At 36.8% G+C, this 144,179-nt stretch overlaps 5 protein-coding genes across 10 annotated transcripts in view; 4 read left to right on the top strand and 1 right to left on the bottom strand.

The window, feature by feature from the left end:
* LOC140784897 (uncharacterized) overlaps positions 1 to 487 on the top strand; it is an 854-nt gene extending 367 nt beyond the window's left edge. Inside the window, exon 1 of the mRNA XM_073132502.1 lies at positions 1 to 487. This exon is cut by the window's left edge and continues 367 nt beyond it. Coding sequence (XP_072988603.1) covers positions 1 to 290 — 290 coding nt within the window. The 3' untranslated portion in view covers positions 291 to 487.
* A 3,060-nt stretch (positions 488 to 3,547) lies between these two features.
* LOC140785277 (putative uncharacterized protein YOL114C) lies at positions 3,548 to 17,531 on the bottom strand. Of its 4 annotated transcripts, none has more exons than XR_012108417.1 (9): positions 17,067 to 17,409; positions 14,536 to 14,595; positions 5,079 to 5,161; positions 4,826 to 4,890; positions 4,703 to 4,736; positions 4,495 to 4,565; positions 4,027 to 4,167; positions 3,828 to 3,904; positions 3,548 to 3,724 (listed from the first exon to the last, which is right to left on the bottom strand). XR_012108417.1 is itself a non-coding variant. In XM_073133087.1 (8 exons), exons 1-7 carry the CDS (start codon positions 17,320 to 17,322, stop codon positions 4,077 to 4,079), a joined length of 660 nt encoding a protein of 219 aa, XP_072989188.1. In that variant the 5' UTR covers positions 17,323 to 17,531; the 3' UTR covers positions 3,548 to 3,904; positions 4,070 to 4,076. The 4 variants fall into 4 exon arrangements, 1 of the variants encoding a protein (XP_072989188.1); XR_012108415.1 differs by having other exon boundaries at positions 4,070 to 4,167; positions 17,067 to 17,408; XR_012108416.1 differs by having other exon boundaries at positions 3,548 to 3,904.
* A 21,660-nt stretch (positions 17,532 to 39,191) lies between these two features.
* On the top strand, positions 39,192 to 70,683 carry LOC140783928 (SNARE-interacting protein KEULE-like). 2 transcript variants are annotated; one of them, XM_073131071.1, is made up of 22 exons: positions 39,192 to 39,629; positions 41,521 to 41,579; positions 46,490 to 46,571; positions 47,087 to 47,165; positions 50,359 to 50,409; positions 50,501 to 50,597; positions 50,744 to 50,776; positions 50,960 to 51,088; positions 59,375 to 59,569; positions 59,679 to 59,762; positions 59,846 to 59,944; positions 60,036 to 60,109; positions 60,867 to 60,963; positions 62,788 to 62,913; positions 62,996 to 63,091; positions 64,645 to 64,761; positions 64,855 to 64,932; positions 68,472 to 68,668; positions 69,292 to 69,382; positions 69,466 to 69,555; positions 70,282 to 70,369; positions 70,449 to 70,683. In XM_073131071.1, exons 1-21 carry the CDS (start codon positions 39,560 to 39,562, stop codon positions 70,333 to 70,335), a joined length of 1,998 nt encoding a protein of 665 aa, XP_072987172.1. In that variant the 5' UTR covers positions 39,192 to 39,559; the 3' UTR covers positions 70,336 to 70,369; positions 70,449 to 70,683. The 2 variants fall into 2 exon arrangements, with proteins under 2 accessions (XP_072987172.1, XP_072987171.1); XM_073131070.1 differs by having other exon boundaries at positions 70,282 to 70,683.
* Positions 70,684 to 86,380: 15,697 nt separating this feature from the next.
* LOC140783425 (uncharacterized) lies at positions 86,381 to 87,845 on the top strand. The gene is made up of 2 exons (XM_073130317.1): positions 86,381 to 86,541; positions 86,707 to 87,845. Exons 1-2 carry the CDS (start codon positions 86,434 to 86,436, stop codon positions 87,679 to 87,681), a joined length of 1,083 nt encoding a protein of 360 aa, XP_072986418.1. The 5' UTR covers positions 86,381 to 86,433; the 3' UTR covers positions 87,682 to 87,845.
* Positions 87,846 to 137,422: 49,577 nt separating this feature from the next.
* Positions 137,423 to 144,179, top strand: part of LOC140785028 (probable protein S-acyltransferase 14) — an 8,530-nt gene continuing 1,773 nt past the window's right edge. Inside the window, exons 1-4 of one of the 2 annotated variants that reach the window (XM_073132719.1) lie at positions 137,423 to 137,801; positions 138,127 to 138,364; positions 138,487 to 138,578; positions 144,120 to 144,179. The exon at positions 144,120 to 144,179 is cut by the window's right edge and continues 64 nt beyond it. In XM_073132719.1, coding sequence (XP_072988820.1) covers positions 137,586 to 137,801; positions 138,127 to 138,364; positions 138,487 to 138,578; positions 144,120 to 144,179 — 606 coding nt within the window. In that variant the 5' untranslated portion in view covers positions 137,423 to 137,585. The remainder of the gene's footprint in view (positions 137,802 to 138,126; positions 138,365 to 138,486; positions 138,579 to 144,119) is intronic. The other variant, XM_073132718.1, reaches the window with a different exon arrangement.

The raw sequence follows: 144,179 nt of genomic DNA on the forward strand, positions 1-144,179 counted from the left end.
TCATGGTGGTGGACGGGAGGAGGGGGGACGCGGGGGCGATATTGAGGGCGGCGAGGCCGGGGGTTAGGGGGATGGTGGTGGTGAGGTACGGGGACGGGAAGAGGAGGGGTGGGGCGGCGGCGTTGGCGGCAGGAATGAGGGTGGTGAGGTCGACGTTCCTGCCGATAGGGAAGGGGGTGGAGGTGGTGCATGTCGGGGTCGGGAAGGGCCCGAGCTTGGGACGCGGCCGGCGCCGCTGGATTCGGCACGTCGACGAGGATACCGGCGAGGAGCACGTCTTTCGACGTTGATGCTGGATAATTTATTTTTATTTGTTAAAATTTTCTTTTTTTATGATTATTATTATGTTTTTTTTTTTTTTTTTTTGGTTTTGGGGGTTTCTTGATGCAAAGATAAAGGTTGTTGATATGCTTGCTAATCTGATAGTGGTTTTGGCTGGTTGCAAGATACTGAAGCTAAGCATTGTAAATATTGTGAATTAATTAATCCTAATGAGGAACAAAGTGTTGTTGGGCACTTGTTATGGAATATAGTATGTATGATGATCAAAATCAAAAATGAAACTTTGGTATGAATATCTTGGTAAATATGCATGACAGTGGAGTTGCCTCTCAATTGCTTTCTTCCTTAGTATCGCTTGTTTAGAAATTTCAAATCTCTTTCTTTTCAAAAAATATAAAAAAAAAAAAAAAATCTAAGAAACTTTGTATAGAAGTAATGGAAGAGAAAAGGGCAGTTGCCATCTTGTGGTTTCTAGTTTTCTTTTTATTTTCTTTTGAGTAGGGCCATTATAGTTCCCAGCCTTAACGGAAAAGCTGTTAGTTAGCCCTACTGAATGAGAAATTATAGATAGATGTGTCAATTAAAGTGAACAATAAAGACTAAATGCCTGTTTGAACTCATTCCAGGTTTGATTGCTTATGTGGGCACGAGTAATATATTGGTATACATTTAACAGTGCGCTACTCTTCTGTCCTCTGCCTAAACCCCTCCAGGCGGCTCCTGCTCATCTTTCTTCTTCTCTCTATTTTTAACTCCAAAATTTTCTATAATATCCTAACAAGAAACAAAAAAGATGAAGTAGGACAAAAAAATCATGTGTTTTTTATTCCTTTCCTACATAATAAAATTCTTACTAAAATTCAAATATATATACCCTAGTAAATTTGCCTTTGCCCAAGTTGTCAACTCATGATTTAGTCGTGAGTGTGACACAATTATAAGGTTGGATTATACTGCTTATAATGAAGTTTGTAATCTATTTCCTAAGGATTAGAATTTGTTCAATTATGTTTAGTGTCTAGTTAATTGAATATTCTCCTAGTAAAATGGTTATTAAAATTCCAAGTAGGGGAGAAACCTCTGGGCATTAATTAATAGAAGTGATGATATTTATCAAAAAAAAAAAAAAAAATTGATAGAAGTGATGATAGTAGTGTGGCTAACAGTATCTACTTTTTCTTTTGAAGGAAATAGTGCAATTTAACCTGCTGTTAATAGAGGTGATGTTATAATTTGATCATAAGCTTTTAAGCATAGATCTTGCTAGCTTCTTTATTTGTTCTAAAAAAAAGGAAGGGAATTTATTCAAAGTACACAATATTCAAAGCATTCTATCCTGTCTAATTAACCTGCTGTTAAGCTTTTAAGCATAGATCTTGCCAGCTTCTTTATTTCTTCTTAAAAAAGAAAGGGAATTTATTCAAAGCACACAATATTCAAAGCATTCTATCATGTCTAATTAACCTGCTGTTAATAGAGGTGATGTTATAATTTGCTCATAAACTTTTAAGCATAGATCTTGCTAGCTTCTTTATTTCTTCTTAAAAAAGAAAGGGAATTTATTCAAAGCACACAATATTCTAAGCATTCTATTACATCATGTCTAGTATCATTTGATCCCTATGTTCTGCTTTTAATACTTAAGAAATTATTCTGTTGTTAATTTTTTTCTTAAATAACAATTTTTGTACAAATTAGTTAAATTAACTATAGATGTAAAATGACATTAATATCTCTAAGAAAGTAACTTTTTAAGGTTAGAAATTAGTAGAAAGAGCAATCAATTTTTAAGGTCAATTTTTTTTTTTCCTTTTAAACTTTCGAGTGCAATATAATTTTTTCTATTTGGATCAATTGCTGTCAGGTTAAATTTAACTCAAAATACTTTTAAGATATTAAAAGCGAAAACAGGGCCGACTAAAAGTACATACATATTAAATTCCAAAGGGACTATATATCGAAATGCCAAAAGATTAAAAAACACTAAAGATTCTCCAAATTAAATTTGTTAGGTATAATGCTGTACTTTGACTAATATTTTCCTTAATCCCTATAGCTTTCTGAAATGAACTTAATGGGTTTAATTAAGTTGTTCGATTTATTTTATTAGATCCACTTGATTGCAAATTAACAAGTGATTATTTTGTTATGTTTCTCTTTCCATTACTTTAGGCCTTGTCTGATGACATAAAGTGAGTAAACTAACTCCTCCTATTGCTTTCAGTGGACCTATAAATATAACTTTATGCTTCGTGCCGAAAGGATGTAGCAAAGTAATATAATGATATTACGTTCAATGATTCCTACCTACAAGTGGAGCTTTTAATAAATTTATCAACTAGACATCATTATTTAATCATATAACTTCATCTATTTGCACCAAATTAATTTACTTAAGACTAGCTAGGCTATATGTTTGGTATATTCTAAAGATGGCTTGTCTAATTTTTTAGCCATTTTCTTTCAAAGAACATAATTATGAAGAAACACCCATTTATTTAATGCTGATATTTATCAAAATAACCACCAGATTTAAAGAGAGTTAGACAGAGGAATAAGAGAGTTTATTTTGGAACCTTAAGCATAGGATGTTGTAGGGATGATTAATAGGAGACTAAGAAGCCCCCATAACAATACGGGTTCCTTGTTGAAAGAAATATAATGGTGAACAGTGATTTTTTTATTTATTTTTGGGGTACTTAGATAAGTTATAAACTTATTTACGAGACTAGAAAACTTCTAGTTCATGTAGGCGAGAATCGCTTCCTGAGATAGCGGTTTTGTTTTGTTATACAAAGGTCGCTACTCGATGAATAATTCTTGGCACCCATAGAAAATTAAAGTGTGGATGTAAAAATCTCTCAATCATTGAGCAGTTAATATGTATGTTCATATTTTCCTATATTAAGGTAACCAAAATTACTTCACAGAGAAAGTGATCTATATTAAGTAAAACCACTGACCAAAATGTATATATATTTTCCTACATACAGGTACAAACATTCACTTGGATCAAAACTCAACTAATGGGATAAATAAATTTGAAACTCACCTGAATGGATACATTGTTTAGTGTGGAAGAAAAATATTTTGTGAATAAAGGGCACTGAGATACTCGAATCATCATTTTGGTTATAGACCAAGATGGGTTAGCTTTCTAATAACAACAGCTTATACCATACTTTGTAAAGCTACTCAAATGGATAGAGTGCATCACACAGTGCAGAATAAATGCAAACTACGCAACCATATATGCAACATCTAATTGGATAAAGAGAAGAAAATTTGAATATAGGGAGCAACTATAACTGCATTTCTTCGTGGATTACAGTAACGATCAATTTCCCATACAAGACTTAGCACTACTTTAAATTACAATTTGCAAGATCTTGTAACTCAAATCATGCTTCTCGCTTTTAAAAGATCAGCCTTACAGTGAATGCTGAAACATCATGAAGAAAGGTGAATAACTAAAATGTAATGTGATGTACTTCATGAACAATCTAACCATGGTGTATTTTCTGGCTGTTAATTAATCTACTCACTTGATTAGATTGTTCCTCATAATAAGGGGCATGCAGATCAACTCCAAAATAACCCTTTAAACCCTTGAATATTCACCCTGGAGTAAAAGAAAAGTAGAATTTTCAGCATCCAATATAAAGATAGGAACCATGCAACATATTAGAAGCTCTCAATTACAACACATGAAATGCAAGAAACCACATCAAGGATGAAGTTTACTTTGAGAGGTGTTCTTTACGGCTTACACAGCTTCGAAAGATACCTTATAATCAATCCCAACTATCTCTGTTCCTTCTAATTGCCTTCTTCTGTGAGAGAGCTTTTTTATTCTGAATCCTCTTTTGGTCTTCAATAGCAGCGCTTAAGTCAAGAGAAATAAGAGAAATTACAATTCTAGCTCCATTACTCACAAATCAATATAATTATATAATAACATTTTCAGGTCAAAAAGAATACTCTAGTTTTCTTTTATTGTGAACGTCATATTTAAAGCTTGTAAATTGGCATGATTGGCATGCATCCACTACTATCATGGAATCAGAATTATTAATTTGAAAGATACACGAGATGAGCAAATATGGATTAACTACCAACAACCAGGGAGCTAAATACACAATTTTCAGTGAAAATAAAGTAACAGTGTTTCTTAAATATATTAATCTTAAATTAGGGGACATCATGGCTTACAATTTTTCAATCCTTTTCTTTTGTTCTTCCGAAGGAGGTGGTGGAACATATGATGCAGCATTTATGATAGCCTGTTTAGAAACACAAATAAAAGAAGACAATACATGAGAAGGGCAGGGATGTAAGAGAACATACAAAAATAGTAGGCTATGAAGAAAGCTTTTACTGCTTCCAGAAGGAAGAAAAGACTAAAGGCTCACTGGTGGACCTGTAATTTCTCCAGAGCATCTTCAATATTACCTCTGCAGAAATGATAGAATATAACAACTGCATTTATAACTTGTAGGAAATAGTACAGAAAAATTACATCAGAAAAAAGATGAAAACTTACTTCTGTGTTCTAGTCTTCGTAGAAGAGATCACAAGCTCCCCATCCTTGTTAATGCGATTCTTTTCCTGTAAATATATTTGGATCTAAATTAAATCAAAATCATATGATAGAGAGTGAAGAGCACAAAAAATAGTAAATAGGAACCAAAACATAAATAGCACAAAAATCAGTAAGATGAAAGCATATCAACTTGGCACCGTTCCAAGGCAAATATAAAAGGAAGACATTTAATCCAAGGGCCTTAAAGAATAACCATTTGAAGTATTCGCTCCTTGATTCTCTCACCCAGCCAATGTGCTCGCTTGACATTAAAGCGCATGTCCACCTTAGTGTTCACTGAAAGATAACATATGTTAATAACAAAGAAAGAAAGATAAGAAAGCAATTAATACCACTTAAATGCGTTTTCTAACACTTTTACATGCTAATATAATTAAGAACTTGCTACCACCTGGCAAGACGAAAACACAAGTCAGAGACAAATGATAATAAAATATTAAAAACTTGGATAGGCATTGCAAAGCTACAGTATTATCCTTAAAAAAAATTAAGATTCAGAAAAGCTAAAGTCTTAACAATTAATTAAATAAAACTCAAATTTAACAACTCAGAACATCTACCTTGTCAATAAACTAAAATTCCTAGTTGTTCAGCATATCATCCAAATCTTTTACCCACAATAAGGGGGATCAGCTAGAGCACAACAAAAAGATGAAAAAGCTCCAAAAAGTTTGGAGATTTTTATAACCATCGACCAATATACACATTCATTGTGATATCCCTGAGCCAAAAACAAATATTAACACATGATCTCTAATGATATTTACTCAGTTTCGAGGTTGAAATTCATTTTTGTGCTGGTAAAATGTGGTGACCTTTAACTTTAGGTAGATCTTCATTGGTGTCCAATAGCAATTATTCGGTTTCAAGGACGAAACTTACTTTAACAGTGTTAGAATGTGGAAAACCTTAGTGTCTAATGGCATACATTATGAATCACTTGTCTTGTTTAGATTTAAAAAAGAGTATATATTCTTCTAATTTTGAAATCACAATATTAGACAAAAAAGAACTAGTTAAGCATGATTAATAAAAAAGATGTAATGTTTCCTCAAGGAGAATATGTTATGCTAAACTGGATTTTTGGTAATGACCAAGGTTCCCAGTATCGGGATCGGGATCGGTATCGGGCGTCCAGAAAAATGATACGTATCGGCCGTATTGGCCGTTCATATCGGATCGGACTATGTTTTAATTATATAAAATTCTAAATATTATTTAAAAATACAGAAAAATTTAGAAAAAATGCTAAAAAATAAGAAAACAAAAATTATTCACATATAAAGTCTAAAGACTTAAAAAAATGTATTAACTTACTCAAAATTTAAAACTTTGATGAATACCAAACTGGTTCTCGTAAATTTCTATAGACTTCATCATCATAATCACCATAAGTTTGTAAATATTGATGTCCGGGACCTGATGCTCCAAAAAGTGATTCCATCATACTAGTCATATTGTATGGATCTTGTTGTATGACTTGCATTTGAGGAGGATAATAACCAGCATTTGGATCTTGTGCCTAAGAATACTGAGGATAATAACTAGCATATGGATCTTGTGATGGCTCCAAACAATAAATATTTGATGTACCATAATTATAGGAACCAAAATGTATCTCATGACGACGTCGCTGATATGTATATATATCCTCAGTTTCTCTGTCTTCACTCCTTATGCCTCCTTGACTTTCCTCAACAAATGTAGATAGAACGATCTCACCACCATATGTATCATCAAGATTATGACTGGTATTAGTAGGTATACTATCTCTCGCTGCTAAATGACTCGTACCAGCCTCTGCCCTCGTCGTGGTCTCTCTCAATATTTCATCTAACCATGGGTTATCTCTGTCATCTAATAACCTGTCCTCTATTTCTCTGATCCATGAAGTCAAGGGGTCTTCTTCATCAAAAACATGATTTAAATCAATCAGTTGTTCATTTTATGCCTTTCTTCTTAAATTTCTGTCCCTCAATCTCATATTATAATGACAAAAAACTAACTTCTTCAATCTTTCCATTGTCAATCGGTTACGTGTTTTTGTGTGGATTAAGGAGAAAGTATTTCAATTTCTTTTACACTATGATGAAGACATAGTTTGACTTAAAATCTTATTTGCTATTGGCGTCAAATTTGGTGTCTCCTCCCATCCATAGATAGATCACCATTCAGCTGGAGTGTTATGAGATATAGCTGTAGCAACTTTAGCAGTACTAAATTGCCCAGCTCTCAATCAATATCTCTCCATCTGAAATCAGAAATATATTATTAGTTTATTGATTATATTGAAAGTTAAAACTTGAAACAAATAATAATAAAATTATTTAATTGAATCATAACTCACTTCTCTATCACATAGGATTTGTTTATGAATATCGGGCTCAAGCTTGCTAATTACCTTTTTAACCCCCAACAAGACTTCACTATTATTATTGACATTTTTAGAGAATTGAAATCTTGGATTAAGAAAATATCCTGTAGAAATTTAAAATTTGTAAGTATTCAAATTTTTAAATATTCATAAATAAAAATAAATTAGTAAATTAAAACTTAAAACTTAAAAGCATGCCTACTAGCAACATATATATTTCTATGTAGTTGTTTATTCCATCTAGAATCAATCATCCTCTACTACTTCCTATAACTTTGGCCCACATTTTTTTTTATTGATTCTTTAGCTATGTCCATTGCCTCATATAAGAAACCCATCTCAGATTTGTCATCACTGTCTACAAGTCTTAATAATTTGACAAGAGGCTCAAATATTGCAATGGCAATTGTAATATTATCCCAAAATGTATTTTCAAAAGCCATATTTTTCAAAGTTTCACATAAAGATTTATCTTTAGGTTTCATATTCTTAATTTTTATAGACCACTCCTGTGATGTAAACATCCGCATAATATCATCCTTGTAGCGCATGATGCTCTTCAAGGCTAAAAAGTGAGTGGCAAATCTAGTGACCCCGGGTCTGATGATCTCCCTAGCATCAGTCATCTGCCTGAGTAAATTAAGAACCCAACCATGGTTATATATAAAATTTGTTAACCTCTGACTTTCACGTATGACCATGTCAATTTCAGGCTCTTTTGCAATATCATCTAACATCATATCAATACAATGTGCAGCACATGGCGTCCAATATAAATGAGGTCTTTTAATCATCAGTAAATTTCCAGCAACTTTATAATTTGCCCCATTATCAATAATCACTTGGACTACTCTTTTTTCACCGATTTCTTATACCACCTCATCCATTAACTGACAAATATAATGTGCATTTTTGAAATGAGCAGTAGCATCCACAAACTTCAAAAATATTATCTCTATGCCAGAGTACACTAAGAAATTAATTATATTTATTCTGTTTTGTGTACCCCACCCATCACACATTAGTGTACAACCAAATTCATCCTAATACCGTTTAAATGTCTTAATATAAGTATGAAGTTCATCTACCTCTGAGTTAAGATATTTAGTAGTAATATCATTTGAACTAGGAGAGTGAACACCAGGCACTACTGATTATATAGCATCCACCATAGTGTGATAGTAAAGACTATCAGCTACATTGAAATGAATATGGTTATAGAAGAAAAATTTAGAGATAGTCCTACCAATGTGTTTCTTTGCATTTTTAATTCCTTTGAGAGCTGTCTTGATGGAAGTTTTCTAAAGATATGTATCCATTGGACCAATATTTTTAGACTCTGCTGTACCACCAAGAGTCCTATGGGTAGAACTGCTGCCCCCATATTCTCTCTCCTCATATATTAATTGATCTAGATCTCTGAAAGTTACCATCAGTGCTTCTTCTCATCTCTTCCTTTTCTCTATGCATATTTTTGCTCTCTTTCATTACTCTCTTCATCTGTCTCTCCTCTTTATCCTCCTCACTTTGCTCACTACTATCATCATCAATGTGTACATGATTATGCATCAATTCTTCACGAATCATTGACTCTTTTTGTTGTGAAAATTGTTTATCCTTCTTTTTGCCAATTAAATGACCCAACATCTGCTTTCTAACTTCCAAAGGCACTTGAGTGCAAGCTGCTACATTTCCTTGTCTTTCAGCTAAATGTTCTTTCAAACGACTGACATCACCACTCATTTCATTTCCACACCAGTTGCATTTAACGCGTCTTTTATCTTGCACAATAGTGCTGCAATGTTGCCACCCAATACGGTGTCATATGACTTCTCTTTTGGAGCCATTGATATTTTAACTCTGCAACTAAAAAACATAAACAAAAATTAAAATAAAATATAAAATATAAAATAATTTAAAATTTAGAAGGCATAACTGCATAAGCAGCACAAGGTACTGCTGCAGCAGAGAAGCTGCTGCTATGCTGAGAAGCAGCATTGCTGCAGTGCAGCTACTGCACAATGAAAAAAAAAACTTACCTAAGGTCGCCGAAGATCGAGGTCGTCAAATCTTCATCGGAGAACGTCGCCAGAGGTCGAGGTCACTAGAGATCTACTCACTACTCAGTCGCCGGTGAGAAAGAGAGTAAGAGATCCGTGAGAAAGAGAGAAAGAAAGAAAAGAGAGAAAGAGAGGAAAAAAAGAAAAGAGAGATAGAGAAAAGGGAGAGAGGCAAGTGGGGGTGGGGACATCAATTATTGATGTCCCCTAGGTCGGATCCGAGTCGAATCCGGTCGGATCTAAACCTGTTCCCACCCGTTTCGGTCAAGATTGGCTGAAACCAAAACTGCCAAAACCCCAGCCGAAACCAGCAAACCGACTGGTTTCAGCTGGGATCGGGATCGGCTAGGGCCGATCTCGATCCGTTTCAGCCAATCCCACTCGGGATCAGCCCAAACTGGGAACCTTGGTAATGACTAGATTAGCACTAATAATTTGATTAGTGAGCTAATTGAATTTACATTCCACAATTGAATGATTACCTAAGTGGGTGTTCACTTATTTAGAACTTTATTCTTTTATGTTTAAATGTAATTTAACCAAGGTTCGTCGGATCAGCTGATCCCAATCCAGACCCAATCCCAGTCATTGGCCAGGATCGGCTGGTTTTGATTAAACCGAGCCAGATCCGATCAATTATTGATGTCCCCAAGCGAGAACTCTTTCTTTTTCTCTCTTTACTCTTTTCTTCTAACTCTCTCTCTCTCACTCCTTTCTTCTTTTCTTCTCTCCCTACTTTTCCTAACAAAGAGATCTAGCTCCAGGTCCTAGATATCATTATTTACAAACTTATAGTTATTATAATGACGACGACCACAGGGATTTATAAGAACTAGCTCGGTATTCATCAAAATTTTAAGTTTTGAGTAAGTACTTTTGTTTAATTTTTAGGGCTCATATGTGAATAATTATTATTTTCTTTCTTTTGTCATGTTTTCTAAATTTTTAGAAATTTTTCTGTATTTTTAAATAATATTTAGAATTTTATGTAATTAAAAAAAAGAAATTTATATATAACACCCTGTATTTTTTTAAAATTATAGTTTACACCCTACATTTTCACTATTTGCAAATCAAGCCCTATGATTTAGCAAATATATGCAAAAAACACTATGTCGTTAGATCAGTTAGTTAAACTTAACCAAATCTCTAAGTTAAGTTAACTAAACTAAAAAAATTATAAAAATACCCTCAACCAAGTCATACTAAAGGCATGTCATTTTAAAAACAAGGGCATTTTAGTCATTTTAAAAATATAATATTTTTACTTAATGAAATATTCTGATGATGTTAGTTCAAATCTAACTCTGAGTGTTTTCTATACATATTCGCTAAATTGTCCTCTAATTTTTAAATAGTAAAAATATAGGATGTAAACCACAATTAAGTTATAAAGTAAGGTGTTATATATAAATTTTCCTTAAAAAATATCTAATCCAGGCAACCAATATGGCCGATCTAGCTAATCCAGCTTATACATATTGTTTTTTTGGAAGGCCGATCCCGATCCCAATTTCTCAAACCTTGAATTTAACAAACATGGGATGATTAATTGTCTATAAGTGCCAACCTAGCATGTAAGAAATATAATGCCTTGTGCTATTTCTAGATCAAGATTAAGAACACTTATAGAAGCTATTTTTAGATGGTCCTCTCCTTAAAAGGCTAGAATAGAGAGAACAAAAGAGAGAAATGAGAAGGAAATTAGGATGCCAAAGAGAAAGCTCTCTCAATGAATTTAAGTTCCTACTCATGAATTTTTCACTTCTCAAAGGTATGTTCCATCATGTTTCTTTTTATCCCTATGGTCTCAAAGGTATGTTTTATCATTTGCTCTTTTTATCCCTATAGTGCATTTCTAAAAGAAGGTAGAAAGATAGAAGATTTTAGACTAAATTAGAGACTCTTAAGCTAAAGGTGTTTTCACATGTTCTTTAATCTCTATAGTGTTACTCTAAGATTGGACATAAAAAGAATAATTCAAACCTAATTAGCGGTTGTTTTTTGAAGTGTTCTAAGCAAAGTTTGGACTCTTATTTCATACTTAGAAGAACTATTTTAGAAACATAGTATTGTCAAAAAGGAATACTCAAAAATGATTATGGCTATCATGTTTGAGGTTTATATGTAGATTTAGAATATTAAATATTGAATTCTCACTAGTAAAGGTATTGATTCTCAACTTTCTCCTACACTTTTAATCCCTGTGTTATTTTTAAGGATAAAATTAGAAAAACCAAAATTAGGGGTTGCTCTATTAAACTGTTTTGTGCAGATTTTGGAAATCCATCCATCACTAGAGAAACCTTTTAGATATGTTGCATAACGTGGGCTGTTGAGGAAAATACCATCAGATATGTTTCTAGATTGTATAATCGATTGGTATCTTGCTTCTAATTCAGCTGATGCTAGTATTTCAAATGTGTTCTCTCATGTTGCTTTTAATTTCTTGGTGGTACTTCAAGGATGAAGTTAACAGAAAGACAGATCCACAAGAATTATGAGTTGATATTTGAGAGACTATTATGCTGATTTTGGGCTTTTAATTCACAAACTGAGAGAGTACTTCTATCATAGTGTGGTCCAGAAAAGTTAACTTTTGCTAATATGACAAGTCCTAGATTGGATAAGTATAAATAAGTCCCTAAAGATTATTGTTGAGGCTTATATGTTGAAGGTTTCTTTGATTTTAGGTTCTTAATCCATGATTAGAAGATGTATTTCAGATTTGATATTGTCTAAAGGAAATGATTAAGTTGCATTTTAGTCTACTTATCTATGATTAGAGGATATATTTCCAGATTTTATGTTGCCTAAGGGGTTTGGTTTTGTTTTAGCAAAAGTTTAATCATTTAAAGAGTTTGGTCGTTGAAGTGGATTGTTTCAAGATACAAGTAAGAAGTATATTTTATGGTATTAGAAAGAGTAGTATCTTATGTAATTCAACTAGAATTAGCTGAAAATATTGTGCCCAAATACTTAGAAGTTGTTGAGCTTATAAAGTACAATTAGCTAACTTAATTTATCAGTAAAATTGTAGGATATTAATTAGAGATTTGGTAGTATAGAAATAGGAGCTGAAGCTATGTTGTTTGCATTTTTCATGTTGATTTAAAGTCACTTCCAACTAATGTTTTTGGAGCTGGAAATTGATTACCTAAATGTGAGTAGAATTGGTTTATCCTATGTATGTGGGTATAGTATTTTTCAACTACAAATGGAATTTGGATTTGGTATGATTCTCTATTTGGTACTTCTTTACACTTCTGATTCGATGGAAATGTTCTCATGTTTGATATATGTAAAAGTTTGGTTTTATGGATGATTCTGTTTGATATATATTTTTTCATAAATGCATTATACGAATTATATGTCTTTGAAAGAGCTACATGTGTTAATTTTATGCACAAAATGAGCTTCATATTTGAAGCTTTGGAAAACTATATTTGATTATGCAACCATTATCAAATTTTCTTTATATCCGGTGGTTAATTACTGAACACTAAAGCCTCGTTTACTTTAAGAATAAAACCAATTTTAGAATAAATATTCTTCTTTGTGATTCCCAAAATAAAAATTTTATTTTAGGAATAACTATTCATCTATTCACTTGTATTTTGAAATAAGAGTGTAATAATTACTTTTGATGTAATATAAAGTGAAGAAAAATATAAAAAAAAGGCATTTTATTTTTTATGAAATTACTATGAATACACTTTAGTTTAATATAAAATAGGTTGATGAGATATATCAAAGGTAAATTAGTAATTGAATTTGTGTGTGGTATAAGATGTAATTTTAATGTATTCTAGAATAAGGTTATTATAGTGTTCAACTGGTATTCTGGAATAATAGGTTATATTCTAGAATAAGAAAAAAAGTTATTCCTAAAGTGAATGGAGGTTAATATGTTATCATATGGAAATAAATCCAAAAATTCTATTATCTTGGATTATAACTGGGATAGAACCCGGTGCCATGGGGGTTAATAAAGGGTGACCCTAGTATGGCCAATACATTAATTATCTGGTATTCTAGAGTTAAAATGAGGCAGGTCTATCAACACTCAGCATGGTTATTAAAATTGATAATATACTTGAGATGTTATGTTTATTCTAGCTTACGATATATGGCATGACTTTGATTTTGCTATATGCATTGGATTTATGCATTAAAGCTTCGTTTGGAATTGGAGCTATTTGCTTACTGTGATATGGGTTTCATTGCATATTCGGTTTTTTAAAAATGATTTTACACATTAGGCTAGCTGTGACCTTATCATATTATTTGCCTCATTTAAGAATTCTCTTAAGAAGTGTGAAGACATAGCAGGACTCATAACAACATAAATTTTTATCGCACATTAGTTGTCTCTTGTTGTGAAAATTGTACTATTTTGTATTCTACCCCCTATCAAGGGCAGCTACTAAACTCTTGTGGTTTAATTATGGCATATAGACATTTGATGATACTGTTGTAAATAAGACACCAAAGTTTCATTTAATACAGTGATATTTCTTTAGATGTACCACCACACTAGTTAAAAAATTTGAGTATTAACTTCAGCTTATTAGAAAAAAATAGTGGAATTATTGTGTTTTAGTGTCTATAGATAGAAAATTGTGGAAGATGTTCTGGTAGGCCTTGCATCCTATTGGGAATAGACTCAGTAGGTTGCGGCTGGTCACATGCCTATCTACTATAGTGCTAATAGTAAGACTGTGACAAGAACCCTCTAGAAATTGGTGCAAACTTCTTGGGCAACACAAAATCGGACAATGGAGAGGCTGGCCACTTTCTTGATTGGAGTTTAGGAGCATGTGACCTAAGAGCAATCCTCTAGAGAATCGCTAAACATGGGAATAATCTAGAGCCTAGACAAGGGTGAAAAACAAGATCTAATTTAGGGTCCTGGTTTTGTCTCTTAGGCTACAGCTAAGCTAAAGAGAAAAAAGGAAGCCTAATCCTCATTTCTGATTATATGTCCCATTGAATAAGTGGTGAAAAATAATTAGATAGTCGACTGAGAAAGCCAAAATGAAGTGCATTTCAATTGATGGAGTTGATAATATGAATTGCAACAAAAACCGTAAATGATTTCATAAAGCTGCAACAAATACTCTTTATGAAACTCGAACATGGATTTTGGTCTTTCACAAGAAACTGTCTTGAAGATACAGAGAAGAGAAAAGGAGAAAATAAAAGTATTAACAAACCTTTATTGACATTTTGACCACCAGGTCCCCCACTTCTTGCATAACTAACAGTGACATGATCTGTAAAATAGAAGTATTTTATATCAGATAAAATCATAAAAGAGAACATCATATTCGGCTTACATGTTTCAATATTCAAGAAAGCCAAAGGAGAATGATATTTGGACCAATGTACTTCACTATTATATGCATATACCAGTTTCGCCTCTAAAATGCTCTTGGCATCCAATGTACTTCAATATTAAATGCATATACCAGTATCATCTCTAAAATTCTCTTGGCATTAAATTTTACGAGATTTCTACCAATCAGGATTCTGGAAGGAGCTGTTTCTATGGGTCAGAGCTACGACAGTAATGTGCACAAATCTTTCCCTCATGTAACTTGGCAATACAAACAAAGGGAAGTATAATCTTGCAGTGCATAATAAAATGAATATATATGTACAGAAACTGTGACAGAAATTGTATGCACATCAAGAGTACAGGCAAAGCACTAAAACCTTAGGGGATGCTCCTTCCTATGGGAATTCGGGTCTTTCCAATTTAACTAGTATCATAATTTCTGAATTTCTGCGTGAATCAAGATTGAGATTGAGGAAAGGCATCCATAAGCCATTAGTTCTTTAGTATCCAGATCAAGAGAAAGAAAAAGTGGAATCCAAGCACTTAACTACTTTTCCTTCTTGGACTCTGTTGCTTATTATTCCAAGCTAGTGAAGAAAGTAAGATCAAGACTGATCGGGCCCTCTCCTTCGCTAACGCTCTCTTTCTTTTCTTTTGCTGGTTTTTGGTGGCGCTTACTCCTTTGGTCGGCAAAGACAAGGAGAATAGGAAAAAAGAGAATCATAACATTGTCCTTCTTGTTATTTTTTTTTATCCCTTGCTTGAGTTCAGCTCAATCATGCGAAATAGAAGAACCGTTCACGATGCTTAATCTTTCAATAAAATACTCGTTATATCAATTAATAAATGGAAAGAATTAGGCATTTAATTAGTTCATAAATCATGATAAGAATTCCATATGTATGGTTAGGTTCCATACGTCCCATGGAACCTATACAGGTAAAGTCTCTTTTGACCTAATGGAACTAGGAATTTGAGTTTGTTTTAGGTTTCCTATCTATCCCTTCTTAAAAGATAGGATGGAAGTCTCTTGTAATGATGGTTATAATTTTATTAGAAAGAAATAAAGAAAATATGATTTCTTCATCTTCCTATGCATGCAGCAGTGTGACACCAAACTCTTCGATGTGATTTCAGCAAGCGAGAGTGACTCCTTGTTCTTTTCTTCCTTACAATCTTTCTTATCTCAATATCCTTTTGTTTTATATGTTTTCTTTGATTCTTTAATGCTGATGCAAAAGAAGGCTTTTGTTACTGTAGCACTGTACTGTCAATACTGCAGCACTGAGCCGTCAAGGACTGTAGCAATCCATAGAATTTTCCTTCTCTTATCATTGATCTTATTCTTCAATCATTTGCTCTCCTAAATATGTATTACATCAATTTGGTACGAGAGCTATATGTCCTACATCACATTCTTCTCCTAGAATTTCTAACAGCCTCAACCATCCAACCCAACATCTCCAGCTTACCGATATTCAACCTAAGCATATGTCCACCTAGTGGTCCAGTAGTTTGGTTCATAAAGCATTTTTGGTCTTATAATAGTCCTATACAATTTATGTTTAGTGCAATAAGTATAAAATGATAATACAACTTGCTAGATGCATTTCTGCAATTTGGGCATCTTGCTATAATTCTATATGCAATATCATTATAAATAGCTCTCCCTTTACATCCAAGATAATGACAATACTCTCTTTAGGTACATCTTGCTATCAAAAATAGTTTATTTTCCACTTTGATGCCTCAATTCACAAAACCTGTTCTTCATATACTTTGTATCAAGGAAACAAGAACAATTCCATACTCTCGCTGTATCCATATTGGATACCGCATCAAATACTTGATACGATATTTGTTGAATTTTTTTTGGATTCATATAGGATACTTCCTTAAAGTATCCCTAACAATTTCCAGATATCCCAGCAAGCATCACCCAAAATTTATCAAACAATAGTACAGAGGAAGGGCGATAACGTAAATTTTCTTCAACATTTATCCTGACATGTAGGTGCTAATTTAAACTTTCTCCCAGCAAATCAACCTAGAAAATTATTAAATCTAATCGTCTCCTTCCTTCAGAATTGATTAACCACCAGGAACCAAAAGCCCCCTTCATTGTAACCAATCCTTTCTTCTCATTCCCATTAATTGATATCAAAAGTTTACCTTCCAATTCCTTCTAACGTCTTACTTATCGTTACTCGTCTTTCTACCATCTCCTCATATTGCCTGTCGTGAACTCATTCAAGACTCTATCTTTACTTACCGAAACTAGCACTTCCCTAAATACCTTCCCTAATCCCCTTAAAATCAAGTCGAAATATTAAAAAAACGAAAAACCAATCTCCGTACTAATTTCGAATATAACAAAACCAAGGAAACAATAGCGCTTTACCTCACCTAGGGTGATCTTAGGAGTAGGATCGGATCCTGCGGAGAGAGCCCTCTCCTCCGCTTCTTGGAGCACCTGCTTCATCATCGACAACCGTGCCGAGACCTTCTTACCCCCATCGGCCGATTCCGACGCGGCGCACCGGACTCGACCGATTCCGACGTGAACTCGGACAAGCTTCGATGGAATCCGGACGCTTAGCCTCGGGAATGGGGAGAAGTGGCAGAGCTCTCGCAGAAGGAGATGGCTTCGGAGAGTCGCCATTAATTTTGTGGAGAAGATGCTCTCGCAGCTTATGGATGTCCGCGCGAGAGAAGTGGTGAGGACTGAGAGGGAAAGAGACGGATCGAGTTTGAGCGGAGCGAGTTATGTTGGCTTAGACGTTAACGGACTAGGCTGTTGCTGGGCCGGGCCTTGAAAAGTAAACCCAAGCCCAAACAGCCCCCTCCCCGCCGGCCTGGCTCCCCCTCCCCTTGTCTTCTTCTTCGTCTTTCTCTTCTTCTTCATATTCTTCGGTCGTCTTCTTCCTCCGATGCAATAGTGCTGGGCTCAGCCTGAAAATTTTCCCTCATTTCCTTTTCTTTTATTATTTCTTTTATTTTATTTAGTTTAATTATTTTTAGATTATTTACTTACAAACATAATTATTAGCTAAATATGATTATAGTTATAAGCATTTACACACAAATATATCTATAGGTTATATATTTTTATTAGATTAATATGCATAGCTTTGTTAATTATAATCATATTCATATATACCCTTGTTCATATTTAGTTATATATCTTTATGTATTTCTAGCTACTTATATAGAATAGTATGTTTATGTATTTGTTATGATTAAGAAAAAATTATTTTATATGACCGAGAGATGCGTTCACAAATACGTTCGAACGCGGGTGCTGCATTCACACAGACAAAGAGCTGCGTTTACAAATGCGTTCGAACGTGGGTATTGCGTTCACACAGACTGAGAGCTGCATTCACAAACGCGTTCGAACGCGAATACATGCGTTCGAATGCGAGTACATGCGTTCACACAGACCGAGAACAGTGTTCACAAACGCGTTCGAACGCAACATGAAGAATTTAAGCTGTCGCATTCGAACGCACTTGAGCCCATTCGAACGCACCTGAGATCAAGTCAGGCCATTCGAACGCACCCGGGCCACGTTCGAACGCACCAACGAAGTTTGAAAATCTTGAACTTTCGTGAGTTCGGATAAGAGTTGGATTTGGTTCTATCTTGGAGATCATATATAATGATTGTGATGCCCTAACTTTAGGGTAGTTGAAGAAGCATTATTGAAGGGAATTTCTTGAGGCTACATCAGTTCTGTGATGCCTTAACTTTAATGTTGTTTTGTGAGTGAGTCTTGCAACTACTACTATCATAGTGATTAGTTTTGATTCGAGTTTGGATCCGTGGTTTTTTTTTCCGTTTAAGTTTTTCCACGTTAAAATCTTGGCGTTCATCTCTGCTTTCGTTTTTAATATTTCTTCGGATTTTTATTTAAGCGAACTAGTGATATCATTGCCTAGTATTTAGATACATACTTGTGTCTATGGGTTTTTCAATTGGTATCAGAGCAGGTTCTCTCACCCTTTGAGAGAGATCAGATAGGCATGGATTTCATAGAGATTGACCATCGTCTATTAGACCTCCTATTCTAGATGGATCAAATTATGGATATTGGAAAGCTAGGATGAGAGCTTACTTGAAGACTATAGATGAACGAGTATGGTTTGCCGTTGTGAATGGTTAGAGTCCACCAATGTACATGGTGAATAAAAAACTTATTGAGAAACCGATTGAGTCATGGTATAGGGCAGACTATGAAAAAGTCGGCTGGAATAGCAAAGCAATAAATGTAATTTTTAGTTGTGTTTCCTCGAAAAAATTTAGAAGAATTTCTACTTGTGAGATAGCAAAAGAAGCCTAGATGATCTTAGAAATTACTCACGAAGGAACTATGGCTGTAAAACTTTCAAAACTTCAGATGTTGACTAATAGTTTTGAAACTCTACGTATGGAGGAGAATGAGACATTTGAATGCAGATTAACTTACCCCCGGCGAGAAACTTGGTAGCTACTAGCTAGTAGGGCGATAGCCCCTTTTTTTAGTTTCATGTTTTATTCTGAACTTGTAATCAGGGATCTATATTCTCATTTTGTAGCTACTTTCATCATGTACTCTTGTCTGTGACGTTTACCCTTCTATTGTATTATGAATGGATTTACTGTGGCGTAGAGGCATTTCTCTGTTGTTCTACTTAAATTATTTGGATTCCTTATTTTGATGGCGTGTTGTTGAGCTTCTAAATCCCCATGTGACCCTCACGTGAGGGATAAGCCCTATGAGAGCCACGTGGTGGTATTCGAGTGTTATAGATAATTTGTTTAATACAGGTTGGATTATCTGTACTCGTGTATTAGTTATTTTAGTTGTACCTTAATAATTTATCGTGACACGTGTGGGCACTGCTAGATTATGTAATAGTCTAGATTGATTTTTATGGATTTGGGTATTAACCTGTTAATATGTTTATTTGGTTGATAGTGTGATTTATCTTTAAGATAGATTATGCGAGCACAAGTGTTTCTGGTGTATGGTGGCCCTGTTTGGCATGTCGTGTGCGCCATACGTGCCGGGTGGGTGCATGGGCGTGCACATACCCGTTTCGGGCAGGGGCATTATAGTATTAGACGATGATTTGTATAATACAAGTAGAATTATATTGTACTCATATATGAGTTGTTTTAATTATATCTTGATGGTTTATTGTAGCTTGTGTGAGTCTTGTTAGATTATATAGTGGTCTCGTATATATTATTGTAGACTTATATATTCTTACGTTAATGTGTTTATTTGGATTGTGGCATGATTTATCTCTAAGATAGATTATGTGAGCACATATGTATGCATCGCGCTTGCCGTGTGGGTGCATGGGCTAACACGTGCCTATCGAGTAATGACGCATCCATGGGCACCCGAATGCATCTGCAATCAAGTAGAAGGTCATCTCGGCCCTCCAAGTCGAGATAGCTATTTAAATCGTCTTTGATTTCTTACAACAACTCTCTAACACATGGGTCAGCAAAACTTGCCCTCCTCGGCTCCTCTAGAAAGGGAAAGGATGGCATGGAAATGGTTGCAACGTAACAACCCCAACCTAAAAAATAGGTGGGGATAGGGGCCTCACCCGTCCCTTCTTCCCTCCCCATACTTGGCCTAACAAATGAGTTACTTTGTTAGGCTAGGGGGGAGAGGGAGGGGGACAGGCTTAGCACCCCCCAAGCACACCACCATTAGAGTGTGCACAGGGTGGACCTCAAGCAATGGCCACCTCCCTTCCTCTCTCTCTCTCCCCTTTATTTTTTCCCCTCCCATCAATTCACTCACCTCGCCCTCCTTCTCTTTCCACTATTCCCCTCTCCATTTGATTGTCGCTGTGGTAGTTGCTATCATGGTCGGGCCAACAAAGTTGCAGATTTGTGGGTGGAGGCAGAGATTCCTAGGTATAGGATGGAGGTGATGATGAAGTGGAGGACAAGTAGTTGATAGAGGTGGCTCAGCAATAGATGATGGTGGTGATGGTTTGCAGATGTGATAAATGGTTGAAGGCTATGATTAGCCTATAACTGTGGTAAAAACTGTACGGGAGGTAGAGATGGTTAAGATAAAGAGACAAAGGGAGAGAAGCAGGCTTGCCCTACGGGACTAGGGGTATCAGCGAAAAAGAGAGATTAGAAGCTAGACGAGACTGTGCCAATGGAAGAGGTAGCATTGGTTGGTGAAGAGGGAGGAGGGAGATGTAGAGGCTGATGGCCTAGTTGAGAGAGATGCTAGGGCAAAAGCCAATTAATCTTTCATTCCAAGCATGCCTAAGATACAAGCCATAGGGCCCTATTTATAGAGATTAAATCAAAATGTCTAAAACAAATTAATTAAACTAGTCTTCCTTATCTTCTTGGATTGACCTTTTATTTTGCGCAAACAGATTCCGAATCTGGAGAAGTCAGGAATAGCAAATTTGTAGATCTAGAGGTTGACGATCTTATCCAACTAGTTTAATATTATTCTGATATCTGTAGAATATTTTGTGAAATTTTTTTTAAAATTGCATAGAGTTAGATTTAGCTAATTAAATAAAATCCTAACATAGTAAAACTTTGACTAAACTACATAAGAAAAATAAATAAGATAACTAGACTTTATCTATCAAGCCCACTATCTTTTGAGGTGATCCAATCTAGTTTGAATCACATTATTCCACCACGCTTCCGTTCACGTTGTCCTCAAGGTGAGAAGTAGTCATTGTCTATGAAAAGTTGTCTCTTTAATAATCTTGAAATTACCTTCATGATGTTTTAGTGTGGTTTTCTTTGTGGCCAGCATCTGGTCTGAGGAAGACATGCTCTGATACCAATGCAATGTCGTTCCTTGGAGGTGAAAGCTTGCCATCTGGACCTTTGCGTCCTCCGCTTTCCCTTGATAATCAAAGTATTGTTCAACTTGAAACACTCAATCTGTTGGATCACCGTCTTGGAATTTTGGAAAGTCCAAGCGTATGGTTCTCCCTTAGATAGCATTGTCGGGTTCACGAAAGATCCTTGGTTTCAGTCTAAATTGTTGCACTTTTGATCTCCTTCTCTAAATCCTCGAGCTTGCCCATCACCATCTCTGAAGGGATCAACATTATCCTCTAAGTACCAATCCTCTTCATCGACGAAGCGCACCTATGCCGCATGCCTCTCGGGTTCCACCACTACCGGTCTTGGGTTGTATATCGGAGGTGGGGGATGATGTGTAGGAATAGATAAAAGAGGATCATTGATATTAGCATATCGTACCTAGACCTATGGGGTATCAGTTCGGTGCAGTCCCACCGCTGGTCCTTCTCGAGGTACTGATCTTCGTCGAGGAGATGATGAAGCCAATCGGTTTATGACATATTCCTTCAAAGTATTATGCTCATTCTGCATTGCATTCACTCTTTATAGTAATATTTGGAACATGCCTCTAAGTTCCTCCGCCAAGCCTATGTTCACACTCATGAACGTTGGTTCACTCGGTCCTGCTGTGGCTGCCACAAAAGAATCGGCCTCATAGGTAGGGTTATCATTGATTGAGTCTTCCCTTGTCAGTATGATCTCCATTGATCTCCTTGTTGATGCCATCTTTCTTGTTTCCACTATTAATGGAGGTCCGAGGTTAACCGGGCTTTGATACCAATGATAGGTTACGGAACAATTCCTAGATATGAATTTATTGTAGGAAGTAGTTTGCACAATCGAGGGAAAATATTCACCAAATATTTTTCTATAGTCATAAAATTATAAAATCAATTGAAATTGATCCATAACTCCTTGATCTACATTTTTCGTATTACACCCTTCACAGGTTCGAATTAAAACTACAACGAAAATACGATATAGTACGGATGGTGGTGGTGGTGATGGGTAGAGTGGATGTTAGGGTTATGAATGATAATGGAGATGAGAGTGGTTGGTTAATGTTGTTTAAGGGATAAAAATAAAGGGAAAGAAGTGGTCGAGATCTCAAGAAAGAGGGAGGACTTGACAGACGAGGGAGATTAGAAGTTAGGAGAGACCTTGCCAACGATAGAGATAGCTGGTTAGTGAAGAGGAAGGAAAGGAGATTAGAATAGAGAGACTAGAGAGAGGATTGAGGAGGCAAGAAACCAATATTCATTAAGCATAATGATTTTGGCTACCATCCATACCTTTATAGAGGCTAGCCAATAAGCCAAAATAATAATTATTAACCCTAATTCTAGTGGACTACCGCCGATCACGTTCGAACGCTCCCGATCGCGTTCGAACGCACAAAATGTATTCTCTATTTTTGCGAACCTGATGCAGGCATTCGAACGCGGCGTTAGAACGTGCCCTATGTTTTTATGTGGTGCTAACGATTTAGTTCGAACCCGACCTACAAAAAATTTATTTTAATAAAAATAAATAACTAATGCAATAAGAAAAGAATCTAATAAGGTGTATCACAATGAGTCCTCCTCCCTTGCTCTTTCTTTTTCTAATCGATGATGGCGTGGCACTTCAGGCGAAACGCATTCATCCTCCTTCCACCTTTTGCGGTCAAACGGCATAAGGTTGCCGACTTGGGTTCCCCTCCCCCTCGTGGGGTGCTGTCGGTATTTGGAGGAAGGGTCCCTTCCCCTCTAGTGCAGCACCCTAGCCGATTAGGCTAGGGACTGCTGCTCGGTGTGCACTTTGTTTGCGTGCTAGCCGGGCTTGGCCTAGCTCGAGCACGCCATGCTCTTGGGATAAGTTTGGCCCCGCCTATCAACCCAAGCCTTTTTAGTTTTGTTTTATCATTTTTGGACGAGGCAGGGTCTGAGCTTGATTGTTTTCTCCTCTTATTATTATTGTTTTTAGTATTATTATTTTTTCCCTCTTTCACTACCCTTATAAATTGAGAAATTAGTGCTGACCTAGTAATTATGTGGCATAGCACCTTGGGACCAGCGCTCTCCCCTAAGCCGGCCGTGAGGACTAATTATCACTAGGATTTTAGCAAATCTATGCAAATGGTATATCAACTCTTGAATTATTGCTTGATGTGATAAGTGAAAATATGAGCATTTATGACATGCTAATTCATTTATCATAGTGAAACTTGTTTGATTAACATGCTGCTTGACATAACTTTTATTAATTTAATTATGATGTGCATTCATCTAGATGATTAGATATCTATTTTTACGATTATGTTATGCTAGTCATGTTCGTCTTATTATGCCATTTGCACACATGCACAATCATAAAGAGGATGACATCTACATCTCGATGCCACCTAACACCTCTCCGGCTAGAGTTATGGGTGGAGGATATTTATAGTATATAATACCTAGGATCCATGCCTGAGATCTTAGTCTATGGATCCCAAATAATTGGGCAATCGTTTTGCTAGGTGATGAATAATTTATTGTCGATTGGCGAGAGTCAAACCTTTTAGGATGTTTAAGCTAGAGAGTAAAGGTAGGATAACGTAGATCTAGTAGTACCCAATGACGCATTATAAGGGTGTCTGTGAGGGATGGCTCATGAGTTGCTGCATTTTGTGTTACAATCCAACTACATGGGTTAAATTGAGTCAAGTTAGTTAGTTAGCTTTATCTAATTGTGTGAATTTTAAATAAATCAGATAATCCACATGTAGATCTAATCTGCTAGATATTTTCACTCCTATAAATAGGAGTGGACATGTGTTGATAATTATCACTAAAGAAATCTGAGTTTAGCCAAGTTAATTTTTTCGTTGTTATCTTTTACCATAGCCGTTAGATTGTCTTTATTTTTTGAAGAGTAGATCATAGCCATAGAAGTATTTCGATCTTTCAAACCCTAGCCACCTTCCTCCACCAACAACCAGCCCACTTTACAACAATCCACCACCACCCTCGACCATTCGCCACCCTTTGACGACCGCCACAACGTTGGATATTTACTATTTTGCCCTACTTTGACATTCTTTTACTATTTCATTTATAACTTTTTATCTAGACGTCGGATTCTCATGAAACTAGATTCATTAGATCTCTAACTTCTGAGGTTATCTCCATATAAATTTCATAATTTTCTTATGTTCATATCATTCCAGATTTGCCTTGTAATATTGGTTTTAGAGCCGACGTTCCATGAACAATAGTTATCACGCGAAGACGAATGAGGAAGGAGTGACCATGCAAGACCAGGAACTCATCTCCATTCCTGTGGGAGTTTCTCCGATGCCCCCTCCACCACCAGCAACTATCAATGACGAGCCGCTAGAGTGGGCAAGAGCATTTTTTAAAGAATTTTTGGATGAGATGAAGGAGATCCAGACTACCCTCAAGGACTTGATCTAGGCCTTAAAAGAGGCCTTACCGGTCGCCCTCCACCAACCTGCGTCGCCAGCCATAATAGAATTCAGCCAATTGAGGCTAGAAAACTCCACCTGTGAGGGAGGTGGAGGTGAGCCCCAAACTGCGGCAACCATGACTCCTCTTGCCACAATGGAGGGCCCCTTTCCACTACATACCTAGAACATCGTTGACTCTATGCCGAAGCAGCCAGTCGCGACAATCCTAAGGTCTTCTTTCTCGTGCATGGTGGAAGTTGGGGCCGAAAACACTAGCTTTCCACCGGCGGCTATCTAGCCACTCTCGGCCCCCTCCGCCACGTTAGGCTTCCACGGGACCCCTGCACTTGAGCCCAGGCCGTTGATTATGTCGGCACTAGTCGAAAGACTGCAAGCAATAGTGGTTTATGCTACATCAAACTCGTGGCTAGTGGTCATGGGTTTAGCGCTTCCATGACTACCAGCGGCCATGGCTAGCTTGCTCGGGCCACTACTAGCCAGTGGTGGCCGCCGCAGCCATCGGCAACTGTCAAGTGGCCGAACTCGACAGCCACCATCGCTTGGAAGCTACCCTACATCGGGGTGGCTCCGCCACTCTCATGCAGTGGGGCCATGGGTCCCTTCCACAGTCGTTGGAGGTCGGGGGACCTACTGGCGACACGCCATGGATGCCGTTGCAGCCACTTTAGCCTGAGCTCAATATTTGGTTTCCACCATCACTCGCGGTCGTTCCACTGCTGCGTGGACTTGCTAGATGGTGACTACCACCGGCCACCTACACTAGCCAGCCACTACCGAGGCTACATAGTTCTATGGTGGCACCCCTAGGCTGAAATTCAATTTTAGCCCTAGGTTTAGGTCTAGCACATGAAGGTGATAAAGTGCACGAATTCTGAGGCGGGCTAAGTTTTTGGGAACTGGTTCAACCACCTCGTACAAACTAGTTTGGAACCCATGAACATAACCCCAAGCGCAAGGATGAGCCCAAGGATGAATGGTGGAATGATCTATTGAGCCTACGCCATCAGATTGAGCCAAACCCGCATGCGGGCGATAGGTGACATAAGCCAGACATGTCCCACATTACTAGCCTCGATAGCAAGGTCACTTGGCCTACGATGATAGGCCACATTTTAGGATGCAAGATTGGACCGTCAAGCTTGATTTCTCAAAATTCTCTAGAGGGGACCCGCTAGATTGGACCTATCTAGCAGAGCAGTTTTTCACGTACCATGGCTCGCCCGACTACCAAAAGGTCTAGCTAGCCTCATTCCACTTAGAGGGCGTGGCGATTAGGTGGTACCAATTGGTTGAGCGGACTCGATCATTCGAGTCTTGGCAGGACTTTGTGGATGCGTTTATGCTCGGTTTGGTCCGACCTAGTACAAGGACTTTCAGGCCATGTTGACTAAGCTGGCTTAGTCAACAATAGTTTGAGCTTATCCAGAGGAGTTCAAGCAGATTTGCAACCGGGTCACTAATTGGGTCGACTCGACCCTAAAGAGTACCTTCATTAGTAGGCTCAGGCCGGGCATTTAGGCTAAGGTCGAGGTTTTGAGCCCACTATTTCTGACGAGGCCTTCTCCTTAACTATTCTGATGGAGTCTAAGTTGGATCAGCTGAACCAAATCCACACGGAGGAGAGAAGAAAGACGACCCAAGCCTACAGCCCACTAAAGATGGCATTTGCCCCGACTCAGCCTAATCGACAAATGATCTCGCACCACTTTGTACCCAATAACTTGGAAGAGCGTTGAAGAAAAAGCTTGTATTTTTACTGTGAAAACTGATTTACCTCCGGTCATAAATGCAAGCACCAGCCATCCCACATCATGTTCCTAGGCGGACTCGAGGAAGATGAACCTGAATCTACTAATTATCATGACAAGTTGTACGAGTACAAGGACGTGAGAGACTAGTCATCTTAATGACAAGGTGTCGAAAGTGTGGTAGATTGTTATGATCTAACCACATGGTTTAAGTCGAGTCAAGTTAATTAGTTAGCTTTATCTTATTGTTTGAATTTCACATAAATTGGATAATTCACATGTGGATTCGATCCACTAGAAATTTTTACTCCTATATATAGGAGTAGACATGTATTGATAATTATGATTGAAAGAATCTAAGTTTAGCCAAGTTAATATTTTTGTTCTTATCTTTTACCGTAGTCGTTAGATCATCTTTATCTTTTTAGGAGTATATCATAGCTGTAGAATCATTTCAATCTTCCAAACCCTAGCCACCTTCCTCCACTAGTAGCCACCCTATTTTACGGCCGTCCACCACCATCCTTGGTCGTCCATCACCTTTCAACGATGATTGCAACATTGGATATTTACTATTCTGCCCTATTTCGACCTCCATTTATAGTTTCATTTATAACTTTTCATCCAGACATTGAATTCTCATGAAACCAAATTCATTAGATCCGTCACCTCTAACTCCATATAAATTTTCACAATTTTCTTACATCTAGATCATTTCAAATCTGATTTATAATATTATGGTGCGATGATATGGAGCCGCGGGCTCAAATGGTCATATCAATATACAATATTGACTTATGTGATTGGCTTACGACTAGGGATGGTGGACAACCAATCATGCTATTCATCGGGTGACGAGCAGACAATTCTATTGACCCTCCCTTGAGGACCACTATAATTGTTAAATAGGGGTTGGTGGCCAAGGCTTGCGTGGAAGACATGCCATATATACGCATCGAATTAAATAGCTATAGTCTTGTTAGACCATGCTAGCTCATTTCCTGACTTGTATGTTTTAGTTTACATTGTCTTTAGTTGCATAGTTACACATGCCACTATCTTTCTATGCTGGCTATATTATTATCATGCTTAACTAGTGATAGTGTCACTTACTAAGCGTTAGGCTCATTCCATGCTAATACTAGATGTAGATTGACTGTACCCTAGTGGAATGCTTGGTCACAATATATCTCATATGGTAATAGGTTGTTTTCTTTCATACTTTATTTTGTACTTATGTTTAAGGGACTTATGTTCTCTTGTTGTATCTTACTTTGAGCATGTACTCTTATGAGGTTCTTACTCTTTCTATTTTATTTGGATAGATTTGTTGTGGCTTGTAGGCCTCTTTTCTACTTCAATCTAATTTTTCGGTCTCTTCATTCTTGGTGGCGTGTTGTTAAACTCCTAAATCCTCACATGATGCTCACAGGGAGGGGTAAGCCTCATGAGTCACATGGCAGAGTTCGGTTATTACACACAAACTCTGCTTGATTAGTTAGCGTGATAAGGCATCCGTTGCTCGATTCTCTGACACTTTTTTATATTATAACTCATAGAACCCCAAGAGTTTTGTCATCCACCGCTGTTGAGCTAATTTGTGTCTCCACTATCCCTTAGATATGGAAAACTCCTTTGGTTGGTGCAAATTATGAAATGATGTTTGATCAAATATGGCATTTATTTGGTCATGATGTGCAATATTGTCAACATCTTTCTTTCGTAAGTTGAGAGTTGCTGCAATCTTCCAAACAATGTTTGCTGAAGAAGGCTATAGGTCTGCCCCCGTTGCATTAGAACAATGCCTATAATCCTCTGAAGCATCGCATTCGACAATAAAACCCTTAGTTAAATCCGATAGTGCCAAATCGGTGCTATAGTGTTACGAACTACCTTGATTCGATCCGTAACGGTTCTGGACTAGATTAAGGATATGACTTTTGAAGGAAGCTGTGGATAATCTAACCGTTAGATCTTCTTAAATTTTGGATATATTGTCGCCCTTAAAAAGAGGTTCCCAAAGAATCTAAGTTCGCACGATTTGGATGGCTAGATTTTGAGATATCAATCGATTAGTAGTTGAAGGTCAGATAAACCTTAGCTTGATAGCCCTTCAATGACTAAATAGGTGCTAGGTTAATTCCTTGGTGTGAATGGGGAGAAATTATTGTAGAAGTAGGGATTAGAAGTTAGATGAAGTTGACCAAAGACTTGGATGGTGGAAGGAAAGAGGTGGAAGGAAAGAGGTGGGAGAGGGCACCAATAGCTAGAGCAAGAAGAAAGGAGATAAATGCACAATAACATTTTCAATTATCAGATAAACTCAAATAAAGGTTTCCTCCACATATTTATAGAGGCTCATTGTAGAGATCATTAACTAAGTTAAAAACTTGATACACTTAGTTAGGATCTTTTCTTATTACATTAGTTGTTTATTTTAATTAAAATAAAATTTATATAAGTCGCGTTCGAATGTAATTGCGTCACATTCGAACGCCCTTGCGAACCCACGAACGCCTGCATCAGGTCCGTAAATACAGAGAACGCATAATGTGCGTTCGAATGTGATAGGGCGAGTTCGAACGCCTGCATCGCATTCGAACATACAGAGAATGTCTTCTGTGCGTTCGAACGCGATCGAGCACGTTCGAACACGATCGGGCACGTTCGAACGCGATCGGCGAGAATCCTCTAATTAAGGTTACTTATGATTATTAAGACTTGTTGGCTAGCATCTATGAATATGTGGATGGCAATCAAATTCATATTGCTATTGGATTATTAATTTCTTGCCTCTTATCTTTTCTCTAGACCCTCTCCCTCCTCCTCTTCACCAACCTTCCACCTCTAGCATTGGCAAGGTTTCTCCTAACTTCTAACCTCTCTCATCTATCGAGTCACCCCTCTCTTTTGGGATCTCGACCACTTCGTTGCCTTCATCTATATCCCTTAATCACATCCACCATCCACCTTCATCTCCATACCCATCCATAACCCTAACATCCACTCCACTCGTCACCACCACCATCACCCACGTTATATCATGTTTTCATCCCAGTTACAATTTGAATCTGTGAAGGAAATAAATACAAAAGTTGTAGATCAAAAAGTTGCAAATCTAATCCATATCGTTTCGTAATTTTCTAACTACCGAAGAATATTTGATAAATATTTTTTCACTATTGCATGGATTAATTCCTCTACTATATTCAAATATTGAAGAAATCATTTCGTAGCCGATCTTTTGGTACCATAACCCATCAATTTAGTATGAGAGTTTATTAGTTGGTACAAGAACCCATCAAAGTGGAGGCCTTATTTGATCGGTAGATGATTTATTATCCAAACCGATTAAGCCTTTCATACTTTGTGGGACAGCGCATACATAGTCCAGCATAGCAAAGATGGATCATAAAATTGTTGGGGTATAATTATAAAATCCAATACAAGAAGGAAATAGAAAATAGAGCGACGGATGCACTATCGTGCTAATTTGATAGCGCCGAGCTTGCAGCCTATTCTTCTCATACTTTTTCCTTCCTTGACGAGCTGAGGTATGCATGTACATCTGACCTAGATATTTTACAATTGTTGCAGGAGGTGTTGGATGATCTGGAGCGCCATCCAGAGTTGGAGAACCGAGGCGGGTTGCTGCTAGACCGCGGATGCATTCGGGTGCCCGCAACTGATGGATTGCGGCAGAAATTATTGGAGTACTTCCACCAAACTCTAGAGGATGGTCATGAGGGTATCTTGAGGACTTATAGGAGGATATCTCAGAGTTGCACGTGGCCAGGATTGAGGCGGGATGTGAGGAGTTTTGTCCGTGCTTGCGAAGTCTGTCAAAGGGCTAAAATAACCACATTGTAACCGGCCGAATTACTATAGCCTTTACCTATACCGGACCATATTTGGGAGGACATTTCTATGGACTTCATAGAGGGTCTTCCACTGGTACGTGGTTATTCCGTTATCTTTGTGGTGGTTGAGAGATTAGCAAGTATGTATATTTTTCGGCATTGTCACATCCGTTTCAGCCAAGATAGTGGCTAAAATATTTGTTAGAGATGTTGCTCGGTTACATGGCATGCCACGCACACTATCTCGGATCATGATCGTGTGTTTATGAGCGACTTTTGGATAGAATTTTTTAGATTGCAGGGGACTCGATTGAACTTCAGTTCGGCCTACCATCCATAGACGGACGGCCAAACCGAGGTGGTTAATCGAGACATTGACTCCATTGGAGATATGCCGAGACGATGGTTGGAGTTCTTACCGTGGGCAGAGTGGTCTTATAACACCACCTACCATAGTAGCATTGGCATGACTCCATTTGAGGTGGTGTATGGACGCACGGCTTCGACATTACGCGCTTATGATCTAGTGACATCTGCAAATCGGACGGAGGTTGACTTAGCTTTGATGGATAAAAATGCCACATTGAGGAGGTTGCGTGCTCATCTTAAACTTGCTCAAAACTACATGAAGCAAGTTTATGATCACAGCCATAGGGAGCAGGAGTTCGACATTGGCTGTTGGGTGTTTGTAAGGGTGCAATCGTATCGACAGGTGACCTTGCGTCCGATGCGTAATCAAAAGTTAGCACATCGATACTTTGGTCTGTTTCGAGTGTTAGAGCGTATTGGTCCAGTTGCATATCGTTTGAAGCTGCCGAAGGGGTCGAGAGTGCATCCTGTCTTTCATGTTTCATTGTTGAGAGAGCGCATTGGAGATCATGAGATCGTTAGATCAGTTCTACCGGAGCCATTGGAGGAGATAGAGATCGTAGAGCTAGTTTGTGTACTTGCTAGTCGCCGACGATGATATGGTACCAGATTAGAGATAGAGATTTTAGTTGAGTGGCTTGGCAAGCCATCCGATAAGGCGACATATGAGTTAGAGACTGATATCTTAGAGCGTTTTCTTGACTTTTCACCTTGAGAGCAAGGTGGGGGAAGCGTGATGGGTTGATACACTTAGTTAGGATCTTTTCTTCTTACATTAATTATTTATTTTAATTAAAATAAAATTTCTGTAGGTCACGTTTGAACGCCCTTGCGAATGCCTGCATTAGGTCCGCAAATACAGAGAACGCATAATGTGTGTTCGAAGCGGTCGGGCGAGTTCTAACGTTCGCGTTTAAATGCCTACGTCATGTTTGAACATACATAGAACGTCTTTTGTGCGTTCGAATGCGATCGGGCGCGTTCGAACGCGTTCTACAAAAATCCTCTAGAATTAGGGTTACTTATTGTTATTAGGACTTGTTGGCTAGAATCTATAAGTATGTGGATGGCAGCCAAATTCATATTGCTATTAGATTATTGTTTTCTTGACTCCTATCTTCTCTCTAGACTCTCTCCTTGCTCCCTCTTTAGCAACCTTCCACCTCTACTATTGGCAAGATTTCTCCTAACTTCTAACCTCTCTCATCGATCGAGTTACCCGTCTTCTTTGAGATCTCGACCACTTTGTTCCCTTCGTCTATATCATTTAATCACATCCACCATCCACCTTCATCTCCATATCCATATATAACCCTAACATCCACTCCGCCCGTCACCATCACAATCACCCATGTTATTCTGTATTTTCGTCATAGTTGCAATTCGAATCTGTGAAGGGCATAAATACAAAATTTGTAGATTAGAGAATATTTCGTAATTTTATGACTATCAGAGAATATTTGATGAATATTTTTCCACGATTGCGCAGATTAATTCCTGTACTACATATCTAGATCTTGAATGAATCATTCTGTAGCCGATCTTTTGGTACCGTAACCCATCAATTTGGTATCAAAGCCTATCAATTAGTATAAGAACCCATCAAAACCCTAACAAACCAATAATTTTTGCCGCAATACGTTCGAACGTGCCCGATCACGTTTGAATATGAAATTACAGTTCTCTATTTTTGTAAACGCGTGTAGGCGTTCGCATGGCCCGTTCGAATGCGGTCGCTGCATTTAAATGCCCCTCGATAAAAATCATATTATTTCTTCAAATAAAAATTAATAGGCTCATCCCAATGAACCTTATGTCAGTGGAGCCAATATGAACCGAGTTATATCATATAATCATAATAGCCTTCAATTCTTCAATTATCATCTAAGCCTTATAGCTCCACACAAATAAATCCTTCTTCAAGAGGATTGTAAGAAAGGCTGCAATTTTTTCATACCTAGACATAAAATTATGCAGTAACCGGTCAAGCCAAGGAACTCGCACAATTCGCACGCAATCCTTGGAACTGATCACTCAATTATGCTCTTCACCTTGCTTGGATCAATCTCTACACCTTTAGCTAAGATTACATGCCCCAAATGTTCCATCTTTCACTCACATCATAAAAATTTAAACATCTTCACCCTCAGCTAATTGTCCACCAATAATTTCAGCAACTCACTAAGATGTTCCAAATGCTCTACACCGAAGTGCATGACCTAGAACTCATAATGGTCATCATGAGTTAAGAAGGCCATCTTGTACACGTCATCTGGATGAACTCGGATTTAGTGATATTCAGCTCGAAGATCCAACTTGCTAAAATAGGAGGCTCTTGCCAACTTATCTAGTAGCTCCTCAATCACTAGTCATTGGGCACTGATCTTTGATGGTTATGGAGTTTAGTTCGTCGTAGTCAACGCAAAAATGCCACAAACTAAACTATCTTTCTTGTGTACAAGCAAAATTGGCGATGAATAGGTGTTGCAGCTTGGTTGGATTATTCCTTGTTCTAGCATCTCCACTACTAACTTCATATTCTCTTCGTTTTGAACGTTTGGGTAGTGATATGGTGGCACATTTGTAGGCTTAATGTAACACCCCAATTTACACAAAAAAAAAAAAAAATTCCCATGACGCACGCACCGAGCGCATGCGTCATAGGTGCCTGCCACCCTCCCATCCTCTTTTCTCCTTCTTCCCCTTCCCTTGTCGTGCACGCCACCTTCCCCATCTCCCTTATCTCCTTCCCCTCACCGCAGCCATCCCAACCCCCCCCCCATTCTTCTCCTCCACCTCACTACCTCTCTCCCTCTCTCGTGGGTTGCCGACGCCGGAGTCGACGAAGCCGAGCGCACGGTCGCGGTAAGCCTCAACCTCGTTAAAATTCAATAGTTAATTTCCCCCCCCCCCCCCATCTCGCCATCATCCTCGACGGCCGACGCCCCCGCATCCGGCCTTCGGTCCGAGAGCTCCGGGGAAGGGGCTTCCTGGATGAGCTTTGAGCCTTTGGGTTGGGAGGAAGGACCTCCATGGCTGTCGGCCATGGAGCTCGCCTCGCCGCCTCATCGGCCACCCCCGCCGCGGGGCGAGCTTCTCTCGCTCCCCTGTAGGCGGGGAGGACGGGCGGTGGCTCCTCCGTGGCGTTGGTTACGCCCGTCGAGCCGAGTCGCGCCCTCCTCTTTTCCTCCCCTTACGTTTCTTCCCTTTCTTCCCCGACGAAGGTCGTGAGGCTCTGACCTGAGGGCGGGCTGCCGGCGACGTGGACCACCAGCAGTGCTGAGCCTTCGCTTCTCGCCCCTTCTGTCTCCCTCCCTCGAAGGAGATGGGGGGAGATGAGTGTGGGTGGGCTATAGGTCGCAGCCCACCAACTTAGTCTCGGGTGGGCTGTAGGCCACAGCCCACCTAGACTTGGTCTCGGGTGGGCTACAGGCCACAGCCCACCTGAGCTTGTTTTTGGGTGGGCTACAAGCTGCAGCCCACTAACCCAAATGTTGGGTGGGCTGTAGACTACAGCCCACTAATCCAACCTTGGTGGGCTGTGGTTGGGCCCCCAAACAACTAAGGCCCTCTTGCCTATTGGGTTGGGTTTGAGCCTAACCCATTACCTCTAGCCTAGCCCATTTTGAGCCATTTCGACCCTAATCCCGTTTATCTATTTCCATATTTAATTAGCCTGACCCCTCCGGAGCTGGCTAGCTGACGAGATTTAACATACTATGGAGACCCCCCAGGCGAGTAGAGTTATACAAATCTAGAATAATATAGTTACAGTTATTATACCTGTCATGACACTCTAGGAAGTGTCGTTATTAATACATGCATTTAGTATATCATGTTATGTCGTTACATATGTAGTTATTAATAATTTGCTCATCATGATATTATGAGAATGTTAATGTAGCATAAACATTAGTGTGATGATGCTCTACATGTACATGTATCATGTATGACATACCCTTGCATATATATATATATCTGTTATGAATATAGAATGTAACGATCATGATGACTATGATATGCTTTATACACTCATAAATACTGCACCACTTCCACCTATCATTAGTAGTCGGGTAGAGTCTATTTTATATGACTATACTATTAGCAGCCTACACCTGAGGTCGGGAGCCTGTGTGGCATTCATGTAGTTATACTGTATAGTTAGGATTAGATTACGATGATAGAAGAACATAATTGTGAGGCGGGAATATAACTCTAGCGGTACCCGACGACGTAGGGTTAGGGCGTCTATTGATAAGCCGAGGGCTCCCGATTCTCCCGCTGAGGGCGGTGATGATTTAGAGAGAGTGAGATATGGGCTTACGATCAGGGTCTTTAGTCTGATGGCCACAAACAACTGGTCACTTGTAGTGTCGCCATACACGTGTAGGTGGCATTACCGCTAGATATATATATATATCCCCCCTCGATATATGAGATGATGGATGGTTATGTGATGGATGATTATTTTTTTAGAGTACTTACCCTGTGTGGTGAATAGCTCGGTGAGTGATGATAAGTATGATTAATGCTTTGGTAGGCATGAGATGACTAAACTACTTTTTTATTGCTATACATAACATGTAAACATTATGATTGAGATATGTACAAATAAGAGATTGTATTAAGATTTATATCTGTGTGGAATTATCTTGATACGTTAGGAACTAGCATGTTCTAGGATAGTGACTGATAATTCTTATCGATTGCATTGATTTAGTAACTCATGTTAAGCCATCTCAACAAGCATATTGTTATTGCTAACAAATATAGGCATACAATGTATATACACATACGATTTCATTATTTTAGATGGTATGGATCCTACTCGCTGAGCTGTAAGCTCACCACCTCTTTGTGGCATTATTTTAAAGTTAGGGGACGCATGTGCAAGTAGTGAGGAGTAGCTGTCTTTCTTTTTCTATATGTCTATTAGGTATATTTTGGATGTATATTTGGAAGCATATTGATTGATGATGTATTTTGGACTTTAGTATTGTATTTTGGATGTATATTTGGAAGCATATTGATTGATGATGTATTTTGGACTTTAGTATTGTATTTTGGATGTATATTTGGAAGGCTTGTTGTGGCCTGTGGAATTTGTATCCGGACTCTTATGGTTGAGTTTAATTGTGGTGAATTTGTGCTGTTGTGTGTCTTGTGAAATTATTGTACTGACAGGTTATGTGATGCACCGCGTGGGGGGATTTACCCACACGGTTTAAACGTGTATTTGGAGGTTTGGATATTTCACTTAACCCTTGGCATAATTTCTATCCGATTATTTTAAGTTTTATGTGGCTGCAGTCCATTCAACTCTTCGAACAAATCAAAAAATTTAGTTAGTAATCGAACTAATTCTTGGGGTTTACTTGAGCTTAGAGGAGGCCCAGGTACTACTAGGGACATCTAGAGAAGATATGCCATTTCCCTCAGTTGAGGCAGCCCCATCATTGGTTGCAAAGTGGAGCTTAGTTGCATCTTCACCCCATCAAATATCACCACCTTGCCATTTTGTCGAAAATTTATCCACATGTTGCTGAAATCAAATGTTATCGCTCCTAGGCTTTGTAGTCACGGAGTACCTAAGACAAAGTCAGCACCATGCAGATCAAGAGGGTACAAGTCCACCACCATCTCGTTGGCCTTGAACACAAATAATCACCCGACGACACAAGCTGTTCACCTTCAACTTTGTGCCATTGCCAATCACCACATCAAAACTGATGGCCGGTTATGCTTCCAAGCCAATTTTTCTCATCAAGCGTTCATCCAATAAGTTATGAGTTCTCCCAAAATGTATAAGAATGTGCATGCATTACTTTTTGACCAATTCGTCTATCAAAAGTGTCTTTCATGGAACGGTTCTGGATTGAGTGTGCATCGAGATTTCGACTTGCACAACCACCTCTTTCGTACTCTTTTTATTTCTCCTCAACAGAATCCTTAGCAACCTCTTCCTCAACATATTCCTCTTCTGAATCTTTTTGCTCATCTATCAACATCACACTTGTAAATGCTTTATTCACACTCATCGCTTTGAAATATAAGATTTTTCCCTTCGCTCCTCCACCTATGCAGGTGTAAGGGTTCAAATAGCCAGTCTATGACTCTTCCTTTCATGTCAGCAGAGGGCCAGAGGGGAGCTCTCAGCCATTGATATGTAGTAGGTCCCCTCGAGTACACTAATGCACTTGTATTTGCTGTGATTGACCGAGCCAGTTGTCGGATGTCTTGATTGGCACTTGTATTTTCATTAAAATAAAATTCCTGTAGGTCGCGTTCGAACGCAGGTGGAGTCGCGTTCGAACGCTCTTGTGAACACCTGCATCAGGTTCGCAAATACAGAGAACGCGGTCGGGCAAGTTTGAACGCCCGCGTTCGAACGCTTGTGTCGCGTTTGCAAATCTAGATAAAGGGCTTTTTTGAGTGCGTTCGAATGCGATCAGGCGCGTTTGAACATGATCGATGATAATCCTCTAGAATTAGGGTTTTATATTTTTTAGGACTTGTTGGCTAGCCTCTATAAATATGTGGATGGCAACTAACTTTATTATGCTATTGAATTCTTGATTTCTTGCCTCTTATCTTCTCTCTAGACTCCTCCCTCCTCCCTCTTCACCATCCTTCCACCTCTACCGTTGGCAAGGTTTCTCCTTGCTTCTAATCTCCCTCGTATGTTGAGTCACCCCTCTTCTTTGGGATCTCGACCACTTCGTTTCCCTCGTCTACTTCTCTTAAACACTTTCACAATCCACCCTCATCTCCATACCCATCCATAACTCTAACATCCACTCCACCCATCACCACCACCATCACTCACGTTATTTCATATTTTCGTCCCTGCTATAATTTGAATCTACGAAGGGCATAAATGATGAAGTTACGGATCCAACCCAATTGGTTTCGTAATTTTCTAACTACTAGAGAATATTTGACGAATATTTTTCCATGGTTGTGCGGACTGATTTCTATAATAAATTCAGATCTTGAAGAAATCTTAGCATAGCCTATCTTTGGCTCAGATCTTATCAATTTGGTATCAAAGCCTATCAAATTAGTATTAGAGCATATCAATTTAGTCAGCGAATCAGCTTAAGAAAGCAAATAAAACTACAATGTCTTCCGTCTGTTATTGAGCATATCAATTTAGTATCAGATCCTATCAATTTAGTATCAGAGCCTATCAATTTGGTATCAGAGCCTTATCACAGCCACAATCATTATGTTAGCCATTAATGATGGTCCAATGTCAATCAACTCTGATACCATTGATAGACATCCCTCCGGTTGATGATCCGAAAGTGTCTACTTACTTCCACAATTTGTGCAAATCCAACAATAACCTTAGATGTGAGATTCGATCTCCAAGGCCAAAGCTTGATTTATTATGAATCTTCAAGGTTAATGAGATTCTTTGGGTTCAATGGTCGGACGACAAATAATTTTGGAGAATTGATAAATTTGGGATGAAGAACAAATTTATCATAATGGATGGTGGATAGGGTGGCCGGAGTTGCGGGATAGGGTGGTGGTGTTATGGATGGATCAGGGAAGATCAGTAATATGGTAAGAGAGAGAATGAGAGAAGGTAGGTCGTCACCTAGGGGCAGGTAGTGTGGATAAGTCGGAGGGGAAGGTACATTAACAACCTAGGGTGGTCGGCCAAGGTGGAAAGAAAGAATGAGAAAGAAGATTGAAAGACAGAAGACAACTCAATAATTCCAACATGACTAACAAAGTGTGCACCACATTTATTTATAAGTGGCTATTTGGCTTAACTAGATTTGATAATCAAATTAAACATGCTCGAGTCTGACTGCCCGACATAAGCAAAAACACTTAAAAAAATACCTAGACATGGAAAACTTTGCCGTCGGGCGTTTGAACGCCTTAAACCCCTTTTTGCTCAAAAATTTGCTCTCGAATGTTTGGAAGGTCGTTCGAATGCCTTATTTTGAGAATGATATTGTCAACTATTGAAACCTTTATTTCTTTACAAACAAACTATAAACTAACCCTAAGCTGAACCGTATTAAACGCTTAATAAGACAATCGAGCGGTAGTAGAAGGAACAAACTTGAAAAAACAATAAAAGCGAAAGAGAATACTCTTGGACTTGCAAGAGAAAACTAAATTGGGACAAATCTTTTCTTGCAAGAAGAAACCAAAATAGGACAGGACTGAGTTATAAGTTTTAAAATCCATCGGAATTTAAGTCTTACCCAAGGACCGATTGCATCCCCAGTCCCGTCGGTTAGAAAAGTGAAGGGGTATTCTTGTCATTTCGTGCACCGGTGACGGCAATACCAATTTTCGAGTTCCTTTCGCCCCTTGGTTCCTCTCACCTTCCCAAGCCTTCTCACGGGACATTCTTCGCTTCTCTGTATCCCTTCTCTCCTCCTCCTAGTCAAAACCGAGGCAAGCGTGTTTAGACTCCTTCTCCGGTCAACCACCGCCTTGGTTCGCATCATCTTCTATTCTCCTCCCTCGTTCAGACATTTGGGAAAGACGAGAAGGAGGAGGAAGAGCGAAGAGAGAGGAAGAGGAGAATAAAATAATCCGGAGATAGATCTCAAACAGGGGAGGAGGCGAACGCAGGCGAATCGGGCCATGTCGATATCCGACTCGGACTCCTCCCACAGCGGAGATCACAAGACCTTTCGCCAGATTAGCCGAGATCGTAAGTGACCTTCCAAATCCGTTTACTTTCTTGTTAACTAGTTGCTCCTTAGAGTTTCCTCAATTTGATAACATAGTCAAACAGTTTGGCGCGTTTCTTTTGATGCTGCTGCGTTGTATTGGTTCAATTTTGAGGCCGATCTGGGAGGGTTTGCTAGTAGTGTAAGGATGTGTATAGTAGAAGATTGATTTAAGTAGAGGAGGTCTAGGTGAAGATGGTAGCAAATTATGCGAGTTCAATGATACTTGTCTGCTGTGAGATTTTAGTATGCAAGTCTTTTAGGTTCTATCAAGAATTCAAGATGGTGAGTGTTGTACTGGTAATTGTTCCATTTACTGGAATTTTTGTCCTTGTCTAATCTTCCTAAAGGGATCCAGAAGTTCACCAGGGTAAATCTTGGCCCTATTTGGTAAATCTCGGCCCTGTTTGTTTGTAGGAAAGAAAAGCTTTGATAGTGGATGAAGGGGTCCTATCTCTATATAACCGGGATACTTATTTTTATCCTCTAGAGGTGTCCAGTTGGTTGCGTAGCATAAATAAGTGTGTTTATTTCTCATGACAAAGTTTAAAAACAGGAGCTTTACATCTAAGGATTGTCATGGTCAAATAGAGAACGAGAAAGGAGAAATGAGAGATGAAAAATGAAAATCAGGACAATTATGATCAGATGGGAAAAACCATGACAATCCTTTTACCATCTATTCCTTAATTTCATATCTCTGATTTCCCTTCAACTTACACTGATCTCCCTTTCTCATTTTAGTGCTCACAAGTTGAATAATGTCACTGTTTGAAATAATCACCTTATATATTATAATGTAATGGGCTAATGGGACTGTCATATTTCTGTCTTTCCAATTTAACTCACAGCTGAGGTTAGACTCAAGGAAGTTTTGTTCTCTTCAGTCGTGTTTCTTAGCATGCTAATTAGCCTCTGAAACATGAATTGCTGAGGGGGAGGTGGAGGGCTGTTTATTTGAGCCTTTTTGTTGTTCCACAATTTTCTGTAATATATATATATATATATTTATTTATTATATGTGTAAACATATATATACAGTATACACACCTACACAGTGGGAGGGCTTTATTCTTTTTTTTTCTTCAATAATGATGTTCTTTCTTTATTTTGTCTTTGGGTCCTCCCTAATTGATGGTGGTTTTGTTTTCTGTTTCAATAATGCATCTTTTTTCCCTCTTTTTTTAAAATTGGTTGGTTTCCAAGTCTTTCAACGGAGAGTAATTATTTGGCTGTTCTGTCTGCTTGATTCAGTTCTTCATAAATAAGATCAATCGAAATTGAGATTAATGAAAAAGTCCTATTCTGAATTGACTATATGGTAGGAAACCCTTTGATGATATAAATTTTGGTTAACGTTTTTAGAATGTGTAAGCTTGAATCTTAAAAAAAAAAACAATCTTTCTCTTTCTATTTTTGATTCTTTGACTAAGTTATAGTTCTTATTTATATATTCTTTTCGTAAAAGAAATTCGTTGCATGAGAGCATTGATGGAAGGTTTTGCAATATTAGAGAGTAGTACTTATGCATCAGTACCTATAGCTTTTGGACCATGCTTCATCAATTATAGATATTTGAGGACATAAAGACATCATTGCTTGTTTGAGATTGAGCACCCATCTATAAGGAGGATCAGATTTCCACTGTTTCATAGCTCGACATTGTGGAATTTGTGGTAAAATAATTATTGACAATGTATGCTTTTTGCGAGATAGACATATCAGTATATTCCCAGTTTAGCGTAAATGCAGAAAATCAAATTTCAATTTGCATTTCAGTTATATGTATGATCTCGTGTAACTTTTTTCTTATTTCTTATGCCTTCCTTTGGAACCTTGATTTATCTTATACATATATCCTGTTCTTATTAGGTTTATTATATGAAATGCTTCGATCAACTAGGGCAAAGGATTCAAAATCAACGTGGAAGGTACTTCTTATGACATATCTCTAGTTGTATGGATGTTTTTTTTTGGTCCTTATATTCTTTTGTCTAATGATTTAGAGAAAATTTGATTTAATATGCTTTCTAATTGTATTATTAGTTTTATATTCCATATTCGGAATTGTTATTAATATTGTTACTTTTTGGGATTTTTACATAATTGCTACTGAAAATATTTCAAATATCATAATCGCCATTACATTCTTCAAAATATCATAATTCCAGCCAAACCAGTGACCTCTATCAAAAATGCCATTCCATCAATTAAAACTAACTAATCATGATATAAACTAAACCTAGATTAAAAAAAGACATTTTTCCCTTACAATAATGATCTAAAATGGTCCAAAAACTATCTTGTGCCATCCGATATCATTTTATAAGGGAATATGATATTTTTTCTTGTAAGGAAAAAAACAGTGATAAATATTTTACACCCTAAATTTCTTAAGAGAAGGGTATTTTAGCCATTTTATGTATTTGTTAACTTTAACAAACACATGTTAAGGATATTTTATGGATATTCCTTCAATTAACCATGATGGCGATTATGAACAGTCAGAAGGTTTTAGTGGCAATTATGATATTTTAAAAGTTTTTGGTGGCAATTATGTATTCCCTTATTTTATTTTGAAGAGACATTGGAAGTCTCTAATTGTCTTTTTATATATTGACAATTTGAATTAGGACATGAGAGCATTTGATTAACACAAACGCTTTTAATAAGTAGAGATGAACGAAGGATAAAGACTGGTATGATCATTCCTAGTAGTTGAGACTTGAGTATCTTGAGACAGGAGTCTTGTCTTGCTTTTTTTATGAACAAAACTCAATGTATTTGATGATGGCAAAGATAAGAAGGGGGAATGAGAGTGAAATAGAAAGAAAATGAATATAAGAACTGGGGTAGTCGGAATAGTAAGAATCTGGCTCCTAAACTATTATGGATCCGATCTCGAATAGTAGGTCTAATATGGTTGCAGAAATGCGATCTGCGTAGTTCGGGGAGAATATTCGCTAACTATTCTCATCGAAAGATTACTAAACTAGATAGGTTAGCTTTGTAAGCTCTCAATTTATGTTTTTGATATTCAAGCCCTTTCAGATTTGAATTATATCTCGGTCTAATCTCGATGAAGGGCCGATGGTGGTGGGTAGAGGTGATTGCAGTTTAGAGGGCATCAATGGTGAATCGGCTTGAAGATGGTGATAATGACATGGATGGAAATGATGGTTGGGGTGGATTTGATACTTAGAGGGGAAAGGAGGGAGTAGGTGGTCGAGTCCTAAAGAGGAAGGGGGGCCGACAAACGAGGAGGAGAAGGGCCAGCGGCGGCTTGGGTTTGAGGAGAGGGTTAGAGTTTGGAAGAAGAGCAAGAGAGAAGGAGAGGAAGGAAGTATCAATTCAATTCTTTAATTCATGACCCTCTAATTTGGTTACACTCCACATATTTAAAGGAGGCTAACCGACTGGACATAACCAGTTAATTCAGTGACTTAAGTTTAATTAAATGACTTAACTAGTATAAGCTGAAATAATAAATGACTTAATTGAAATAGAAATTGACTAAGCTAAGATAGCCGACTCAACCTAGCGAGTCCAATGTCCCATGAAGTGAGCTGACCTGATCCGGATAACATCATATGCTCTTAAGAATAAGAAGAAGATAAAGAAGAGAGGAGATAGAAGATTTGTACCATACAGAGGAAGAGTAGTGGTTAGTGCTTTGTTTTTGCTTGAGGAACAGATCCTGGGTTCCTAACTAATTTTAATCTGTTGTAGATGTTATATTTATAGATAAATTTGTGCCCAATTTAGGTGAGATTTTGGAATTTTAATCTAAAAAATAGATAGATATGAGCTTTCTGCTCAAATTGCCTCTTTTAATTTGGCTACGAGAGATATGAAATATTTGAATCAGATTAGATATCGTTCCAATTTTATTGTATACCAATGAGCAGAACTATTACTGTTACATATTTACAGTTAAGTTGAATGACTAAAGACTTTATTTTACTTTGATTATGATGACTCGACAAGTTTTAATTTGATTCCAAAGAGGAAATCCTTTTGTGGAATAATCAGTCATGATAAAAGAGAGAAATCATAAGTTTTGTTTGCATAACATGTAAATGCTATACAATCGAAATTGAAAATTCCATGCGATGATTTGCGAATTTGGAATAGATTAGTTGGACTAGGAATTTCTGATGTGATCTTTTGCCTAAACTTTAGCACCCAAAATTTATTCAGAAAGATCTTAGTTAGCTTGTTTACAGCCTACTGTTATTAGGAGTTAGTTGCATTTGAATTAAGACTTTATTTAACTAGTGGTTTAAGGGTTTTTATTTGCTCAAATATGACTCACAATATATGCCCAGTTGCTCGTAGACTTTAGGTATGTTTCCCCAAAACAAAATTAAATGACTTGACGTGGTAACACCGTACACCACATTTTAAGTTAACCAGATTACATTTAGCCAACCCGATTGACTTACTAACCAAATTCTGTCAACTAGAACAACCTAGGTTGAATTTTATTTGACTTGAAACAAACTAATAAACTGAATGACTTGTCAGTTAAAGAAAAGGTAGACACCCTTCCTACATTACTGCAGAGTTGAACGGTTCATGAATTGGGTGCCGACTTGTTGTAATAAGGAGGTGTTGATTATACATTTTCCAGCATAATGCAGCAATATTTGGTTGCAGGGTAATATAGAAAATAATATGCAGTAGTAGGAAGAGTTTTGCAGCTTGCTGCAACAGTAAGGCTTGCCCCATGCATCCAAGAGGTCATGGGTTCAAGTGTTAAAAGCAACCTCCTCAGAATTGAGGGTGATCTGCAAACATCTCCCTCCCTAGATTATATGTAGGTAGGAGCACCTAATACACTTCGATGCTTTTAGGGAAGTTTGACCTTAAGCTTATGCTGATCAAGAGCCATAACTTGTTCACGATTTTGATGTGGCTTTCTTTTGAAATATATTTACCTCGTGTGAAAGATGATCTCTCTCTCTCTCTCTCTCTGAGAATTTGTGGCTAGTAAGCACAGAGATCTCGAATTTCTCTTTTTATATGAGCAGTATCGCTTTGCTCTCTCTTTTATAATGTTCATCCTTTGGCTTTCACTTCTGCATTCCTCCTCTATCTCTGACATTGTGGTGCTATATAGCCTATCTTGATTTTGGTTTATGAGTTCAAATGAGATTGTTGCAGACTTACAGGGCCTTGAGCAAGAGAAGGGAGATATTGTTCCTTTGTCTCCATTAACTGGATTTTAGCCAACTCACAATTTTTGTCGTTCTTGTTGTTAATTGAATGAAATTTGCAGAAAGAATAGGACTTCTTTGTTATCTCTAGATATTTCCCTCTGCTGTTTTATTTTGCTATATTAGTAATTTTGGCATCTAATTCTTGAGGTTTGAGTTAGGGTGGTCATGAAAACCTGTCTCCTCCTTTGGAGCTACTATTGGAACATGGCATGTGTATGGCACACACTGTTTTAAAAAATTTCCTCCTTAATGTCTAGGTTCCCACCTTAGATAGAATATAAATAAGCTCCGCTTAGGTCCTGCCTAGGTGACCATCTTAGCTTCTAATGATATATTTTAATATGCAGATTGACTTTGAAATTCAAAATTATTGTGCATATTGATGAATTAGTGAATTCAAATAGCTTATTATACATCTTAATAAGAATACATTAGTATATTATTTTAGATTATAGTATTAATTTAACCCTTTTTCTGCCTTTATTTATTTATTTATTTTTTAATTATCTTAAATTGTAGGCGCAAGCTAGGCATCCGCCTAGCACCTAGGCGTTATATGATCCCTCTTATCTACCACCTGCAGTCTTTTAAAACCTTGATTGCACATGATATATTCAAGCATGTATAGTTCTTAATAGATGGGTATGGTGTATGGACATGAGTCATTTGAGAGGAGGTAGTGTCTAGTTAAGGAGCTTATATAATAAGCATTAAGCTGTTGGAATCTTCTGATATGAATACCTGATTGATGGTTGTAAAGAGACATGTTTGAATATGTACTTTATAGTTTGGGCCTTGGGGGAATCTAGAGTTAATAAGGGTGTTAGTGCATAAGATCACATGAAAACCCACTACTTAAACCTGATATCTGGTCGAAATCAAAAGAAAGATCCAAACAGGAGCCATTATATTGAACCAAATCTAAACAGCCAACCTTGTTTGGCTGAGATGAATTGGAAAGGAGAAAGGTCTTTCATGGTAATAGAAAATAAATTTAGAGAGAGGTTGAATTGGAGGTTCTGGGACATGACCACCAAATTGAGGTCCTCTTTGGAATTTACCCTTGAATTGCAGTTGCAGTCCTGTCAACACTTGTCTAGGAATGATTTTTAGGTTTTCAGTATTGATATTTTAAAATAATCAAACTAGGTTGTCTGACTGTTTTGAACCATCTAATATGTTGGCTTGAGGTGATAAATAACTTATTTAAAAATTTGTTCTCCCATACCTGCTCATTTTAACTTCATTGTCAGGTTGAATTATAAAAATAGCCACCTGTTGTTGGAATTGAGAAAGTTTGAATTTAGAAGATTATAGTCTCACCAGTATTACAAGATTTAGTGATTGGATTCAGTATTTATGCACTGGACCAGTTCTGATGATTTTGGGTTACAAACAGTGACTGTTAGAAACATGGCACAGTAGTACAATAGAAGTCGATAGTTACCAGCATTGATTGCTTTGATACCAATTCTGGGCACTTTTTTTCTATTTTGTAAGGTGGTTAGTCCAACTTAAAACAATTTTTCTTCTCTGTTCTGTTCTCCTATGGATAACTTTTACATCACAATTCACAAATGTGCTAACATTTTTCATCTATTTAAATTGACTTCTTACAGGTGCTTATCATGGATAAACTTACTACTAAGATAATGTCATATCCTTGCAAGATGGCAGATATAACGGAGGAAGGGGTTTCTTGTAAGTCAAAAATATGTAATTTAGTAGTGCCATGCTCTTCCTGTAATACATGTTTTTGATGTCAAGATACTTGTCCTTCATGTTGGGCTTAATTTTGTCTTTCTATCCATGTAATATTGATTGATATTTCCTCTTTACCATCTCAAGTTTGATTGCTTTCTTATAAAAATTATATTCTTGGAAGTTGGACCTACGTATCTATTTCTCTTGCCTTTCTGCAAAACCTGTTTACTCTCTTGCTATTGACATTTAGATATTAGATTGTACTCTATTTGTTAACTTCTCCATGAGGAGCCTGTAGCTAAACTTTTGTCTACATGAAATTACATGTTAATTCAGTTTTAAATGTCGAAATTGTCTAAAACTTGACTCTTGGTTTGCATTGTGGAATTTCCTATTGTCACTCGATATATATCTTCTTGCTGTTGATTTCACATTTCGAAAGAAAAATATTAAAAATATTGGTTTTGATCCGGTTATATGTCATTTATATTTTGATTGAAATTTCCTTGCAGTAGTGGAAGATTTATACAAGCGGAGGCAGCCATTGCCATCAATGGATGCTATATATTTTATCCAGCCAACAAAAGAAAAGTAAGTTTTCCTTTAATATGTGGTGCATACACATCATCTAGAAGATTTTTATTTTTGTTAGATGCATGACCGTACATTTTCTTCTTAAGTGAACATAAGTTCATGTATTTTGCATTTTCTGAAGGCGGATATGACACTTCGACATAACCTGACTAAAAGAGTAAATGTAGGTGTATTGCAGATAGAGATTTGGTACGAAGTACCACACTGTATTACACAAACTTCTGCACATACTTTTGCTTATAAGGGGAATGGTTTAGGTATTGCTCATGCAAAGAGTGATTGAGGAATGGTTTAGGATGTTACAATCATGTATTATTTTGGCTGCTCAGTTCTTGTTACAGATTACAAGCTTTGTTTAATGAATAAAGGGTAGTCTGTAGGCTGACTTTAAGGAATCATATTTAACTTGCAGTCAGACAAGTCATGAGGGTGCAAGATGCAAATAGGTTAGTCTTTGTGGATATTTTGAATCCTTGATGCATGACTTCATATGATAATTTGATTATTCCTGATGATTCAATAGATATCCTTGACCAATTTTCAGATATAGCAACATGAAAATTCTAACAAGAGCTAACGTGTTCCTTAGATGTTTAATTTTCCCTTGTAAGAACTTGTCTGTGTCAATATTTCTTACGTGAAGGATTATGTTTTAGAAATTGCATCTGAGAATGAAGATATGGTGCAGAAAATGTGCAGTAATTTTACTCAAAAATATTTCTCTTTGGCTTGTTTAGCTTGTCAGTAAGCTTACCTGCTTGCATACTAGTAGTCATGGGTTTGAGGTGTAGAAAGAGCCTCTTCAACAATGGGGATAAGGCTAAATCATCATGCTCAGCTCTACCACCCAAATCTTTCATTGCTGGGAATTTGATGCATTTAGAAATCTTTTATTCTCTTCCCTTATATGTCTGGCTAATGTATAAGATTTATTCTTATTCCTTTTCCTTTTGTGTCTGATATGGTTTCTTAGTTTAACAAAGGGAAAATTTTGATTGCCTACTTAGTTCTTTTCACTATATAGTGAATCTGATGCAGCTCCAGTTTGGTGCAGTCGCAAAAATAATTTAGGCCCTTCTCTTTTATTGTGCATTATGTCAAGCAAGGGGTGGGAATGCCAGACTTTTTCTCTCCTACCATGTCATTGTAGGTGCTGGACTGCCAGCTGCTGAACCCTTCTATTCAGTCACCTGTTTCCTTTTTAGACATCCACACCCCTCAAAAACCTATATGTAGTAATTTTTTTTTTATATGTTGTATATTTATCCCATGTGTAATTATTCCACAGTTGCACCCGCACCCATTTATGTTTGACAATCAGCAAAATGCGACCAACCATTAAACATCTTTTCTTTTGGGTTTGTTCATTTATCCCATTGGACAGAATCCCTTATTGTCTTAATTTATCCTTGATTATTACCTCTCTTCTATATTTATCTCTTCAACAGAACAAGAAAATTCTAAGCAAAGGTTTCCTATAGATTGTGATCAAAGTCCTGATGGGTAGAGCATTTCATTAGTTCCTTATTTGATTGTTTTACATTCTAAGCAAAGGTTTCCTATAGAATGACTTGCTTTAAAGGTTGTAAGTTGTGACACAATTTGGTAGAGCTTTTTACTTCTTCAGGTCTTTGTAGTTTAGGCTCATCCCTTAAGAAAGTGCCATAGATCTGGAAATCGTCTAAACGAGGGAGAAAGAGGATTATCTTAATTTAGTGATCTTCCTTCATTTTAAAGGCATAGTTAAAGAGAAGCAGCCGAATGAAGCTTAATCACATAAAGCTTTATTACCTAGAAGCTTTCAGTTTAGAAGAATGAACTGTTAATGTTAGTGTATTTGAATCGACAGTCCAGATATGTCAAACCTTGATCACTTATGTTTTGCAGAGGAGATAAAAAGGGGAGACTGCACATATGAAGATATCGGTGATGAAAGTGTATTACTGCCTTTCATGTGCTGTGCAATTGTCAGTCTACATTATACATTAGAACATACCTTGACGAACAACTTTTAGGCTTTTAGCAACAGAGCTGCTAGAACACTCAAAAGGTCAAAACCTAAGAGGCCTATTCAAGGAATGGTTATAGCTTTATAAGGACCTTATGGCTGAACAAGGATAAGAAATAAGAAACTGTACGTTGGCAGAGATCATAAATTGCTGATAAGATGTGAGAAAACCAAGATGCTCTATATTTCTTAAATTCTTTTAGGCAACGTTAAGGAGTGAGTCCATCTATCTTAAAGGTGCCATGAAAGAAAGAGAACCATTTCAAAACCATAGCATTGTTAATGTGAGATCCAATTAACCGAATGACTTCTTTTTTACATTTGCTCTGGAAAAGTAATTCTTTTGGGTGCTTTCTTTAAGATGGCTTGCTGAAAGATATTATATTAATTGGTATTATTACTTTTTCTCACAATTGTCTCTTAATATAAACATTTTAATGTTATTAACTTCTCACTTTAGACAATTCTTTAATTAACTTCACTCATTTATGCTCTAACAAAATGCACCAATCATCCATTTGAAGGACAGAATAAGATGAGTTATGGAGAATACAAAATTCCAGAGGAAAGGAAAAAAAGATTTACATAGACAACTATTTTAATTCATTATATTTGCTTCCTTTCAGTATGCAGGACAAATAATCTGGCTTTACTGTTTTATCGAAGCTTTTGCACTTATCTAGTGAGATATTTGAGAGTAGCCACACATCTACTTTTGAGTGGTTTAAAGTTTCTTACATTCTTCTGGAGATGCAATTATCTAGTTAGCAAGATCCATTTTGTGGGATATGTTGATATCAGGAATTTAACATCCTTTCCTAAGTTTTATTCTCTGTCTTTTTCTTGCTTAAGGGTAAGCCATCTCCTAGGAGTACTTTGGGGAAGGTAGATAATCCAATTTTTATTTCTCTTGTGAAGTCTTGCGTGATCATCTATTCTTTTCTCAGCTATTTCTTTCTGGAGGGATTATTCGATGTTCAATACATTTCTAGGAAAGATGATATGCAGTTACTTGTTGTTGTCCCATATCACGGCTTACCCTCTATCCTGAAATTGCTTACTCTTATATTCATTCATGTGGAAGCACAGTTGGTCTTCTTAATTTATTCAAGGCTTGGCTTCTTTTTGACAATTCTTATGCATATGGAATGTATCTGAATAGTATTTTATGGTACAATGCAGCATTGTGATGTTCTTGTCTGACATGTCGGGAAGAAGTCCATTGTACAAAAAGTAAGTATGAGATGCTGTTATACAGTTCTATGTGGTAGGTCATTTGTAAATTCTCTGTTTGTGAACTGAGAACTAAGTGCTCTTCTTTCAGGGCATATGTATTTTTCAGTTCACCTGTACAAAAAGAATTAGTGGCACAAATAAAGATGGACACGAGTGTCTTACCACGGATTGGTGCACTGAGTGAGGTCAATTTGTTTCTATTATTAGTTTTCGAACCATATTTGTTTCCTTTTCAAATTCAAATCCACAGATGAATTGACATTTATGCTGTTGTTTGAAAATTTTCATATCTATTGATAGTTATTTTCTTCATTGCTCTTAACATATGCAGATGAATTTGGAGTACTTTGCTATTGATAGTCAGGTACTTCCATGTTTTTACATTTTTTCTTGTAATATTTTCCTTGATGAATTTTGTGAAAGCAATTGAATTTGGTTGCAATATGGTGGATCTCTTGATTTCCTTCTTGTTGGCTTCAGAATGTGATACAGTGTTAAGAATGTATGTTAAAGATCCGCAAGTCTATCTTATGTTGCTTTTATGTAGGGTTTTGTAACTGACCATGAGAGAGCTCTGGAGGAATTATTTGGTGAAAATGCAGAAGGTTCTCACAAGTACAAAGCATGTTTGAATACAATGGCTATTCGCATCGCTACAACGTTTGCTTCTTTGAGGGTATGAATTTGATTTCATCACATTGGAGAAATTGCTCGCTGCTTTATATTATCCATCCAGAAAAGCATTCTTATCTTAAACTGTATTCATCCTTATTATTACTATAGGAGAATAAATCTTGTATTTTGCTTTTTTGCAGTTAATTACAAGGTTAAATACATAAAGTAGTAAAAAAGTTCAGATAAAAGGTAAGAAAATGGTTGGGACTAATATGGCAAAAGTACACCCCTTTTCAAAGATTAACTTGCCGTTGATACACCCCATGCCCCATGGCAAGAAAAATGTAATAATCTGAATGCACATGTTTTTATGGTGACAATACCAATGGTAGACACCTTAGAGCTCTAATGTCCACCGATGACTATGCCCAAGGATATGAGACCTTTGAACAGGGGGAGGTGGAAAGAGGTTAAGCTAGGGTGAGGATGTCTGCCTCGCACTTCCTCCATGACATGGTTAGCGAATGGTGCAATTATGCTTAGATGGCACAATCATATCAACATGTTAGATGGTCACCAAAGAGAGTGATATAAAAATCTATCTTATTTCTTTATTTGACTCACAAAATAGGCTTTTCCTTTTCTATTTCTCCCTTTCCCTTGCTCTCTCCCTCTCTAACTCGTCTTTAATTGTCGAGTAAGAGGAGAGTGAGGAGTATTGATGATACACAACCATGCCATGTGTTGGTAAGGGCTAAACATTATGTGTTGGTCTGAATGCCCCTTATTGGCATGAGAAACCTTGCTCCTCCTCTGATTCCTGGTTTAGAACAAATTTTGATGATATATATGGTAGTAATGACTAAAAATTTTGACTTAAATAATTGCTTGGAAAACGTTCATACGTTACTAACCTCTTATTATTCTCCTATCTTCGAGCTCTTCTTTCATCGAGGAGTTAAAGCTCAGCTAGGACAGTTCCTCTCTTCGATAGATGGGTTGGTTCGTATTGGAATAAGCTAACCCCTACTCATCTATAGCAGGCCATTGAGCCCACCTTTTGTTGGATTTGCGTCATGTCCTATCATTGTTTGGGTGTGCATGAGAAAGAGAATTTCACTCTGCGAGTGATAAGCAAGCTGGAAATGTACTAATATATCGATCTACTATATAATGATAGTTACAGTGAAATTTTATAATAAATGTAATTATTAGGAATGTGATGTTAATATAATAAAGTAATTTTAACAATAATATTTAGGGAGTTTTATAATTTACACCCTACTTTTTGTTATTATCAACGATGGTCGTGCTATAGGCACGGACCAACACGGCATGTGCCGCGACACTTGCCTGCCGTGCCGTAAGTGAAGGAGAGAAAAAAGTAAGGGACACTCACATTCGCCTTTGCAATCGCCGTCGCCATCGCTTGGCGCTCGCTGATCGCCACTCATCGCTCACCGATCACCACCCGCCGCTTGCCGTCGCCGTCACTGTCACTTGGTCGAGTGCCCTATTCCGAGAGAGAAGAGAGATAGTGAGAGAGATCGAGAGAAAGAGAGATGGTTTAAAACTTAAGTTGCGGATCCGGATCTGGATTTAGATCAGTGGTAAGTGGCGATCGGCGACGGGTAGCTCAACAACGAGGTCAATGGTGAGCAGCGAAGCTATTAGGAGGGATGCCGTGCGGCACCCCTCATGACACGTGCTGGTACGCCGTCACCACGGCAAGTGCCGATCGGCACGGCGATCCATGTTTATTATTATCACTAATGCTCTACCATATAAGTATCATCAACCCAATGATAGCCGTGCCAGTAGTGGCACGTCACTTGGCACGGGGTGTGCTAGTGGAGCAACCTTGTGCTGACTTGTGCCGTCTGGCGTGGTATGTGGAGCCCTTTTTTTAATTTTTTTTTTAATCAATCATCATGAAGTCAATTTTAGTTCATATGCAAATTCAATATTTATATCATATCATAAGAGAATTATAAATTTTTTATTTGTATGAAGACTTGTGAGACATTACAATAAGTAATAAAATTAATGGATGGGTTTTAAAGATTATTGACAGTATTTAGTGCAACATTCTTATGTTATTCTTGTGTCGGCAAATGATGTTTTTGATTCTCCTCGTCATGCTATGTTCAACTAGATATTATTTTTAATTATTGAACTATTATCAATTAATATTATGTTTTTAATGTTATTATATATTCAATTATATTATAAAGTATTCAAAATATTATGAAGTGTTTAATCATTAACATTAGTTTTAATAAATATATTCAATTATATTATGTATTGAATAATATTTATATTTAACTGTTATTTTTATTTTTAATAAAATGTCATTTACAAAAATAATCTAGTGATAAAATACTATAATGTAGGTTTTAATATATATATTTAAACAAAAAAATTAAAGATTGACATGCTGCAGACCCAAAAATATTTCTAAATATTCTAAAAATTTTATTAAAAATATTATTCATGCATGCCAGTAGCACGTAGGGGCGTGCCGAGGCATGCCACTCGGCACTCTCCATGCCAATGGTGGCATGACTATCATTGATTCAACTAGTATCTTACTTTTATTGCTCCAAGTTAAATTAAACTTGATATCTACTACTAAAATGGAGAATTTTCCATTCTGTACAAAAATAATAATAATGAAATTCATTTAAAACACCCCTTGTTTTGCTTTTATTATCATAACTCCCTATTGTATGAGTATTTATAATTTTTGTTTACTTTCTCAAAAACACTGTATATTCGTTCACTTAGTCGATCGTTACCATATAGATGAGTTAATTACAATTGTATATGCTTAATAACAATAAGTCTGTAATATCCAAGGATTGCTATGCCAAAGACCCATGCCGACCATGGGTTGGCACGATACATATTGTTGGCACGTGCTATTTCGAGCTGGTGTGCTATTGGCAAATTGAATAGTTTTGACATTTGGAGAAAAACAATTTTTAAACCTTTCTCGACCGTTAAAATAGGTTTCAACGATTAATATAAAATCTTTCAAACACTAGATGTAAGTGTAACATATGCAATTAAATTCTATTCTCATCATGTTTCTCATTTTTTTTCTTGGATCTTCTAAGTTAGTGTAATTAACTTCTAGAAAAAAATATTCCTTTTGATTTCTAGGATTTAAATTATAGATTATCTAAATCTAGCACCACAAAGCAAAGAGATAGCAAAATGGATGAACAGTATTCCAAAAGTAGGTTTGGTTAAAATAAGATATGCTCAATTCCTAGTGGTACATATTTGTTGGTAGCCATGAGAGAGTATTGATATGCTTCCCTCGTATCAACTGTCGATAATTTATTGGCATGATACATTTCAATCTTTGTTGACTATGCCAATCAGCACAACAATCATTAATACCCCTAAGTAAATTAACATATTTCACTCACTTCTGTGATAGTTTTCATTGTCCCTTTGGTAGACAACTATGCTGAGATGTATTTTCGATATTTAAATATTGTTTCGATATACATTTCAAAAATCCCTTGTTTGTTTGTATGCCCCTCAAAAGTTGATATTTGTATGTATACCCCTTAAAGTACATGGTTTTTGCATGTATGATCTTTTAAATCCTTGTTTTTTGCATGAATTCTTTTGGGGTTAATTAATCATTAAAATTGAGATGTAAAAGACAAAAATATCCTTATTCTAATTTTCATACATTTTTGTTAGTTAAAGGTATTTTTGTTAAATCGTTGAAACTTAATCTTATATTTATTGGAATGTAACCGAGAGAATATTTGTGCAAAAACATATTTAAGGTTTGTACTTACAAATATCAATTTTAAAGGGGGATTTTTAGGGGTATACATGCAAAAATTCTTTAATATTTTTATTTTTGAAAATAATAGAATATTCTTCATTTTGTGAGTGTCTGTTTGGTGAAATTTAAGTTGAAGTATTTTGATATAATAAAAGAAAAACAAACGTCAAATGATAAAATATCTAATAAGGTAGGGTGTTAATGATAATAAGAAAACATATGATGTTTCTTTTTATACATTCCGAAAAGAATGAAATACCTAAGTTGCAATAAGAGTTGCAATCATGGATGACTGTGCTGGCGACGTACTAGCACGTGGCACGAGGGGTGTCGTACGATACCCCTTCTAATGGCTTCGCCGCTTGCTATTGACCTCGTCGTCGAGCTACCTGTTGCCGATTGCCGCTCGTCGCTCGTTGTCGCCCGCGCTTCATTGGGTGCTCCACCCCGAGAGAGAAAAGAGATAGAGAGAGAGGAAGAGAGAGGGAGATTAAAAACTTAAGTTGCAGATTCGGATTTGGAACTTAAGTTTTTAACCCCCCCCCCTCTCTCTCTCTCTCTCTCTCTTAGGGCACCTAACGAAGCGATGGCGAGCGGCGTGAGATGGTGACGGCAACTGCGAAGGCGAAAGTGATTATCCCTTACCTTTTTTTCTCCTTCTCTTATGGCACGACTGGCAAGTACCGCGGCACGTGCCGTGCTTATGGCACGGCCATTATTGGTTGCAATCATGCAATCTAGTCCCCGAAGTGGGCCATAAAATTTCCTCATATAAGAATATGAAAAATAGAAAAAGTAAAAGGCCGAAATCCTAACTCCAAGACTAAAACATATAAAATCCTTTAATCTTCTTTCTTTTAAGTCATTAGTTTTGTGCAGGCTTGTCCTATGGGTTTTTCATCACTTCATTATGCATAATGCAAATCGTACTGTCAAAGGTATTCTTTGGTGAATTGCAAGCTGCACAACGACTTCATCTAAGCACAACAGGACTTTTTGGAGGGGCAACAATACTAGAGTCTAAGCCACTGTTGTTTAGAAGCATGTAGCAAGAGTTAACGTTAAAGATATTATCCCTCCCCAGTTATCATGTTCTTGTATCCTTTTCCCTAGAATATAAGGCCAGATAAAGTATATAATTTATTTGAAATAATTAGTCAGTCCTATTTATTCTCTTTGGCTTTCTGGTTTGCAATTACTTCTGTCACCCTGAAACTTTCTCAGTGATCGTCTTGTTCAATGTGTGGTCATAAAGAGTAACTGGCGCTTGACAGCTGCCTAGCTAGCATTTAGTTCCGAAATAGTAAGGCTTTCATTATACCAGCTGAGCCAATGTTCTCTTTTTCCTTTTTTGAGATTAAAGGAGCTGAAACAACTAATTATACTTGTGGTTATATATGCATCCAAATTGTCACACACCAAAATACGAAGTAAGCTTGGGGGGATAGCACTACAGGCCCTTACAGAAAATGACTCTTTGAGATATAACAGCTGAGCCAGTTAATGCTAACTCAAAAGTGGAGAATGTGCCGCTGCAGCTAGCAGAACATTTTTTAGTTTGACTTTTATTTGAATTTGTTTTATGATTGCCTCACAAGTAAAATTTTCTTAGAAAGTGAAGTCTTGTTAAAATTGCCATGCTAGAATTTCCTGAGAACACTTTATAATCTTTATTAGCCTTGCCAACTTGTGACAACTTATTAGGGTATCTTTATTCAGCTAGGCTCCATTTGGAATGAGAATAGCAAATTCCTTAAACTAGGTTAGTGTTAAGTTTAGGACCAAGAAAAATTACCATTTTACCCTTGATAAGCCCAAATGGCAGGATCAATTATGCCGTCCCTAGAAACCTGTATTTCACATCTAGAAACTTGCATTGTGTACTTACAAGAATGCCCTTATGTTACAAGCAACAATGGCCGTGCCGGTTGGTACGCCTTGTGTCGAGTCGTGTCTGGTCCTGCATGATTGTGTGCCGATGTGTAGTCCATCTTTTTTAACTTTTCTCTTTTTTCATCAATCATCATCTATTAACTTTAGTGTTATTCTTGTACCGACAAATGAAGTCATTATTATTAATATGATTGAAGATTATCGATAGTATTTAACGTAATGTTCTCGTGTTAGGTTTTAGAGATAAACTTTAACCAAATGCCACACTATTGTTCTAGCCAAACCTTCTAAGTCTTCTCAGTACAAGGAAGAATTTAATTTGGAAAAGTACAAGGGGCACATAAAATGCTCAGGAATGGTAGTAAGACTAGTATTGGCTGATATCAAGTTATCAACTTTCCAAAGGAAGAAAGTGTCATGATTTCCATCCACGCAACTCTTTTCTCAATATCTGCACATCAGAAAGCCATTTCCCCCTGCTTTCAAATATTCAAGAGGATCTAGTTTCAAGAAAGAACATTTTGTCATTTGATCCAAGTTCTCATTTTCACTTTTCACTATGCTAATACAATGAGAAAAACTTGTCTTGGCAATCAGATAATCCCTCAGAAATGAGAAGTGAGGATCAACGTATGATCTGCATATTTACCTCTCCAATTCCAAATAAGTCGTGATCGCATTTGTTTGAGATACCCAAACCTTCGGCCTTTTCAACCATTAAAGTTGAACAGCTAATTTAAGGATTAGACTGGATGAAGGGTCTCTCTACATATTGGTTGTGGAAAATTTTCAAATTCTATTATTGTAATTTAGACCTAGGGCTTCAATCCAGTAGTAGGGTCTTTATTCTAGGACATCTTGTTACTCTTTTCTGTTTTTTTATTTGATTTTTCTGTTCATGCTCATTAGGCTATTCTTTGTAGATTTTGATTCCTTTATCTCTTTTAGATTTTAAATTAATGCAGCCATTATTTAGTTGTAAATTCACACTCTTATGGTGTATTAATTTATATTGAAATAAGTTGTAAGGAGTGAATAGATTGCCATCACCTCTTGTTTCATCTTTGTTGGCCTAGGTTTATGTATCCGTGAATCTTTAAAATCTCCAATAATGGTGTAGTCTAAACAATTCCAGCTTTTCAGTTTTGAAATTAATTTAGTGGCACAAAATGTTATTGAGTTGGATTAGTCATCATTGGACAAAGCCTTCTAGAACTATTACATGCTGGCTAGAGTCACAGTGCCAATTAAAGTAGGGAAAGCTCCACAGAAGATTTGAAATAACTTTTATATTTGATCCCTAGAAAATGGTGCATGCTGCATAGTACTAATGAAGCATAGACACAAACACGGGACACGGATATGACATGATATGGATACGGCGACACGACAAATTTTGAAAAAATAAGACATCGACATGGCATAGGACACGGCGAAAGAAATAAATAAATAAAATAAAGAAAAAGTTTATCACACTATCTACCTATCACATTATTAGTTTATCACACTAATTAGAATTAATGTAAACAACAAAAATATAAATTTAAGTCCTACCAATATCAAAAGAAAAATAAAGGAGAAATGAAAGGCTTTAAAAGAGAGAGAGATGCATGTGACATCATTTTAAAAGAGAGCATGTCTGCTTGTAGGGAGGAGAGAGAGAGAATAAAGGGCTGCAATTAAGTAAACGCAAGAAAGGGAAATACACCTTTCGATCAGGTGCAGGGGCCGGTCCGGGTCAACTGACTCACTCATGGGCTATTTCACTTTGCCAAGGTCGAAAAAGGGCTTTTGACTCCATGAAGGAAGATAGGGGATATGATGCAAAGAAATGCTTGTAGGGAGAGAGAGAGAAAGAGGGAGAGAGAGAGAGATCTGCTTGCGAGGAGGAAGGGAGGGAGGGAGAGAGAGAGAGAAATGTCTGCTTGCGGGGAGGGAGGGAGGGAGGGAGGGAGGGAGAACTGACCCATTAACACCGATACTAGTCCTGCTCGTGTCCCTCCCGTGTCTAATATTTCTTTTATATTTTTTTAAGTAATGATACTTCTGATCATTGTTGGACACATCCCACGCGTGTCCGACGCGTGTCCATGTCCGACATGGACACCTCCCTGTAGGAGAGGTGTCCATGCTTCACAGCATAGTACCTTGCCAAAGAGAAATCAGGCAAGAGGAAATTGTGGTAAGATGTGTAAGGTTATTTGGGGTGGAGAGCTATGCTTTTGATATGGCAGTATAATATTATGCAATCTAGTCTTAACCATCCAAAAGTTTCTCTAGGCATGAATAAGAGTCTAGCCAAGGAGAAAGCCAAAAACTTCTTTTCTTTAAAAGTAACTTTGCCATATAGAATGGTTGTTGCCGTGTATCTACTTATGTAGGCAGAGGACCTTACTATTCAATGGCTCTCAAGCTATCAGTCTCTGTATAGACTTATGTATCTAGGCAGAGGAGCTTACTATTCAATGGTTCTCAAGCTATCAGTCTCTGTATAGACTTATCTTTTTAACTTTTTCCTCAAATTCATGTAAGAGTTAGGAAGGTTCCATCTTATACGTGTCCAGTCTTCAAGCATCTTGTTTGCGAGCAACTTCGTATATGGCTTAAATATGAAAATTTCATTGGCAAATTTGTAACTCTCAGGAATTTCCTTATGTACGTTACCGTGCTGCCAAGTCATCATTAGATGCTTCCACCATGACGACACTCCGTGATTTAGTCCCAACAAAGCTTGCGGCTGCAGTTTGGAACTGTCTTGCTAAGTACAGAACTACAATTCCTGATTTTCCTTCAACAGAGACTTGTGAGTTGCTCATTGTCGATCGGTCAATAGATCAGGTACGGATTTGAAGTTTCTGTGCTACTTGAGCACATTGCATTCTGTTGTGTGGTCCACAGGTCTTGTCTTCATTTGCTCTTCCACCTTATATGTTGTTGGATGTTGTAGATTGCTCCAGTCATTCATGAATGGACTTATGATGCCATGTGTCATGATTTGCTAAACATGGATGGTAACAAGTATGTACATGAGGTGAGCACATTCATTTTACGTGATTTGCTTGTGTTGAATATATATATATATTGAAGATTCTTACATATGATAGTTATTCCTAGGTTCCAAGCAAAACTGGTTCGTCAACTGAGAAAAAGGAGGTCCTTTTGGAGGACCATGATCCAGTATGGCTTGAGCTTCGTCATGCACATATAGCAGATGTAAGTTTGTCATGTTCTTAGTTTGTGAGATTTGCATCTCATGGTGGATGTTAAGTATGATGCTCTGACTTGATAATTAATTTGATTGCAGGCTAGTGAAAGGTTACATGATAAGATGACCAGTTTTATATCAAAAAATAAAGCAGCACAAATGCACCATGCAAGGTACCTGTTGATAAAAAGATGTCAACTTGTTCAAACCATATAAAATAGGGAAAGCAAACATGCAAACATATATTGCTTAAGTGCCATAGGCTTTCTATTAGTGAAGATGCTGGTTCTTTCCAATTTGTATGACAAGTTTATATTTGATTAGTTCTTTGGGTGCATAAGATGATTTTGATGCAAAAGATAAGCAGATTTTTAAGACTATCTTGAATTTGATGTCAACTCTCAAGAGTCTGTACAAAAGTTCAGGCAAGAGAGGGTCTTGCCTTATAACTTATAAGGGCCATTAACTGGTATGGTGGTGAATTACCATTCTGTTTGTTGTTTAAGCTCATGCAACTAAGGCCCAGTTCTCCAAATTTCCCTTAACATGGAGTCCAGGTGGCATATGATGTTTTCTTTAATAGATGTCTTTTTGTCATGGATTGAAGTATCGCACATTCCCGATTGTATTGGCAAAGCGGATCGACCGATATGGCCAATTCGATCGATCCTTGATCAGAATCGTCCAAAACCGGAGGCCAATACAGCCGATAGAACTGATACATATCATTCTTTCAAGCACGTGATCCCGAACTGAGATTTAGAACTTTGCTTTGTATATCAACTCTGAAACAGCAAAGCCTTAATAATCAATCTAACTAGTTCTATTTTTTTGACTTCTTTGCTTGCTATTTCTGAGGATGGTATTGTTTCTCCGGTTTCTTTTGCAAAATGGATTTACTCCTTTTCTTTTTCCTTGCTTTCCATGTAGAGATGGTGGTGAGCTCTCAACGAGGGACTTGCAGAAAATGGTTCAAGCTCTGCCACAGTACAGCGAACAAATTGACAAGCTTTCCCTACATGTAGAGGTTAGTAGTTTTCTGACTTACCTTTTCTAAGTTCTGAATTACAATCAATTTTTTGCAGATTGTTTTGCAATACTTATCATTGATAGCTATCTCTGAAAGCACTGACTATAAGAATTAAGAAGTGACTTTTCATCTTTTGATATTTTTAGATTGAGTGAGCCCTGGTTGTCATTACCTTTTTCTTGTTTTGGATCTTGGCAATTTCTTGTTTTTTGAAGTTAGATTCAGATAGCAGCCCATTGTGGTGAATGTTGCATTTTATCATCCCTATTAAGACTATTTGATTTCATCCTTCTGTAATTTTTCTTTGAGCGGTATTACTATTTCACTTATATATTTATGTCACAAAGACCCATATTAAATCAAACTAAGTCAGGTAATGTAGTGTTTCTCTTTTACATTTTTATTATTGTATGTTGAGTCGTATATGTGCCTCAGCTAGGAGCTGTAAATTGTATGTGTGACTGACATTGAGCATGCACTAAAGTGCATAAAGGTTCTTTAATGGATTTCAAATTATATGAGAGAAAATTACAACTAACACCCTACATTTTGACTATATTATAGATGAAGCACTCTCTTTTCACTATTTTTTAAGAGAGCCCTTTATCGCCACATCCCGCTGTTTGGTAGATAGATATAATCTAACTTAATTATCAGGTTAGTTTAACCATAGAACCAAACTGACCCTCCTAAACAACCTAGGCATAAACCAAAACACTGATTGCTTACAAAGAACTAAATCAAGCCTTCAAAATGCTAAAATCGCATCCAAACATTGAATCCCACAAAATCATCGAATCCAGAATTACTATTGTTTTAAGTTTAAAAGACATAAGAAGAAAGAGACAAGGTTAATTTAGGAAATATAAAATATCTTTGAAATGGATATAATTTTCACTTGCTATTCTATCTACTTAGGACCTTATTAAGTTAAACTTAACTCAGGGTGTGACTTGGTATTTTTTAACAAAGTAGAGGTTTAATTTGTAAAAAAATGAAGAGAGAGGGCTTTATTTGTAATATAATTGAAATGTAGGGTGGGGTGTTACATGTAATTTTTCAAATAATGAGTTTCTTTTATGCTTTGACTAGTCAGCTTGAAAATTCATCTTCCATCATAAGTTAACATGTTTGACATGCAGAGATGTTCTCTAGAATGGTACATGATATATAGAAGTGCTGACATTCTAATAAAATGGTCCTTCTAGACGAGTGAACAGATTAACCTTGGGTCCATATCCTTTTTCCGATTTTCTTTGGAGAGATTGAATCCACTCGACTAGACTGAGGCTCTCCTCTTGCCCTCTCCTTCGCTAACGCTCTCTTTCTTTTCTTTTGGAGCATCTGAATACATTAGAGTAAGAACATAACAAATAAGCATTATTTAGTCAGCATACTAATAATAAGGAAAAATCACAATTTTGTGAAAAAGCTGCTGAGTACTACGGTTCATAGACAGAGATTTTGGATAATCTCCATGAGTTGAACTTATCTTTGACGAGTAAATGATGCAAGAGTGCCTTGAATACCTTTGTCATCTCAATGCTGAATGTCAAGCAGGTTATCATTGTACATATCTGCTTTATAATGGTATAACTTCGTGTACCAATCTTGGTTGATGTGGAAAACATGTAATTTATAGCTTTTAGCAGGGAGTTGTAACATCCTTTGCAATTATACTAAGTTCTGTCATGATATAGAAGGAAACATAATGCTGACATAAAAGCTTGACCAACAGTTTTGGTAAACTTTGAAAGGTCCGCTACATTGAAGGGATATAATATACAAATAACATGGACCTTATCCATAATATTTCCGCAGATTGCAGGAAAAATTAATAGAGTGATCAGAGAACAGGGTCTTCGGGAAGTTGGACAACTAGAACAAGATCTTGTTTTCGGTGATGCCGGGACGAAGGATATAATTAATTATCTTAGGATAAATCAGGTATAAATGAATACTGATGTAGGACGCAATTTTTTTGGCCTCCTTTTAATAATGTAGTTTCATGTTTACTGACCTTGTGCAGGATGTCAGTCGTGAAAATAAATTGCGTTTATTGATGATATATGCAGCTATCTATCCCGAGAAGTTTGAAGGTGACAAAGGGTCAAAGCTGATGCAGGTAATGATGTGTTGTAGTGATTGCTTATCATTTTAGGATTGTTTTATGTGATTAACTGCCTATCTGACTCTTATTATTGGTTATCTCAGTTCTTCAGGCTGATATACTTGAGGTTCAATAATATTCCTGATCTATTAAGTATTTGTTGTTATGATAATTGTAGCCTTGACCTATGAATCATACTAGTGGACCTTGTTTGTTGTGATGGACTGACAGTAAAGCTCGCTACCGTTAATATTGGTTATGCAGTGTAATGGGATAAGTCTCTCTACATTTTCCCCTTGATGCCCCATTGGCTGGAAGCCTGGAACCCTTGACACCCTTCTCAGTGAATTAGCTGTAAGAAATTCATCTCATAAGGTAGTTGTGACATGCCAACCTATGTCTTGTGTGGAAATTGACTGAAAAATAATGAAGGCCCTTAAATTAATGAGGATGGGCTTTTGAATAGATCCTACTTGATTAATACGAATTCTTCTGTTGCTGCGACTGCTGTTGACCTTTTGAAATAGCCATGTTTCCCAATATGACAGTTATACCGAAAAGGTCTGTCTTATACTCTTATGTGACTATCTTGTTCCCCAAAGAAATTCAAAAGACAGCTACAAGCAAGCTATGCTTTGTAGTTTGAGATTTTCTACATACTATAATTCAGAAATAATCTATTCAAAGTAGTTGAGATGAAATATACTAAGACCAACAACTGCTGTCACTACTCACTAGGAGATATAGAACAAGAAATTACTATGTAACTGACAAGTTAGGAGCTGCAATTATTGAGAATAAGATGCAGGAGAACCATCTAATATTGCATCTACTATGTAATTCAGTAGAAGATAAAGGTTTCCAATAATTTAAACAATTGATGTATGAGTACGCATTCTTTTTATTATTTTAGTATATCTTAATTATAAGTAAGAGATGTAAAACTTTGTTGATATTGCTTTTTATGTTTTGCATCTTCAATAGTGTTACTATGTCTCGCCATTTTAAAAATTTGCCCCGACAGAGAATCTTAGCTCTGCCATTGAATATAGTGACTTAGTAATTAGTCGAGATCATGGTAATATTACTCAGGGAGCTCTTGACTATTTTGACTTACATTTCTGCTTCTCCTTATTTTGCTTTTCTTTTTCTAGTGACTGGATGCATTCTTCTCTTTCTTGCCTGTTATAGCATAGGAACTGGACTGATATAATGAAAAGTTCCTAGAATGGAAATCTTGTTGGCTATGTGGAACACTAGAGTCTGTCTTTTAGTTCTTGTATTTCTTTTTCTCCCCAACAGTTACTTGTTAGATGGTGGAGATGGAGAGGTTTGTTTACTACAAAAGATATCAATATGGATTCTATATCTTTTCTGTATACATATGATTCATTTTATTATGAAGTAACCTCTGATACTGGTAATGGCCTACTCCGCAGAGAAGAATATTTAAGTAGAATGAATTCTTAATATATGAAAGTTTGGCTGGAAAATTGTGAAAGTTAATCAATACAAAAGTATCAAATTTTCATCTTCCAGTGAAACTATATGTTGATTTTGTTTCACAGCTTGCAAGATTATCACCTGATGATATGAATGCTGTAAATAACATGCACTATTTAGGAGTGCCTGATACTAAAAAGGCATCAGGAGGTGGTTTCTCTCTTAAGTTTGATGTTCACAAGGTAAATAATTGATTTTTCAGTTGGCTTTTACAAGATTGCTCTTGAAAATTGTAACTCCTTGGCAACTTCTTTTATGCTCTTAATTGTCACCAGAAGAAGCACTCAGTTAGAAAAGAACGGAATGGCGAGGAAGTGACATGGCAACTATCACGATTTTATCCCATGATTGAGGTATGCTTGTTGAAGTTAAATCTAATGATTTCATGTTATGGCTAGATATCTCCAAACATCAGTTGCTTTTGCTCATCAAAATAGTTAAATGATCTTGGATGTTTATTTTCTTGATATTTCTCGCTATATTTGCTATATCTTGTTAGTTTGTTTACCTGAAAAATATTTCATGTAGCTCTGGTCTGTTTATTCTGTTGGTGAGCATTTGCATTTGTGCAAGATGGTAAGGCATTCTATTAGTTTTTTATTAACAACTTAAATTTAAGTTAAGTTTACGCTTAAATATGCATAAAATAGATAGAGTTGATTTTCTATGTTAATAGATGTGGTTATTTATTATTAACATAAAGTTTCCATTTCATTATATGTAACTAAAGGTTACTTTCCTCAAAAGTTCTTGTTGGCTCCAATTCCTACTAACCAACAAAATTATTTAGGAGGATAATGGATTCCTTCAAAGTGGTGTTTATTCTTTTGAGAATGGAGCTTTTCTCGAGGATTCTTGTGCCGATAACATAGGGCTAGCTGACCTTAGCTTGGCATGACATGTGCTGTTCAGAGTCAGTGTGCTGCTGTTACATTGAATGACCTTAATGCACCTGAAGCAATCTTTACATCTTTATAGGGCTATAATAGTTTTTAGGGGCTACATTAAAGTCTTAGCACTACATATTAGTGTAACATGTGTAATATATTATAGGAAGTGGTTGATCTACTTGAATCATACACCAAGTAGATTATGATTTCCCCAATTTTTATTAGATATTTTACTTGGGAAAAACATAAATCTTCCTTTGATGTCTAATATGTGCAGTGTAAATTATATACATCAAGCATCAAAACGAAAAGTGAGGTAAAAAAGGATGAAAGAGACACCAAATTGTCTCTTTAAACTGAGTCTGAGATATACTCAATACCTAGTGACAGGTAAAAATGAGTGGCCAACTGGCCATTAGGGAATATTGATATGACAGATAATTCATGCACGAAACTTTATTGATCCATCCTGACCAGCACAAGAATCCATGGCTTTTCTAATATCAGTTGTATTCTGTATCAAACAGTTAAGGATCAGCTAATGAGTAATGACGACACAATTACTTCAGACTGATTCTTCTGTTATGGTGAAGGTTTTTACATGAAAGTGTGCCCAAGTGAAAGCAGGGTCTAGCAAGAATGAGATGCAAAAGAACCTTACTCCTATTAATAGAGGGGTTGTTTCTTGGGCTGTTGATAAATGGTATTTCTTTTTTGGTTTGATTTCATAGAGACACCTATTTATTTTTTGCTGGCCTTTTATTGAATTGTGTTTTCTGTCACTCTTTATCCAGTCCAGACTAGGGTTGGGATAAGAATTTGGTGAATACTTTTATCACATATGACATCGGGACACCAAAGCAATTTTGCAAATGGATGAGTACATTGTTATAACATACTAGGCTCATATTTCTTTGGGCATTGTGCATACAGCAGACAAAAAATGAAGGTATTACGTGGACTGGAAGTAGAAAGTAGAAAACCCAACTAAAATGGAGAATAAATACTAATGTTTTCTCAAGCAGGAATTTTGACATCTTTATTGTTGAAAGGGATTAGTTTATCGACATGCTAACATTGTGATCTCATTCAATTTCTTCTTTTGTTACGTCATCTATTTTTTATGAGTTAAAAAGGAAAAAGAGCAGCTCAATCTTGAATGAAATCAAAAGAGTTGAACTATTGGAATTATTGAGATTTAGGGTTTTCTTCATTATATAGCATCTGTTTGTTTATTTAATATTTAATAATTTTATGTATGCACTAATTTTTTAAGAACTCCGGAGGCTTACTGCTGTATATATGGACAGTCATCGGATTCACTGGTTTTGGATATCAAAGAGAATTCTAGTAGTTATTAGACATGATTGTGGTGGGATTGAACTTCCCGACACGATGAGGAGGCAGTTTTAAGAATAGATATCATAGTTTTTTTATTATGAGAATGCAACAAAGTTATTTCCCAAGGAACACTTAATAGTGGATCAGTAGAGATTATATTAGGTTTAAGCATTGATTTTTTCGTCATATACTCATATTTGTGCTTTAGATATCAATGCAGTTCCTTTTGTCAAACTTGCTCCCTCGCTTAGTTTAGTAAATTTAAGTGATAATTACATCTACACCCTTTGAACTATTGTCCATTTTCACATCGACCCTCTCATTTATTTTTTATAGTATATTGACTCTCTGAATTATATAAAACCTCTGAAATGTTTATTATGTTAATTGTTCATTTAATTTTTCTGTTAAAATATATCACATGACGGTCACATGATTAATGTTAGACGTTCTAGGGATCATTTTACCCTTATTTTAGGGAGATAAGTTGAGGGTAAAATGATTATTTGACCTTTCCCGTTTACATTGTTAGAAGGTGACAGATATTAGATAGTTGAGACGGTCAAAAGTGTTATGAGAAATAAATAAGGTCTATGTGAAAATGACAATAGTTCAGGAGGTCTAGAATGTAAATAACCTTAGATTCTATATATGGGAGCTATGAAAGGTTCCTTCATGTTTGCAAGAGCTTAAAGTATTCTGGTGGATAGTTGCTACATATTGCACGTGCATGTTTCATGGTAAGAAACTTTCCAGATTTCCATTAGGAAGGAAGTCTGGCACCACATGATTGGCATGAGGTAAGTTGCCTATCGGTATGGTTTTGGTAATTTGACGAGCCAAATATTTGATCTGTGTCTGCATAAGCTTGTTGGTAAATATTAAGAAATAGTTGACTTTCCTATTTTGAACCATGTTGGAGGTTGACAATTTAGACAATTTTGTTGAAGGGTATACATTGTCGAAATTGTCTTTTCCAGCTGTTATTGCTCCATCTCCTCTTATTCAATTGGTCCAATTACATAAGACATTTAGAGAGCGAAGGGACCCATTTGGTTGGTGAATAAGCAACACATGTGGTCGATTAGTTAGATTATTACTCACATTTCCCCTTTTTGCTATTGAATACCAAAGTTTTCCTTATTGGGAAACTTGCGTATTGGAAAGAGAGGTGATGAGGGCTTCCTTTTGCTCGATTTACTTCAGATAATAGCAATATTGGGTCAGGTCTGTGCCTAAATAGAACACAAGGTCTGGGAATGATTTTATCAGATACCTATTAAACATTCTTGTGTTCTTGTGTAAGAGAAACATCTGAATTCTCAGAAACCCTCTTGATGGACTTGGGGTAACAAAGAATTACAGAGGATGGGGAAGATGGATGGTGGATAAGTCTTCAGGTTTGCATTTTGTGACAAAGCTGATTTTTGTGTTGGCATGAACGATGCTAGACAACTTAGATCACTCCACCTGGCAGATAACACCTTGGGTTGGGAATCTTGGGATACTTGTCATATTGGAAGAGAGGAAAGAATATCATTATAAAGTATTGATGCTAATTGTTGCATTTAGTTTGTGTTCTTGCACCAAACATAGATGTTCTATATTCTTTCTTGTTTTACAGGAGTATTTCCTAAAATGAATGATTCTTGTTTCTTTAGGAGTTGATTGAGAAACTGAACAAAGGTGAATTACCAAAGGATGAATTTCCTTGTATGAATGACCCCAGTCCTAGTTTTCATGGAACTCCACCGAGTGTATCTATTCGGACAAACCCTGCTCAGCATGCTCATTCAATGAGATCTAGGCGGCCCGCCACATGGGCCAGGCCTCGCAATTCTGATGATGGATATGCAAGGTTAGTAGCGCTTCATTCCAAATAACAATTTTAAGTATTGTACTTCAATATTTAGTAATACTGCTTGGACTTACCTTGTCATAGACTATTTGCAGTTGATCTGAGTATTGAAATTTAACCTAGGTTCAAATGGTTCAAAAGATGTGTCGGTTATTGATGCAACAGTCTGTATCCACATTTGCTTAGAAGATGTTATTATGTTGACCTCAATAAGAACATTCATACTTGTTCAGAAAAGAGGAAGTAATGAGCTGATTATTAGCCCTTTCATCTGGAAGTAAATAAGGCTATGATCAGGTACTAGTAACATTTCTTTAGATGGTGTAAATAAAAAATTTACCTGTACTTGGTTTTAGAGTTTCACAAAGCTAGTATTGTCTTCTTATTCTGTCATTATGTGGACACCTCTATCTTCCTCCTTGGGAGAGTACATTGAAATAATATGCCCAGCTGTATCATTACTCGAGGGTGCATATCTGTATTGAACACCTAAGACTATACATATGGAAATGGATGTTTTCTGATTATATCCAGTCCATTTTGAGGCCTCTTGTAAACTACCCATCACTCTTAAATTAGATAAATTGATGCTCTTCTCTTTACTTATTAGTGTGCATTTACAGTGACTCTATTCTGAGGCATGCATCTAGTGACTTCAAAAAATTGGGGCAGCGCATATTTATCTTCATCATTGGTGGAGCCACTCGCTCTGAGGTAGTACAATACTTGTAATCTGTTGGTTTCTATGCATTGTCATTGTTACTTACTGAAGCATCACCCTCTAATGTTCATCTCAGCTACGTGTGGTTCACAAGCTTACATCAAAGCTGAAGAGAGAAATTGTGCTTGGATCAACTAGCCTCGATGATCCTCCCCAGTTCATTACAGTAAGTCTAGCTCTATCTTTAAGTGGTTCTTGTTTTCCTCTTCCAGTTGAAGTGCTGTGATGTTTGAATTTTCTTTCTCAGTTGGCTAAAGCTTCTAATCGTTGATTCTCTTTATTCTAGTAATGCTCTTATTTCATGCTTGTTTTAAAATTTTTATCACATTTTAGCAACTATCAGATCTAACTTTTTCTTAAACCTCTTTCTCTTAATATTTATCTCATCTTAACAATCTGATTAGTATCAAGTTATTCTGCTTGACAAGTTGACTTATTACTCTGAGCTTCAGCATGATTTCCTATTTGAAGTAGCAATGTTGGTTTTCGCTACAATAATCTTTATATCATTACATTGTATGACTTTTTTCTTAGGCTAACTTATATTTTCACCTCTGAACTATGATGCATTGTTACACTAAATCCCACAGGCATAAAAGTGTACAATCTGCACTCTAAACTATATAAAACTTAAGACATGCTTTTATTTGTTAGTTTTCCATGAGAAATTTTTGACAGAACATGATACAAAGGAAATTAACTCCATAGGTGTTAGTTGTTGAAGTTTTAGAGAGTGAAAATGGCAAATTGTACACTTCAGGTTGTAATGTGATATAGGTCATGGTTCAGGGGGTTGAACGTGCAACCTAACTTTTTCTTAGTAAAGGAAATTAATATATTCCGGAACTTATGACACACAAAGAACCTAACGTCCAGCATTATTCAATTGCAGAAACTGAAGATGTTGTCAGCTCAAGATCTTTCATTGGATGACCTTCAGATTTAGCCAATAGAGCAACCTCGGTGTTTCACTGCTTGTGGTCTGTTGACTCCTGGTTGAATTTATATTTGTACTTATCCCTTTTCTCTCGCTTTATTTTTTAACTGTCTGATTCTTAGATGTGCCTCAATGAAAAATCAACTACAAATTCATTGTCATAAGTTGGGTTCGAGCTGCATCAGATTTACTGCTCAGGTAGATGTCAGTTTCGGCAAGCTTTGTAGACAGATACAAACTAGTGGTCCCATAACTTAAAAAGTGTATATATCTGCCGCATGACTGTAACTTGCAACTGTATCATGTCACACACAAATATGAAATGAGAGATGTGCTACTGAGGTAATTTGTTGAGCATGTCAAAAGTTTTCTTTCTGTGCTTCTGAACCCTTGGCCCCAGTTCACTTATTGTAGAATAAGGATGGAATAAGCATAAGTATTCTAATTTTTAATATTAGAAGAAGATGGCTAATATTTGTATAAGCTATTGTAATATTTAGTTCACTACTAGTATAAGGTGTAAAAATTATATTTGATGTGATATAAGGTTGGTATTAAAATAAAGTAACTAGTATAAGGTGTAAAAATTATATTTGATGTGATATAAGTTGGTATTAAAATAAAGTAATTGTATTGGGAATTGGTGATGTTTTAAACCTAATGACGAAAATACTCTTAACTATATGTTAAAAAATAGTAGTAAATAGCATTTTTTAGAAATAATTATTTTTTATTAAAATCGTGGATTCAAAATACTTTATATACCCATACTATGAATAAATAACTCTGTACTGTAGGGTAATGTAGAGTTATAAGTTCGCACTGCAGAAATAATTTTGCACTCTTTATATAGAATAACCATACACTAAATAAAGAGATATTGCAGAGTTATAAGCTCACACTAAAATAACAATGCATTAGAACATCTCCAAGAGAGGGCTCTAAATATAGAGCTAAGAGCTCGGTGCACTTCAATGCATCAGGCTCTATATTTATTAATTAATTATTATAATATATATATATATTTTTTAAATCACTTAATAAGTTATTTTAGTGTTATTATTTTTAATAAAAAAATATATGGTTAGAAAACTCTCATCTGTATATTTATATAAGACTTAATAATTTTAAATTATTATTTTTAAATTAAACGTATTGAAATTATATTACATGAAATAAAAATAAAAATTTTAAAATAACTTAAATAATTTAATATTAGACTCATTCTAAAGATCTCGACGAGACTTTTTCAATGGTACTATTTTTATTAAAAATTGATTAGTAAAACTAATTATATATTCAGTTTAACTAATTAGATTATTTAATAAAAGATATAGACATAATTTAAATTTTTGGATTAAATAGTATTGGAGCTGGGCTCCAAATTTGGAGCTCCACTGTCACCAAATTTGGAGCCCTATTTGAAGCTCGGTAGGAGCTCCACCGTGCTTCAAATTTAGAGTTTTTGAGCCCATTAGAGATGTTCTTAGAGGATATAAAGAGGAACTATGAGATAATACGGTATTATAATTCTGTACTCTATATAAAATAATCATACACTAGAATAAATGAATAGACACTGCAGATTAATACAAGGTTATAAGCTCGTACTAGTGGTCTAATGTGGGGATTATAAGTCTGTATTACGAGAAAAGTGCGGGTTTAATATTATTTATTTTTAATTTTGTAGAATTTGCTAGTTAAAAAAATCTCAACCTTAGGTAAGATGTTTAAAATTAAAAAAGAAGAAGAGATAGATGAGAGAAAAAAATAAGCCGGAGCTGAGATGATCGATATTCAACTGTAGCTGAGGTAATTTGTAATTAAATATTATTTAATCTAGGAGCAAGATAATAATTATTGATTATTATATTATTTTTTTTTTTTTAAGTTGTATGGAATAAGATGAGAGAGAATTATAAATTATTATAATAAAGGTAAAATATTGTTTTGTTATTATATCAAAGTAAAGAGACTTATTTTAGAATAAGCTTATTCTTATTCTATAACTGAACAGAGGCTTATTGTATGTTTATGTTCAAAATTTTCATGGATTTTGTTTAAGCTGTTCGGGAAAAGTGATCCTAGTTATATCTACTATTCATGAAATGCAAAATGCTTTATTTCGAGCAAATTCAATACAATCCCTACTTAATTTGCAAAATGGACTAGCTAATTGCAGAATCAAATGATCAAACAACCATCACCTCCAGTACACGGTACTTTACTGACTAAGTCTGTTTGTAGTGTATCTTCTCCTTGTCACACAAGCATGAAATCTGACCCATGCTCAATCTACGAAAACTTGATTGCGTCCATCCTTTTGGTCAATCTGGAAGCAGAGGAACCAGAAAGCCTTCAACGGTCAAACTGAGTACGGACGCTGCAATTGGCATGGGTTCATATCAAGGTAGGGCTGGGGCAGTCCCTAAGGGATGCGTTTAAACCATTGATAGCGACGGCTTGGAACCAGCATGGAGTGAGTTGGCGTTCATGGCGGAAGCCTGGGCCATGAGGATGGGTCTCAGGTTGGTGGAAGTGAACTGCAAGTTTATAGTGGAGATGGACTTTCTTGAGTTAGATAGAATCGTACAAGGGAGATGACGAGCCCATGGTGCATTAGGAACCAGACCGGTGAGTGTTTGGCCATCATTGGAAGAGTAGATGGTGTCATGGTCCTTCATGCTCTCAGAGAAGGTTACCGGGTTGCAGACTCTCTTCCTCATCTTTTAAAATAAATTCTCGACTCTTTCTCAATCTTTTTAAGTAAATCGTGTTTAGAGAAATCAGTTTATAAATTCACTCCATCAGCAATTTACTATTAATTTTGGGTCTTAAAAGAAGCTCATGTTCTGCCACGAAGAAGTTATACAATGTTAGTACAGTAATTGACCGATAAAGTGATTTTATCCAAACTCCATATAATCCAGTCTATCTATATTGTCGAGTTCCATATTAACTCAGCGAGTCATTTGGAATGTATCAAGACCCCAATTGATAAAAAAAAACAAAGCCAAAAATAGTTTGGGGAGTTGTGTCGTCTTTTTGCCTTGATCCTTCTCGGTCGTGGCAAATTCATTCTGAGACTGACTCTAGTGCAGACCGACAGGCTCACAGTATTGGTGGATGAGCGTCCTACCCAACTCAGGCTAGGCGACAACATGCAAAAGAATCCAACCCAAAAGCCTATATGTACCGCGACGACTGTACTCTTTAGCATATAAAACCGACTGACTCAGTTCCCTGCTGCTAAGTTGTCATTTTCTTAGCAGTATGACACTGTTGCCGTTTCAGAATTGAAGGAAGAAAAGGAAGTTGTTGATACCAAATATACTACCAATTGCATTGTGTGTGTATTTATGTGTAATATCTATCTTAAGGTTAAGAGCTAATTCTCTAATGAAGTAGAGCACAAGTGTTGGATGGAGCATCAACTAAATTAGATTCAAAGCACACTAATGAAAATTGTTACCTTGTTTTGCCTTTAAATACTCTTTTTTTTATATGCCCAACTTTCTTACAAGAAAAAAAGAAGTAGTAGAGTGTTTTATAAAAGACTTCTTATTATGTACTTTAGAATTCACGACGGAATCTTTTTGACTTTCCAAAAGTATTTGATCCTCACTTTGTAGATGGATTTTCTTTTTCAGTATTTACTATAGCTGTTGGAGGAAATTAAAAGTGGAGATTAATGAAATCAAATGGCTAGACACTTGTAACGGTCAAGCGAAGGTAAATCTATCTCTTGAACAAATTTGCCGTCCACTTGTTGCGATTGGAAATTTACGAAGGCAATTTGTTCTCGGGATACAAGACCGTCATGAATCAAGGTGTAACTCACAAAATTGAACATTGATCTGAACTAGAGTTAATTGTAACAAAGTAAGCACTTAGGTTTATGGAATATCCAAAACAATAGCACCATCTTCTATTAATAGAAAATGAAAGGACACTGACTAAAAGGTGCTAGTAGTTATATAACTAAAAAATAGTTATGGTAGTTATATAACTAAAAAGTAGTTAGATAACTAAAAAATAGTTATATAACTAAAAAGTAGTTATGGTAGTTAAATAACTAGAAAGTAGTTAGATAACTAAAAAGTAGTTATAATTATGAAAAGGTGTCTAATCAAAATATTTATTCACAAAATTATTTATTTTAAAATAACACTATAGAAATATTAATATTTCTAACAATCCCCCACTTATTTTAAAATAAATAATAATAACTTTGATTTCAAATATGCTTGCAATTACATAAAGATATTGATACATAAGTGAAAATACCGTATGGTTTGAATTTTTACGTAATGTAAAATTTTCAAAGTTGTATCCGAATATTAATAGACATAAAGTCCTTGAATTAACAAACTTTAAGACACAACCGGAGAATTCACACATATCTTTATCAGAATCTCAATGTTATTCCCAGCCGCGCATTAATGGCCATGCGATGATCCCAACTTCATGAGTGTGCTAGGAGTTGACCAAACTCCGACATAAGTGGCCTGACTTCACACTCACATTGGTAGAGTTCTTCTAGGTGCTCCCGTAGATTAAATACACCTATTATACGAACCCATTAAGAGTTTAACTCAACATCACATGTTCATTACAGAAACATAGCACTTACCAAATTTAAGATAAAAATATCATCCATAGACTTATTTTCTATACACTAAAGAAATAAGACGATAGTGCAAAATTATATAAATTTTAGGATCTAATAATCATATTAGTAAACATAGTAAAAAAATTATGCACATCACCTATGTAAAGTATTTTCGAAGAGTATACAGAACATAGATGGAAATTTTAGCTAAGGTACACATCAACTATGCAAATTATATACTCCACTTTTAACTATGGTACGTATTGAGATTCTTTAAAAATGTCATGTATCATCTATGTAATATGTATGTATTGTCTATGCAAATTGTACATTTCAATTTTAACTAAGGTACATATTGAGATTTCTAAAAAAATGTCACGCATCGTCTATGTAATATGTATGGATTGCTTATGCAAATTTTACGCTATAATTTTAACTAATGTACGCATTGAGATTTCTGAAAAAAAATATTATGCACTGCCTTTGTGTAATGTACGCATTACCTATGCAAATTGCATGTTCCAATTTTAATTAAGGTACACATTAAGATTTTCAAAAAAACATTACGCATCGTCTATGTAATATGTACGCTCCAATTTTAACTAAGGTATGCATCGAGATATCTAGAAAAACACTACGCATCGCTTACGTAATATATATGCATCACCTATGCAACTTGTACACTCTATTTTTAACTAATATATGCTCTTTGGTATCTAAAGAAGAAGCCTAAAAATGATATATTTATCTTAAATTTTATTTCCTTAACATTTGACCCTTATATATAACTATATATTTTATTATTTGAAAAAAAAATTCACTAGTTTACATAAGTGATGGACAAGATTTTTTCATCATTATAAATGCGCACATTACCTAATTTTGAAGCACACATTTTGTATAGGCAATGTGTATAATTTACATAGGTGATGCGTAAGACTTTTTTATTATTATCAATGCGTACATTGCCTAACTTTGAAATCTAAATTTTGTATAGAAGATGTGTAGAATTTACATAAGTGATGCATAAGATTTTTTTATTCATTTCAATCAAAGACACATTGCAAAATTAGAGTAGTGCAAAATATTTATATACTCATCTTATAGAAATTTAAAAAATGAGCATCTATTTAACAAAATAATGCACTCATCTTCTAGAAATTAAAAAATAACTAACAGAAAATCAAAATATAATGCACTCATCTTATAGAAATTAAAAAATAACTAACAAAAATTTAAAATATAATACACTCATTTTCTAGAAATTAATGCACTGAAATTGCACAAAATAGATTGGAGAAATTTTTATCAATTTTCTTAGCAACAAAAAATTAAAGAACAACACAATATCACTAAGTATATTAAACCATAAATCATCACTAACATAAAACAATAAATCATAATAATATAACAATACAACCTACCTATAATAATAATAAATCATCACTGAAATTTGCATCAATTAAAAAAAAAATACTATAATCATTATTGAGCATGTTACACTATAAATCATCACTAAAGTTATTAATAACATAAAATAATAAATCATAACAACCTAACTATAATAAAAAAATTATCACTGAGTATACCATAAATATTATAGTTATACCATAGATATTATAATTACATTATATTACACGATATAGTTTATAACTTATCGCTAGTGCCTCTTGTATGCACCAACCCATCATAAACAATCTCAATAGTTATCTTTACCTTAATCTTCATAATATCTCATTACTTAAAGTTACATTGTGAATGTTGCTGTAAGCAATCTTTATATTATAGGACAAATACGCTATAATCTTACCTAGCTATGTAAGTTGATATAACTAATTAGTTCATAATAATGAATAATAAGAACTTAGATAGAATAAGATAAAAAAACAAATAAAATACATACACTCATTGTTGTAGAATATTATAGTAAGAATTGTATTCTAATTGTCTTTTCTATCAACTGTACTTTGGTTGTATATCTCTTTTACTAATTAGAAGATGATCATTTATAATATGTGCCTCTACAAATAAATTTACTTACAAAATTTTAACAGCTTTAAATAATTTTATGTACTTAGGTTACTAAGTAAGTTACCATGTTATTGGCATCTTTTATATATTTATTACTAAGTACAGAAGTATTTAATAATTTTTATACAAATTTTGGATATGTTTGCACTCCAATTTTTGAATTGTCTCTATTTGACACATGTCATACTAGATTTCATTAGTCAATATGCTAATTGAGACATTGAGTTATTTGATAACATATGCTCTTGAAATGACTAATTTAAAAATGTATATTTAACCATTAAATATTTTAGAGAAGTATTTTGCTTAAAAAAATTTCAAGGCAAATGAAACTAAATTACATTTATCTAGTATATTTTCGAAAATTAGTTGCATATTGGGCTCCTAAATTGGCCAATTCCAATTATCATTTTTAGCCTCAATTACAAAAACAGTGTGATTCCTTACGATAGTTTTACTCATATTTATTTAGATCAGTGTAAATGTATGATGATGATGTAATGACTCTAAAGTTGTAAAGACAAATAAATAATACCAATCATAATGTAAATTATCTAAAATCACCGAAGGATATGTCTTGTGCTATTACCAAAGAGCCATAAGATCAAAGAAAAATGGTGGAAAATGGAGAAGAAGAGGAGAAGAAAATAAGATAACAAAAATTGAACATATGTTAGGGTTTGATGTGTAAGAGTGGAAGGACAATGTTAAAAAAGAAGAGAAAGAGAGGAAGGAGGAGAAGAGAAAGAAAGGATTAAGAGAACAAGAGGAAGAAGAGAGAGAGGAAGAAAAGGAAGAAGAGAAAGAAAGGATTAAGAGAAAGAGATGAAGAAAAGGAAGAAGAGAAAGAGAGGAAGAAGAGAAAGAATAGCTTGATGCTTGAGAGAGGAAATTAAGATTGATGATGATAAGAGGAGAAAAAAAAAACTAAAAAGAAAAAGAATGGGTTTTTTGTATTCTTGTTTTTTAAACTTCTATTTGTCCATATTTCTTGAAATAGTATTCTTGTTTTTTATTCCTATTCCCATAAGAATGAATACTATGATTCATATTTTGAATAGGCATAGATACATCTATAGGAACACATACAAGAAAAATGATAATGTAACCCTACCATCCAAGACCAAAGGTTGGAGAGGATAGACCTACAAGTTAGAGATCTTGAGCTATTTTGTGGTTTTTGTGGGGGTGGAGGCACTGTCTACTAGGTGTCATCGGATGGAGGTGGTGGGCCGATAGTGATAGGTGGCATCAGTAGGGATAGTGGTGATGGAATGTCAAAGAAGATGGAAATGGACATGGCATCGATCGAGAGAAGGGAAGAAGGGGAGGAGTGGTCGCCCCTAAAGGACTAGGGTGGTTGGCTTGTCGATAGGGGTTAGAGGCGATGGAGCTAGGGGTGGCTGTTGCCATGGGTAGAGAGAACACAAGAGAAGGAGATGAAGAGAGTTAGGGCAAAAGGATCTAATTCATTCCATAATCCAATTCGGTGTGCACCACAATGTTAGATATGTGGCTACCGTCGAGCCGATTGGGCTAACTCATCCAGATTGGACTCACAAGCATTCAAAGGTAAATGTTATTAAAGAAGGACTAAAATGTAACCCCTATGTGCTCAGCCCGAGGTGACTTACCTTAACTGAAAAGGTAACCACAAGCAAGATCTCACAATCACCATACTGTGATTGTGTTCAACGTAGATTTGATAAATGTGATATCATACCACTACCCACACAATCAAAAAGAGATAACTACATGATTAGTTGAACACTTTGTAAAGAGTGCATCACCATTGGTGGCCTTACCGAAAAAGAGATAATTTAGGTGGTGGAAAAAGACATAGGAGGTATTTGAAAAGTTGAAGATAATCATGACATCTACACCCATTCTAGCGCTAACTAATTTCTTAAACACATTCATAATTAAGTGTGACGCTTTGGGGGTCTGAATAAGAGTTGTGCTCATGCAAGTAGTTTGAACCATGGCCTATCTTAGTAAGGCCCTATCACCTAGATTGCAACAACAATCAACCTTTGAGCAAGAGATGTTGCGATCATTCATGCCATTACAAAGGGTTATCCATATCTTATTGGTCATCGCTTAACTACCTGTATTGATCAATGGAGTCTACCGTATTTTCTAGACCAATGGATACACAAACCAGCTAACTAATGTTGGATATCCAACTTACCTTGATACAATGATGTGATAGTGTACAACATGGGTTTGGAGAATGGTGCTCAGAATGTTGCTATCATGGCAGCCCGATTTGGCCAAGTTGGCTGCCTACTAAGTGTCAATTTTCCCTTTGTTTCAAGAGTTGCGGGCTTTGTCTGAGTCACAATTTATGACTAGGTTTCTCGAGTTCTCTCCTTGAGGTTTAGGTGGATAGAAGCATGCTACTTTGAAATGGCTCGAGCCTAGTCTAAGTCATAGGTAACTTGAGTTTGTAGCCCAATTGAGTCGAATCATTTACTTATTATATTTTAGATTAATCATTATTTATTGTATTTGTTTGGATACATGTATACTTCAGTCTAAATTTTTTTATGATTTATGCTGGTCAAGTTCTAACTAAGTTAGATTGTTGGCCTTCTAGGTCTGCTTAAACCCTTACAGTAGCCCTCAACTCATTTGTGCATTTTGCTCACCAATTGTGCCTACAATGTTTTGATTCGGGCCTGTGCGTTTGAGCATGAGTCGCGGGTTCAGTTGAGTTAAGTTTTGCCTATTTTATTTTATATTAGCTATTTGGTTTATTATAATTCCTTGGGTTCATATAAATTTCAGTTCAATCCTAGTTCTTTTTTCCATTGGTTAGGTCACCCTAGCAAGGGTTTGTAGGGTGGTGGCTCAAGGAAAAGATCTTTAAGAGTTGGACATAGCCAATGAACTAGATAAAAGTGTTGATGCTTGTGTGGAGGCTATAGTTAGGACTAGTGCAGCTATAGCTTGGGGCTAATGAGGGGTTTGGCCAAGGCCTTGCTAAGCCTTGGATGGTAATGGAGATGATGGATGTAGATGAAAGATTCTATAGGAGGGTGACTTGACAAAGACTTATGTGGTGGTGGCTTGACAAAGACATATGTGATGGTAGCTTGTGGGTTGATATATAGTTGGCCGATGAAAGTGGTGGGCAAGATGAGATCCATGCAAATGGTAGGGACAGCTAGAGAAAAGACAAATGACGAGAAAGATGGTAGAGATAAAATAGGAGGAAGAAAATAGATCCAAATTCTAAGTCATGCATAACCTAACTAAGGCTAGCCTCCACACATATATAGAGGCTAACTTGACTTAAGTCAACTCGTTTAATCGACTTGCGACTAACCCCAAGCCTAGCCTATGGGCATGCCCATGGACTAGTCTATGGATTTCTTGGTATTCAAGCTATTTGTATGCCCAAACCCCAACCAAGCCATAGCCCATATCTCACTAAGAGCCTAGCACACATGCATACCAAGTTTCAATCCAAATTCCACCCTTAAATGCACAGACCAGCCTAAAGCTTTCGCCATTTTAACTTGTGTCTAAATCTAAACCTTGAGCCTTATCCATAGCCAACTATTGGTGAGACCCAAACCAATCCTGCAATCAACTATCAAGTAGTAGGTCTAGATTCACATCCAAGAAGTCATGGTTTCTAAAAGTCTTGATCGGTTAGACTAGTCTAGCCAGCTAGTCAGATATGAGTCATAAATCTTGTCTTCCTTAAGCTGAGGCCTATCAAAAACTTTTATGAGGTTTTCTCATATGCTCTCAATTAATTAGGGCTCATGGAATCACCACCTACATGGCAAGACATACATCTAACCCAGTTTAAGCCTACATGCATAAATTGCGCAAATTTATCACCTTCTACTTTGGGCTACCCTACCCTTATCAGATGCTTGCAAGCATCTACATTAATGGTATCGGAGTCACCTTTCCTCAATCACATGGCAACCATGAGATGCTTGGCAGCATAACAAATAGGATAATCGTCTATGGCTACATATCCAATAGCAAGCACTGATCTAATATTGATGTCCACATTTATCTCATCATCAAGGTTGCTTGGGTGTGATCCGATGGTCAACCTAATGTTGACGACATGAAGGCTATGTTCTTCATGATGCATACAACCACTTCAGACCCGGGCTAAGCCATGATTCGACCCTTCCTAGGGCCTCCACCATCCTAATTGGTAACTCCTCACTTCAAATGTGCCTTGTAAGCCTTAGAAACACCCTTGATCTAGCTAGTGCAACCAAGAATGTTCACACCTACCAACCCATAGGGTTACTCCTTTTGTGCCTTGTTCCAAGTTTTATCAGATTTCTCATCACTCCAAATAGCCCATTCTGAGATCTGAATACAAGATTTTCATGTCAAGATACGTGAAAGCTCCAATCGGCCCAGCTAGCCTATTCGCGTGCACTGCCAAATTAGACCCAAACCCACCTTAGTTTGTTTGTTCTATCTCTTGCCACCCTTCTCTAGATTGTCCATGTACTATGCTTCACCAAGTTGAGCCCTAGCCTCCTCCACAAGCTATGTACCCCTAGACACCATTTGCATCTATACCGAGCCCACCCACAACCTACCAAATTCGCCAATTAAGTTTGAGCTTTATCCACCATATCTATTAAGTCGATTGCTAGTCCACCCCTTCTTAGGATGGATGGTGTCAACCATTATAAGCCACTCTTGGCCTATGGATACAGCCACATAGACATGAGACTTTCGGATTAGCATTGATATGTCCCATCGAGTTCATTCTAGATCTAGACCTTAATTGGCCCCTAGATTCATTAGGTCTGAGTTTATTTACACCCTCACTTTGGATCATAATAATGAGTACTCCTATTTGTGGACTCTCCCATGACATCTAAGTCGAGGAGGTGGCTCGACCACACTCAATTATAAATGTCTTCTACATGGCCAAGGTGATGGAGGAGAAGCTTTAGAATCTTTGGATGGCCTAGAAACCACTATGGACAATTGTAGATGCAAGAAGGATCCATCGGTCACTCATAGCCACGACAGACTAATGCAAGTGGGCTCAACCACCTATGATAATAGTGGACATGCATGAGCTAGTCCGACCATTCAAGATCAGACCTAGTCTCATGCTGCTTGCATTAGTTGGATGACTAAGCTAGCTTGTATGGCTATTTTCTGAGTTATCAACTTGAGGTCAATGGGAATGAAAGCATGGTGGAACGTTACATTTCAAGTCAAGTTCGAGACTAAGACTGAGTTAGCCTAAGTCAGTGGGTCAGTTGAGTTCAATATTGCTAACTTCATCTTAGATTAGATGTTTATTTTGTTGTAATTATTTGGGTCTAAGTAAGGTTCAGTCCGAACCTAACTCTTAAGTCAACATCCATTTCTTTCTAGAGGTCAACCTTACTCATGCATAAATTGAAATTTGAATCAATATCGTTGCCACTTGTATGGCTCTCATCTTTCCCACCACCACTAGTGGCCACCTTCAGCATCAACTTGCAAACCACCACTATCTCTTTACTCAGCCTCCTTCCATCATCATCAACACCCTCCTCGATTAGCCATCACTCTACCCAAGCCGCAACCACCATCTTCTCCACAACAAACTAAGCCATACATTCCCAGTCTCTATCCAACAAACTAAGCCATACATTCTCGGTCTCTATCCTTCCACCGACGTCTCCGCCCATGTCCACTATCTCATTACCATCAAAGACCAAGCCAAGCCCTGGCCAAACCCCTCCATAGGCCACAAGCCGCAATCGCTCGTTGCGACCTCCACTTGAGGGTCGACACTTTCGTCTGGATATATTAAATCTTATTGGGCCTAGTGTAATGGGCCTCCATGAATTTAGTTTAGTTAGTTTTCGTAGGAACATACTTATGTAGTAGTATCTAATAAATTAAATATCCGATGTGGAATTAAAAACTGATTAGAATAAGCAAGCGTAATGGGCCAGGCCATAGGTGGGCATAGTGTGTCAATCTTTCGGCTCGGGCTAGGCGAGCAAAGGCCTAACCATTACTATCTCAGGCTTGGATGGGCTGGGCCCAAGTCAGGCTTGGGCATAGCTTAGCCAAGTTAAAACTAGGTTAGGTCCAATGATTAGCTCTCCTTAAAAAGTTATAAAATCACCACTATTTTTATTACGGCTCCTCAACTTTCTAAAATTTACATAAGTAAAATACTTGATGGCTCCTCTCAACGACAAGTCTGGTGTTCTGGTGTTTCAAAAGCATACAAGTTGACCATCTCGATCAAACTTGCACGGCAAAAGTAGAAACAACTCCAACGCAACTATCAAAAAGAAAAGCATAGTTTTTGACTAAACTAGGTGTCCTCATAAAATTATCTATTCAAATAATTCATATTAATTATCTAAAATGATATATTTTAAAAAATACTTAACAATTCAGCATTTCTTCTTTAAGACACTTTATATGAAAAGTATGTGCAATGCAAATTTGAGAACATATGAGAAAAGTGGAATGAGTAGATTTGATTTATATTTTATCTTATCCAGATCTAATTTTAATACCCTTCTCTTTCTTCCTGTATGTTTTTAATAAGAATAAAGTTCAATGTTTTATATTTAGGACTACAAAGCTGATCCCTTCCAGTACGAACTTTGAAGAATAAGCAATTTAGGTAAATAAGTATGTGGTCACTTTGGTAAAAAATAAAAATAAAAACTCAAACAAAACCAACAGCTTTATGTTTTAAAAGCTCAACATAATGCAGAGGACTGTTCAGAAGTCTTGCAGCAGAGTAGCAGGCATGCATGCATGTGAGAGTAACAGCGGATGGAGAAGCGAACATGTACGTACGATACTGTTAGCAATGCATGGATGGTGATGGTAATACATACTTATAACTATGATGCATGCATGACTCTCCCATCTCTCCCACTTGCTTTTGTTTCTGTTCACATGCCCGGACCCCTCACTGCTCACTGCTGCATTCGATCGGTTGATGACCCCACATATTAAATTTTGGTTGTTGAGGAGGATATCTAACGGCATAAATGCACTGCCTATGTTGCATGCAATGTGTCCATCTGCTGTACAGCACCCTATCCAATGTTGTATGGATATGCTCTTTGTGTCCGTGACTCATTCCTTCAGTGTAGATTTATCCTACGCCGGTTATTTTGTTTTCAATATCTAATCAAATACAAACTAGGGCATTGGTCCAAAGCATCAGCATCTAATATGCATCTAGGGTTGTCAAAATAATTAAGTCTCATTCTTGGAGACTCAATATAATATGTATATAATCTAGAATTATTAGATTCAGATTCTGAAGGTCGTCAAATTACTTAAATACTACCATAAATTGCCATATCATCAATGAATGAAGGGGCCCGTAGAGGCATCTTTGACAAATGAAAATATGCTGCTACATCTCTATCTAAGCATGCACTTAAAGTTGGTCAAACCAAACCTTGCCTTTTCGCATTCTACTACTGCCTGAGTATAGCTATATGTTGCTCTACGTGTGGGTCCCTTTCTATGGGTGAGGGAATTTTATCTCTCTCTCTCTTAAATTTATTGGAGTATATAGACTAAGTATATACCCATAATCCATTAAATTCTTAATTTTCTTTTAAAAAAAACTAAGGGTGATAAGTTTTAAACCCACCGGATAAACCTTCTGATATGAATATGAACATCTGAATTAAACATTAAATGGGTAATATTCCTATTTACTCCTCGAATCAATTTAACTCAAAATTTAATCTAAATAGGACGGTTGTGTCAATTTATTTATCATCTGATTATTTGTTTAGAATTCACATATGACTCGAATAATTGTGTAACTTATTAAATCGGTCAAATTTGACCGAACGTAATTTAATTAGACAAGAAAATACTTCACCCGGATTGCCACCCTAATAATAGGCCAATCCTCTCCGGATACAATGCTTGATAGGCTCGTCATGTGTTCCCTATCATGTATGCACTTTGTATCTTTATGTTATTATGTGATTTTTGAATAACCTTTCTAACATAATTATGTAATAAGGAATTGTACACAACTTGCCAGTGGAGTACCATTTTTTGTGATCTGTAACTCTCAACTATTAATGAAGATATAGAATGAGGGTTCCAATTCTACCTTCATTTATTTTCTGAGGGAGGACAAGATACACATTCACCTAAAGTTATTAACCACTAGCGTCACAGGTTCTAAGTTTGCATTTATCATAGCTCACCGCACCCAACCACCATTCTAAATTGGGCTTGTCCTTACTTTGTAATATTAAAAAAAGGATAATTTCCTTTTTCATCTCATGAACTATACCTAGTTTTTATGAGGACCTATTAATTTTTTTTAAGTTACAATGTCTCCCTTAAACTTTAGGGCAAAATAAAAAGGCTAATGACGATGACGAAAAATATTTAGTAATAGTTATACCCCTAATAAGTTAACGAGCTCATCAATTTAGCCAGCAAGATATAATAAAATTATCTAAATAGCCTCATCAATTCTCCCCGGTTAATCTCAGCTCATGTCTAGTACCGTCACCAGATTGATCGGCACATCGCAAGCCCGCATTGGAGGAGCCTTTAAGAAGGCACTCATCTTCATCCTCCACATCATTAGAGAAGGGCCTCAGTGCACCACTGCCCTTGCCCTCACCACTCGTGGCATGGCTATGGTTGGCCTCATCCTCACTGCTCACGCCCTTAGCTGCCCTCGCCCACGACCTTAGCTACCATTTCCCTTACCGCTCATGGCAGTCCTCACCCTCCTTGGCCATCGCAAGCAAAAGCTTCTCCTCGAGGTAGGTGGACAAATCCATCGGCGTTGCCTCTTAAGATCCGCGGGCAATTGCTAATGTTGTCTACGATGAGGCAGAGAATGGGGAGGAGTGGAAGGTGGGGGGTTGAAGGTCCTGGCTGGCTGGTGCTAGGCTGTAGCAAGCTGGCGGTGGGAAGGCAATGTTATGGTTGACCTCGCCGGTTTCTAGGGCAGAAATTAGTGATAGTGAAGGAGAGAAAAACTATTGAAGATGATAATAAAAATTAAATTATATTAATATACATCTTTTTATCCTAATTTAATTAAAGAGTCATAAAAGGATTACGAGGACATCTAGATCATTTCGAGGTTAATTAAGTTTGATATGATTGCCATATAAGTTGACTTGCCACTAAAGGAAGGGTAACGTTAAAAATTTTCAATAGTTAATGAGTCAAATTGTAGCCAGAAAGAGTTTAGGGTCCTGTAAAAATTTTGATATAGTTAATGAAGTATAGATGTAATTAATCCAAAAGAAAACATAAGGGGGATACAGCAAATTGCTATAACTGGGATCGAGAGAATCCCATTCACAGAATCCAAAGAATTAGTAGTTCTATTAAAAAAAGAAAAAGAAATAAGAAGTATATTCCTACATTGCTTATAAATGAGACAGCATTTAACTCACAATAACTCATCCCCGTTTTGTGGAGGAAAGGACAGTATAATGAACAGAGGAAGCAGAGCAGCAGGGAACTCTCCCATGGCTGCCTCCCCCTCTCGCCTCTCCCTATCTTCTCCACGCGGTCTCCTTCGCTCTCCTCTTTTCCCTCCCGTAAGTCCCTCTCTCCTCCTCCTCCTCCCTTCCTTCCTCCATTAATCTCTTCTCTAATTTTCTCTCCCTTCCTTTTTTTCTCCATGGTTTATTTATTTCAAGATAAAATATACCTCCTCTAGTGTTTGATGTCCTCTTAACCTATCTGTTGTTTGTTCTGTCAAGATCCCCGAGGCGGTGGCAGAGGAAGACGACCACTCGTCGCAGCCCACTCAAAGCGAATCCCCCCAACTCCACCACCCACCTACTCCTCTTCCTCCTCCCAAGAAATGTTCCAACGGCGGCGTACGCGGCGTCTCGGTCTCGTGCTCCAACTGCCGCCCTTCTTCCCACCCCAAGACCACCACCATCGTCCCCTTCGACTCCTCTTCCTCTCCTCACTCCATTCTCCGCTCCTTCTTCTACTCCCTCGCTCGCCGCACCCCCTCCTCCTCTGACTCCCCCCTCCTCGACCGGTTCAGCCCCGCCGGCTCGACTGGCTCGTTCCCCCTCGACCAATTCCTCCTCTCCGTCTCCTCTTCCCGCTCCGCCACCCGCCACCTCGTCCAGACCCTCACCGCACACCTACCGGCCCGGATCCGACCCGGCCCCCAGACCGAGTCCTTCCTCAACCGCGTCTTCTTCTCCGGGTTCGAGCTCCCAGACGACGAGGAGACCCGCGTCGCCGACCCGCTAGCCCGCTGCGAGGCCAACCGCGCCGCCTACGTCGCCATCCGGGAGCTTACGTGGGACGAGGTGCTCACCAAGGGCACCAAGCACTACAGCTACCGGCTCAGCCGGTTCTGCGACCGGAAGATGAGCGAGGTCGCGGGATGCCTCCGGTGGGCCGGCGCGTGGCCTGAGCCGCTGCTGAAGGCCTTCTTCGGCGCTGCGAAGAGCGCGTGGGTGGTCCGGCTCATGGCCCGTTCGGTCTACCCGCACGTGCCGGTCTTAAGGGTGGACCGTGGCGCCCGGTTCGACGGCCGGTTCATGGAGGACGTTGGGAGAGACAGGGTCGGCATGGACCGGCTCGAACCGGCGAGCGTTAAGGTGCTGGTGGCTCCCGGGTTCCACGTGTACAGCTCCGCCTCGGGAGTGGTCAAGTGTAGGGTGCTATGCTTGTATAAGGGTGCTAGAAATCGAGGTGAAAGTTTTGCATAGAGTGGAACTATCTTGTAAAAATATTTGTCTGCTGATATTTCTAGGAGGATTTTGCAAACAAATACCTCTCAAGATGCAGCCAATAATGATTAATTAAGTCGAATAGCTTAGCAAATTTAAGAGGTACAACAAACAGAAAGAAATAAATTGGTCACATTCAAATAGTTTGTCAACTGCTCAATATGGTTCATCGAAAATGTTGGGATGAATTTTATTTTGTCATACTTCGTCCATATGTTAATGTTCCTTGAAATAGATCTCAAAATTGTCATTGTATAATTGTACTAGCTTTTCATTTCCTCTTTTTCTTTTTTTCATTTCCTCCTTGGTTAAGGACTCATTTCATATATTAGAAGTGTAAATGTTATATAATATTTATTTATTTATTGGGGGAAGTTATAGTTTATCTCAATGGGATTTCAATTTACCCACATTTTAAACTAAAGTACTTAACCTCTTATATATTACTTAAGTTTGAATTTCATTAGAGTAATATAAATTTGACATAAACTACCATAGGATAAATTATAATATAGATTGCCTTTTTCGAGTGAAAAATGAAGTACAGTTTTTCTTTAGCTTATTTGCATCGAAAATTCACATGGTTTTTTATTTTGCAGGCCCATATTTAGTTTCTCTTGCACTTAAGACTTTTTTTCTTACTTTTTTTCAATTTTACCCTTTTTATTATTTATTGCCTTATTAAATAAATATTGATGGGACACTATAATAGATAGAGAGAAATGACCCATACTCATCATCTTTTTTATCTTTTTTATCTTCTTCATCTTCTACTTGATATGTTGATGCTAATTCTTCTTCTTCTTCTTCTCATTTTTCCTATCTCTTAATCATTTCTTTTTTTTTATACAAGTATTGCTCTTTAATTAATAAAATAACAGACTAATTAGAGATAATTTAAATTGTGAAATTTTGTCAGAATTTCAAACTTAAACTATGAATTTTGTACTTAAACTATGCATTCTTCGTTCCGCTATAAATATATTTTGAATCTAAAGAAATTTCGAATAAAAAAGTTCTAGATCATGATGTCATAGATTTTATCTAATTTGTTTTATAATTTTGGGACTTCAATGATTATCTTGTTAATATTTTTTCAAAACTGTGCATAATTGAAATTTGGTAGTTTAAATATGAAATTGGTACTTAAAGTATGAATTTCATACTTAAACTACGAATTTTAATTCTGCATAATTTTAGCAAAATATTTGAAAGATATGTATTTGACATCCAAAAAATATGAAACTAATTGGATAAAATCTGCGACATCATGATTTAGAACTTTTATAGTTTGAATTTTTTTATATTTTAAATTTATCTACAGTAAAATAAAAAATTTGATAAGAAATTTGTAGTTTAAGTATGAAATTCATAGTTTAAATATAAAAACTATCTCTAATTAGTCTTTTACTATATTAATTAAAGAGTGATTAGAGAGACGTGTAGAAAAAATATTTTTATTAGTCACTTTCGTAAATATAATAACAATTTTCACTGATTTTTAACAACTTTCATTATTTTTTTTACATTGCAAAATTTATATATTTCACCGTTACAATTTATAAATAAACAAATTAGAGATAGTTTAAATAAATAAAAACTCCTTAATCAATGTTTCAAAAATATATCTTTATATAATATTACAAGTAAATTACAATATATAGTTAAAAAAACTTTGAATTATTGTTAGAATTTCATACTTAAACTATGAATTTTGTACTTAAACTATGAATTTTTCATTCCGTTGTAGATATAGAAAAAACTTTGAATAAAAAAGTTTTAGATCATGATGTCATGGATTTTGTCCAATTGGTTTTATAATTTTTGGACTTCAAATGACTATCTTGTAAATATTTTTTCAAAACTGTGCATAATTAAATATTTATAGTTTAAGTATGAAATTTATACTTAAAATATGAATTTCATTACTTAAACTGCGAAATTTTATTTCTGCGTAACAAAGAAATTTATGACATCATGATTTAAAACTTTTGTATTTGGAGTTTTATTATATTTGAAATTTATCTACAGTGAAACAAAGAATTTGACAAGAAATTCATAGTTTAAGTATGAAATTCATAGTTTAAGTATGAAACTCATAGTTTAAGTATAAAAATCTGATAAAGATTCGTAGTTTAAACTATCTCTAATTAGTCTCTTACTGTATTAATTAAAAAGCGATTAGAGATACTTGTATAAACAAAATATCTCATTGTTTTTCCTATATGCTTTCTATACAAGTCTCTATTACTCATTCTTTTTTTTTTTCTATACAAGTCTCTATAATCGCTCTTTAATTAATAAAGTAAGAGATTAATTAGAGATAGTGACGAGAATTTATATTTTCTTGTCTTTTAACAACTTTTATTTTTTTTCTATACATATTTTGTTGTCTTTTAACAACTTCAGTGGTGAAGTAGAAAGAGCGATTAGGGACTTGCATAAAAAGAAGATTAAGAGATAAAAAAGGAGCAGTAGAAAAAGAAGATGATGAAGAAGCGAAGAAGAAGAAGAAGACGAAGAAGAGGAAGAAAAATAATAATAATTACCAATAGTATATAAAGTAGAAGATGAAGAAGATGAAGAAGAAGATGAGTATAAGTCATTTCTCTCTGTCTTATAATGTCTAGTCAATATTTAATGAGGCACTAAATGATATAAAGGCCAAAGTTGAAAGAAAAATAAGAAAAAAGAGTCAAGTGTAAGGAAAACTAAAAATGAACTTGCCTCACCAAATCGAAAACTAAATGAATTTTTGGTGCAAATAACCCTTTTTCTTTCTAATAAGCAAACTAAATAGAAAAGGTCTAAGCATAACAAAATATAATGGGGAATTTGCACACAAAAAAGAAAAACACTTGATTTTTGCTTTCGTGAGCCACACTGATTTCTTAATTCCTTTTGCGTTTGAGGCTTAAATTCTCTTTTCCTTCCAACTTCACCCTTTGTTTACTTGAATATCTCATTACATGTCGAGCAGAGAAATAATATTTTTATGTAAAAGTAATATGATTGGACATTGTAACAACAGAGAGCTGCTTCTTCTTCTTCTTCTTCTTCTTCTATTACTAATTTAGGATTTGTCTTCATCATCTTATCACACCCTCATTCATATATTATATTATAAAGATTTTGTTTGACTATAATTATGTTATTATTTTGGATGATAAGAAGTGATTTTTCACTAAGGGCAATATTATTGTCCATAGAAGTATAAGTAGACAATCCATCTTATTAGAGTTAAAGTTGAAGTTCTCCAAAGTAATGTGAATTCCTCTAAGTGAGTTTAAAGTCAATTTGAAGTACCTATTACCTTCAAACAACCATGATATATTTATCGATATCTTTAAAGATAGTGATGTTATAGAGGTGTATGATCTGTCATGCTATACAAATGTTCGGAACGAGAAAATAGAAGGATTTATTAGAGTGAATTAACATATTATATTCTTAGTTTGTAATTACATTGGGCATATGCAGCAAAATTATTTTGCTAACTTATAATGAAAGTCATTTTTTATTAACATATTTTATATATTAATGATGAAATTTGTAATTTAGCTATGAATTTCATAATTTTACTATAGTTTTCATCAAGGAAAGACAAAGTTTTTTAATATTTGACATAAATGGGAAAAATGTAAATATTTTACGTATTTACATTATTGACTGAGAATAATTATTCTTATTTTAGAATAATTCAGGTGCAAAATCCAATGAATAAGAACCCTATTGTTTCACATGTTTCAAATCCTTATAATATTAACTTAAATAATTCAGGGGCAAGATGCTCGTCTTATCTCAATGACTTTGTTGATAAGCCCTTGATCTAAATGGAAAATATGTATCTAAAAGTGAGATTGATTCTTCTATATGTGATTCTCATAATATTGTCACAACAAATATTATTGATTCCCATAACAACAATGACAAATCTGATGACAATCTTGGTGAAGAATTTTGTGTCATTGATTCTATTGATTTGTCTTTAAATAATGTAACAAATCTAAATCTTCAAGAAGAATTTACTATCTTTGATTTTATTAATCCATCTCTAACTAATAAAGATGATGCGCCAACAAACTTTTACATCCAACCTTATTGTGATCATGAGCAAAATTCAAGTAGTTTGCTTATAAAATGTCCATGTCAGCTGGTTGCGTACACGAACTTGCTTTACAAAATAATAGGACTAATGATTATGTACAATATTAAAAAAACTCTTAAAGTTAAAGTGACACAATATACCACCTCACATAATCTATTTATAGGGCAGATGTTTTGAGACTCATCAGAGTTTGGAAAAACATTGAATCATTTGATGTCAAGAGTAGATATGAATTAAAAGCTTTGTTAGATCTAACTCGCAAAAGATTATTACATAATGTAGTTAAGAGGAATACCTATGAAAGATAAAGGCTATAAATATTACCAGGTGTTGATACATTTAGGATAAAGTACTTCATCAGACAACACATATGTAGTAGAGGTATATTTGAGAGGGATTATAATTAATGGACAAATTTATTCATACACTATGCTAACATAAGGCATATACAAGGAAGATAGTTCAAGTTGATATGTATAAAAAAATTGGTATTTCAATAGATTATCATAAGGCATATTATGCTAACCAAAAGACAATAGAAGAGATTCGTGATAGCTATGAGGAATCTTACAAGTGGTTACAAGGTTACCTTCATGAGCTTAAAAAGAGGGATCCTAATACTATAACAAAACTGCAATAGGATGACTATAGATGTTTTAAGCATGTATTATTCATTCAAATCACACTTGCAACCATTGTTCAATATTGACGATACTTTCTTAACCGGCAAGTATAGAGGTTGCTTACTTGTTGCTGAATCTAAAAACACACTAGTTTTTGTATCATCTTCGGGTATCAATTAAATCCTTTGAGTGAATGATGATATTATCAGACTGGCAAAATGGACTGATTCATGCAATGGAGTGATAGACACCCCTCCAATTGATGACCCGAAGGTGTCTATTTTCTCCCACAATTTGTATGAGTCCTATAATAACCTCATATATAAGATTTGATCTCTGAGGTGAAAGTTAGGTCTACTACAAATTTTCAAGGTTAATGAGGTCCTTTCGATTCAACGGTCAGATCGACAAATAATTTTAGGGGATTGATAGATTTGGGATGTAGAATAAATCTATCAGAATGGATGGTGGACAAGGTGGTCGAAGTTACAGTATGGTCTAGCTAGAGCAGTAGGTGCTCTTAGGGATTTGCGTTCGAACGCCCAATTTCGAGAATGATATTATTGACTATTGGAACATTTATTTCTTCACAAAAAATTATAAATTAATCTAAATATGAATTGTATCAGCCCACCTTGCTTTCCTCATCTTGTCCTCATGGTGTGACATTGGGAAATTAATCCATAATCTTGGACTTGAGCTCCCATATGGCAATGTCAGATGGTTTGCTCAACCATTTGACTAAGATTTCAGTCTCCATCTTTGATCCATGTCGCCACCTAGTCATGCCAATACTCGAATTGGTTTATTGAAATGAAGTTCATCTTTTGGCTTGGGTAGAACCAATCCGCCTAGTTGGTTCAACTCAATCCTTGCTTTAAACAAAGAAACATAGAACACGGGTGCATTCGAGTCCCATCTGGAAGCTCCAACTTGTAAGCAACTAGTCCAACTCATTGTATATCTCGAAACATACCAAAAATTTGAACGATAATGTTAGGTCTTTAATTATTGGCAATTGTGTACAAATTATTCTAAGTGTATTTTTACATGTATATGAGCTTTATACAAGTCTAGAATATCTCTAGTTTGAAGAATTGCAAAATTATTGGAGAAAAGCTATTGAGTTCACACCGCGTTCGAACGCGGTGCGTTTACAAATGCGTTCGAATGCGGGTACTTGCGTTCATACAGACCGAGAGCTGCATTTACAAACGCGTTCGAACGCAACTTGAAGAATTCAAGTTGTCGCGTTCGAACGCACTCAGGCCCGTTTGAACACACCCGGGCCGCGTTCGAACGCACTAACGAAGTTTGATAAAATTGGACTTTCGTGAGTACGGATAAGACTTGGATTTGGCTCTATCTGATTGTGATGCCCTATCTCTAGGGTGGTTGAAGAAGCATTATTAAAGGAGACTTCGTGATGCTACATCGGTTCTTCAACTAACAAGGTTCCACTCATCAACAAAAGTTAATCTTTCGTCTTAAGGGCTATCTAGATGAAAGATCAATCTTGAGGATTACTGAGGTTGGACTTCAATCACGAGAAGAAGTGAATCGTGGGTTCTAGCGAGCAAGACTGAGAGGAACAAAGTCGTTTGGATCGACGTGTTGTTTTGTGAGTCAGTCTTGTAACTGCTACTATTCTAGTGATTGGTTTTGATCCGAGTTTGGATCCGTGATTTTTTCCCATTTAGGTTTTTCCACGTTAAAATCTTGGCGTTCATCTCTGCTTCCGTTCTTAATATTCTACGGACTTTTACTTAAGCGAATGAGTGATATCATTGCCTAGTATTTATATACATACTTGTGTCTATGGATTTTTTAATTGGTATTATAGCAGGTTCTCTCACCCTTTGAGAGAGATCAGATAGGCATGGATTTTCATAGAGATGAACCATCATCTATTAGACCTCCTATCCTAGATAGATCAAATTATGAATATTGGAAAGCTAGGATGAGAGCTTACTTGAAGTCTATAGATGAATGAGTATGGTTTGCCATTGTGAACGGTTGGAGTCCACCAATGTACATGGTGGATGATAAACTTGCTAATAAACCGATAGAGTCATGGGATAGGTCAGACTATGAAAAAGTTGGATGGAATAGCAAGGCAATAAATGCAATTTTTAGTTGTGTTTTCTCGGAAGAATTTAAAAGAATTTCTATTTGTGAGATAGCAAAAGAAGCTTGGACGATTTTAGAAACTACTCACGAAGGAACTATGACTGTAAAACTTTCTAAACTTCAGAGGTTGACTAGTATTTTTGAAACTCTACGTATGGAGGAAAATGAGACATTTGATGAGTTCTATGCAAAGCTGAGTGATATAGTCAACTCCAGTTTCAACCTAGGAGAGAAAATTCCTAAAAATAGAAAGTCCGTAAGATCCTTAGGTCTCTTCTAGAGAGGTTTTAGGCGAAAGTTACAACTATTGAGGAAAGTAAGGACATCGATTCTATGAAAGTTGAACAATTGGTAGGAAATCTACAAACATTTGAATCCAGTCTTTCAAAACTGAGGAAGTCCAAAGGGATTGCTCTATCCACAGTTGAAGAAATTATAGAGGAGTCTGATGATGAAGGTGATTTAGATGTTGAGATGTTGGCCATGTTCGTCAAAAAGTTTAATAAATTCTTTCGGAAGCCAAACAAGTTTAATGCTGAAAAACTTGAGAAAAGAAAAGCATTTGTGAAAAAGAAGAATACTACAAGTTCGAATATATGTGTGAGCAACAACAGTGTCAAACAAAAAAATAAGAATTCTGAGAATAAAGTTCAATGTTTTGAATGTTCTGGTTTTGGACACATAGCACAAGAATGCCCTAATCGCCTTAAGAAGAAGGGTAAAACTATGAAAGTTACTTGGAATGACTCAGATGAATCTGATGATGATTCTGGAAAAGACAAAGAAAACTTTGTTGCTTTTGCCTCTTCTCTACTTAATATCGATTCTATTGTTGATACTGATAGTACAGATTATCAGGATATATTACCAGCTAAGGAAGATGAATCTGAAATTCAAAAAGCATATAATGACCTGTACCTAGAGTCGTTTAAACTCAAGAAAAGCAATTTTAGACTACTTCAATGACTCAAAGGTAATCGAACTAGAAAGAATTCAATTTGAGGAGAAGTATAAATTGGAATTTAAACGTGTCAAAGACCTTTCTGAACAACTTGACAATGCAAAAATGAAATGAAGGCTGATGAAATTGAACTAGAGCGACTGAATAAGGAAGTGACATTTCTAAAAGGGAAGAACAAACTTGACGAGATTCTAAAGGCTCAGATCTTTGGAAAAGACAGGTATGGTGTTGGATACACTAGTAATTCAAATAATAATAAAACCGCATTTACAAAACAATCATGGATGAATGCTTCTAAACTGAAGGTGAATCTACAAACTGGTGAATCGTCAACGGCACCAAAGGTAAATTTTAGTCACACTCCTCGACAAAAGGTGAGTAGAAAAATGTTTGTTCCGACATGCTATCATTGCGGCATTCTAGGGCATATTCGACCTCATTGCAAATTTTTACAAGAACCTAGAGCTGCTTTCATTTATGGGATGAAAACAAAGGCCATATGGGTCAAGAAAAGTGATTTGAAATATTATGTTGTGCATACAGCCTTGAAAGCTTTAAATTCTGATTTGTGGTATTTAGACAACGAGTGTTCAAGATATATGTTGGGTGACAAGCCGTTATTTTCTAATCTTGAAAACATGAAGGGGGAGTTGTGACATTCGAAGATGGTAATTCATCCAAGGTAATAGGTAAAGGAAAGGTAAGTTCTCTGGGGGTTCCTATTCTTGAAAATGTTCTTTATGTTAAGGGCCTGAAAGCAAATCTTCTAAGTATCAGTCAATTTTGTGATGAAGATTATGAGGTAAAATTCTCCAAAAATGATTGTACTATTCTAGATCATGGTGGTAATGTTATATGTTATGGATCTAAAACATTTGATAATTTACTATGTTGTTGGAACGTCACATAAACTAAAATGTAACAGTGTCTCTTTCGACATTACAGATCTTTCCATCAACGTCTTGGACATGTGAATCACAAAGAATTATTTACTCTGTCCAAACAAGAAGTGGTAAGAGGAATACCTAAGATGAAACAAATGTCAAAAAGAGTGTGCGGTTCGTGTCAAATAGGAAAACAAATTCGGATCTCACACAAGAAGGTAAATACAGCTACCACTGACCGTGTGCTCCAATTAGTTCACATGGACTTGATGGGTCCAATAAAAATGGAAAGTCTTGGAGGTAAACACTATATATTCTTAATGGTCGATGATTACTCCGGATATACTTGGGTTGCCTTTCTACGTGAGAAGTCTGAAACTTTTGAAGTTTTTAAATTATACTTAAAATTGCAGAATGAAAAATTTACAACCCTAGTTAGGATTCGTTCTGATCATGGTAGAGAATTTGAAAATGAAAATTTTTCTATATTTTACGATTCTCTTGGTATTCAACATGAGTTTTCAGCTCCTATAACTCCACAACAGAACATGATTGTTGAAAGAAAGAACCGAGTTGTGCAGAAAATTGCTAGGGTTATGCTTCACGCTAAACAGGTTGCTCAAAGGCTTTGGGCGGAGGCGGTCAATACAGCGGTACATGTGATAAATCGTGTTTATATAGGACCAGGTACAAAAATGACTGCTTATGAAATCTGGAAAGGTAAGAAATCTAGTGTTAAATATTTTTGAGTTTTTGGTAGTAAATATTATATCTTGCATGATAAAAAATATTTGACTAAATTTGACACTAGAAGTAGCGAAGGCATCTTCTTACGGTATTCGAATAATAGCAAAGCCTACAGAGTATTTAATCTTGACACTTCTACTGTTATGGAATCTGCTAATGTTATGATAGATGAATCCACAACTGATTTAACTGAAGCTACTCCTATTTCTGTTTCTGCAGATACATATGATGAAGAAATAGGAAAGGAGCTTGATCTGGAAATTGAGAATCAAGACGAGGACAAAGTTGAAATGAACAAAGATGATTGCAATATACCGGAACCATCTGCCAGAGTGAAATCAAATTATCCACTGTCACAACTGATCGGAGACGTGAATGAACCAATTAAGACAAGACGATAAATCCAAAGTGAGGTATCATTTACTTGTTATACATCTTCTTTTGAACCTAAAAATGTGAAGGAAGCATTGTTAAATGATTCTTGGGTTAATGCTATGCATGAGGAATTAGAGCAATTTTCTAGGAATGATGTTTGGTATTTAGTTCATAGACCTAAGAATGTGAACGTCATTGGAACAAAATGGATTTACAAAAATAAAAGTGATGAACATGGCAATATAGTTCAAAATAAAGCTAGACTAGTAGCACAGGGGTATACTCAGGTTGAGGGTATAGATTTTGATGAGACATTTGCTCCTGCTGCTATATTAGAGTCTATTCGTATACTGCTTGCTATTGCTTGTCATTTAAAATTTAAATTGTTTCAAATGGATGTTAAAAGTGCTGTCTTGAATGGTACTCTGAATGAAGATGCTTATGTGGAACAACCGAAAGGGTTCGAAGATCAAAAATTTCCTTCTCATGTGTTTAAATTGAAAAAGGCCCTCTACGGGCTAAAACCAGCTCGAAGAGCTTGGTATGAGAAGTTGACAACTTTTTTAGTGGATGCCGGGTTCACTCGAGGGGGAGTGGACAAGACATTGTTCATTAGACGGTCGAACAAGAGTTTAGTTCTGGCACAAATATATGTGGATGACATTGTCTTCGGGGCAGCGAGTCAATCATTAGTTAAGGAGTTTGCAGATCTTATGCATAGTCATTTTGAGATGAGCATGATGGGTGAGTTGAAGTTTTTTTTGGGATTTCAAATTACTCAGTTGGAAAGAGGAATATTTTTCGCTCAAACCAAGTATGCTGAGGATCTTGTGACTAAATTCGGTTTAGAAAATATAAAACATGCTAGAACTCCTATGAGTACAACTACCAAACTAGGTAAGGATATTTTAGGAAAAAGTGTTGATCAGACACTGTATAGGAGCATGATTGGTAGTATTTTATACTTAACTACTAGTAGACCAGACATTGCATTTAGTGTCGGTGTGTGTGCTAGGTATCAGTCTGAACCTAAGGAGACACATTTGTTTGCTGTGAAACGTATCATAAAATATGTCGGTGGCATAGTTGACTTAGGTATCTGGTTTACGTATGACTCGGGAGCTATCATATCTGGATACACGGATTCTGATTGGTAGGTTCATGTGATGATAGGAAAAGTACCTCAGGTGGATGTTTTTATATTAGAAACAATCTAGTTGCTTGGCATAGTAAGAAACAAAACTCGATATCTTTATCTACTGCGGAGGCCGAGTACATTGCAGCGGGAAGTTGTTCTCAGTTATTATGGATGAAACAGATGGTCAAAGATTACGACATTGAACAAGATACTATGGTGCTTTATTGTGACAACATGAGTGCTATTAATATATCAAAAAATCATATTCAACACTTGCGTACAAAACATATTGATATCCGACATCATTTTATATGCGAGTTAGTTGAAGACAAAATAATAGCATTAGAACATGTTGAGACGGAGAAACAGTTGGGTGATCTATTTACAAAACCTTTGGATTTACAGAGATTTGAGTATCTTCGTACTTTTTTAGGGATTTGTGCTTTGGATTGATTTTTTTGGTTTGGTTTGCGTGTTTCTTTTTTATTATTTCTTTTCATTTTTTTAGGTTTTCTTTACTCTGACCTTTTCTGTGGTTTTAGTTTCAGATTTGTCAAGAGTTTTTGTCATAAAAAAAATTTGATGCACTCCTAGATTCAATAATATACTCTTGACATATAAATATGATTTTTTTCTCTTGATTATGAGTTATTATAGTCAATTTTGTCATCTTGCAGTATATTGTATCATTTCTGATTTGTTCACTCTCTCGACTTCTATGATAATTAAACTAAATTTAATGCACTCATAACATGTGTATATTCTTGAGTGAGCATGACATCATGAATTTTTTTTTAAATAGCTCACTATTGACGTTGATTTGCATAGTTTGACATCATGCTTAGTCATTACAAATGTGTTCATAAAAGATCAATGAAAATGGCTACAATGAGTTAGTGTGAAAGCTATCTTGTTTAGATTCCAGTTTGACTCAGTACAATGCTTACAAATTAAATAAATTTTTTTTGATGTTTGTGAATATCTTCTTGCACATTGTTTACCTACTCATGTGTGAAAGCCATCATTGCACCTATATGGTTTATGTATAAAAAAAATAATACAGGAAAAATTTCTATTCGGTTATGGAGAATAAGTCGAAAAGTACAAATTTAAATACTAAGTCGGTTTGACTACTGTGTTGTATCATTGTTTAAATAGGAAAGTTTATTTAAGAAGAATGTTTCATGTTATCTATGCTCACCTTGCATATGCATATTGTTATGATCAATCAAGTTTATTTTAATTTTGAGTGATGCATTAGAATTGATTATAATATACTTTTGATGATTTGATTGATCTGTGTATGACTTATTTCATTCGATTGTCATATTCTATGTCTTGAATCTATTTTGAATTTCTAGAGGTGCATCTCCAAAAAGATTTTTTAATTTTTTCTTAGATTTTTTACTTAAAAAAAAGGGGTGTTCGAATGCAAATTTTTGAGTTCGAACGTGGTGACTGGCGCGTTCGAACGCGCAGACTGGTGCGTTCGAACACACTCGAGGATTCTTTATATATTGCGTCCGAACCTAAGGGTTTTCATCTTCCATCTTCCAAACCCTAAAAACCATTCATTTTCTCCATCTCAAATCTTCAAGATCTTGGTCTTTTTCATCAAATTTCTCACTACAAACCCTTTTAAAGGGTAGTTCTCCTCCGGATCTAGCATCTTTCTACCGAATTTCCTAGTTTTTCTTCACTTTTGCGAGGTATGATCATCCATCAATTTTTCTATTTTTTTTCAATTAAGTCTTTTGATCTTGATTGATTTCGTGCGTTTTCAAGTTTTGATCACATTAAAGTTACTATCTTGATGTTTCTTATGTGATTGAACGTGATATCTTAGCGTTTTCAAGTGGATGATGGATTTTATTTAGGGCCTTCATGGTTTCTTGAATTTTTTGGATTTATTGTTATCTTTTTGTTTGCTTTGGGCATGTATTGAATCTTGCATCTTGTTTCTTTCTCAAGAATGCCTAGAAAGCTGCAGTTTCCAAGAAACCTAGGCTGCCTTCCTCACCTACTTCGGCTCCCAAGTTTTCTATATCTACGGCTACGGGGCATTACAAACATAATTTTGGCACTCGGAACGGCCCGTGGTCATTTCTGATTTTTCTGCCTTGGGGATCGAATAGATCTTTACTAAGCGATGATGGTTATCCGTGTGTCGGATGAGCGGGACTGCATATGTGGAAGTGGTTAGGGAATTTTTCAGTAATGCCACGGTTTTAGAACGCTGTATACGTTCTACTATCTATGGGGTTTCGATCTACTTGGTTTCCGATGTTATTCGTGCAGAACTCCAACTTCCTAATGGTGAGTTCCAGTATCTGTCGTCTGCTCCACTTCCTGATGTCAATGAATTTGCTAGTACTGTGTTAATTAAAGGGGAACGTTGGAAGGGCAATATGATGCCTCATGCGAAATTGACATCAGTGGCTCGCATGCTTCAGCTGCTTTGTCTGTATAACGTCACCCCCAAGACTCGCCATTCTAGTATTAGTCCTGATCGTGCCTTCCTCCTTCATGCGATATTGTCAGGAGTTTCGTTGATTTTGGCTGTGGTGATCTACGATTCCATTCTAATAGCTGCACAGAAAGAAGCGCCCCGTGAAGGGTTGCCGTTTGGAATATTTATTATAAATTTGTGCACTCAGAGTGGGGTGCGCATGGATGCCACGGAACCTTCTCTTACTTCGCAAAAACCGTTGGATCGAATTACTCTTAAGCGGAGTCAAGGTCATGATCAGTCATATCCTCTCAAGCCATCCTCTTCCGCCGCTGGACGTTCCTCACACCTTGATATTTCTGATGACAGTTCGGACGATGACTCATCTCACAATGAGAGTGAGTTACCACAGTTCTCTGACCGTTTCGATCAGCTTAGCACTCACGTGCAGACCTCCATTCGGTCGTGAATGTTTTACGAGCTGAGCAAGCACGTTAGGGGACCGTTCTTGACTCTATACTGTCGATTCTTCATCGTCAGTTCCCTCCGAGTTCCTAGTCATTGGCATTTGTGCCCTAAAAAGGGATAGTGAGTTTGAGTTTAGACGTGTGTTTGGAGTTTAAGAGTTTACTGGTGTAGGGGGAATAATGGCATAGGGGGAGTTTACTAGGTTCTGTTTACTGTTTAAATACTTTTGCGTGAATACCTGTGAACTTTGTTTGCTTAAGTACTTGTGAACTGCTTATTTGATGATTTGTGTTTGGATTGTTATTCATTTCAAGTTATTTTCACTTGATCTTGGTTTGGTATATTTTTATTTGCAGGGATTGATGTGCTAAAAGTACTAGACTTGTTGAATGCTCATTTTGAATTCATTATTTGTAATATCTTGTAAACTAGATGTTTTGTCACAAATTGCCAAAGGGGGAGATTGTTAGGTTTTTAATTATTGGCAATTATGCACAAAATATTCTAAGTGTATTTTTACATGTATATGAGCTTTATACAAGTCTAGAATATCTCTGGTTTGAAGAATTGCAAAATTATTGGAGAAAAGCTATTGAGTTCACACCGCGTTCACAAACGCTTTCGAACGTGGGTACTGCGTTCACACAGACCGAGAGCTGCATTCACAAACGCATTCGAATGCAACATGAAGAATTCAAGTTGTCGCGTTCGAACGCACTCGGGCCCGTTCGAACGCACCTCAGATCAAGTCATGCCGTTCGAACGCACCCGGGCCGCGTTCGAACGCACCAACGAAGTTTGATAAAATTGGACTTTCGTGAGTATAGATAAGACTTGGATTTGGCTCTATCTTGGAGATCATATATAATGATTGTGATGCCCTATCTCTAGGGTGGTTGAAGAAGCATTATTGAAGTAGACTTCTTGAGGCTACATCGGTTCTTCAACTAACAAGGTTCCACTCATCAACAAAAGTTAATCTTTCGTCTTAAGGGCCATTTAGACGAAAGATCAATCTCAAGGGTTACTGAGGTTGGACTTCAATCACGAGAAGAAGTGAATCGTGGGTTCTAGCGAGCAAGACTGAGAGGAAGAAAATCGTTTGGATCGACGGGTTGTTTTGTGAGTTAGTCTTGTAACTGCTACTATTCTAGTGATTGGTTTTGATCCGAGTTTGGATCCATGGTTTTTTTCCGTTTGGGTTTTCCCATGTTAAAATCTTGGCGTTCATCTCTGCTTTCGTTCTTAATATTTCTACGGACTTTTACTTAAGCGAACGAGTGATATCATTGCCTAGTATTTAGATACATACTTGTGTCAAGGGGTTTTTTAATTAGTATCAGAGCAGGTTCTCTCACCCTTTGAGAGAGATCAGATAGGCATGAATTTTCATAGAGATGGACCATCATCTATTATACCTCCTATCCTAGATAGATCAAATTATGGATATTGGAAAGCTAGGATGAGAGCTTACTTGAAGTCTATAGATGAACGAGTATGGTTTGCCGTTGTGAACGTTTGGAGTCCACCAATGTACATGGTGGATGATAAACTTGCTGAAAAACCGATAGAGTCATGGGATAGGTCAGACTATGAAAAAGTTGGATGGAATAGCAAGGCAATAAATGCAATTTTTAATTGTATTTTCTCGGAAGAATTTAAAAGAATTTCTACATGTGAGATAGCAAAAGAATCTCTGCTTTCGTTCTTAATATTTCTACGGACTTTTACTTAAGCGAACGAGTGATATCATTGCCTAGTATTTAGATACATACTTGTCTCTAGGGGTTTTTCAGATAAATTCTTATTTTGAAATGCGCACAAGGTGACTTGACAATAGATCTCACACAAATATCATATCACCCTCATTGAATTCCTTCTCGCGAAGATGTTGGTCGTAGATTTGCTTCATATGGTTCTAGGCTACCCTCATATGAACCTGCAATCAGTGAAGAATGTCATCGCAATCCATCAATGCCAAATCGACTTTGGTCCTCTTAGTGGAAGCCGCCAAATCTTATCTGCACAAAACGGGTGTTATGCGCCCATACACCGCTTCAAATTGAGTCATTTCGATACTGTTGTGATGAGTACTATTGTATAACCACTCAAGCCATGGAAGGTATTTCAACTAGCATCTTAGACAATCTCATATAAAGCATCAAAGATACTTCTCAATCCCCTAATTCACCATCTCTGTTTGCTTATCGATTTGCGGATGATATGCCAAACTCAAATCCAAACAAGTGGCTTATAATCTGAAATATTCGGTCCAAAATTCACTGACGAAGACTCAGTCACAATCTGGAACTATCATGTGAGGCATTCCATAGAGTTTCATGACATTTTGGATGAAGCGTTCGTCTAATCTTGGTGGAGAAAGGATTCACCAATGATGAAAAGTTGGCATATTTGTTTAACCTTTCCACCACAACAAAGATCAGCAAATACCCTTGCTTTAGTGTCAAGCCCTCTATGAAGTCCATAGAGATGTCCTACCAAATACGGTTTGCCATGGCAAAGGTTGAAGGAGTCCTGCTATCTTTGTCTTCCCTAGTTGGTAGTCTTGCATGCCTTCACATATGCTTTGATGTATTTCTTCATTCTAGACCAGGTGAAACTTTGAGAGATCCTCTTATAGGTTCTTAGGACAATCTTAATGACCCACATCTGAAGTGTTGTGGAAGTGCTCCAATAACCTGGATTGCAACAATGCATTCGCGGGTACTCGGATGCACCTACGGTCAAGTAGAAGGCCATCTCGGTCCTCCAAGTTAGGATGGCTCCCCTGATCATCTTTGATTTCCTACAACAACCCTCTAACACATGGGTTAGTGATACATGCGCTCCTCAGCTTCTCAGGAAGGAAAAGGATGGCATGAAAATGGCCGCAAACTTCGCTCTAATCAATTGGCGTGATAAGGCATCTATCGGCCATTTTTCGTATTGTAACTCATAGTCTTACTCTAAGAGCTTTGTCACCATTGCTACTATGCCGGTGTGTGTATCCTGCCCTATAAAATATGAAAGACTCATCTGATACAACTAATGCTGGATCAAGTTGTATTGAAAGAATAAATTTGTTTTAGAAGAAAATAAATTTTTTTGTTGGAGGGTGTTCTGATACACTTAGTTAGGATCTTTTCTAATTGCATTAGGTATTTATTTTTATTAAAATAAAATTCCTGTAGGTCATGTTCGAACGCAGGTGGAGTTGCATTTAAAAACCATTGTGAATGCCTTGTGCATGCGTGTGAACGCCTTGTGAACATCTTGTGAACGCCCGCGTTCAAACGCCTGTGTCGCATTCGCAAATCTAGAGAAGGGGCTTTTTGAATGCATTCGAATGTGATCAACGGAAATTCTCAAGAATTAGGGTTTCATATTGTTTTAGGACTTGTTGGCTAGCCTCTATAAATATGTGGATGGTAACCAACTTTATTATGTTATTGGAATATTGATTTCTTGCCTCTCTATCATCTATCTATCCTGATCTCCCTTCTCCCTTTTCACCATCTTCCATCTCTATCGTTGGCAAGGTTTCTCCTAACTTCTAATCTCCCTTGTCTGTTGAGTCACCCCTCTTCTTTGGGATATCGACCAGTTCATTCCCTTCGTCTACTTCCTTTAATCACTTCCACAATCCACCCTCATCTCCATACCAATCCATAACCCTGCCATCCACTTCACCCATCACCACCACCATTACCCACGTTATTCCGTGTTTTCATCCCTACTATAGTTAGAATCTACGAAGGGAGTAAATACGAAAGTTGTATCCCAGTAATTTTATGACTACCGGAGAATATCTGATGAATAGTTTTCCGGGTTGCGTGGACTACTTCCTCCAATAAATTCAGATCTTAATGAATTGTTCTATAGCTGATCTTTTGGTTCCAGATCCTATCAATTGGTATCAGAGCCTATCATTTTGTATCAGAGCTTATCAAATTGGTATCAAAGCCTATCAAGTGGTATCAGAGCTTATCAAGTGGTATTAGAGCTAACAAATTGGTATCAGAGCAGGCGAACCTCAAACCTCCATTAATAGTTGAAATAAGGAAGATGACATCAACATAACTTAATGAATTGTTCTATAGCTGATCTTTTGGTTCCAGATCCTATCAATTGGTATCAGAGCCTATCATTTCGTGTCAGAGCTTATCAAATTGGTATCAAAGCCTATCAAGTGGTATCAGAGCTTATCAAGTGGTATTAGAGCTTAATAAATTGGTATCAGAGCAGGCGAACCAACGTCCATGGGTTCGAATATGAATGAACTTAGGGGCATGTTTCAAACATTGTTGCATAGAGTTGACAACATGCAAAAGGATCATAATGAATTCAAAGAATATGTCGTGAATTGATTGGGTTCGCCATCTCTTTGACGACGAACGGAGTTTTAAGAAGGACCAGCGGTGGGACCCCATAGAACCGATACCTCACAGGTCCAGGTGCATCATATGAGTGTCAATGATCCCCTCCTACCTATGCCTTCACATTATCCCCCACCTCCATTACAAAACCTAAGACTGGCGGTCATGGAACCCGAGAGGCATGCGGCACCGGTGCGCTTCGTCGATGAGGAGGATTGGCACTTTGAGGATGAGGTTGATCCCTGTGGAGATGGTGATGGACGTGCTCAAGAATTTAGAGAAGGTGATCAACATACATAAAGGTTTAGACCTGAACCAAGGATCTTTCGTGAACCTAGCAACGCTATTCGGGGGAGAACCACATGCTTGAACTTTCCAAAATTCCAAGGCAGTGATCCAACGGATTGGGTGTTTCAAGTTGAACAATATTTTAATTGTCAAGGTACAATGGAAGATACAAAAGTCCAGATGGCAAGATTTCACATCCAAGGAACGTCATTGCATTGGTATAGATCGATTATTCATGGTGGTAGATTTACCGGATGGTTCAGAGGACAACCGTATTGGAGTACCAAGCTGAGTTTAAAAGAATTAGTAGTCGTTGTGAGCCACCATGACCCGAACGTACATTGATGAGTACATTTATTTCAGGACTGCGAGAGGAGATACAAGCAGATGTTTGTACTCGATGTCCTACTACTCTTGAAGAGGCCTTTGAGAAGGTCGTGAGGATGGAACAAAAGCATAGGGCTTTAAGGATGGCAGCAAAAAACAATTGGGACAATCGAGATAGGCGGTTTGCACCTAGAACGCCGGTTGGAAATTCTGCGATTTCAAAAATAGCGGCTGCGACTACTAGACCATGACCACCTTTGAGACCTTCCGACATTAGAGGAGGCACAAGACCCCCCCATTCGAACTCTCACACCTGCCCAAGTGGAGGAGCGAAGAGCGAAGGGCCTTTGCTTTCGATATGATGAGCGTTTCACTCCTGATCATTGATGTTCTAAATCGATCGGGAGTGTGATGCTTATCGATGGTCCTAAGGAGGATGATGAGATTGATGATGATGGAGAGTGTCCAGAGGAGACCCATGAGGAGGCCGTTGTGGAGGGCGTTGAGGAAGATATCCAAGCTGAAATATCGATGAATGCATATTTGAGTACTTCCGTGCCGAGGATGTTATGAGTAGATGGACTCGTTGGAAAGCATTGTGTGCACATTCTCATCAATTCGGAGAGTACACATAATTTTCTAGACGAGAGGCTAGTGAGGAGATTGGGTTTGGATGCCGAACCGACTACGGGGTTTGACGTTGCTATTGGAGATGGCACAAAGCTTAGGGCGGAGAGCTTGTGTCGCCGAGTCGGTATACGGGTGCAAGGACACAACATCATTATGGACTTGTATCCGTTGGCGCTATGAGGAGCGGATATTGTCCTTAGTGCTCAGTGGTTACAGAGTTTAGGACCCGTCACATTTGATTTCTGGAGCATGTGAATAAAATATAAACAAGGAAATAAAGATGTGCAGCTTGATGGTGTTCGGACTTTGCCGATTTCTGCAATGCATCCTATGATGGGGCTGTTTGGTGTGTATGATTTGGCCTATCTTCTTCAGTTAGGACTAGTTGGTGATGAGCCTCAAATGAGTTCAGGTACTATAATTGAATTGTCTAATTTATTAGATAACTTTTCTAGACTATTTGAAGAGCTACAGGAGTTGCCACTGAGGAGAATAGCGGACCATCACATAGAGATTGTATCGGGGGCTGCACCGACGAACGTGAGGCCATATCGGTATCCACATGTGTAAAGGAAGTTATCTCAAAGATGGTAGACGAGATGATACGGTCACACCTCTGGCTTTGGAGCTCTGATACCAGCTTGATACGATCTCGCCTTTTTGGTGAAGGGTCGATCTCTTCAAATTCTCAGATCTAGACTGATCTTGCACGGAACTTTGAAATAAAATCCCTAAATATGCCGCCGTTGGATCGATGTGAAATTTGGATATGTTGTAGCCCTAGAAAATATCTTTCCAACAAATCAAGTTTCAGGCGAATCGGAGAAGGGATCTCGAGATATCGTCCGTTTAGTGGACGAACGTCAGGATGCTCTGTTTTGGATCCGTGGATGGAGGCACGAGATCCTAGGTAATGGTGGTTGAACGTGGACCGGCGTTAATGTGGTGGCACCGGTGAAAAAGCAGTGGTGGAAGGGTTATGGATGATGGAAAGGTTAGGGCAAGTGTTGGATAGATTGGAAGAAGGGGGAGGAGAGGGCCACTCCTAAGGGACTAGGGTGATTGGCCAGTCGAGGGATATTAGAAGCGGCGTCGCCGGGGATTGAGAGAACGGGAGCGAAGAAGACGAAGGAGGCAAGGCAAAACTCAATCTCAATAATCAATTATCAATTTGGTTGCCTACCACATCCTTTTATAGGCTAATCAACAACTCAAATTAAGCCTAAAAATACAATTTTCGTCGACCGCGTTCGAACTCGCCCGACCGCGTTCGAACGCACCGAGTTCGCTCTTCTGGATTTGCAAACGCGATGTAGGCGTTCGAACGCGTGATCGAACGCGCCTGTCAGTATTTGCGAACGCGATGCAGGCGTTCACAGTGCGTTCGAACGCACTGCGTTCGAACGCATAATACATTCTCTTCACCACGTCACAACCCCGTTCACAAACCGCGTTCGAACTCACTCCACCCGCGTTCGAACGCGACTTACAGAAAACTTATTTTAATGGAAATTAAACACTAAAACATGAAATAAAAACACTCCTAAAGTGAATCCATGCTCGAGACGATGTCGGTGAAGTCCGAATCGTATCACGAGATGTTGGAGCAAGGCCTCATACAACCAAGTCATAGCTCATACTCATCTCCTATGCTTTTGGTGCGAAAAAAGGACGGGACATGTCATTTTTGTGTCGACTATCGAGCACTAAACGCTATTACTGTTAAGGACCGATATCCTATTCCAGTTATCGAGCAGTTGTTGGATGAGCTTGCATGGGCGACTATATTTAGTAAGCTTAACTTGAGGGTCGGGTATCATCAAATTAGAGTTCACCTAGCGGATGTGCACAAAACTGCGTTTCAGACTCAGGACGGGCATTACGAGTTCCGAGTAATGCCTTTTGGTCTCACCAATGCTTCAGCTACCTTCTAAGGCCTCATGAATGATATATTTCGACCTATCTTGAGAAGGTATGTCTTGGTATTTTTTGACGATATTTTAGTATATAGCAGGACTAAATTGGAGCATTGGCGGCATTTGGAGGACGTGCTGAATTTGTTGGAATAAAACCAATTGAAGATCATGAAATCCAAGTGCCTATAGGGAGTACCAGAGGTGGAGTATTTAGGCCATATCATTTCAGCGGATGGTGTACCGGCGGATCCACAAAAGGTTGCATGTATGACCGCTTGGCCTATTCCTACTACTACCACTGGATTGAGAAGATTTTTTGGGCTAACTGGTTATTATCGTCGATTCATTGCTGGATATGGCAAGATCATTGCTCCTCTCACTTCTTTGTTGAAGAAGGATTCTTTTAGATGGACGGATGAAGCCACTTTAGTCTTTAAAAATATTAAAAAGAGCAATGATGACGGCATCCATTCTAGCTCTATCAGACTTCACCGAAGAATTCATTGTTGAATGTGATACATCGGGTGTTGGCATAGGAGCTGTATTAATACAAGAAGGATGTCCTATTTTCTATCTTAGAGAGGCTTTATCGCAAAAATCTCAGCAATTATCCACTTATGAGAGAGAGATGTTGGCAATTCTGCATGCGGTGACAAACCTGGAGGCCTTATTTGATCGATGATGATTTATTATCCGAACCGATCAAGGGAGCCTTCCATACTTTATGGGATAGTGCATACACACTCCAGCACAGCAACGATGTGTTACAAAATTGCTGGGGTATGATTATGAAATTCAATACAAGAAGGGAACGGAAAATAGAGCGGCGGATGCACTATCGCGCCAACCTGATACCGCCGAGCTTGTAGCCTATTCATCTCCTACCTTTCCCTTCCTTGACGAGCTGAGGTATGCATGTACATCTGACCTAGATATTTTAAGATTATTGCAGGAGGTGATGGATGATCCGGAGTTGGAGAATCGAGGCGATTTGCTGCTAGACTACAGATGCATTCAGGTGTTCGAGCATATTGGTCCGGTTGCATATCGTTTGGAGCTACCAGAGGGGTCGAGAGTGCATCATGTCTTCCATGTTTCATTGTTGAGGGAGCGCATTGGAGATCATGAGATTATTGGATCAATTCTACCAGAGCCATTGGAGGAGATAGAGATCGTAGAGCCAGTTCGAGTACTTGCTAGACGCCGACGACGACATGGTACCAGATTGGAGATGGAGATTCTAGTTGAGTGGCTTGGCAAGCCATTTGATGAGGCGACATGGGAGTTGGAGACTGATATCTTAGAGTGTTTCCTTGACTTTTCACCTTGAGGGCAAGGTGGGGGAAGCGTGGTGGGCTGATACATTTAGTTATGATATTTTCTTATTGCATTAGGTGTTTATTTTTATAAAAATAAAATTCTTGTAGGTCGCGTTCGAATCTAGGTGGAGTAACGTTCAAACGCCCTTGTGAACGTCTTGTGAATGGTTATGAACACCTTATGAACGCCTGTGTCGCGTTCGCAAATCCAGAGAAGGAGCTTTTTGAGTGCGTTCGAATGCGATCAGACGCGTTAAAATACGATCGACGGAAATCCTCTAGAATTAGTATTTCATATTGTTTTAGAATTTGTTGGCTAGCCTTTATAAATATGTGGATGGCAACCAACTTCATTATGCTATTGAAATATTAATTTTTGCCTCTTTATCATCTATCTACCCGAATCTCTCTCCTCCCTCTTCACCATCCTTCCACCTCTACTGCTGACAAGGTTTCTCCTAACTTCTAATCTCCCTCATCTATCGAGTCACCCCTCTTCTTTGGGATCTCGACCACTTCGTTCCCTTTGTCTACTTCCTTTAATCACTTCCACAATTCACCCTCATCTCCATACCCATCCATAACCCTAACATCCACTTCACTCGTCACCACCACCATCACCCACGTTATTCCATGTTTTTGTTCCTACTACAGCTCGAATCTGTGAAGGGAGTAAAAAGTTGTAGATTAGAAAGTTATGGATCAATCCAATTGGTTTTGTAACTTTTTGACTACCGGAGAATATCTGACAAATATTTTCCCACGATTGCACGGATTGCTTCCTACAATAAATTCAGATCTTAAGGAATTGTTCCGTAGCCGATCTTTTGGTTCCAGATCCTATCAATTGGTATTAGAGCCTATCATGTTCGAATGCCTGGGACCGCGTTTGAACACACTATGTGAACGCCTACACGCGTTCGCAAAAATAGAGAATGAGATTTATGCGTTCGAATGATCTCGGGCCCATTCGAACGCCTGCACACGTTCACAAAGATAGGGAATGAGAATTTCGCGTTAGAATGGCCTCTAGCGCATTCAAACGCGCCATGGCAAGAACACTTTGTTTTTATGGCTTATTTCTATTGCTTGAGTCCAAGGGGTAGCCTCTAAATATTATGGAGTGCACCCTCGTTGGGTTATGTATTGAAATCTATCTTCATCTCCTATCTCTCTCTCTCTCTTTCTCTTCTTCTTCTCTCCTTGCCATAACTTCTTATGGCGTTGGAGGATTAGCTCATTGTTGAGGATTGGCCAAGCCATAGCTGGGTTGCTCATGCTTGGTGGTTGGTGACAAGGATATGTAGTCTCGCCATGATCTAGTGTCAAACTATGGATCGCCTCTCAGGTAGCATTGAGATCCTTACGGCTTTCTTTGCTATTCTTTAACAACCATTGTAAGATCATGTTGGTTGGCCCTAAAGCTTATCACCAATGCACTAACAATCAAATCCACACGAGGATTCTCTATGAATGAATCCAATCTCCTAGCGTTGCAGTTTGGAGCCTTAGTGAAGATCTCCTCCTTTGGATCCACATGATCTTCATTGTTCCTTCTTGCTGCCAAGGTCCTTGTGTTAGCCATTAATGGTAGTCCGAGGTCAACCTAAGTCTGATACCACTAATAGACACCCTTCCAATTGATGGTTTGAAGGTGTCTACATGCTCCCACGATCCGCATGAGTCCAAAAATGATCTCAAATATGAGATCCGATCTCCGAAGCAAAAGCTAGGTCTACCATGAATTTTCAAAGTTAATGAAGTCCTTTGTCTTCAATGGTTGGATTGATGAATGGTTTTGGGGGATTGCTATATTTGGGATGGAGAACAAATCTATCAAAATAGATAGTGGATAGGGTGGCCAGAGTTGCAGGATGGTCCAGCAAGGGTGGTAGAGTGGTGGCGATATGGATGGATTAGGGAAGATCAGTAATATGGTAAGAGAGAGAGAGAAGGGGGAAAGGGTAGGTCATCACCTAGGGGTAGATGATGTCGGCTAGTTGAAGGGGGAGGAGGTACCTAGTCGGCCTAGAGTCATTGGCCAAGGTCGGAGGAATGAACTAGCAAGAAGAAGATTGGAAGATAGAAGATGATTCAACAATATGACTAACCAAGTATGCAACACACATATTTATAGATAGCCCCCTGGCTTGACTAGACCTAGCAATCAGACCGAACAGACTTGAGTTCGAATAAGCAAAAATACTAAAAGAATATACTTAGACCTAGGAACCTCATCGTCAAGCGTTCGAATACTTGGAAGGCTATTCAAATGCCTTAAACCTTTTTGGCTCTCGAAAATTTGAGTTCAAATACCTTAAATCCCTTTATGCTCTCTGGGATTTGGTTTTGAATGCTTAAGAGGTCATTCGATGCGCAATTCTAAGAATGATGTTGTCGACTATTGAAACGTTTATTTCTTCACAAACAAACTATAAACTAACCCAAAGCTGAATTGTATCATAGAGATGCATTTCTTGGAACCTTCCAAATGCTCCAAAGGGTTCTCCTTAATACAATAAGTTTTAGGTAGCAACGCAATCTTATAGGGAGACAGAGTAGATGTATCGTGAACATTATACTTACGTAATAAATTTTTTATAAGTATGTGAGCTAATTATTGCTTTCCGGAAAGAAGATACTCTATACTAATAATCACCATGTCTAAAAGCCTAAACAATATTATTTGTGAGTCGAAGACTGTGCCAATACAGTATTTGATGGAGATCACAAGAGAGAAGATGACTGAATATTATTATAATTGAAATGCACTTGCCGAAAAATGCATTACTCATATGGTTAAAAAAACTGAAGATGCTCTTATGCATTTCTAGTGAAAAAGCTCGATTTGACAATGTTATTTTGTCCTCTATTTTTGAATTCTAAATCAGTACCTTTAATGGAAGTTATATTGTGAACAATGAAAAAAAAAAAACTTATAGTTGCCATGAGTGGGATATCTTTGGAATTCCATGCACATACGGTCTTGTTGCGCTAAGCTTTAGACATCTTGATCCTTATGAGAGATATTTCATGCAAAAAATATATTTAACTACATATTCAGAATCAATTCCAACTATTGCATCGAGGAAATTTTGGCCACCAGGTTCCTTGAACAAGATTGAAATGCTACCTCCTTTGATGAGAGTCTAAATTGGACCGAACCGGAAGTAAAAGAGATCATCGCAGGGTGAAAACCAAACAGTATAAAACAAGAAATGCATATAAAGAATTGGGACACAATACTAAGTTTTATACGAATTCTCAGGCAATTTCTAGTGGAAGCCTATAGTCATCTACTACAACACATCAATCTATTTAAATGTACATGTGCTTATTTTTGTGTGTCCATGATGTGTTAAGGAATCAATGTGTTTTATATATAATGTGTTAAGGAATCAGTGTGTTTTATATATAATGTGTTTAGAAAAAAATTTGTTTTATACGTTATGTGTTTAGAAAAAAATTTGTTTTATACATGATGTGATTAGAAATTAATGTGTTTTATATATAATGTGTTTAAGAATAAATTTATTTTATATTAAGGAACTTCATAGTTTAAATACGAATATCATTAACATAAAAACAAATTTCATAGTTTTGTATTAGGTTAAGTAGAAAGACTAGTATACTATTATTATTAAGTACGACTGTCGTATACTAAGTATAAATTCCATTATTACTTAGTACTTTCCTCAAATATTAAGCACCAATTCCACTAGCATACTTACGAATTTCGTCATTTCTGCATCTTGTGAAAATAAAGTTATATGTACAATGCAGTATGATCTATAAGTCGAGAAATGTTCTCTCCTAATGATCTTCAGAGTAGAGGAAGAGCCAGCATAATCATAAGAATCTTCACAAAGGAAAAGCCTTAATAGAAATAACGAAAGGCTGCATGTTCTAGGTGTTTTTTGGCTAGGTGTTTTTTGGGATATAAAAAATATTTAAAATTATTAGCTTTGAAAAGCTAAAAATTTACTAAAAATTAATAAAATACTTACAAGTATGACCGACTAATCTTCTTAACATGAACCAATTCTTGGTATAGCTTTTCTATCTTATTCTTGGACACATTCTTCATCTTCCTTATTTTTGTTCGATCGCTCATCTTCATCCTTTGATGAAACCACATGTTGGTATGAATAGATTCCTATCTATTAAATAGATTTGTTAATGATCAATTAATATCACCTACTAACTAACTTATTTATAATTCATCTACCATCCAACTTATTTACATAATACTCTAATTTATTATGAAGAACAACATTTCATGTGAGCTTTAATGTACCCAAGTCTTACAATACGAACAAATTTCATCCACTAACTAATTTATTTACATTGAATACCATCTACAAAGTAAGATTCATATTTCAACTCGAACTAACATATTAACCAGTTTCAGTTTCGTTCTTAAATTATGTTTCTCGTTATAATAAAAACAAATATCGCGAATTTTGATTTAGTGTAAGAAGTAAGGACAGAGTACACGTTACCTTGTAAGATGTTATCACAATTATTTTACTATTGTTTTTGAGGGAATACATTTCATCATACCAACAAAATAAAAGTAACAAAATATTGTAGAGAAATTTTATTACTATTTGATTAGATGCCAAACCAACGAACTATTCTATCTCCAAAGCAAAGTTACCACATCTTTAAAAATTATATATTTTAAAGATGTGCAAAATGTCCAACAAAAATCACCTACTAAGACCACATCTAACAAGGATGCCTTGTTACTTCACACATGTTTATCAACTTACAAAATCATTATGCTTTTGCTCTTTTACAGGAGTGACTATGCTAGTAGATAAACATGTGCAAAGTAATATATGTCATATTCTATGTCGTTCTTAGTCGAGTAATATTTGTTGAACATTTTGCACATCTTTAAAATATTTAACCTTTCGAGATATCATAAATTTGTTTTGCGGACAAAATATTTACAAATATGTTACACAAAGATTACAATTTATTTTAATGATGATTATTATCTCCATCATGCCAACTTACAAAATGAAATGCTCTGCTCGTGTAAAAATGACTAATTGTGTAGAGTTGCAAGTTAATCTTATAAACATAATACTTAGAATAGCAAATGTCTCTCTTCTTCTTCTTCTTCTTCTTCTTCTTCTTCTTCTTCTTCTTCTTCTTCTTCTTCATTTAGCAAATGTCTGATTTGATAGTAAAACAAATATCAATAAGCATCCAATTTATAAATGAAGTTTGTGAATTAAGACATTTAAATACATGGCTATTTAGATAAGCCCACATCATTACACGACTGTTTAAATATTAAAAAATTGTGAGTAATAATATTATTACAGTATAATATTTATTATTTATTGAACACATGAAATTACTAGTTTCGTAATTCAATTACGAAACCGTATGTTATAACAACGAAATTGACCTTGTTATTATCTTTTTCGTACTTATAATTATGAAAGTATTGAGGCATCTCTTTACTCCATCTCGCCCACTCTTGAGAGATCCCTCGTCTCTTTAGAGTATCTTTAACATATTTATCATATCTATTTTGTACTTCTATTTACGATATTTATGAAGTTAGTGAATTTGTCATCTATCCAATACTCTCTCCTCTACTCCCCACGTATCTTGAGAGGATCCCTAATATGACAGTTTTAAACTTAATTAATCAGCATTACATGGTTAAGTTTGCTAGAACTAATTTCATAGGAATAACTTCATTAGCAGGGTCCGCAGGAGTTTAGGATCTAAAAATATTTAGATAGTATGAAATTAATCTAAAAAAAATATCTAAAATATCATAAACAATCCAAGAAAAAATAATCTAAATATAGAATACTATAAACTGCAACAAGCCTCTAGAGATATGTTACAATCCGACTAAGTGGGTTAAGTTAGTCGAGTCGAGTCGAGTCAAGTTAGTTAGATTTATTTATTATTTTTAAATTTAGGATAATCCGCATATTGATCCAATCCACTAGAACTTTACTTCTATAAATAAGAGTGGTTATGCGTTGATTATCGTCATAGAATGAAATTGAGTTTAGTTATTTTATCTCGTCTTTATCTTTTATCATAGCCGTTAAATCGTCTTTATCTTTTAAGAAGTAGATCGTAAATATAGAACCCATCTAAGCTTTCAAACTATAGCCGCCATCCTCCACTAAGCGCCACCTTACTATACAGTTGTCTACCACCACCCTTGGCTGTCCACCACCCTCCGATGACAGCTGCAATGTCATATATTTCCACTTTTGTCTCATTCTAATATTTTTTCACTATTTTATTTTTAACTTTTCATCCTGACCTTTACTAGTAAAAATAATTTTATAATTTTCTTACGTCTAGATCTTATTCGTAACAAGATATATGTCTATATATAAGAATCAAAAGCATAAAACCCACACGGGGGCTATAATCTAGCTAGACAATATAAATTAGCTACTCCTCAATACTCACATCCTCCATTAAATCTGAAATATTTTTACTAAAAGATGGTGAGCGCACAACCTAACAAGTGTAGTCTAGTTTAATCAAAAAGTAATATAAATACATGATGAACATTATTATGCATGCTCATAAATACTACCATAAAGTAAAACATCTCTAATCTCCCTCGACTGTCGAGCCACTCCTCTTCTTTGGGATTTCGACCACTTTGTTCACTTCATCTATATCCCTAAATCATATCCACAATCCATATTCATCTCCATATCCATTCATAACCCTAACATCTACTTCATTCGTCACCACCCCCATCACCTATGTTATTTCGTATTTTCGTCCCTACTATAGTTCAAATCTACAAAGGGAGTAAATACGAAAGTTGTAGATCAGGAAGTTACGAATCTAATCCAATTAGTTTTGTAATTTTATGACTATAGGAGAATATCGGACGATCATTTTCTCACGGTTGAGTGGACTGATTCTTGTAATATATTCAGATCTTGAAGGAATAGCTGCGTAGCTTATCCTTGATTCCAGATCTTATCAAAGTGGTATCAAAGATTATCAAAGTGGTATCAAAGCATATCAATTTGGTATCAGAACCTATCAATTTGGTATATCTATATACTTCATCAAGACAATGCCCACATAGGGGTTACAATTTATATGACTTATTTTACAATACTAAAACAAATAAAGAAAAGTATAATCAAATCTTCACCAGCTCCTTCATAGACTCAGGGTCATCTACTGATCTGAAAAAAATATTTTCACTAAAATGTGGTGAGCATAAAGCTCAGCAAGTATATATCTATACAGTCTAAAAATAGGATAACGAAGAATGTCACATGATACATATGTATGCCAACATGATTATAGTAATGCATCCATGCAACATATTTATATCAATAGCCCACATGTATTAAATAAAGAACATATGACATGTATCACTTAAACCATCAAATCATTTATATCAAGCTCACAAAATATTTATACCAAGCTCACAAATTATTTATGCCAAGCTCACACTAACTCGTAGCCATAATTATTATAACATGCTCAAAGAGCTATCTACCACATAATAAATATAGGCTCACACATCATCTCAAACATCGAGAAGGGGTAGACAACTAGTGGTAATGCTGCCCGTACATGCTTGGCGACGCTGCATATGACTGGTTGCCTATGGCCACCAGACTAGAAACTTTAGTTGCAGGCTTATTATTATCAATATCATTACCACTCTAGTAAATCATCGCATAGAGTAAAATTATTATTTGTAGCTAAATCATTGTACAAAGCAAAATTATCGCATATAGTGAAAAAAAAAAAGCTCATAGCTCAATAGACACCCTAACTCTGCATCATCGGGTACCGTTAGGTCTATGACCCCTACCTCTTAATCATAATTTTAGATCACTTAGTTTTTAGTCTTAGTACTCGACAGTGTTACGCTTACTCAAATCGGCGCACGCAATGCCTGATAGTCCCTTTATAACATCACGACCACAAGCATTGGTCGATATAAATATAGATAAGAAATATACACTTTACCCCCTAACCCTAAGCTAAGTAAGTAAACAGACACTACTAAGGCAAAACTTAACTACAAGGTGATACGTGCAAGTGGTGCAGTGATTAATATCATCAATTATAAGACATACACATCGAAGATATCATAATTAGAAATGCTCTAACAATCTATGAATAATTATTCTGAACAGTAAAAAGATATTTATCTATGTATGATATGAATGCGATGGACTAATAAAGTAAAACATCACTTAAATATTATATTATTCTTAGACTATAAAGAATTCACTTACCTGACATCGCTTTCAAGTTAATCAACTTCAATTGCGCCATAGATCATCCTCGCACGCTAATGAATCTACTTCGATAATGGAAATAATGAATATAAGCACAAGCCTACCTAAATTAATTAATTAATTAATCCACGGATAGTTATTACGGGTTTGGATATGTCCATCTTAGAAGCCTTATATTTATTAATCAAGTAGACTTGATATATCATTTTATCGTGATCCTTTTCACCTAATTCCTGTTGCAAGTAGCAAGGCAGATGAAAAAGACACTAGAAATTCTTACATGACTTCTTGTCTTTGGTAAAGACAACATCCAATCAAAGAAAGTCAAATAGTGCATGTTTTTAAGATTCTGATGATCTTGAGGAGGAGAATGATTTTAAAGAATGTTTATCCCCTGAATGTGATGGTGGTTTTGGTAAGCCCACATTTGAGGATAATACTGAAGATGATTACAATGTTCGAAAAAGTATTGTCTTGGGAGCTGAAAAAGTGTAGTAGCAGTCAAATCAAGAGAACCAACTGATTCATGGAACAATGAACAGTAAATAGCTGCTATGGAGCTTTGTGTGGTTGGAGTTCCACAAATGCAACGAAATACCATTGAATCTGAAAAGTCAATAAAGGAGATTGGAGTATATATGCCTTGTGATAAGATGGTATTTGCAAAATTTAGAATGAACAAGAGTTGACTGAAGTGATACCAAGTCAACATATGGATAGTAATGTAACAAATAGTCAGTGGAATTCAAATACATCTTCCACATCAAATAATTTGAAAAGTAGGAACTCTGATAATCCAGATATTGAAAGATTGTTGAATACAAACCCATGGAATGAGAATGGAGGATCTAACCTTGGAGATCAAGGATGGAAATCTGATGGTTGGGGTTCTTCAAATTCTACTAATAGGAAAGGACATAAAAATCCTCTAAGCAGGCTGCGGAGAAAGAAAGATGATCGGAAAAAATTTCAGGAAATAATGTGCCCTAGGCTTCCCCTTGTGAAGTGTAAGCATCCCAAATGGCCAAGGGGAGGCACGAGGCCGCCGGCCGGCCGGATATCTAGTGGAAGAGGACATTCCGATGCAACAATCTACGGGGTCAACGTCCTCTGGCAAGAGAGAGAAGAGGGTAAGGCAGTGGTTTCGGGAACAAAGAGAGAAAAGAGAGAAGAAGACAGTGAGGGGGAGAACATGGGTAAGTGGCTCACATGCACGCCTTAGGATTTGTTTTTGTAATTTTGTAATTTTTTTGTGTGTACAGGATGTTACAAAATATATTGAAGTCTTCATGTGAAATGGAAGAATTTACATCTGATGAAGATATGTTAAAAACAACTGTAGTGTTTAAAGATAAGGATAATCGTGTAATGTTCATGGCTCTCAAAGATAATAGGATGATGACTTGACTTAGAGCTTAGTTGCGTTAGCTATCTTGAAGTTATAGGATGCTTCATTTTTATTTCTAATTTTCTTTGGCTATTTCAAACCTTTAATAGGTATCAATTTATCTTCCTTTTGGAAGATCTCTTTTGAACTCACAATTACGAAAATAAATTTTCTTTAAGTTTATTTTATAAAAAAAATTAATGCAAAATCTTATATATGTGAATAACCAAATTTATTAATATTAGATAAATTATACTTAGGCATACAATGAAATTTGTTTAAGTATGAAAAGCTAAGCATAAGCAGATGTACATGTGATTATATTGCTTATTTCGTAATGCGAGCTCTTCTTATGTTACAATAGTCATTCCACATTTGATGAGTTATTTCATCTGTCTTTATTACACCTATAATGCGTTGATTGTTCATGCCATCAACATCTTCTCCATAGTTTTCATCACCATTTGGAACATCAATGATCTCATGCTCATGAGTAATATAATTATTTAGCCATCTCATATCCTCATTATAAATTCTAATAAAGTTATGTAACACACAAGCTGTAGTAACAATATCTCTTTGTGAATTAATTAGGTGAAAAATAGCCACCTTTAGTATTGGGAAGTGCATCTTTAAGATGTTAATGATGCCTTCAATATGGTTACAAAGAGATGCATATCAAAGGTTGAATAATTATTTTTAGTCTCTAGGTCTTGCTTGAATTTTTCCTTGTTTTTGCAAATGATAGTGTACTCCTCTATATGGAGCAATAAAACTTAGTGTATTAACATGATCTGCATCAACTAGATAATATTTGCCTCGTGGAACACTAAAATCTTGATCTAATGAAGATCGTAGAATTTTAGCATCAAATGTAGAACCCTCCCATCTAGCTCTTATGTAGACAAAGTATAAACTAAAATCACATGTTATAATTATATTTTGTGATAATGTTTAATTACGATTACGATAAGGTCCTTGGTCTTCTAGTGATATTGATATAGGGAGATGTGTACCATTAATAGCACCAATACAATCGTACAATAAAAATAAATAAATTAACATCTTCTAATGTATTCAAAAGAATAAAGATTTATTTAAGTAATCCTTACCTTAAAGTATAGAAAATATTTGCTATTGTTTCTTATTTCTAGTAGTGTAATGGTTGTTGGCCTTTACACATAATCTTGTGTCATTTCAATGATTGCTTATAATACTTGTATAGTATGATTAATTGCATTTCGAAATAACGTATACAAAAACATTATAATTTGCTTTTCAACTATAACACCTCTAGTATTACAAAGAAGATTTATCTCTTTTACAAAATTCACAAGGGTATGGAAGATATGAGCATCCATACAAAACTGACTTTTGTAGTGACTTTCATGATCTTTAAGAATTTTTTGAACATATGCTGCCCCTATTAGAATTGATGTATTGTAAAGCTCTCTAGCTCATTGATTATCAAATAAATTTGAAAAAATAATGAACATTTGATCATCATCTTCTCAATTTATTCGTCTCCAATGATCCAAATCCATGAATATGTAAAGAAGAAACAAAAAGAAATATTGAGAAATATGTTAGACTCTACTACCACTTGTTAAGCTCTGATACCAATTTGTATGCTCTGATACCACTTGTTAAGATATGGAACCAAAGATAAGCTATACTAACTATTCCTTCAAGATCTTCATGTATTACATGAATCAGTCCGCACAACTGTGGGAAAATATTTAGAAGGGATGAAAACACGGAATAACGTGGGTGATGGTGGTGGTGATGGGTGGAGTGGATGTTAGGGTTATGGATGGGTATGGAGATGAAGGTGGATGGTGGATGTGATTAAGGGTTATAGACGAAGGGAACGAAGTGGTCAATATCCCAAAGAAAAGGGGTGGCTCGACAGTCGAGGGAGATTAGAAGTTAGGAGAAACCTTGCCAATGGTAGAGGTGGAAGGATAGTGAAGAAGGAGGAGGGAGATTAGGGTAGATAGATGATAGAGAGGCAAGAAATCAATACTCCAATAGGATAATAAAGTTGACTGCCATCCACATATTTATAGAGGCTAGCCAACAAGTCCTAAGACAATATGAAACCCTAATTCTAGATGATTCCCGTCGATCGCGTTCGAATGCGCCTGATCGTGTTCGAACGCACCAAAAGACGTTTTTTGTATATGCGAATGCGATGCAAGTGTTCGAACGCGGGCGTTCGAATACGCCCGACCACGTTCGAACGCACAATATGCGTTCTCTCTATTTGCAAACTTGATGTAGGCGTTCGCAAGAGCGTTCGAACTGACCCCACCTGCGTTCGAACGCGACTTATAGGAATTTTATTTTAATGAAAATAAATAACTAATGCAATAAGAAAAGATCCTAACTAAGTGTATCAGCCCACCACGCTTCCCCCACCTTGCCCTCAAGATGAAAAGTCAGGGAAACGCTCTAAGAAATTAGTCTCCAACTCCTATGTCGCCTCATCTGATAGCTTGCCAAGCCACTCAACTAGAATCTCCATCTCCAATCTGGTAATATGTCGTCGTCGGCGTCTAGCAAGTACTCGAACTAGCTCTGCGATCTCTATCTCCTCTAATGGCTCTGGTAGAATCGATCCAACAAATCTCATGATCTCCAATGCGCTCTCTCAACAATGAAACATGAAAGACAGGATGCACTCTCGACCCCTCCAGCAGCTCCAAACGATATGCAACTGGACCAATATGCTCCAACGCCCAAAACGGACCAAAGTAGCAATGTGCTAACTTTTAGTTTCGCATCGGACGTAAGGTCACCTGTCGATACGGTTGCACCCTCACAAACACCCAACTATCGATGTCAAACTCCTACTCCGTATGGCTACGATGATAAACTTGCTTCATGCGGTTTTGAGCAAGTTTAAGATGAGCACGCAACCTCCTCAATGTGGCGTCTCTATCCATCAAGGCTAAGTCCACCTCCGTCAGATCTACAGATGCCACAGGATCATAAGCGCGTAACGTCAGAGCCGTGCGTCCATACACCACCTCAAATGGAGTCATGCCAATGCTATTATGGTAGGCGGTGTTGTAGGACCACTGAACCATCGTCTCGGCATGTCTCCGAGAAAGCACGTCAAGTGTTGCTCAATGCCTCGATTGACCACCTCGGTTTGGCTGTCTATCTATGGGTGGTAGGCTGAACTGAAGTTCAGTTGAGTCCCCTACAATCTAAAAAACTTCTCCCAAAAGTCACTCATAGATACAGGATCATCATCCGAGATAATCGTGCGTGGAATGCCATGTAATCGAGCAATATCTCTAACAAAAATTTCAGACACCAACTTGGCTGAAAACGGATGTGACAGTGTCGAAAAGTGCCCATACTTGCTCAATCTATCAACCACCATAAAGATAACAGAATAACCACTTACCAGTGGAAGACCCTCTATGAAATCCATAGAAATGTCTTCCCAAATAAGCTCCAGTATAGGTAAAGGCTATAGTAATCCTGCCGGTTTTAATGTGGTTGCCTTAGCCCTTTGATAGACTTCGCAAGCACGGACAAAACTCCTCACATCCCGCCTGAATCCTGACCACATGAGATATCCTCCTATAAGTCCTCAAGACACCCTCATGACCAGCCTCTAGAGTTTGGTGAAAGTGCTCCAATAATTTCTGCCACAATCTATCATTTGCGGGCACCGAATGCATCCACGGGTCCAGCAGCAAATCGCCTCGATTCTCTAACTCTGGATGGTACTCCGGATCATCCATTACCTCCTGCAATAATCTCAGAATATTTGGGTCAGATGTGCATGCATATCTCAACTCGTCAAGGAAAGGAAAGGTAAGAAAAGAATAGGCTGCAAGCTCGATAGTATCGGGTTGGCGCGATAGTGCATCCGCCGCTCTATTTTCTGTTTCCTTTTTGTATTGGATTTCATAATCATATCCCAAAAATTTTATGATCCATCTCTACTATGCCGGAGTGTGTATACACTATCCCATAAAGGTTGGAAGACTCCTTTGATCGGTTCGTATAATGAATCATCTACCGATCAAATAAGGCCTCCACTTTATCACCACATACAGAATTACCAACATCTCTCTCTCATAAGTTGATAATTGCTGAAATTTTTGTGACAAACACCCGATGCATCACGTTCGATAATAAACTCTTTGGTGAAGTCCAATAGCACAAGAACGGGTGCCATCGTCATTGTTGTTTTTAATTTTTCAAAGGCTGAAGTGGCTTCATCCGTCCATCTAAAAGAGTCCTTCAACAAAAAAGTGAGAGGAGCATCGATCTTGCCATATTCGGCAATGAATCGGCGATAATATCCAGTCAGCCCCAAAAATCATCTCAATCCGGTGGTAGTAGGAGGAATAGGCCAAGCGGTCATACATGCAACTTTTTGAGGATCCGCCGCTACACCATCTGCTGAATTGATGTGGTCTAAATACTCTACTTGTGGTACTCCCCATAGGTAGTTAGACTTTTTGATGTTCAATTGGTTTTGCTTCAACAAATTCAGCATGTCCTCCAAATGCCTCGAATGCTCCAATTCAGTCCTGCTATACACCAAAATATTGTCAAAAAATATCAAGACATACCTTTGCAAGAGAGGCCAAAATATATCATTCATGAGGCCTTGAAAGGTAGCTGGAGCATTGGTGAGACCAAAAGGCATCACTCGAAACTTGTAATACCCCTCCGTAGTCTAAAATGCAGTTTTGTGCACATCCGCTGGGTGAACTCTAATTTGATGATACCCAGCCCTCAAGTCAAGCTTGCTGAATATAGTCGCCCCTGCAAGCTTGTCGAGTAGCTTCTCTATAACTGGAATAGGATACCAATCATTGACGGTAATAGCATTTAGTGCCCAATAGTCAACACAAAAATGTCATGTCCCGTCATTTTTTTGCACCAATAGCACGGGGGATGAGTAACCACTGAATACCAAGGACAATGTCCGATCCTTGCAGCGCCAACGAATATAAGTTCACAATGATGTCGTGTCCTTGCACTCGTATACCGACTCGGCGACACAGACTCTCCGCCTTAAACTTCGTGCCGTCTCTAATAGCAACGTCAAATCTCATGGTCGATTCGACATCCAAACCTAATCTCCTCACTAACCTTGTTAGGTTTTTAATTGTTGGCAATTATGTACAAAATATTCTAAGTGTATTTTAAATATATATGAGCTTTATACAAGTCTAGAATATCTCTAGTTTGAAGAATTGGAAGATTATTGGAGAAAAGCTGTTGAGTTCACACCACGTTCACAAATGCGTTCAAATGCAGGTAGTCAGGCCGTTCGAACCCACCTGGGCTGCGTTCGAACGCACCAACGAAGTTTGAAAATATTGGATTCTTGTGAGTTCGGATAAGACTTGGATTTGGCTCTATCTTGGAAATCATATATAATAATTGTGATGCCCTATCTCTAGGGTGGTTGAAGAAGCATTATTGAAGGAGACTTCTTGAGGCTACATCGGTTCTTCAACTAACAAGGTTTCACTCATCTACAAAAGTTAATTTTTCATCTTAAGGGCTGTCTAGATGAAAGATCAATCTCGAGGGCTACTGAGGTTGGACATCAATTACGAGAAGTAGTGAATCGTGGGTTCTAGCGAGCAAGACTGAGAGGAACAAAGCCGTTTGGATCGACGTGTTGTTTTGTGAGTCAGTCTTGTAACTGCTACTATCATAGTAATTGGTTTTGATCCGAGTTTGGATCCGTGGTTTTTTCCTATTTGGGTTTTTCCACGTTAAAATCTTGGCGTTCATCTCTGCTTTCGTTCTTAATATTTATTCATACTTTTACTTAAGCGAACGAGTGATATCATTGCCTAGTATTTAGATACCTACTTGTGTCTAGTGGTTTTTTAATTGGTATCAGAGCAGGTTCTCTCACCCCTTGAGAGAGATCAGATAGGCATGGATTTTCATAGAGATGGACCATCATCTATTAGACCTCCTATCCTAGATTGATCAAATTATGGATATTGGAAAGTTAGGATGAGAGCTTACTTGAAGTCTATAGATGAACGAGTATAGTTTGCTGTTGTGAACGGTTGGAGTCCACCAATGTACATGGTGGATGATAAACTTGCTGAAAAACCGATAGAGTCATGGGATAGGACAGATTATAAAAAAGTTGGATGGAATAGCAAGACAATAAATGTAATTTTTAGTTGTGTTTTCTCGGAAGAATTTAGAAGAATTTCTACTTGTGAGATAGCAAAAGAAACTTGGACGATCTTAGAAACTACTCACGAAGGAACTATGACTGTAAAACTTTCTAAACTTCAGAGGTTGACTACTATTTTTGAAACTCTACGTATGGAGGAGAATGAGACATTTGATGAGTTCTATGCAAAGCTGAGTGATATAGTCAACTCCAATTTCAACCTAGGAGAGAAAATTTCTGAAAACATAATTGTCCGTAAGATCCTTAGGTCTCTTCTAGAGAGGTTTCAGGCAAAAGTTGCAGCTATTGAGGAAAGTAAGGACATTGATTCTATGAAAGTTGAACAATTGGTAGGAAATCTACAAGCATTTGAGTCCAGTCTTTCAAAATCGAGGAAGTCCAAAGGGATTGCTCTATCCACAGTTGAAGAAATTATAGAGGAGTCTGATGATGAAGGTGATTTAGATGTTGAGATGTTGGCCATGTTCGTCAAAAAGTTTAATAAATTCTTTCGGAAGCCAAACAAGTTGAATGCTGAAAAACTTGAGAAAAGCAAAGCATTTGTGAAAAAGAAGAATACTGCAAGTTCGAATATATGTGTGAACAACAACAGTGTCAAACAAAAAAATAAGAATTCTGAGAATAAAATTTAATGTTTTGAATGTTCTGGTTTTGGACACATAGCACAAGAATGCCCTAATCGCCTTAAGAAGAAGGGTAAAGCTATGAAAGTTACTTGGGATGACTCAGATGAATCTGATGATGATTCTGAAAAAGACAAAGAAAACTTTGTTGCTTTTGCCTCTTCTCTACTTAATATCGATTCTGTTGTTGATACTGATAGTACAGATGATCAGGATATATTACCAGCTAAGGAAGATGAATCTGAAATTCAAAAGGCATATAATGACCTATACCTGGAGTCGTTTAAACTCAAGAAAAGTAATCTTAGACTACTTCAACGATTTAAGGTAATCGAACCATAAAAAATTCAACTTGAGGAGAAGTATAAATTGGAACTTGAACGTGTCAAAGACCTTTCTGAACAACTTAACAATGCGAAAAATAAAATGAAGGCTGATGAAATTGAACTAGAGCGATTGCAGAAAGAAGTGATATTTTTTAATGGGAAGAACAAACTAGAGCAAGTGTGAGAGTTCAAATAGGGGGGGTCTTGTGCCTCCTCTAACATCGGAAGAAGCTCTCAAAGGTGGTCATGGTCTAGTACTCACAGCTGTTATTTTTAAAACCACAAAATTTTCACTCAACGTTCTAGGTGCAAACCGCCCATCTCAGTTGCCTCAATTAGTTTTCACTGCCATCTTTAGAGCCTTATGCTTTTGCTCCATCCTCATGGCCTTCTCAAATGCCTCCTCAAGAGTAGTAGGACATAGAACACGAACATCCGCTTGTATCTCCTCTTGCAGCTCTGAAATAAACGTGCTCATCAATATCTGTTCAGGTCAAGGTTGCTCACAACAACTACTAACTCTCTCAAACTCAGCTTAGTACTCTGTTACAGTCGTCCTCTAAACCATCTTGCTTAATATGGTAGCAAAATCTTTATATGTCGCTGTCCCAAATCTGCGTGTAATCCTTCTACAAAAATCAACCCATTCGGTAAATCCACCACCACGAAAAATCAATCTATACCAATGCAATGCCGTTCCTTGGAGGTGAAAGCTTGCCGTATGAACTTTTGCATCTTCTATTGTATCTTGACAATCAAAATATTATTCAACTTGAAACACCCAATCCGTTGGATCACCGCCTTGGAATTTTGGGAAGTCCAAGCGTATGGTTCTACCTCGAATAGCATTGTCGGGTTCGTGAAAGATCCTTGGTTCAGGTCTAAACCTTTGTTCATGTTGATCACCTTCTCTAAATCCTCGAGCACGTCTATCACCATCTCCATAGGGATCAATCTCATCCTCATAGTGCTAATCCTCCTCATCGATAAAGCGCATCGATGCCGCACACCTCTCGGGTTTCCCCACCGCCGGTCTTGAGTTTTGCAACGGAGGTGGGGAATGATGCGTAGGCATAGGTAAGAGAGGATCATTGACACTCACATGGCGCACCTGGACCCGTGGGATATCGGTTCGATGAGGTCCCACTACTGGTCCTTCTTGAAACTCTGATCATAGTCGAGGAGATAACGAATCAAATCGGTTCATGACATATTGGTTGAAATCATTATGATCCTTTTGAATTGAGTCAACTCTATACATCAATGTATGGAACATGCCCCTAAGTTTATCCATATTCGCACTCATGGACGTTGGTTAATTTGGTCTGGCCGTGGTCGCTCCAAAGCTTTTGTACATTTTAGAGTGGTATCAGAGCCTAAGTTTTATTAAGTATCCGTCATATCAAGAGCTTTTGTACATTGTCACCTTGAGTCTAAGGAAATGCTGCGGTCTTAGGGTTACGCAAGAGATAAATTTTAAAATTTTACTTGATCACTAATTAGTTGATGAATTTGACTATTTTCGTAAAAAAAAATGCCATCCCGTCGCAGAGGTTCACAGTCTAGGGTGACCTCCACAGTTGAGCCTCCTACTGATTACATGTATTAACCTAATAAACAATGGTTAAACCATATATAATAATATGCAAGTGTTTATAACTCTAATTAATAAATTATTATACTAAAATACTTAGCTAATACTTATACTAGTGAGTGTAAATTATCAAAATAATCTACCATCTAAATAAATTGATTTACCTAAATTTTAGAAATTAAAAGGGAGTAATTCCCTTGTCATAGTGCTGGGCTTGGCACTATCTCCTATAGTGCTGGGCCGAGCCCAGCACTATTGCAAAGGGAGAATAGTTGAGGAAGAAGAAAAAGAAGAAAGAAGAAGAAGAAAGGAGAAGAAGAAAGAAGGAAAAGAAGAAGAAGACGAAGAGAAGAGAAGAGAAGAGAAGAAGGAGAAGGGAGGAGGGAGCAGACCCGGGCTGGCGGGGAGGGGCTCGGCCATTGCTGGACCTCTTGCCAACGGCTCGGCTACGACGAGCCCATGCTCAAGGCAAGAAAGAGAGAGAGGGAGAGAGAGAGAGAGGGAGAGAGAGAGAGAGGAAGGAAAGGAAAAAGAGGGGGAAGTATCAGCAATGGAGAGAAAGGAGTGCGAGAGAGAATATAGAGAAAGTAGAGTGAGAGGGTGGCTGAGAGAGAGAGAGAGAGAGAGAGAGAGAGAGAGAGAGAGAGAGAGAGAGAGAGAGAGAGAGAGAGAGAGAGAGAGAGAGAGAGAGAGAGAGAGAGATAAGAGAAAGAGAGAGAGAGAGAGAGAGAGAGAGAGAGAAAGCGACGGTGGAGGGGAAAAGGGTGGCGGTGCCGAGGCCCGCCACGGCCAGTTGGTTGCGGCCGCGGCGGTGGGCATGTGGCACTTCACCATGCATGCTGCTCATGGGCACAAGGCCACTACTTTCTATTATTTTTAATCCCTACTTAGGTTATTATATTTTCCTCCCCCCTTATAAAAATTTCGACCTCAAAATTTACATACCTCTAAACAATTCTAGATATTTGGATCGTATCTCATCCTCACGCTCCCAAGAAGCCTCTTCGACTCCATGGTCTCTCCACAAGACTTTTACTAAAGGTATAACTTTGGTTCTCAGTACTTTATCTCTTCTAACAAGGACTTTCACAAGTTGCTCTTCATATGATAAATTTTGCTGCAGTTAAATTGGTTCATAATGAATCACATGCGATGGATCTGATATATATTTTCTTAATACTTACACATGGAACACATTATGAATTTGTGCCAAGTCAGATAGTAAAGCTACTCTATAAGCTACAGGCCCCACTCATCCAAGAATCTCATAAGGTCTTATATATCTAGGACTTAACTTTCCTTTCTTTCCAAAGCAAAACACACCCTTCCAGGGTGAAACTCTTAAGAATACTTTGTCCCCAACCTGAAACTCCAAATCATGCCTCCTATTATCAGCATAACTTTTCTGTCTACTTTGTGCCACATTCATATATTCTCTAATTATCTTTATCTTCTCAACTGTAGCTTGCACTAGTATTGAGTTTTCAACCTTCTTTTCTCCAACTTCTTCCCAATCAATTGGTGATCTACATTTCCTGCCATATAATGCTTCATAGGGAGGCATACCAATACTAGCATGATAGCTATAAGCAAACTCTATCAAGGGTAAATATTTGTCCCAACCCAATCCAAAATCAATTACACATGCTCTCAACATATCCTCTAATGATTGAATAGTACGCTCAGATTGACCATCTGTCTGAGGATGATAAGTTGTACTAAACTACAGTTTTGTTCCAAAAGACTGATGAAACTGCATCCAAAATCTGGACACAAAATGAGGATCTCTATCTGAAGTGATACTAACAGGAATTCCATGGTGAGTAGAAATTTCAACTCTAAACAAGATAGCTAACTTTTCCATTGAATCAGTAGTACTAACTGGTAAAAAGTGTGCCAATTTGGTTAGTCTATGAATAATCACCCAAATTGCATTCTTCCCTTTTTGTGTCTTTGGTAATCTTGTCACAAAATCCCTATTAATATGTTCTCATTTCCATTCAGGAATCTGCAAAGGTTGTAATGCGCCTGCAGGCCTTTGGTGCTCAATCTTGACTTGCTGACAAGTCAAACACTTAGCCACAAATTCCCTAATATTTCTTTTCATTCCTTCCCACTAGAATTTCAGTTTCAACTCATAATACATTTTTGTTCATCACAATTAGGAGCATACAATCTGCCTCTAAAACACAGTATCCCAGTAGAGTCTATAGAGAAATCTAGTTTACTAGAATTCTGTACTTATTTCACAATTTGTATAGCCTTAATATTAGTCTTCTGAGATGCATTAATTCTTTCTATCAATGTAGGTTTGAGAGTGAATTGTGCTGGTAAACTGACTCCACTACCCTTGGTCACAATTGGAACTTCTAGCCTTTGCAGATCCTTAAGTATCATAGTTTGTTGGGTAATTAAAAATGCTAGACTCCCAGTTGACTTCCTATACTCCACTACCTCAAGTGATGCTCATGTTCTTCCTCACTAGCTGAATATATTAGGATATCATCAATAAATACTATTACAAACTGATCCAAATAAGGTTGGAAAATTCTATTCATCAGATCCATAAAAATAGCTAGAGCATTAGTCAATCCAATTGGCATAACCAAAAACTCATAATGCCCATATCTAGTACGAAAAGCAATTTTTGAAATATCCTCCTCACGGGCTTTTAACTGATGGTAACCAGCCCTCAAGTCTATTTTTGAGAACACTCCAGCTCCTCTTAACTGATCAAACAAGTCATCAATGCGAGGTAGAGGATATTTATTTTTTATTGTCACTTGGTTCAACTGTCTATAGTCTATACACAGCCTGAGTGTCCTTTCCTTCTTCTTAACAAAAAGAATAGGCAGCCAAGGAGAGACACTAGGTCTTATAAAACCTTTCTGCAATAGTTCTTCCAATTGTACATTAACTTCTTTCAATTCCATTGGTGCCATTCTGTAGGGGGCTTTAGAAATAGGTGAAGTATCAAGTGCTAAGTCAATTGAAAAGTTTACTTTCCTATCTGGGGGTAATCCGGGGAGATCATCTAAGAAAACATCAGGAAATTCTCCAACAACTCGGACATCTTCTAATTTGATATGTTTATCAATATCTCATGATAGGCTAGCTAAAACACCTGCACATCCTTTCTTTAATAACCTACAAGCTTAAAATGCAGAGATTATCTCCATAGGGTTGCTGGATTTATTGCCTTTAATTCTATATTCTGCCCCATCAGCTAAATTCATCAAAATTTCCTTTCTATAGCAATCTATCTTGGCATGATATGCAGCTAACCAATCTATCCCCAAGATAACATCAAAATCTGTCAGTTTTGGTGGCAAAAGATCTACTTTAAACTCCTTATCCCCAAAACTAACTGTGCAAGATTTATAAGCAGAATCAATAACAATTGTCTCTCCTACTGGTGTGGCAATCAATAGAATATCCTCTAAAGGTTCCATTAGTATATCGACATGGCAAATAAAAGAACTTGAAATAAAGGAATGTGTGGCACCCAGATCAAATAAAACACTTGCTATATGAGAAAATAAATTCAGAGTACCTGTGGCCACATCATTAGATGTCAAAGCATCGTGCTCTGTCATCACGAAGATCCGGCCACCTCTAGACTTTCGTCCAGGCTGAGAGGAACCTGCCCCACTGACTCCTCTGCCTCGGCCAGCCATAGTAGAAACCCTAATAGGCACAATTCTAGAAGATGCAGCAGTAGCAGAAATCGAGCTGGTGGCGGCGCGCGGACAATCACGACGGATATGTCTAGGCTACCCACACTCGTAGCATAAACGTGGGTTGGGGCAATCTCGGAGATGATGCCCAAACTTCCCACACCCGAAATAGCTACGACTCCGCACTGGTGATCCACCAACAAATCCACTTCCTTGAGACACTGCTTGGCTAAGTCCTCCAGATCCCCGCGAATCAGATCAGTTAGCAGATGAACTAGTGCTTGAACTTCCCTTATAAGGATGGTAAGAAAGACGACGCTGTTACTACGGAGGCGGTAGTCTCTAGCTTGCAGAAGGAACCCTAGAACTCCCGCCTCGTCCAGACTATGTCCCAGATCGTCGAGCTTCCATAGCCCTCTTCTCCTAAATCACTCCCTCAAGTGCCATAGACCTCTCCACTGTATTAGCATAAGGGATGAGCCCTACTGCCTCTAAACTCTGACGTATAGCATAATTCAGCCCATTCTTGAAGTGTCGAGTTCTAGCTGCTTCATTTGGAACTTGATAGGGTACAAAACGGGCTAAAGCATTGAATTTAACCTCGTATTCTGCCACTGTCATAGGACCCTAACGTAAATGCAGAAATTCTTCTTCCATCTTTTCTTTCCTCTAGGCTGGAAAATGCTTTTGATCAAAGGCATCAAGAAATAACTCCCAAGTAATGACTACGTCCCCTATCCTTGATTTTATCAATCTCTCTATGGCTTTCCACCATTGTTCCGCCTCACCTCTGAGCATAAAGGCAGCAAAGGCTACCTTCTGCTGATCATTACATCCTAGAGTATCCAACATTTTCTCTATGTCCGATAACCATCCACTAGCCTCCAGTGGATCAACACCTCCACTGTAAATCGGGTGGTTCAACTGCATAAACTTATTTAAGGTGATGCCCGCTATAGGAGGTGGCTCAGAACTCTCTACTGATATGCCAACTCCTCTACTTCGAAGGATTTTCTCAATAAGTCTTTCTTGACTGTCTAGGAGGCGCATAATAGGATCACGCTCCTCTATAGATGGAGGACCTTCTGGGGTCTCAATAGGGGCCTTAGCTGTGGAGGTCACCCTAGACTGTGAACCTCTACGATGGGGTGACATCTTTCTGCGAAAATAGTCAAATTCATCAACTGATTAGTGATCAAGTAAAATTCTAAAATTTATCTCTTGCGTAACCCTAAGACCTCAATATTTCCCTAGACTCAAGGTGACAATGTACAAAAGCTCTTAATGATATGTCGGATACTTAATAAAACCTAGGCTTTGATACCACTTTAAAATGTAACACCCACAACCTAAACACGTGCATGGCACGAGCCCACATGGCACGTGCATGACACCTGACTATTTGGTTAGGTACTAACAATCAAATAAATATGTATAAACATCATAATTTATCCACAATATCTCAACTAAGAATAACACAAGTCTAACTGCCAATAGTACACGGATAACCCTACTTGAGCCTCAGACAGGCCATAACACATCATCAAGAGCTTTTCACCACAACATATACACAATGGTGGTACATACATAATTATGCAAGTATAAAGTCACTTACTAAAATATAAGATAAGTATAAAGACACACTTTGGAGAATGTCCACTAATACATCAAATAAGATAACACATCTAGCACATAACACTAACCACACACTACTCTTCACCCACTGACAAGATCTTTAAGGGAGTATCCTGCTCCACTCATTCACCTGGGTTTTTGGAAAGGAGAAAACAAAGAGAGTCATGAGCTAAAGGCTCAGTGAAGAGACCTTACCCCGAATCAGTGAAGCCAAACAAAGAGTAAATTATGTACTGGATAATATGAATTAGAAAAAGCATCATGTTATGGATGAGAGTATGAATGTAACATCAATAATATATAATTGAAATGTAGATAACATGTCATAACTAATAAAAGCATATTATCCTCGATAATAAGTAAACAAATCTCTATATCATAGTATCGTCATAACTCTCTCAAATATGACACATGATGCATGCCGTCTATGACCATGTTATAATATCAAATGCGACCATATATGATGTAAATTGACTATTTGATAATTATGTATTCATATGAGGATAAAATCATATGCAGTTCTCAATATCTCAGTCATCAATATCATCTCTATATGTCATCATCATACTAGACCACTGCGCATAGTCAACACCCCGTCCTAGTCTCAACATCATGCCCAAAGGCTCTGAGCATACTCTACCATCCACAAGGAGTATTTTAAACATAATCATACCCTGCCATCCGCTAAGGGTATCAACATTCATCCAAACCGGGCACCCTTCTAGTTGATAGAAATCTCGTGAGGATAACTCGCCACATATGCCCTAGCGAACGGCATGTGTCCGAATGTCTACTACGCACACAGACTAATGACCTCGGACGTAAGGCCAATAGGATCACGACTATGTCGAGCGATCAATCATCCACCAAGCGCGTCCTAACCCTCGCGCCCACTCGGGTATCCTCACGCTTTCTATCAACTATCATATCAATCACATTTCATGCTTTACTTCTAAATGAAAGATCATATGCATATATCTAGTACGATAATCAGTCAATGCATAACAGAAATTTAGGTGGAACATGAATCAAGAGAAAAATGATGCAATGTAGTCTTTAACCATGTAGTCAACACATGCATACTCATACTAATCTATCACAAGCATACTCGTACTACAGATCAACTGAACATAATATTATAACAGTATAATCATCTCTCATCATCTCTATATATATATCACAAATGTACTCATATCCCAGATCAACCTAATTAAATGCATGATAAAATATGCTCGACTGCAATTATCTCTAGATAAAGTCATATAATCATGCTGGACAACAACTTAAATTGGAGAAGAGCAAATATGATATCTAAGAAATTACATACTTCCTATTACTGATCTTCAATATTCTAAAACTCACATCAAGCTAGTTCTTATGAATAATCTCAAAAGCTACAATTAAAATTTAAGAATAATTCCATTTAGACTCCTCAAACTATCAATATTTTCTGCTTACACACCTAGAATCTTTTTATACCATATACACCCCTGAACCAAAAAAGTTTTGGTTTAGAGGTCTATATAATTACTTATTTTCTTAGTTCAAAGGATAAATATAGATATTTTTCTTTAGTCTAGTAAGTGCATGTGGGTAACAAAAAACTTAGACTGTGATCATTTAAGAGGTCAAATTGAAATTATCCCTAAAGTTTATTAACTTTAATCTACGAGGAGGAGGAAGAAAAGTAAACTAGATACAAATAACATTTCAAAATAGAATAACAAAAAATGAGAAGAAACCATATGCCTAAAACCTAAATTATGTTATCGAAATCTTAATTAATGAACATTGTCATAATTTAAGCATGATTTCCATACAAATTAGACTATTCAAATTTAAACATGAATAATGTAAGTATAATTTCCACAATTAAAAGATTCGTTGAACATTTTGGCTAAAACTAATGTAAATATCTTCCTCAAATACTTGCAAAAACAATGGGGTTCTACATAAGCAACCCTACTATGGAGCTAATCTTGTATGGAGGAGGAACCTCTCAACAAGAAAGGAGGAGGTTATACAAGCACCGAAAAAGGAAGAAAGGCAACAACAATAAGTGTGAAAAAATGACCAAGGGCTCCGCTCACATATAAAAGTAAATATTGACTTAGTTATATAAGTAAATAACCAAGATTAGTGATTTAGTTAAAACGCTGACGGAAATAGTGCTTTAGTTAAAATAATGATTGGGATTGCGATTTAAGGTGAACCGTCTTTCCATTTAGTAGTTTAATTCAAATCTGACTGAAAACAAGTTTCTATATATATCACTGAGTGGATCAGCGATTTATACTGACAATTTGTCAACAAATTTATGCATAAGATATTGACTGTATCAACGTTTATCAGTAATTGAATCGTCAACGATTTTATATCACCTAGTCTCGTATTAAACCTTCAAGGTTGCATTGGACGGGTTAAGAAAAATAAAAATAAAACAGTGTAGATTTAGTACGATCAAAAACTCCAATAAAGGTGATCATTTAATTTAATATGGGCCTCTATATACGTATAGCTCAAATCACGTGATAAACTAATTACCCTACTTTAATTCTGTTTAGTCTTCTTCAAATCGCAACATAAACATCAGCTATTGTTCTATTTGTTCAAACCATTTACTCAATTTCTAACACAAATTCATCCCCAGTTTGCGTTTTTTCGTCTAAACTAGTTCTCTTCCAAATTTTATTTATTAAAATATATTATACCTCAGATTTAGTATTAAAAGAGATTTATTATTCTATAACGCTAATAAATTCAATATTTCATATACGTGAAATACACGTACCGAGAAAAATTGACCGCTTTCCAATATCAAGTTTGGAGTGCTATTCATTTTGGTCGACGCCTCCTGTTCAAATCCTACTGGATACGTCCACAAGCCTTTGACGAGTTGCTTCCTTCATTAATCTCGTCGTTAATGACGACGAGCATTTTCTTGTCACAAATTAGTTTAATTAATTGTCTACAAAAAATAAAACCATTTAAAATTCTACTGTTACAAGTACCTATAACGTACCCCATCAATTTGTACTTTACGTTCCAATCTTACTTTATTCTCCATAGTTCGTATTCCGAACTATCACGGCGCTGTGCATAATAAATTGGGGATAGTCGAATAGTGCCCAATAGGGATTAACTAGAGTTGGATAACCTCGATAAATCTTGGAATAATTATTCTTGCTCTATCTTAAGCAGATGAATAGTTATCCACTAATAATACTTAAATAATACTCCATGGTAATATTTGGGGTACCCAGAGTACGAAGTATGCAGCTCGATCTTTCACCCTTTCCTCCCGTTCCCATCGAAAGCTCCCCTTCTCCTTCCAAGCCCCTATAATCTCTTCAAAATCCTTCGCAACTCTTCTCTCTTCTCTCTCTTCTCTCCCTATAACCCTTTGAATTGGCCTGCGATGCACAGATCGGGGGCAGTGATGGCGTGGAACGTGTTCAAGTTCTGCACGGCTCTCCGTGGTCTGGGATCCGTCATGATCCTCCTTGTCCTCGGCGTCGTGGGGGTGACCTACTACGCCGTCGTCGTCTCCAACTACGGTCCCGCCCTCTTCGGCGCCGCCGGAGGCCTGGATTCCCTAGCCGCCTTCGCCGTCTTGCTCCTCTTCCATCTCCTGGTACGTTGGCACCCGTTTCTTGTTTTGAGTATTTCGACTTGGAAGCTGGGTAGATCCCGAGTTCCTGATCTCTGATATTCTTTCTCTTGGATCGACCCATGTGGAAATATTTAATCTTTAGCTGGTTGGCGATGCTAATATTCGATCTTGGGTTTGTTGTTTACTTGTGTCGTTGGTAACTTTTGATATTACCTTCTTCTTGATCGGTAAAATTTGGTAACAGTTTGCAACTCCATGCTTAATTGATGAGGAGGAAAACGTTTTGACTCTATGTTGTTGCATAACTTGCATTGAGTAATGTTGATAGTAATTTTTGGCACTGCAGTTGGTAATGCTTCTATGGAGCTACTTCTCTGTGGTATTGACAGACCCAGGTAGTGTTTCCCCAAATTGGAAGCCTGCAGTTGATGAAGAGAGGGGAGAAAATTCCCCATTGACTGGCTCGGAATTTGACAGCCTGACACAGCAATCTGGAGCTATCAATGACACAGGGAGTCCGAGGATAAGATATTGCCGAAAGTGCAACCAGTTGAAGCCACCTCGCTGCCATCACTGTTCTGTTTGTGAGCTCTCATCATTGACCTCTATCAATATTATGTACTTACATTTAATGAGAGTGGTCTCTTTGACCAATTTCTGGTTTCTTTTGTATGCCCCTTGTTCTTACCGTTACACATAATTTCAGGTGGGAGATGTGTGTTGAAAATGGATCATCATTGTGTATGGGTTGTAAATTGTGTTGGGGCTTCGAATTATAAGTTCTTTCTTCTCTTCCTGGTATGGTCCTCCAATCATTTGTTGTCTTCTTAAATAAAATGTCTTCACCTTCTTTCCATTCTTCACAATATGCTGCAATTTTTAGATAATGGATCAAATCGCAATAGTTGTTGATAGGATAGCAAATGTACATTCTTATTTCAAAGTATAGTCTTGTAATATTGAGTTTAGTGCTCCATCATTGATCTAAATGTTAAAAACTTTAGTGGACATCTGCTGTCTGTCTTCATTTACCCATTACGTGCCCTGAGAATTTATTAAGTTAAAAATATTTCATTAGTTGATATATAATACATGGGATAAATTCCCCAACATTGTCAAGTTAGTGGAGCTTTCTTGAGGTCAAACTTTGGGTTGGTTATGCATCATGCACATTAGTTTGATGGCTTCTTATCATAAAGAAAAGAATTATTTATATCTGTAGTGTTTTCCATTGCTATGTAAAATTGTTCAAGCTTGGTGATATTTGAATGTCCTTGTAAGGGAGAACATGGAAAATGTATAGTAAGTTGGTTGCAAGATATCTCTATGATTGATGGCTTATGGTTGGTGAAATGCGTACTCTCTAATGACTGAAATTGGTTAAGATTCTGCAGTTTCAGTTAGTCTTGGAGAGCTTCAGCCATGCCCTGTGAAAGTTCACTGATTCAATGTTGATTAGCTTCTTCCAGTTTTGAATATGTTGAGCTAGCTTTATGTCAAAGTTTATGTCAACAATGAATATTTGGACGTTGGAATGGCGAAATTCCATTTTGGACTTGCATATCTAGTTATCAAATATCAACATTTTGAGAATTTGAAGTCTCTACAAGTTTAAGGGGTAAATCATCGTTTAAAGAGGGAAGAAATTCAAAAAAGGAGGTGCTTTTTAACTTCCCAACTTGTCAAACCTTGGAATTCTTGGGTTTAGAGGTTAACTTGCTTTAATGTGTTTGTCATTTCTTACCATACCAAAGAACCTGTGAATATGTTTTGATTCATGAAGTTGTTTCTCAGTAGTCCGTATGTTAACTATTGATTATGTATTAGCATGATCCTACTCATATTGAATATTTTAAGTAAAGTTGAAAGGACTGGACTTGCATGGCGATGGTGTCATGTGACTCTTGACAAGTCTTAGTATGTTGTGAAGCACATCTGTTTATGCCTTAACATGTCATAGAAATGCAAAAGTGTAAGGTCATGGGTCATTGAAGAAATTGAAGGAGGTCTTGCAACTGGTATAAGGGCCCCTTCCATGGCGACACCAACACTATTTTCTATGTTATTAGGAAAAGAACCTATTTATAGTAGTGGAAGGCCAGCAATATGAGGATCTTGAGTTGGATGAGTGGTGTCACTAATTACCAAACAAGACATAACAAGAAATTTAATGTTAGTGAGAGGCTATGGGTAGCAACCATAGGGGATTAATTACATGAGAATAGATTAAGATGGTTTGAATTTGTCCTATGGACACCAGATAATGCACAAATATGAAAGAATTACTTTAGTCATTTAGAGGGTTTCTTAAGAGGGAGGGAAATCCCAAAATTTATGTTGAAGTAATTTGTTAAGAAACACATGATAGTGCTTGCTTGGTGCAAAGCCTTGTCTGGTTGATTTTATTCTTCAGCATTTCTGATTTAACAAATACATTGCGAATTGGAGTTGTGGGGGCTTCTGAGTAGATATTGATCTTTTTCTCAGGAACCAAATGGAAATATCTAAGCTGATTTCTGGTAACATAGGTGGTGGTTTATAGTACTTCATCACTTTTTATATATCACTATCTGAGAAGAGCAATAAGTGCTTTCTCCAAAGCATTGGCTGCTGTGAAATAACTTGTAGGACATTGTGAGATACCATTGATAATGATGGTGATAACTTTTGTGCTTGTCCCAAATGACCTTTTAGGTCTAATACATTGTTAATTGGATAGGAGTAAGTGAGAATGGTAGGATGAGGAGATGAGGAGAGATGGAGAGTAGATATAGCTTACTATAAACTAATTATCTTGATTGTTTTTGGTTAGCTTTTCGGTCATGCTCATTACTATTCTGATTGTCGACACGTACATAACATTACTCATACAATAGTGCTAAGGCAGGAATATTACTTCTAAGAAAGCTAGTAGATAGGACCTAAGTGGTGAAAATGTTTCTTCAACATATTGTACCCACTGACAGCGAAGTCATTGATAATCTACTTCAACATATTGTACCCACTGACAGCGAAGTCATTGATAATCTAACCAGACTACTTTAAAGGTACAAATACTATTGAAGCAAGTGTTTAGGCCCTACCATTTTTTGGAGTTGGAGAATATGGAAGTAATATTTATTTCATAGAACTTTCACATATATATCTAGGGTTGACAATTGGTCCGGGTTATCCAAGTTCGAGTCGAGTCATGATAATGCAAACATGAACACCATATTTATTAAATGGTCAAAAATTTTAAACACGAACATGACCTGGTTTATTAAACGGATTACAAGATCATAAACGGGTTATTGGGTGGCACAATTTATCCAAACTTTTATAAGTTATTCGGGTTATAAATGAGTTTGTTAATGTTGTAAACAAGTTTGTTCGGGTCATAAACAGATTTTTTTGTGTCATAAACGAGTTAATTAGGTCATAAACAAGTTAGTCAGGTCATAAGTAGGTTATCGTGTCATAAACGAGTTGTCGAGTCAGATCATAAACAAGTTAATCGGTTTGAGGTAATAAATATTAATACGACTAATCGGATTAGACGGGTTGACCCATTTATGACCCGAACTCGATTAGACTAAACCTGAATCAGTTTAAAAGCAAGGTTACCTTGTCGAGATAGTGGGTTCCGGGTCAACTTTTGTCACCCTTACACATACCAACTTTACTAGTTTTCAAAATTGCTGACCTATTTGAGTACCATAGAGATCCACCGCCGCCACCACCACCGCCGTCGCCGCCGCCTGTTCTGGTGCACATTATTTTGAGAAAAAACAAATACTTGTGATAAGCTAAAAGACATTCTTGACGTACGAGAAATTGGAACACATCGAGGCCACACACAATTTTTGATTAAATGACAAGGGCAACTTGTATTTGATGTTAGTTGGGTGGACGAAGCTGAAATAAAGAAGGTAATTGAAGTTGGAATGAAGATTTGCATCATTAATACACTAAAGCCATCTTGTCAAATTCGAGATTTTCTTCACCCTAGGGTGTTGATGTGACATCAATTTCCAATTAAATTATTTATTTGCTTTATTTGAACAATTATAATATTAGCTTATTCTACAAGGGATGTCCACACCATTTTTCTTGGCCATTGGATTGGTTATTAGATTAGGTAGTTAATTCGGGATATATTATGTTAGGTTAGTTGGCTTTCTCAACCTTTTGAGAATCCTCATATAAACTCTTAGATTTCTTCTTAACCTTTGGACCAAATATAACTCATTAACTTCTCAACTTTTGGACCAAGCATAACTCTTTAATTTCTCGATCTTTGGACCTCTGACAAATTTGGTCTTCTCCTCCTCTTTATAATCCTTATGCAGCCCCTGGAGGGGGATCATCTTTGGAAGGTTATCAAACACTTTTCTTCTCCACATAAATCTCTTACTACTTTCTCACAGTCTTCCATATTACCATGCTTTATATCCTCTCTACAGACTTCACATAATCCTTGTGGGTTTTTTGTCAATCTACTTTATCACTCTGTTCCATATCTGTCTTTCTTGGTATCTTGAGGAGTTTCTTATAATAGAATGAGAACTGTTGGTGCCTGTAGTTGAAGACAAAGACTTATAGCTAAACAAAACCTTCATACTGGGTGAGATCCCATAATGTTTTGCTATTGTTTATACCTTATTTTGATCCTAAATTCTGATAATCTGTGTTAATCAAATATGGTAAACAATTTTACTATCCGTCACAAGCCATATCCATATTTGTATCTGAAATTAAAAAAATGGATATATATGGTTTTGACACTATCCAATCCATATCCAATCAGTTTTCTCCCCTAGGTAAGATAAAGGAACACATACCTATGGATTCAGAAGGTTGAAAATCTTTGGAGGTTATCAAACACTTTCTGTCTCCACATAAATCTCTTATTACTCTCTCACAGTCCTGGTGTGTTTCTATGCTTTATCTCCTCTCTACAGATTTTCCATAATTCTTGTAAGCTTGGAGGTGAAGAAGGCTTAGGGCTAAACCCTACCTTCGTACCTGGTGAGATCCAACAAAATTTTGCTACTGTTTATACCTTTTTTTGATCCTAAATTCTGCAGCCATCTGTGTTAATCAAGTATGATAACCAATTTTATTATCTGTTACAAGCCGTATCCATATTCGTATCTGAAATTGAAAGATGGATAGATATGGTTTTGCCACTATCCAATCCATATCCAATTGGTTTTCTCCCCTAGGTAAGATAAAGTAACACATACCTATGGATTTAGAAGGTTGAAGAATCATCTTTGGAGGTTATTAAACACTTTTCTTCTCCACATAAATCTCTTAGTGCTCTCTCACAGTCCTTGTGTATTTCTACACTTTATCTCCTCTACAGATTTCCCATAATCCTTTTGTAGGTTTTGTCAACCTACCTTATCACCCTATTCCATTTCCATGTCATCTTGTTGTCTTGAGGAATTTCCTGTAATATGAGGATTATTAGTGCTCGGAGGTGAAGACAAAGCCTTAAGGCTAAATACTACCCTCATATTGGGTGAGGTCCAATAATATTTTGCTATTGTTTATACCTTATTTTAATATCCTAAATTCTGCAACCATCTTTATGTTAATCAAATATGGTAACCAATTTTACTATCCATTACAAGCCGTATCCATATTCATATCTGAAATTAAAAAATGGATGGATATGGTTTTGCCACTATCCTATCCATATCCAATCAGTTTTCTCCCCTAGGGTAAGATAAAGGAACACTTTTTTTTTAGAGGTTGAAGAAAGACAAGCTATAAGTGAAAAATGGATGAATATGGTTTTTCCACCATCCTATCAATATCCAGTCAGTTTCCACTTTCCAGGATAAGGTAATGACAAATACATATGGATTTAGAAAGTTGAAGAAAGACAGGAATAGGTGTATTTGAGTAAAATAAAACATTTATGCATTTGCATTCTTTATTCATTTAACTTTGTATTGAATTGTGGTGATCTATTCAAGTTTAAAATGTGTCGGCCCTATATTTATTTATACAATAAAAAGGGATCCTAATGAAAAACCTTGAAACTAGGCATAAAACAAATTTAAAATTCTCCACGTATTTAATTGTGTTTTGGAAGTGTCTGTATCAACATCAAATTTTGTTCACCATGAAGGATTGTACATTAGCTCTTTACAGGAAACTATTGGACAAATATTGTAGCCTTATAAATCTGAAAATTAAACTCAACTCATGCACGTATGCCTAGTCAAAACATTTATAAAATGTCTACTCTAGCACTTGAAATACTGTATAGAACTTTTTTCCTGCTACTCACTTCCTTTTCAGTGAAATATCCTGTAAAATAATTTTTGGTTCTTGCGAATGCAGTTCTACACATTTCTTGAGACTACTCTTGTTACAGTGTCACTCTTGCCCCATTTTATTGCC

Source organism: Typha latifolia, chromosome 3, assembly GCF_019914945.1.
Source record: "Typha latifolia isolate L0001 chromosome 3, TyphaL0001v2, whole genome shotgun sequence".
NCBI classification, from domain to species: domain Eukaryota; kingdom Viridiplantae; phylum Streptophyta; class Magnoliopsida; order Poales; family Typhaceae; genus Typha; species Typha latifolia.

Excerpts from the sequence above, each read along its gene's own strand:
- LOC140783928 (XM_073131070.1), top strand. The coding sequence starts at position 39,560 with ATGTCGATATCCGACTCGGACTCCTCCCACAGCGGAGATCACAAGACC. Across the intron at positions 59,945-60,035 it reads GTCATGCACATATAGCAGAT|GCTAGTGAAAGGTTACATGA; the intron begins GTAAGTTTGTCA and ends ATTTGATTGCAG. Across the intron at positions 60,110-60,866 it reads GCACAAATGCACCATGCAAG|AGATGGTGGTGAGCTCTCAA; the intron begins GTACCTGTTGAT and ends CTTTCCATGTAG.
- LOC140785277 (XM_073133087.1), bottom strand. The coding sequence starts at position 17,322 with ATGGCGACTCTCCGAAGCCATCTCCTTCTGCGAGAGCTCTGCCACTTC. Across the intron at positions 4,737-4,825 it reads ACGAAGACTAGAACACAGAA|AGGTAATATTGAAGATGCTC; the intron begins GTAAGTTTTCAT and ends TCATTTCTGCAG. Across the intron at positions 4,168-4,494 it reads AAGAAAAGGATTGAAAAATT|CGCTGCTATTGAAGACCAAA; the intron begins GTAAGCCATGAT and ends TCTTGACTTAAG.
- LOC140783425 (XM_073130317.1), top strand. The coding sequence starts at position 86,434 with ATGAACAGAGGAAGCAGAGCAGCAGGGAACTCTCCCATGGCTGCCTCC. Across the intron at positions 86,542-86,706 it reads GCTCTCCTCTTTTCCCTCCC|ATCCCCGAGGCGGTGGCAGA; the intron begins GTAAGTCCCTCT and ends TGTTCTGTCAAG.